General features: G+C 38.4%; 1 protein-coding gene across 1 annotated transcript; it reads left to right on the top strand.

Moving 5' to 3' along the window:
- Positions 1 to 499: 499 nt before the first annotated feature.
- Positions 500 to 65,146, top strand: DTHD1 (death domain containing 1). The gene is made up of 10 exons (XM_044387633.3): positions 500 to 893; positions 2,718 to 3,333; positions 7,361 to 7,688; positions 10,481 to 10,660; positions 11,700 to 11,944; positions 24,306 to 24,470; positions 26,209 to 26,498; positions 32,868 to 33,112; positions 60,075 to 60,132; positions 64,681 to 65,146. Exons 1-10 carry the CDS (start codon positions 623 to 625, stop codon positions 64,998 to 65,000), a joined length of 2,718 nt encoding a protein of 905 aa, XP_044243568.1. The 5' UTR covers positions 500 to 622; the 3' UTR covers positions 65,001 to 65,146.
- Positions 65,147 to 144,179: the final 79,033 nt, after the last annotated feature.

Below are 144,179 nucleotides of genomic sequence, written 5' to 3' on the forward strand. Positions count from 1 at the left end.
ACACACTTGCTCCAGCAGAGAATTTTTTTTAAACTCTTTACTATAAAAAGTTATAAATATATGCTAATTAGAATTGTAAACCATATCAAGCTTCAACAAGTAACAGCACATCTTCATGCATCTGTACACTGCTCCCACTCCCCTGGATTGATTTGCAGCAATTCAAACATCACACTATTTCATTCATAAGTATTTTTAAATATCACATAGCAATCTTGTTGGCAATATTGTTAAACAGCTTACATCTGATTAATAAAGTTCTCATCCTACCACAGTATCTATATTTTGTTGCCTCAAAACTTGAGTTTTTCAATTACATATTGAATGTGTAAAACTTACATGGCGAGGGGGACCGTGTGAGCTAGTTAGCTAGTTCTATCCCTGTGATTAATCTGTTCTGTACACAATGGCACCCAGGGTGTGGGAACGCCCCTCCTTTGGTCACCTAGTAACTTTTCACTGGTCAACAAGAAGCTGAATAAACTATTCTACTGCGAGAAAGTGCTTGGCTGGCTCCCTCGGATCATCTCCTAGATTAAGCGAAGTAACATCGCCAAGTTTGAGTTTGCTAAACCTTTAGGCTTTGCTGGCAGAAAAGAAGCATTCCACTCTTGGAACATAAATGGATTCAGAGGACATGGGCTCAGGTAAACTAGGCCAAATATTGAAACAGATCTGGAGACAAAACCTGATGCTAAAGCAGGCCTTCCTGGGTGATAACCCTTGTGAAGGGTCTGGTGGGGCCACTTGGGTAGCCACAGTGGTCTTTCTGGGTCAAGAGCTCAGTGGGGCCCTTCACCAACTCTTGGAGCACACGGCAGGCACTCTGCACTCCACCTGCCAGCAGCTGTATGTACTGCTTGACAAGGAGAATCAATGTATCTGGAGACAAGGCAAGTATTTCTTTTATTGATTACTTCTCTAAGAAATGTTGATTGGGTAGTCACTTTGAGATGTACGAAGGAGCGTGCAAAGAAGGCTAAGATACAGCCTTGTCCACAAGGGACTAACAATATATTAGGGGGAATAAGGTAAGACAAATGCACAGTAATGCAAGGGACGTTAAGGCTAGTTCCGTTAAAGACATACAAAGGAAGTACATTGAGACTTCCCAAGCAGGTAAGATTCCACTTTTAGAGTAGACAATAGGGAATTTTGTAGATCAAATGTTGTATTTAAACTAAAACTTAAGTAATGAATTGGATTTATGCAGCTAGAAATGAGGAATCTTAAAAAAGCATTCCAGGCAAGCATATTATTAGCAGGATCCAAGATTAAAGGTAGGAAAATATCCCTAGTTTGAGGTAAAACAAGCAGTTTTTCTATATTGGATTATGATATTCTATCTGTAGAATTATTTGAACTTGAACCAATTACTGTAAAAACGCTAGAAAGACCGGGCTGGGCTATAGAATTAGACCCTCTTCCACATACACTGGGAGGGGAGCAGATTCTTGGGAATAGTCCCAATTATGGCTGCTGAGAAGTATGGCAGGAAGAAATCATCTAGGGGGCAGTTGGTAGGCATCAGGGAAATCTGCCCAAAGGGAGCACGACCCAGACAATAGCAGCTGGAGCTTGTAGCTGGGACTCTAGTCTCTGGGCAGAACTGAATATGGTCCTAGGCGACATATTGAAACAAATACTTATTCATGGAAAATGATAAGGGCACAGCTACTAGAACAGGAGATCAAAATAAAGATGGTCTTAGGTACAAGACGAAAACACAAGTTGTCAAAATTGGAGCCCCAAAATAAACTCAGACTCGTAAAAGGATCCTTTAATGATGATTCTTAAAATACTGACCAATGGGGCTATAAATTATATATTCCTTAGTTCAGAATTGAATTCTAAAGATTGGAGAGTTGCCAGGCCTGCAAGAAGTGATCAGATGACCTCAGCTGTGAGCTGTAACCTCAGAGGAAGGATGGAAAGAAGAGAATGCTAGGACGCGGGGATGAAGTGAGAGATTATATCAGATCAGATCATGGGGAGGGTCTACACCAGCGTGAAAAGGCTTGACTTGGTTTAGCAGCCCTTGAGTCGCCAGTGCCATTTTAATCAGAGAATCAGAACTCGTAAAACTAGAGCTATTTTTTGGAAGGCTAATTTGAAAATTGTAAATGATCACAAGCTCAGCAGGAGGAATAGTGTAAACCTAACTTAATTCTCATAGCAGCCAACAAAACACCTAAAAAAAATATAGCATCTGCACCAGTGGGAATAATGTAGCTATGGTATGCCGGCTACCCAAGGCTCATCTGAAGTGTTCTGCTCAATTTTAGGCAAATAATTATATGTGGATCATTGATAAATGATATAGTACATTCAAAGGAGAAGGAATAATTCTCAAAATCATACTAAAACATCAAGGAACTATTGAGAGAGATGTTGACTTCAATCGACGAGGTTTATGGGTGTCAGGGGATCATGGTGTCTGCCTTCAAATATTCAAAGCATTTTTATGAGCAGGAGGGATTAGCCTTATTCTTTGCCACTACAGTAAGAAGCAATTTGTCCCCAATTCCTAAATGTGTCAAAAGAGTGACAGTTGTACAAATGACTTCTCCTTCAGGAGGGAAAGAGGCTTAAATGCCTGGTAAGTGCCTTGGTAAGTTTCTAAGGTTATCTTGCCATACCTCATTAGATGTAAGTAGAGAAATATAATTTGATTCAGTTTTGTATTTTGTTCTTTTTATGTGTCTGTGTGTGTGCAGAAATCTCTACTTTCATAGACTGCCTCATGAAAATAAATGAATATTTGGGGCGCACTGCTACACTTCTAAAGAAAGAAGAAAAAGAGATGTGTAATTTATGCGGCATGCATGATGAATGTACCCCACTGCAGACAATGTCCACCATTCACGATATCAAAGCAGCAGACATTGCTGCAAGAGGGGAACAAAATGTCATAGAAACAGCCACTGTTTCTCCCACAAATGGAGAGCAAAGTCCTTATACAAACCAGGTCCAGTTAAAAAAAAATAAAGCACATATGAGTTCAGAATTAGTGGGAAAAAAACACAATACCTCATTGAATGGAGACGTACCAGAGCAAGGGGAGTCACAGAACAAAATGTTCCCAGATAATGCTGAAAATGAAGATGATAAACAAACAGAACACATGACTGTTGAGAACATAAATGGCAACAAGGAAGAGATGCATGACATAATTCAGACAACAGAAAGAGAAATTCAAGAGACCTCAGAAAGCCAAAGAGAAGAGATTACCACATCCTCAATAGCATGTGATATCTCCAGCAAGTATCTGAATAGTCTTCTTTCCATTGACTCAGAAAGTCTAAAGCAAAAGAGTAACATAATGGAAAAGGAGTAAGTAAATGTAATGTGAGAGGTGCTTGTCTATGCCTGCTGATGTGTGTGTTTCTGTAGTTATTATACGTAGTACTTACATATGACTAGGATTTTATATTTCCATTTCAGATCTCCAAAAGATATTGTAAATCAATAATTCAGTTTAAATTACTCCCAGTAAAATTATACGACTGCTATTACTAATATTTTTTTTTATAATTTTAGGAAACAAACACTAAATGTTTCTTTCAACAGAGGAATCCGATAGAAGAAAGTAGTCTAAATGAACAATTGTCCAGAACATGAACACTCTTCTAAGTCACGACTCTTTCAATTATAATAAGAAAAAACTAGGAGGCTGTGGAGAGTTCAAATAATAGAAAAGCATTTTCCAGCCTCAGATTTATTTTAACTATATCCTCAAATAAATTCTTATATTTATTTTATTTATAAATTATAAATTCTTAACCTGTGTCTGTAGACTCTAGGGGGCATGGCTAAGCTTTAGGCAGTTTTTAAAACTGAGTGTATATTTTCATACCTATTTTATCTCCTTGGAGATGGTCCAGAGCTTTTCCCAGATTCTCAAAGAGCCCCCAACTTAAAAAAAAAAAAAGTTGAAATTGACAGATATACTTCATAAATTATCTCCCTTATACAAGGGGATAATAATTCCTATTTGTCCAAATAAAATAAAATATTCACAGCCATAGTTTTCCTGCGAAGATCACCCCCTTAGAAGACAATGGGGAATAATTAAAAAAAAAAAAATCATTGCTTTGGGAGTCAGACAGACTTAAATTTTATCTCTTGTTCTTTTACATACTAGTTTTGTGACCCTGGGCAACTTACTTCATTTCTTAGCCCTATATTCTTCTTTGTAGAAATAATATATACTTCCTGGGATTATTTGGTAAAGTCAAATGAGAAAGTCATGTAAAGGGCCTAGCACCACACTACTTTGCAGATATTCACGCTGAGCTAAATGTGAGTTTGTAATTGATTTCACTCTCAACAACCTTCACTTTCTCTACCCCCCACATACTTCCAACCTTCACTTAACCCCTCTCTGCCATGATGTGTGATGCTCTTTTCAGGTGTATAATACCATTTCCAGGACAACACCATAACTGAGTCTTCAATCTCAAGCAACTCATTTTGCTATTTTGACCTTAGTTATCTCATTAATAAAATTAAGAGGTTGAGTTAGATTAGCTGAGAGGTCCCTACAGGGTTGAGAATCTAATGAATTTTATAGATGTCATGGAAGTACTTTCAATGCTTGATAGACCCCATAAGTTCAAAGAATTACTGCCCCTACAAAACAACTATTAAGTTAGTTAATATGTGGCTGCCCATTTCACTTGAGAAAAACATTAACACTTCATATTCTCACATTCAGAAATGACTCGAACTAGTGAGTCACTGCTGAACCACTCCCTCCAACACCTCCCTTAGGTGTTCCCTCATTGGTAATTTCCTCTTTGCAGCATCCAAACCAATTGTGCTTGACTTGCATATTTATAAAGATGACTACTCCTTTCAATCCTTCAGGCTAGGAAACCATCAGACCACTTAAAATACATGTGTCATAAACAAAATCTCACTGGGAATCTGTTGTGATTCCTCCCTCGATAGCTTTCTGTAAGAAACCTATCTCTTCTAGTGCGTTGTCCTAGTGTATATAGACTCAAAGGGAAACAAGAGTAACACAAAACAATCTGATTACTTTAGCTGCCAGACTAGACCTATTTGACTAAGGCTAGAGGAAACAGAAGCATTTATGGGTCTCTTTCCTCACTTCATCTGTCAGTCTTTTAGAAGAGTGTATGCAGATAGTTTCCAAGGCACAGAAGAAAATCATTTTTGAAGTTATACAAGGTTGGGTCACTGTATTGTCTATTAAACAATTCAGAAATTGTTTCTCATTTTCTGAAGTACCATCATCAGAGAATATACAAACAAACCAATGTACTGGGTAATTTTCATTCCAACTTTACAGGTTCAGAATTATAAATATAAATAAATGAACTTCTCTGCAATTGCAACATTTTTTTAGATATCTATGTTCAAGGGCATTATAAAATTCAATTTACTAATAATTGAAAAAATAGTTAAAATCTGATTATCCTAGAACTGGGTATTAATGCTCAATTTTATATTGATCCTCTCATTTATCTCGACATTGCCAATATTTCAGTCATTTCACTGACAAGAAATGAGAAGAGGAGAAATTCAGGTTGGTAATTTTAATGTAGAGATCTAACTTATTGAGCATGCAATTTATGCTAACCCCCTATTATAAGAAGTTTAAAAAGAAGTTGAAATATTTTATCTCATTCCATCTTCATACTATTGTGGATTAGGTATTAGTTTCAGTTTCTAATGGATAAAGAAGCCAGTGCTTTAGAATGATTTGAGGATATTATGTCAGAGTTTGGGCTTTTGTGCTAAATATAGATGGATTCCATTATTGATTCTGTAGACTTACCATCCATGTGATTTTCAACAAGTGAAATTTTCTAAGCCTCAATTTCCCTATGTGTAAAAGGTAATGACAGTAGTACCTGCCTGACTCCCTAGTGAGGATTAAATGAAATAATGTGGGGACACCTGGCTGGCTCAGTCAGTAGAACATGTGACCCTTGATTTAGGGGTTGCGAGTTCAAGCCCCATGTTGGATAGATTACTGAACAATAACAAAATTAAAAAAAAAAAATGAAACAATGTGTAACCTAAAATCTGGTCCATAGAGCTAAAATATTGGGTATTTTAATAATAATTATTGCTGTCTAAGGTCAAACAAATAATGATTGAGCTCAAATTTGAATTCAAATGTTTAAGACTCTAAAAGCTTTGGCAAAGGTGATGGTTATAAAAAGCAAGAGTACAACAAATGGTCAAAATAAGTTTTTGTATTGATTCTTCAGGATTGTCAATATTTTGCTTCTAATTATCTTGCTTAGTCATAAGTTCACAGTACTTTTGTACCTTTCTCAGGTTTTCTAAAAAACATAATAAACATCATTCGATATCATGTGCTTGGATAATTCCAATGCCAGATATGTATTTATCCCCTTTCCTCAAAATTCAGTAAATGATTCAGGTATTAGTACTTGGCTTATCAAGAAGCATTAGCAATCTTCAGATTCATATTGTAAAGCAAACAAAACTGAGAAATCAACCACCAAAATAATAATAGTAATGTCAATAGTAACAATAGTAATAATAGCTCATATACATAATACCTACTATGTGCCAGGCATAGCTTTTTAATTATTTGACATATACTAGTTTATTTAATTCTCACAGCCTTGGGGTTCCTGGGTGGCTCAGTCATTAAGCGTCTGCCTTCGGCTCAGAGCCTGATCCCAGGGTTCTGGGATCGAGACCCACATCAGGCTCCTCCGCTATGAGCCTGCTTCTTCCTCTCCCACTCCCCCTGCTTGTGTTTCCTCTCTTGCTGGCTGTCTCTCTCTCTGTCAAATAAATAAATAAAATCTTTAAAAAAAAATTCTCACAGCCTTCTTAGGAGACAGGTATTATTTTATTATAATTTTGCAGTTGTATAAACTGAGGCACAGAGAGGTTCAGTATCTTGCTAAAGGTTACAGAGTTAGTAAGTAGAAGAGTTGGGAATCACACCAAGACAATGTGACTTTAGAGCCTGTGCATGCTTGCTTGCTTGCTTATTTATTTATTATTTATTTATTTATTTTATTTATTTATATTTGTTTTATAGTTTATTTATTTTTTAAAATTTTTTAATTTAAATTCTAGTTAGTTAACATATAGTGTAATATTGGTTTCAGGAGTAGAATTTAGTGACTCATCACTTACATTCAACACCCAGTGCTCTTCACAAGTGCCCTCTTTAACACCCATCACCCATCTAGCCCATCCCCTGCTCACTGCCCTCCATTAACCTCAGTTTGTTCTCTATAGTTAAGAGTCTCTTGTGGTTTGCTTCCCTCTCTTTTGCATTTAGCCATAGAGTACATAAATCAACTAATTGGAAAAACGGTGTATTTTTTTTTTCCTGCAGGTATTTTGATATGCTGAGTGATAGCAGCCCTCAAGTGTCTTGTTATATTACAGCACCATCATACATTCTACAGCATCTAGAATGCCGGGTCATTAACAGCATGAGTTCTTTAATAGTGAATGATAACGAAGAGTTGGTCAGTAATGTCATCACTGTTGAATGCTCAGATATGGAAAAAAAAATCCCATTTCCAATATGCATTGCAATTCCATTTACTGCACGCTACAGGGGAAATTACAGAGACATCATGGTGAAAGTGTCTGACATAAACCTTCATTCAAGTTACCTAACCCCAAATTCACTGGAAGGAATGAGAGGAAGTTACAAGGTTGGTAAATCCTTGGCTATATCTACATTTGCTGTTTGACTGCTCTACTAAATATTACTCAGATTACCAGATTGTGTATAGATATAATTGCTCCGTTGATGACAAATGGGAGGGTTGATTAGATTAATGCCAGTGAATTCACGAATTTTTTGCTATCTTTTGATCTTTATGATCAAAGAGCAGAAATTACTGGCCAAACTTAGGAATGAAGAACTTGGGTCTAGGACCCAGCAAATGTATTTTTACCTGGGAAACAAAATCAAAATCATGGCTTAATTAGCTTCATGCTTTGGATTAGCATTAGACTAACATTTAAATGTGACAGACCTCTGTCTAAATTTAAGAATGTTGGAATCCCCAGGTAATCTAACTTTATTTTTTATCATTCATGAGTTGGGAAAATATGTAAAAAAAACCCCAAAAACAAAACAAAACAAAAAAAAACGATGAACAATTGTGTGTGTGTGTGTGTGTGTATGCGTGTGCCTTGAGATAGTTTTTAAGTCTATGAATTGTGTTTTGTTCATACACAGAAGACAGTACATGTGGTAGTTAGGATGTGGGTTGTGGAGGAAGATTAGCTGGGTTTCAAATCTGGTTGCTGTACTTCCGTGCTATGTTAGTGTGGGTAAATTATGTAACCTTGCCATGACTCAATTTCTTTATCTGAAAAATGAATACAATAATAGTGTCTACCTGATAGAGTCATAGGGATTAAATGAATAAATGCACTTACAAAGACAAAAGGGAACTACTAACACGGGTTAGTAGTTAATAATTACCATTTTTCATGGTAGACTTAATTGTAATAATTCTGAGTTTCTCTGTGGTCACAAATTCATATTTTTTTTGTGGTTTTTTTTTTTTTTTAAGATTTTATTTATTTATTTGACAGAGAGAGAGACAGCCAGCGAGAGAGGGAGCACAAGCAGGGGGAGTGGGAGAGGAAGAAGCAGGCTCATAGTGAAGGAGCCTGATGTGGGGCTCGATCCCAGAATGCCGGGATCACGCCCCGAGCCGAAGGCAGGCGCTTAATGACTGAGCCACCCAGGCGCCCCAAATTCATATGTTTTGAGGACAAGTTATAACAGTTATTAAACTTAACATAGAGTTGATGGGAACTAAGGTTAAAGATTCTTCTGTGGGCCACTGAATTTATTTTTAAACAGAATATTTGTCTTTTTTGCTTTATGTGAGTTGTCATTATTTGAAGAGAGGGCAAGGGGGAATAAATATTTTAAAATTCCACTAAATAAGAAATTCTTTATAATACATCTCTTCTTTCTCTGATTTGTGTCTTTTCTGAGTTACAAACAAAGTTATACAGTAGAATATGAAAGCTAAGCCTGTTCTAATTATTTATTCTAATTCATGTCACCAGGATATTTTATATTTAGTCTAGGAAGCCTGTATATATAATAGCCTGGTCCACATTGCCCTTGACTGTGGCTTTTTAATCTTGACCAATCCATGTGACTGTCATTATAAAAGCAAAACCTGTTGATAGTGCATGTGACTTTCACAAAATGGGCAACAAGATGTTTTGTAAATGGATCATCAGAGCAAAACAGAAAACAAAATAAGAGGACCATTGTCTACTGGAAAATATAAAAGCATATACTTTTCATAGTTTTCTAATGGTAGTTATCCCTATTTTTAGCTCAAAAAATTTTAAACTCTGGATTTCTTCCAAAATTTCGTGTGGTTCATACGACATCTAAGAATTCTAATTCTGGGGTCAGATAAACAAACCATCACCAGAGTTCTGTTCATGACACTCCCCTGCTTAAAAACACTTCCGGTTCCCAGCATCTGCCAAATGTGCTCTAAATGCACAACCCACTATCAGTTCCGGGAAGACTTTTTTTCTCACCTCTCACCATTTTCCCTTCAGCCAATTAACTACATTCATCACGCCCTGAATTTTCCCAGCGATGGATTCCTGAAGTGATATTGTGAAATGTCTTCCTTAGTCAGTTTTCAAATGATAGATTAGTCTCCATTGTGATTGTGCCTGAAATGTTTATGTGTGTGTCTGCGTGATTATCCACTCCTGCTGGGGCGGAGCCGGGCTGGTGTTTGGGGAGACATGAATAGACCAGATGACTTTCAAGTCTTCCTCTTCATTTTAAGCTTTGGTGATTATACGAGTAGATAATTTTGTTTTCCTTTATGTACTCAGTTCCTTTTTCATGTGATAAAAAAGCTTGAATACAAGCCTGCATATATGCATTACAAATTTAAATGTCACTATATAAAAATGAAACACAAATATCTCTCTTCAGTCATCTGGTCCCACTGCACGTAGGAGAGAAAGAGAGAAAATGACTTTACTAAGAGATTGTGAGTTGTCGGAAGAATTTGCTGACAGAACAGGTGCTCTAGCTTTTGCATAAACTCCCCAAATGATGACATTTGGAATTCCCTAAAACAGTGTTGAATTTTCTGGATAAAGGCCAATATTAAAGTTTATTCTGGTAAAGGAAGATAGGATTCCAAAAACAGTTAATATTTGTGAGAACACTAAATGTGATTGTCCATTCACTATACATTTTGGGTGGAATTTAATTTAATTTTAAAAACATATTTATTTCTCTCTTTTCTATCATGTTGTTCAAAATTGAGAAACTAATATCTACTTCTACTTCATCTCATGAGATGACCATCCCTTCGGAGTTAATGAAATCTTTCCCAGCTGTGGGAGATTACAGGGTCAGCAGATAGAGTGTGCACAGCAGATACTCCCAGAACAGCGTCGCGTTAATGTCCTTTCCCGTCTTTGATTCATACAGGGCACCTGTGCCGAAGTGAAAGTGTACAAATTGGGTATCTTTTCTGTTGTGTCTTGTTTAAAGAAAGAGTCCTTCATGGTAACAAAGAAAGGCCTTACTCTTAAGCCAAGCATGGATTCCCGAGTGTCTTTAAATTACCCTCCAGGAGTTTTTGGCTCGCCAGTGCTGGTACAATTAAAGGTAAATATTGATAAAGAAGGTACAACTGTTTAATAGATCAGTAAATGAATTCTTCTCTTATACTTTTAACGACCTAACATACGGTGTTATCAGTGATAAAGTGATGATTTAGAGCATAGTGAATCTCATTCCAAAATAAATCCCTGCTTTATTTGAAAGCTTTCTTAGCTACTTTTGTATGTGTGTGTGTGTGTTTCTTAATGATATTTATTGACAAAAACATATGTCGAGTAGCTACGATAAAATTGATGCCAGACATTGGGACATTCATATGAGTCAAGGTTTGCATTTGAGAGGATGGCAAACAGGCGGCTAATTAATTAAAATATTTATAATTATGAATATTGTGTTATATTTAACTATAAAACAGCCCTTTTTTGAAATGAGGAGTTCATATAGACAAACACTATTCGCAAGGTATACATAAGATATAATGGAACATCATTGTACATTTGAGAAGATACGTTTTCTCAATATTTCCTGTCCTTGCAGCCTTGACTCTCCCCCATGCTCTCCTGTTTCTCCCAGTTATTGTAAGTGGTTAGCAAAGAAGAAAAACTAGGGGAAAAAAACATATTATGAGCAATTTATTCATAGATATTTTTCATAAACTTTGAAATTTTAGAATCATGCTCACTATTTTTATTAGCCATTATTATGGGAGAGGAAATAAATAAATATAGTCTTGTTTTTATAGTTTCTGAAGATCACTTGATCTAACAACAGTCCTAATTAGAAATTATGTAAAATGTCTATTTTGTTTTCTAGGTCATTTTGTTGCCTACAATTAAGAGTGTTTCTCAGTTATTTATAACATAGGACAGGGAACCTAGATTTCAGACAGACTTTGTAAAAGGGGGACCAAACGCTGTGTTTTTAATAAATTAATGCAGTGTTGATTCTAGTCAACAATGCATAAAGAAATGTATAGAACTAGGTTCTATCAAATTTTCGGAAATGGCTTGGCTTAGAAATGTGCTGGTATGTTGCATCTTTTGCTATTAAAATATATGAATAGATGTGTTTTTTCCTTGTTTAGGTCCAACCAGTTGACCCATCCTTGGTGGCATATTTAAAAACACAGCAAGAAACTTCCTACCCGGTGGTATCCACAAGCCCTCTGATACATGTTAAGCACCCGTCAGTACATCCTTTCCAGAAGCCAGTCACTGTATTCCTACCTTGTTCTCCACACCCTGATAAAAAGACTCTTGGGTCTGAGATAGATCATAAAAGAACAGCTAGTGCCACATCAGACAGGATCATACCTTTATACCTCCGCCGGTGAGTTAAATCCTAGTATCTCTGACTGACTTGATGATAAAGAAATGTAAAAAAATGAAAAATGTTATTTGATGTCCCATATTTGAATATCAGTATTGAAATATTATGAAACATTTTAATTAGAAATAAAATATTGTGGATCCACAAAAGGTAATGATTTTAGCTGTAATGGGCCTGAACATATGCTATGTGATAAGGTTGATACAGAAGATGTAAAATTAATCCTTGCTTTCAAAGAAATTATGATATGGTTACTTATAAAGATGTGGTATAGTGATTTTAATTTCTATATTTTTTGAGTGTTTTGTTAATGTAGGAAAAAGATTAACCTGGACTTTCCTAAAACAAATTAAATTTGAGTCTGTATTTGCCGTATGGGTAGATTCTTTCCTATTTTTTATAATTAAACAAAATCCCCACCAGTAAGACAAATACACATATTGAGTTACTAGCCAGAAATGAAATTCGAAAGGACATGCTTACAATAAACAGCATGCCCAGAATAATCCCGATCTTAATTCCTATTCTTTCATTTAATACTTATTTTCTTTTCCTAGTGAAAAAGGTAGAAGGGGGGGCGCCTGGGTGGCACAGCGGTTAAGCGTCTGCCTTCGGCTCAGGGCGTGATCCCGGTGTTATGGGATCGAGCCCCACATCAGGCTCCTCCGCTGGGAGCCTGCTTCTTCCTCTCCCGCTCCCCCTGCTTGTGTTCCCTCTCTCACTGGCTGTCTCTCTCTCTGTCAAATAAATAAATAAAATCTTTAAAAAAAAAAAAAAAGAAAGAAAAAGGTAGAAGGGAACTTGTCAATCCTTCAGTTCTGAAGGAAAAGTTTTTGGTTTTTTTTTTCCTCTGAAAAACTGGAAGATGGAGAAACAACTTCAGACACTTAATTGAAATGCTAACTACTATTAATTGAGAAGCTACTGTGTGCCAGGCTTCCTGTGTATATCCTCTTATCCAATCTCCCCACCATCATATTTTCATTTTACTAGCAAGAAGACTGAAACTCAATGAGATCAAGAACTTGTACAAGTATCTACATCTACCAAGTGGTGCCATCTTGGATGCACCCATGCATCTCTAGATCTACTCGTGACTCTGTGTAGCCATCATTCATTCAGTCTGAGGCTGCAAGGCTGGAAATTAAGAAGTGAATTATGTGTCCTTTCCCACCATGTTTGCAATTTAGGGAGCTGGCAACAGTAGAATATTCGGTTATGGCTGGGAGGAGAAATTAAACTCTACCTCGTGTTAGATAAGTGAGAGAGAACATAAAAATATATATGGCTTCCGGTTATATATACTTTTGCTACTTGATCAATCAATTGATAGATCTATCTATCTATCTCAGTGGTAGTTTAGTTAATCCACATTCCTGTGTATCATGGTAAAGTAAGATTTAAAACCAGAAATATCATGGAGCTTCCAATTTAAAATGTACCAGTCTAACAGATTAAGACATTCTCTTTTAGATATTTCCTGAAATACATATATATATATTTAAAGACAAGGACTTAATCCTTAAAATGGATTTTTGCCAGTAACTGGTTGCTAGAATCTGGTATTTCTATTGTATATAGAGGGCAGATGGCAAAGGATTAATACAAATAATTTGTGACTGATATGTACTTTCCATCATAAAACAAAGCAGCCCCATTTGTAAGAAAATGATAGAAAAATAATTTGTCCATCCCTGATTGTCTATTGCCATAGTCTCTGTAATACATAGATATCATTTTTGGAACTGATTACATCAGCGTTCCTTCGCCCCTCTTTTGTGATACTTCCACATCATGCAGAAATGACAGAGTAGAATGCAGAGAGAAATTGGAGGCAGCATTTTTCATTGTCAAAAATGAAATTCCCACAAGTATAGAGATCAGGAGAGAGACAATAAGAGCCCTAGTAGAAATCATGCTGAGGGTGGCACATTTTTATACACTTAATTGATTCGAAACATTTAAAATCCAGTTATATCAGGTAGAAGAAGATTACACATGGTAACCCAGATAAATGATACTCAGTAAAAATGATTAGACGCTGAAAATTGATTTCTAAATTATGCACATGATCTGCTCTCCAGATCTAAGAAAGATTCAAGCAGCTACCAAACTGGAAGTGTGTGGATGAATATTCATTCAAGATTAAGGAAAAAGTTCCTACATGGTTTCTTACGGGGAAAAAAAAAAAAAAAACAACAAAAAAGATTCCAAAAGCAAAACAAAACCACCAAAAAACAGACTATAGAAATAAGGAAGGAGGACATTGTCTTGACGTTTCATAGTAACTTGAATAATGAGAATCACAGTTCCCTGGAGAGTATTATAGAAATCTATTTTGGAAGTTTAGGAGTGGTCAGTAAGCAGAATTTCTGAGAGGAAGAAAGCCATCAGGATAGACCAGAAAAAGACAAGGACAGGAGGATGAGATACAAAGATAACAAACAGAGATGAAAAGGGACCAAGGTATGATAAGGAATCATTTGAAGTGATGTCACCTAATAATTATGGGTACCATCAAAGTAGCAACCAAAACAACTATAAAGGAAGCAATAATCAAAGGCATAGTTGAATTTAATTTCCTGATTTGATTAAAGCCTTGATTTAGAAAGTGCTGATTGATTGCTAGACATAATTATGGAAAAAAAAAACAAGGCATACATAGGCATAACACAGAACATTGAAATGTACGTTTAAATAAAACATAATTCTATAACAATCCATTCAGCGGAAACAGATTAAGTAAAAAGGACTAACATCAGTCTCACCTCAGTCTCATTCATAAAAGCAAAGAGCAGAAAGGAAGAGTTTATATGGCAAAGGATAAGAGAAAAAAACAAGAAAACAGCATGGTGATGTTATAGAGAAAAGATGATATAAATATAAATGGGTTAAGCATAATCCATACTGTTGTTCATCTTACATAAATCTTTAATATTTTTTAATATCTTCTATGCTGTATTTGAAGTGATTTCCTTAGATTTGTCATATATCTTACATCTTAAAAATATTTTACCGTTTTTTAAATCAGTTGTTTCAACTGTTCATTTCACTCATTGTAGTTCTCATTTCTAAAAAGCTATCGCTATATCTTAAAAATATTTTTTCCAAGATGCTCTGTTTTTCATTAAGGCTTTCTATTTCTTTCTTTATCCCTTAAATCATTGCAAACATGCTCATTTTATGGTTTCATTCAGATTATTCTACCACCTACCTGTTAACATGATATTTACTATTATCTGTTAGCATGGCGTCATCTAGTACATTGTCTATAATGCTGGCTCCATCCTTAGAAGTTCATTTCCAAGTATTGATTATGATTTTTAATCAGATCAATTTTTCTTCTCCCCTTCCCTCCTGCCCAGAGCTGGTTTGCATGTTTGTTGATTTCTTGAGCCAATGTTCCAAGAGAGTTTGGTTGTTTTTGTTGTTTCTCATTTCATGGACAATGCTGCCCTTTTGAGATTCCAGTTTTATGACTGAGTTAGTTCTAGCTAATAGCTAGAGACTGTATCTAATGTGCCTGATAATATGTTAAGCTCCAGCCCCCACATACCTGGTGTGTAAGCGTGGTTGGTGGGGCAGGGTATGTGTGTGGAGGAGACTGATGAGGGTGGAAGTATTCATAGAATCAGTGGCTCATGTTCCCTAGGAAGAGAAGAGAATTCTAGGTTTTTGAGACTTTTTAAAAAAGATTTTATTTATTTATTTATTTATTTATTTATTTATTTATTTATTTGAAAGAGAGAGAGAGTGAGTGAGCATAAGCTGGGGCAGGGGGAGCGGCAGAGGGAAAGGGAGAAGCAGATTCCCTAGTGAGCAGGGAGCCTGACGCAGGACTCAATCCCAGGCCCTGGAGACCATGACCTGAGCCAAAGGCAGCTGCTTAACCAACTGAGCCACCCAGGAGCCCCTAGCTTTTTGAGATTTTGTTTATTTCCAGACCTAAGGGACTTTCTTTCAGGCTTTTGAGTTCCTCTACTTTACTCTCTTTGTTTCTGTGTGTGTGTGAGAAAGAGAGAGATTTTTGTCCAGCATTTCTATGTAGTGGGAAGATGGCCATTTGTCATCAATTCAATTGGCTGAAATATGGATTTCTTTTTTCTTCTCCTTTTCTTTGCCCTCGTATATGCTCTCTCTGCTAGAAAATCCTTTGTTTATCATGTTTAGGTGAAGAACTCTGGTTTATTCTGTAAGTGGTAGCTCAATTTTTTCCTTATCTGTCAAGACATTCTAAGATCTCCAGGAGGGATTGATTTTTTCTCTCTTTGTGTCAGTCCCATTCTTTGTGCACATCCTATATCGTACTATAGTATTATTAAATTCTCTTTTACATTTAGCACCACTCAGCACAAGTACAACATAGTAGGTGCTCAAAAAACATTGCATGAATTAAAAAATTAATGAATAAATTTGTGGAAATGTAAATAGTATTAGTAATTCTTCTATACCTTTTAACAATGCTAAATTCGTATTTTATAAAATTCTCTGTTGTTATTAATGCTAGATATGGTAGATGCATTTTCTCTATCCAGTGGAACATAAAACAATAAAATGGGACCCTATACCAGCTGTTTATTTAACATTCTTTCATCAAAGGGTGAAAATAGTTGAACATCTTCTATGGAAATAGGAACACAATGAAGCACTCCATGCATCATAAAATAAAAAAGATAAAAACTAGTTGATGCCAAAACAATTCTTAAATATTAAGAATTAAAGGTCTTTATTACATTACATTCCTTTATGTCTGAATGATTTCTGGGAAAAGATGAGAGTCATTTAATTATGAACCAGAAAAGATTTCTTAATAGTAATGAAAGGTGAAATTAATTTATTAAATAAAAACTCCATATTATATAAGAAATATTTTAGAGTTAGATGGGAAAACATTTTTGTTCATGAAAAATGCCATTTCTGCATAATGTTATTGGTTTTAAGATGATCTTGTTCAAATGTAATATGCAAGTCATATACAAGAATATTTGTAAAATAGATGTGTCATAACACATAAGAATAAAATAGACAAGTTGGTAAAATTACCACGTCACTTAAGAAATCAAAAAGAGATGATCCCCCAGAATAGCCAACACAGGAGAAGAACAGAGTTGAAAGAGGGGCACTACCTGATTTTGAGACTTACTATAAAGATATAGTAATCAGCACAGTGTGGTATTGGTGAAAGAATAGGCAAATAGATCAATAGAACAGAATAGAAAGCCCAGAAATATCTATATCTATATCTGTATATGTATATATAGTCACCTGATCTTTGACAAAGGAGAAAAAGCAACACAATGGAGTAAAATAGTCTTCTGAAGAAACGGTGCTGGACCAAGTAGATGTCCTCATGCAAAAAAGAATTGAATCTAGGCACAGACCTTATACTCTTCACAAAAATTAACCCAAAATGGATTATAGACCTAAATGTAAAATGCAAAACTATAAACCTCCTAGAAGATAACGTAAGTGAAAATCTAGATGACCGTGGGTATGGCGATGACTCTTAGAGACAGCATCGAAGGCACAATCCATGATAGAAATAATTGATATGCTGGACTTCATAAAATTAAAATTTCTGCTCTGGGAAAGACAATATCAAGAAAATAAGATATAATACATAGTTGGCAAATAAGAATCTGAAAAGATATTCCATATATGTCATCACTGAGATGCAAATTAAAACAAAAATGACACAACAATACACATCTATTAAGATGGTCAAAATCCAGAATACTGACCACCTTAAATTCTGGTAAGGATGTGGAACAGCAGGAATTCTTATTCATTTCTGGTGGGAAAGCAAAATGGTACAGCAACTTTGGAAAACTGTTGGTTTCTTAAAAAACTAAACATACTCTTATCATAAGCACTTCTTGGTATTTATCCAAAGGTGTTGAAAACATGTCAACACAAACACCTGCATATAGGTATTACAGAAGACTTACTCATAATTGTCAAAACTTGGAAGCAACCAAGATGTCCTTCAGTGGGTGAATGGATAAATAGCATCCATACAATAGAAAATTACTCAGTGCCAAAAAGAAATGAGCTATCAAGCCAAAAAAGACATGGAGGAATCTTAAATGCATATTGCTAAGTGAAAGAAGCCAATCAAAAAAGGCTACATACGTATGATGCATATTGGATGACATTTTGGAAAAGGCAAAACTATGGAGACAGTAAAAAGATCAGTGGTTGCCAGAGGCTGGAGTGAAGGAGGAACAAATAGGCAGAATACAGAAGATTCTTAGGGAGGTGAAAATACTCTGCATGATAATATGATGATGGGTACATGTCATTCTACATTTGTCCGAACCTATAGAATATACAACACAAGAGTGAACCCTGATGTAGACTATGGACTTTGGGTGATTATGATGTATCAGTGTAAGTCTACCAATTATAACAAAGGCACCCCTTTGATGGGGGATATTGATAATATAGGAGGCTATGCATATGTGGGCATAAGAGATAAGTAGGGAATCTCTGTACCTTCCTCTCAATTTTGTTGTAAGCCTAAAACTGCTATAGAAAAAAAGGATTAAAAAAAAGAAACTGTCCTTGAAAAGTTCCCAGCAATGTCTATTTCAACTTGTGGAACCTTGGAACACATCTTTTTTATCTTGGGAAAAATCTTCTGAGTATCTTTTAATTGTGTGGTGTTAAGGCATTGATCTCAGAACAACGTATTAGGACACTGTTAGACCTGAGAAACGCAGTCTGGAGTGGACATCTGCTGCTTTGTCTACCCAGCCACTTTATTTTTTGGGAATTGTATCACAAATTCTTTCCAACCATGTGGATGCAATGGGATTTTTCATGTTTTTCAATGTCCATGTTAATTATAATTGAACACTTGAACCCAAATGGGCCAGTTATAATTCCCTTAATGCCTGGAATTTTGATATGGAAAGTCTTCAACTCAAGAAATAGCAAGATCAATTATTCCTGAATAAACAAATTGATGTAATAAAGGTTGATTATGTTTTATGGAACTCTTAACACATCAGAATGTCCTGTGGAGTATGGTCAAATGCTATGCACTGCTAGGCAATACTGGATGTGAAACTTTGCTAATAGCATATATAAAAGGAAGAGTTTATTTGCAGAGTTGTTAAGAACAGCTGGGATTAATAAGGATGCTGCCAGATCATTTAATTTCAAGATGAGGTATATCTAGTATCATATTAAAATCTAAATTTGAGGTGATAGATGTGTTAACTAGTTTTACTATAATAATCATTTTACAACATATACATGTATTAAATCATCACATTGTACACCTTAAACTTATACAATATGTCAGTTATATCTCAATGAAGCTGGAAAAAATGAAATCTAATTTTGATCTTTATATCATTAAGGATTTTTTTTTTTTATTTTAAGTGTCAGAAAAGCAAATTCAAATTTTTAAGGAGAAAGAATTCTTTGGTTCATGTAAATAAAGTCTGGGGATATATTTATCTTTACATTCCTCTTAAACCAGAAAGAACATAGTCTCTCTCCTCGCTTTCTGCCTTCCTCTGTGCCAATTCCATTCTCTCACAGGCTTGTCGTTCATGCTGGCAAGATAGCTACATCTTAATAACTCCAAGTTCAGTAGAAAAGGGGAAGCTGCTCCACGGATATGCATAAGAACCCTGAGAGTTATTCTCACCCTAAATCAGTTACAAACCCATCACTGAACAGATCACTGGGACCAGAAGGAAGATGCACTATACAGGGCAGGCTAGGCTGGGCTATGGCATATTAATAAAAACCTGAATTCCTGAAGGCTGATGACAATCTTTTATTTTATTTATTTTATTTTATTATTTTATTTTATTATTTTACTTTATTACGTTATATTACTCACCATACAGTACATCATTAGTTTTTGATGTAGTGTTCCATGATTCATTGTTTGCATATAACACCCAGTGCTCCATGTAATACATGCCCTGCTTAATACCCATCACCGGCTTAGCCCATCCCCCCCACCCCCCTCCCCTCTGAAACCCTCAGTTTGTTTCCCAGAGTCCATAGTCTCTCATGGTTCATCTCCCCCTCTGATTCCCTCCCCACTTCATTTTTCCCTTCCTTCTCCTAATGTCCTCCCTGTTATTCCTTATGTTCCACAAATAAGTGAAACCATATGATAATTGTCTTTCTCTGCTTGACTTATTTCACTTAGCATAATATCCTCCAGTTCCATCCATGTTGATGCAAATGGTGGGTATTCATCCTTTCTGATGGCTGAGTAATATTCCATTGTATATATGGACCATATCTTTATCCATTCATCTGTTGAAGGGTATCTTGGCTCCGTCCACGGTTTGGCTATTGTGGACACTGTTGCTATGAACATTGGGGTGCATGTGGCCCTTTTTTTCAATACATCTGTATCGTTGGGGTAAATATCCAGTAGTGCAGTTGCTGGGTCATAGGATAGCTCTATTTTTAACTTTTTGAGGAACCTCCACACTGGTTTCCAAAGTGGTTGTACCAACTTGCATTCCCACCAACAGTGTAAGAGGGATCCTCTTCAACATTTGTTTTTTCTTGCCTTGTCAATTTTTGCCATTCTAAGTGCTGTAAGATGGTATCTCAACATTGTTAAAATGTCTATGCCGTCCAGAGCAATCTCTACTTTCAATGCCATCCTGATCAAAATACCAATGGCATTTTTCAAAGTGCTGGAACAAACAATCCTAAAATTTGTATGGAACCAGAAAAGACCCTGAATCACCAAAGAAATGTTGAAAAAGAAAAACAAAGCTGGGGCCATTACGTTTCCTGATTTCAAACTATATCACAAATCTGTGGTCACCAAGACAGCAAGGTACTGGCACAAAAACAGACACATAGACCAATGGAACAGAATAGAGAGCCCAGATATGGACCCTCAATGCTATAGTCAACTCGTCTTCAACAAAGCAGAAAAAAATATCCAATGGAAACCAGATGGTCTCTTCAATAAATAGTGCTGGGAAAATAGGACAGCTATATACAGAAGAATGAAACTCGACCATTCTCTTACACCATACACAAAGATAAAGTCTAAATGGATGAAAGACCTCAATGTGAGATAGGAATCCATCAAAATCCTAGAGGAGAACATAGGCAGTAACCTCTTTGACATCAGCCACGGCAACTTCTTTTAAGACACGTCTCCTAAGGCAAGGGAAATGAAAGTGAAAATGAACTTTTGGGACTTCATCAAGATAAAAAGCTTCTGCACAGCAAAGGAAACAGTCAACAAAACAAAGAGGCAACCCACGGAATGGGAGAAGATATTTGCAATGACACTACAGATGAAAGGCTGGTATCCAAGATCTATAAAGAACGTCTCAAACTAAACAGCCAAAAAACAAATAATCAAGTCAAAAAATGGGCAAAAGACATGAACACACACTTCTCCAAAGAAGACATATGAATGGCTAACAGACGCATGAAAAAATGCTCAACATCATTAGCCATCAGGGAAATTCAAATCAAAACCACATTGTGACAATAATCTTTATATCTCACACATGCTGTGTTGCCATCAAAGGCAGTCTACTTCTTGGTTATCCTTACTCCAGGACTCGGTCTGAAAGGCACCCACTTTCTGGCTGCTGTCATGGTAGCAGAAGAAAAAGCTCTGGGTAGACCCGCATGAGCAATTAAATGCTTGGTCTCCACATGACATTCACTGTTCATTAACTAGAGGTAGTCACACGACCCCACTCAACCATAGGGAACAGGAAGTGCAATCCACTCTGGAAAACAGTATGGAGGTCCTCAAAAAGTTGAAAATAGAGCTACCCTATGACCCAGCAATTGTACTACTGCGTATTTACCCCAAAGATACAAATGTAGTGATCCGAAGGGGCACCTGCACCCCAATGTTTATAGCAGCAATGTCCACAATAGCCAAACTATGGAAAGAGCCCAGATGTCCATTGACAGGTGAATGGATAAAGAAGATGTGATATAATAGAATGTTATGCAGCCATCAAAAAATGAAATCTTGCCATTTGCAATGACGTGGATGGAACTAGAGGGTGTTATGCTAAGCAAAATATGTCAATCAAGGAAAGACAATTACATGATCTCACTGATATGTGGAATTTAAGAAATGAGGCAGAGTATCATAGGGGAAGAGAGGAAAAAATGAAATAAGATGAAACCAGAGAGGGAGACAAACCATAAGAGACTCTTAATCTTAGGAAAAAAACTGAGGGCTGCTGGAGGGGTGGGAAGAATGGGGTAACTGGGTGATGGACATTGGGGAGGGTATATGTTGTAATGAGTGCTGGGTATTATATAAGACTGATGAATCACATACCTGTATCCCTGAAACCAATATTACATTACATGTTAATTAATTGAATTTAAATTTAAAAATATTTTTTAAAGGAAGTGCAATCCTATCATGTGTTCAGAATGCGGAAAATTGGATTTTTTGGCAAACCATATTAATGAATGCCAAATGCACAATTTGGCTCAGGTTTTACACCCACCTGGATCTGTGAGTAGGGTCATTTCCACTACAGCTAATAACCTGTAGGTCCCCACAAAAATTGGTAGAAAAAAACAGTAAGAACTGTCATCAGAAAAAGAAATCAATACTACATTTAATTAAGTTTCTAGTAAATGATCAAAGTTTTGGATTCAGTTTGAGTGTATCTTCCTGTGTTAATAAATTATTAACTTCAAAGGGTTACAAAATTTACTGTATTTGTGGTTTTAAAACAAAACCCCCAAACTAAATGTTCTTTCTTCCTCATCCTCCTTATTTTAAACTGGTCAATTCCCTGAAGGAATCAGTAGAGTCTAAAGTTTTCAGAGTGGACATTTTAAATCTGATTTAGTTCCTAATTTATGGGTCATAGGGCACTTCAACCTGCAAACATTAAGGTGGTTTTAAAGCCATAACTAATTCTTTTTTTTTTTTTTTAAGATTCTATTTATTTATTTGAGCGAGAGTAAGAGAGAGCATGAGAGCAGGGCGAGAGGCATTCGGAGAAGCAGATTCCCCACTGAGCAGGGAGCCTGACGTGGGGCTTGATCCCAGGACTCCAGGATCATGACCTGAACTGAACGCAGATGCTTCACCGACTGAGCCACCCAGGCGCCCTGCCATGACTAATTCTATTCACAAATAAAGATGTGGGATTCACACTTGGGTCTTCCTTCTTAGTAGCTAGCTAAAATGGTTCTGAAACCCTTGTGAGTAGTAGCCTTATTAGATCATTTTTTTTTTTCCTCCAAGAAGTTCAGTATCAAGGACTTTTCTTCCTTTGTGAGGAACAGATATCCATTTAGGTGAATTCAGGAAAAGAGTTTATTGCAAGACTATTCCATCTCTAGGACTACATGGATTCTTTCATCGTGATTTTTCTCCTTTTCTCTTTTAACGTCTCCTCTATTCTTCCTTTCTTACTAATCTCTGTGCTTATTATTTTCATAACCCAGGGCACAGCAGCTAAAAGACAACAGTGACAAGTTATAATCTCTGAGCCTCAGAGACAAATGCCAAAGAAAAAGGATAAAATTTGCAGGGTGCTGAAAATTGGTCTACTGTGAGTCAGTTCAACTCTGGCTGGTGGAAGGTAGCACATGGTACATACAACTGCCCCTTTCAGGGCATTTGCGTGGAGCAGGTTAAAAAGGAAGGAGAACGGTGCAGGAAAGCTAATTGGCTACGTCTGCTGTAGGAAGTAGGATGAAAATATTAATGCCATTAATGCTTACTACAATTATAAGTGCTTTACAAACACTAATTTCGTTCTATGATGCAGATACTGTTATTATTCTCATACTATAAATAAGGAAACGGTGATACAGAGATCAAATACCCTGCCCATGGTTATATAGTTAATAAGGTGCAAATCCACCAGGATTTGAAAGTAGGCAGTCTTGCTCCAGAGTCGGTGGTCTTACCTCTCAGGCTCCTGCACTACTCTAGCCTCTCTTGAAGCATCTGGATTTACACCAGAGAGTTTATTAATGTTTTGGGGTTTTCCCTTCACTCTTTTGCCAGTAATCAAATGCTTCTCATTCTCCAAAGCTCATCTCAAATATTCACATTTTCACTTTGCAAGCTTCCCTGAGCACCTTCCTTCCGCTGCTAACGCATCCGGCACATGCCCTTAATTACCACACCGACCACCTCGTCCTGTATCTGGATAACGCTGTAATACCGTGAGCTTCTGCAGAGCAAGGGCTATAGAGTTCTTATCTTTGTATTCCTGGTGCCCGGCATAATTACTGGCACATAGAATATATTTAATGTACTGTTATTGGATTATTCGCTTAATTAAAGAATGAATGCATTAAATAAGATTTATGCCACACGAATTTTACCAGTCTCTCTTCTGCTACCATTTTATAGGACAAAAAGCGCTTCCATAAGAAAACCTGGGAACAATGCCTGTGAATCTCTGAAATTACTGGGATTCAGAAGCCGAGACAGTGGTTGGTTTGGGCTGGATGATGTGGTGGTGAGAAACATGCAGAATGGCTTAGTATCATTTGAATTGTGTGAACAGTTAGAGAGGTAATACAATAGTAAACAATAAAAGTTGATGATATTATATCCTGATGATTTATAATTGATGTTTATAGAAATGGAATTATAGGATTAAATTTTTATTGCTCAAATAGGAGTCTCAGTAGTTCTTCAGGTGTGCTTAAAATGTAAACCAAAATTGATATGAATATGCTATCTATGATTTCATTCATGAGAGTTTAATAAGTGCTTTTGGAAACCACTCATAACTTAGATGCATTGTTTAAGGTTTCTTTTAACTCCCAAGTAGTTTTAAAATAGCACCTTTATTTATGAAATTCCATGAAGAGAGTAATTTACTGTTCATACTATGCTCATCTCGTAAGTCTGTATATGTAAACTGAATTTGTTATTTCTGTGTCCTCATTTTCTTTCTCATTTCCATGTTTTCTAGACAGTTCATTATGAAGAGTTTTAGACAGTTTTAAGGCTCATGAGGAGCAGACACTCATAAAGAGAAGGCAATCCTATGGCTAAAGATAGCTTTCATGTTAAAATGGAAGCTCTTACATCTATAATTGTCTTAGGTCAGAAACAAAGTCTAAGATGAGAGTTTATTGATTTATTGAGGGAGAACTCTTAGGTGAAACCTATAAGGGAATGAAAGAAACAAGTAGGGCAAGGGAATAAGATCAGAAAAGTCTGGTTTCAGTAGAAGTTTTACCTCAGCCTGATACCTCAAGGAAGCTCTGGAGCATGAGAACCAAGAAGGCTGACTTTACACCCTGACATCAGTCAGTCCTTGTCTGCGGGTTCAGGGATGCTCTGACTGAGGGGGCTCCTATAGGACAATTCTCTGGAGAAGAGTTGGGGGAAATGTGTGAGGGGGTAGTGATCCAGCCCAGAGAAAGGTATATGTATTAGTCTGCCAGGCTGCCGTAATAAAGTCCCACAAACTAGGTGGCTTTAACAACAGAAATGTACTGTCTTATAATTCTGGAGGCTAGAAGTCCAAGATCAAGGTGTTAGCAAGTTTCATTCCTTCTGAGGACTGTGAGGGAAGGATCTGTTCCAGGCTTCTTTCCTTGGCTTGTAGATGGCCATTTTCATGTTCACACAGCATTCCCTGTGTATGCATATTTCTATGTCCAGCTTTCCCCTTGTTATGATACCAGTCATATTGGATTAGGTATACCTAATGACCTCACGTTAACTTGATTACTCTGTCAAGAGCCTATCTCCAAATAAAGTCACATTCTAAGGTTCTGGGGGTTAGGCCTCCAACATATAAATTTGAGTAGAGGGGACAAAATTCAACTCATAAAAAGGTCCATTCATAACAATCCTTACCACACAGTGACAGAGATAAAAATCTTAATCCCCACTTAATTAAGACATGTATTCTTTGTCCTGTTGGTAGTAAATGGATCATCTTGGTTATCTTTCTCTACTATAGTTTGAAGTAATACTCCTTGGTAATGCTAGTTAAAATACAATTTAAAATACGCTGTCATATTTAGAGCTGATCTGAGTCTGGATGATTTCTTTGACTAAGAACATCTGTCTAGAACTTGGTTTGGTTTGAACGGTTTCCTGACTGCCAAGGGTTTCATTAACATCATTCATGAATCTATTTGGTTATCAGCATGCTTGATTTTGAAGAATGCTTGGATGAGAATGGCTCTTTCCTTGGGTGTTACTGGTTATCGGTGATATCACTGATTGGTCATCGATGAGATGGCAGGTGGCCCTTACGTCATGGTCATGCCTCTTTGCTCCCATGCAGGTTGATTGTGCTTCATCTTTCCTCCAACGTGGAAAATAGCCATTTGGTTTCTTTCGTGAAAGCCTTGGAAGAAGCCATGCTCGGCACCACTGCCTGTGCTGTACTCTGCCCCCAGAAAGACCATCCCCACAGAGTAGTTATTCTCGTGGTGCCATCTAAAGATTTAAACCAGATGCTTCGGAACTTGCGCTCAGAAGCGTTCAGTGGTCCTCCAGAGCCATCACGCCCCTTCCAAGTAAAAGAAGGAGACCAACTTCTTTTAAGATTTACTGGAAATATCTTTGCTTCAAGTAAGTATAAAGACGCCTGTTATACACTCTATGGGCTAATGGCCGCAAGCTTCAGAAAGGTTTGTGAAACTTGTATGACTAAGAACACTTCCAGAAAACTGAGAGGAGGCTTTTAAAAAGTAGGAAGAGGAAAGTGCTTATTTGCTTCTTCCTTTCCAGTCTCTTTCTTCTCTCATTAGGGGATGCATGATCCCTCACAGGTAGACTCTAAGTGACATTCTTCTAGAAATAGTCTTCTCCATGATTACTCTCTGGGTCCAAGCTAGAACCATCTCTCACACACCAGTGCAGGTATCTCCTCAGTACTCCTCTGCTTCCACGATTAGCCATGTGAAATCTAACTCCACACAGCAACAATGGCGATCTTTTAAAAATATCAATCATACTGTATTACCCCATCATTAAAACCTTATAATTATCTCTTATTTTACTTAAAATAACAACTAACCTCTTTCTGATGTCCTATGAAGAATCTAATCTGGAATCAGTGGACTCCCAAGAGATGTATGCATAGAACTATATCCAGTATAATTATCTGATTTATACTTCCACTTACTTTATTTTATATATTTAAAAGACTACTCTGAGAAGCAATCAACAGGTTTCACCAAACACCTAAAGGGTCCATGGCACAGAAGTGGTTAAGAACCTCTCTCTGATCTAGATGACACACCCTGCTGACCTCTCATTCTCATATTTATCTGGTGTTTTTGGCTTCCATTATAAATCTTAACACAATTTGAAATTATTTTATTTATTTATTTACTTTTCATTTATATACTTATGTTCTTCGCTGGAATGTACATTTCATGAGGGCGATGACTTTGTCTTTCTTGCTGTGTACCGCTGAGCCTGGTGCATTGAGCGCCTGGTACATCAAGAGCTTTCAATATGCAGTAAATGGGAGACTACAAGGCAATTCTAAGAAAAACAGCGCAAATGAATATGAGAGGTTGCAGGATAACAGGGGAGAAGTGAGGAAATAGATAAGAAAAAGAGATAAAAGAAGATGAAGAGAATGAGAAATGGAAGAAAAAGGAGAACACAGAGAGAAAACAGCTGTATGAGAGAAGAGATAAAAAGATTTCTGGAGAAGTTGCCATCCCAGTGATTTCTTTTTTACTAATTCAACCACTTCCCCTCTGTAACTTCTTTCCTTGATGTGGAATAGAATCTAACAGGTGCGCATGTAAAAGTGAGAGGCAGGGGAGAATGCAGGCATGGGTTTTATGGGGATTTCTGGCCCAGGAATCTTGGGATAGACTTGCCTTGAAGTAGTATTTTCTGTTCATTTATAAATTCATATAGATCTCATTGGTTTTTAATGATGCCTATTTTCTCTCTGATTCTGGAAATTAAGCCAAGCTCCAATGACTCTTTGTTGTCACCAAATGATGTCACAAGCCTCAGCCTTGAAGTTGAGGCTGCCCTTTTGCTGGCATCTCAGAAATGTGACCCAAAGTGTCCCAACGTGAACTGTCTTTTCCACTTCCACATTCAGAGTCCCAGCCATCTGAGTCAGCTGACGGGACTTAGTGAGTGAATGACAAGGGTATCAGAAAAAGGGAAAGGGATGGGGCGCCTGGGTGGCACAGAGGTTAAGTGTCTGCCTTCGGCTCAGGGCGTGATCCCGGCGTTATGGGATCGAGCCCCACATCAGGCTCCTCCGCTATGAGCCTGCTTCTTCCTCTCCCGCTCCCCCTGCTTGTGTTCCCTCTCTCGTTGGCTGTCTATCTCTGTCGAATAAATAAATAAAATCTTAAAAAAAAAAAAAAAAAAGAAAAAGGGAAAGGGAAGGGTGAGGTGGGGGAGGAAGGAAGGTGGAAGAGATCCCTTTCTATTTGACTTCTGAAGCAGAAACCACAGTGTCCATCCTGGGACAATCTCTCTAAGAAGAGATAGTCAAAAACTGGAAGTGTCCCACCCAAACTAACGATGCCAGTGATTTTCCTGTAATACTTGGGACAGCAGCTGTGTTTACTTAGTGCCCTAAACAGGAGTGATTTCCCGTGCTTCTCATAAGCAATGGTACCGAGTGTATTATTGCCCATAATGGGAAGGGGGAGCATAAGCTAAAATAAGAGTGCCTGAAGATAGCCAGAGCATGAGCAATTCCTCCATGTAAGGAATGGAGAAGAACTCGTCTTCTCTCGAGGGAAATGAATCAGACAGGATGCCAGATTGTGTCTGCTTTGCCTTTCCTAGAGACCTAAGCTCAGATCTGTGGCCTCAATGGGTTTTTCTCCATCTTAGAGGAGCGAGATTCCCAGGAAAGCACTGATACCTCATCCTTTCATTAGAGCCTGTGATAGTTTGTGAATCTCAAAGACATACAATCAGATAATGTCTGCTTAGAGGGTTGTCCTCCCCACCCATCCACCCCACCCACTTCCAGTTACCTCCTACTGTACTTTCATTCTTCACCTTGCTGATCATGTTTAGAAGAGGGTTCCCGTCTTTCCTGGTTCTGTCAGTACTTATCTTACTTTTTCAGATCTTTATGTACTTCCTTTTTGTGTACATGGCCATAGATACAATCTTCATTTATTCATTTAATTGTTTGATCAATGTCCATTTCTCTGACTACAGTCCCTTGAGAGCAGGTCCTGTCCTGTTGGTGGGCACCATTCAATCCCCAGCACCTAGTACAGTGCCTGACAGTTAGAAGGAGTATTAGTTGGAAGAATGGAGACAAAAACTTGGGAAAGAACTTCACATTATAGAATTATTCAATTAAAAGTATTTAATACTTTAGTTAATGGATTTAGATGACTGTCTTTTGAGAAATGTCAAAGTTTTAATATTTATTTATATAGAATAGAGATGATTCTTTTGAGTGAGGTCATGGGCCACGTACTTTATTTCTCCTTCTAAGAGAAAAGAAGAGAGGTGTTCCCCTGGGTTTTTTATATTAGCCTTTGGCATCCTTCTGAATATATGCTTTCATTCTCTGGGTAAGAGCTGTTAATTCAGCACTCAGACTTCCTATTGCATGTCATCTAAACCCCCAGTGCTCACAAAATCCAGAAAGTGCCAGGAAATGGACAGATAAAATTTGATATCATGACACTTTGGCATGACCCATAACATCTAGTAATTCCTAAAGAGGTCTGTGTGAGTCAAAGTTGCCCTGAATGCCCTTTGGTCCAGGGAAGTGACTTTCCCAGAAACATGTGCACGATGTTAGAATGAGCACCCTTTTATGCATTCAACAAAAATTCCCTGCCCTTGTGTATATTTTATTCTACTGGAGAGAGACAGAGAAGCAAATAAGTAAAATATACAATGTGATGGGGGAATCCTTATAGATGAATAAAGCAAGGAAAGGATATCAAGGGTCTCAGAGGGAGTGGCAGAGTTGCAATTTTACATACACTCATGAAGGAGGACCTTTTTGAGAAAGTGATATTTAAGCAGAGACTTGAAGGTGAGAAAGGAAGCCATAATCCTATCTCAGGGGAGTTTGTCCCAGGCTGAGGGATTACAAGTGCTACTGAACAGAAGCAGACGCGTGCCTGATCTGTTCAAGGAACAGCAAGGAGGCTGAAGTGGGTGGATGAGAGGAAGCGAGAGGACAGTTGTAGGAAAGGAGGTGAGTACTGACCATTCCTTGAAGGCCATAGCAAGGAGTTTGCCTTTTATTACAAGTGAAATGGGGAGCCATCTTGTTAACAGAGGAGTCACATGATCTGAGTTAGATTATAGAATAGATTCGCAACACAGTTATTATCTCAGAGATAAAAGAAGAATTGGGGAGATGAGTCAATGAGCCATTGTAATAAACCAAGCAAGGGATGATGGTTACTTACGGATCGAGGTGGTGGAGATGTGTTAGAATACAGAAAACCCCTGAGCCAGTGGTTCTTACAAAATTCTCCTGGTTCTCCATTTTCCTAGCCTTTCACTTACTCATCTGAATTTCCTAAGCAAAAGCATGTATTTCTACATTTGTACTTTCTATGTCATCTTTGAAAAATATTCCAGTTCCCCTCATTAAGAACAAAATATATTGCCAAAAGGTATATCTAATAACATAAAATACAGGTAAATTCTGTATTTCTTTGTATGATAAATACTTATTGAACAGCTAGCATTCCAAGGTCTTCTAGGAACTATATTACACTATATGTTGAGGAGAAAGAGGTTCTCAAAAGGGCAACTAAGGGTTGATTTCATAATTTTGGAATGCAATAAATGAATTTTGCTTTTACTTCTCTAAATATGCCAATGTGGGAAAAAAAAAACTAGAATAGTGAAATTTCTTTGTCCTGCTTGTTCTTTTTTTGAATTTTTTAAAAATGTTTTTCAAGGGGTATTCAAAATACAGTGCTATATCTTGGCAGCAATGAAATTCCAACTTAAAAAAAATCTAGGCTTTCTATTTATCAAACTAAGATCATGCTATTTATTATTAGTAAATCCTCAACAATTTCATCTTTATTTCATATATAAACATGACTCTTAGAGATTTACATTATAGATCTTTATTTAAAAAAATTAACTGGCAATGGAGAGGCAGATAAATTTAAGATCTAAATTGAACCAATGTAGCTAGGCCTCCCCCTCAATCTTTATATCCTGCATCTAAATTATTCCTTATGAGTAATTGAATACCTGGCATGGAGTATCTTTCAAAAGTTAGAAGGAGAGATTGATTAAGTTGTTTTCTATTTGGACCAAAGTAGCAACTCCAGTAGCATGGAGTAGAACTTCGCCAGGTGTTACTCCAGTGATCTAGAAACTCTAATTTACCTAATTTACTAGGTGACATTTCAGTGACTTCAAATTTTTTTCTTTTCTTTTCTTTTCTTTTCTTTCCTTTTTTTTTTTTTTTTTTTTTTTTTTACCAGAGTGAAACTCTTTTAAGAAGTCAAGCCCTGGCTTGTCATTCCTTTCCTAGGATGTCCTAGGAATCATTCTATTCAAGTAGCCAAGTTGCCTCTAAAATATAAACTTATGTGAAGAGACATACTCCAACACATTTCATAACTTGGAGTAATTAAAATTCTAGATTTAACTGTGCTTTAGAGATTCACCAAAATGACATCTAGCAGTCCAACTGGGAGAAAAATATTGGTGTCATTTACATCTCTCACTGAACTCTTATGTCATTGGGAAGGTTTTCCATGAGAAAGAGCTCTGAGTAGTCAACGTTCAGGCTTCTAGGAATAGGAGGAAGTTGCAACTTCTATATAAAGCCTTCATGTTGATGTTAAAAAAATATTAAGTGGTTGAAGGATCCTGCTTCATTCTTATCATTTGCTATTATTACTATCACCTACTGAGCACTTACCACGTGCTAGGTCTTTGTGCCGAACATTTTATCCATATTATTTCTTTTCATTCCCAGAACAATCCTAGGAGGTAAGTTTTATTTCTCTTGTTTTAAAGATAAGGAAGTTAAGCCTCCAAGAAGTTCAGAGATGTAAAAGGACTGGATAAGTATTACAGTGTAGATAAATAGTTGGGCCAGCCTTGGATCTAGCTCTTCAAGTTTGAAATATACTATCTCAACTGTTACAATATAGCTTACATTTAAATTTTGCGAAGGGTAATGCAGACATGCCTTAGGGAAAATAGTAGCGTCTGTTTTGCTTTTGCAATGACAACATAAAATTGTCCTGGTAAAACCCCCATGAGTGAAAAGTTATCTCCACCAAAGCCCTAGTATTTTCAACAAGCAGTTGAGAAGATATACTCTTATTTGGCAGAATTAATCAGGTTTCAATAGAAATGTCAGTAACATGAATCTAGTAAGTCTTCCATTTTGAAGTTTGCTAAAACATCTCTATTTCTGTGATGGTGGAAATGTGTTGTATCTGCACTGGCAAAAGCTACTAGACATAGGTTGCTATTGAATATTTGAAATGTGGCTGGAGTGACTGAGCAATTGGTTTTTCATTTAATTTAATTTAATTAATTTCACCTTTAATTTTAAAAGCCACACGCTGCTAGTGGCTACCATACATCTAGAATGCCTATTGTGAGGTCACCATAGTGTCCCCTATGTTATGAAGAGTTAGGGGAGAGAAAAAAGACAATTATTGAAAGGTAAAAATAATTTTCTAAATACAGAAAGAACTGAATATTTCCAATAGTTTTTTGTTAGAGCAAAATGGAATGGAAAAAGAAAAACAAAGATGATTAGATCAAGAAGCAGCCAGAGAGCGCCTGGTCCAATTACAGATAAGAAATCTTTTTAGTAATCTGTAGTCTCAGTCTATTGCTGCCTAAATTTTGGCAAAAGGTGATGATACCAAAAAAGCTTAAATTGTATTAAAAAGTGAAATAATTGTTTGGATTTTAAAAAAGTAAATAAGACAAAGTGGTATATTTTAATAGTAACAAATGTATTTTACTTCTTTTTAGGCAATGGTAAGGATTATGGAAAAGATTACAAGCTTATTTTTCATTTGCAAAGAAAACCCAGGCTGGAACTCCAACTAAAAGAGGTGGATGAATTTGGAAACTATAGCTGTCCTTATTATAAGGGCACCCTTGTAGTTTATAAAATTCCTAAAGAAGACGTAGTCCACAACTTGGATCAGTCTCTTACACTTGATGAAAACCATCATCAGTTGCCAGTTTGCAAATTACCATTGAAACTGCCAAAGGTAAGTTATTTTACTTCCCTAATTACCATATTTTGTTAATTCTTCATAATTCTCTACCACAATCTATACTTCCGGCATATGGATACTTAAGGTTAAAAAGAAAGGCAGGTCTAAAGTTGATAAAGAAGGAGTGGGTAGCTACAATTTTAGAGTGGTGGAATGCATATCAGGATTTTCACTTTCCTTCATAGCGACTTTCTAACAGGAACAATTCAAGTTAATCTGGTCCTGATAGATGTTCTTAATGATTATGGAAATAATGTCATTCATTTTCTGTAACTGCATTGGAATAACTGGGAAATCATTTTTGAAAACACTGAATATATTTCAGAGCACAACACATTTAGGAAAAGTCATGTGGTGAGCAGGAAAACAGCTTCAAAACATTTTCATCCAGACTTATCAAATCCTACACACTTAAGGGTGAATTATGCTTACCTAAAATTCTTATTCATATCAGGAAAGTAGGATTGAATTTTTCTCCAAATAGGTCAAACAAATAATTTTATTGCTGTGTGTACTATTTTCTTCAATGATCTAGGACTTAGTACTTCTGAAGTATATTCTTAATGAGAAATATAACTTAAAAATTCATTTTATCACTCTGAAGAGTAAACTTATTCTTTAAAGTTACTAAAATTATTTTTTCATGTTTTTACTTTTTTTGTGTTATGAATACCAGAAATATGTTTTCCATACTGTTAGATTTTTGCACTGATTTTAAGTTAATTAGTAGAGTGATTAATAAATTTGACAAATATTAATTGAACTTCTGAAATAAGGTATGTGCTATGCTGGGCATTATGAAAAATACAGAGATAGGGAGGATAATACATGCCCTAAAACTGTGTTGTCCCAAATGATAACCACTATCCATATGCGTCTGTGGGGCACTTGAAATATGGCTTGTCCAAATTGAGATGTGCTGGAAACGTAAAGCACACACTAGATTTCAAAGATGCAGTACAAGAATATAAAATAAGTCATTAATCATTTGTTTTTATTTATTTTATAGTAAATTATAGTATTTTGGTTATGGGGTTAAATAAAATATATAATTATAATATAAATAATATAATAAAACACATTATTGCTTAGCCCCATAAAATTAATTTTACCTGTTTAAAAAAGATTTTTTATGTGGCTTACTAGAACATTTCAAATTACTTATTTGTCTCAAACTGTATTTCTATGGGGCAGTGTTTTAGATTTACAATCTAGCAGAGTATGGAAAACATGTAGAGTGGACCTTTGAACAACTCAGGGGTTAGGGGCACCAAAAAGTCAAAAATCTGAGTATAACTCTGGACTCTCCCAAAATTTAACTATTAATGGCTAATTGTTGACCGGGAGTCTTACTGATGACATAAACAGTTGATTGACCCATATTGTATGCTACATGTTTAATATATTGTATTCTTACAATAAATGAAAAAAGAACATTATTAGGAAAATCATAAGGAAAATGCATTTACAGTAATGTGCTGTATTTATTTTTTTAAAAATCAGTGTATAGGTTGACCCATGAATTTCAAGCTTGTGCTCTTTAAGGGTCAACTGTATACGAAATCGTCTTGTAAGACAATAAATGATTAGACTAGTGGGATAAACTGTACTCATAGTTGTTCAGAGGAGGAAAATCGCTTTTCTGGAAGCTGATGCTGGTAGAAATTTCATGGTGGATATAGCATTTTATCTGAGCTTTGGAAGTTGGTAGAAATTTGGCCAATGGAAAGGAAGAAAAAATATGTTACGACAAAATGGAATGATTTAGACTCAGGTGGTAGGCATAGCTTAGCAGGGATTCATAATTATAGTTATTATTTATGAATAATACAGTTATTCATAAATAGAGTAACCATTATAATAATTTGTAATGTCTCTCAAGTGCTTTACATGCCCTATATTATTAAATCCGCACATGAGACATTATCACTGTTCTCCTTTTACAGGAAACTGAGGCATAGACATTTCCATCAACTTGCTCCTGGTCCCATAGCTAAATAGGTGTCTGACTCGGAGACAAACTTTAAATAAACTCAAGGACATAAGATGGATTTTAGGACTTCCGTGTTCACCCCCTGAAGTTGTAGAATAATTTCATGAGTATTATGCGAGTGTAAACGTGGTTGGAAAATTATATTAAGAAATGATATGACATGGATTCTGGTGAGTCAAACTGCAAGTAGCCATGACAGCCCAGGTGCTGGGTTATAGAGACATTAATTCTTTCCTTGCTGGTTTGGAAGAGATTCTAGGGCTCCTGGAAGGCATAGGGAGGGTAGCAGAGTCTATTAAACCACTTATACTTAAAAAATTATATTTAAGAACAGTATCGCTGTGTAAGTGCACACCCACTATATTTTCCTCTGTGCATTTTCTTCTCCCTCTTAGGGCCTTTGCACTGCTGCTCACTGTGCTTGGGGCTCGCATATAGCTGGTTCATTATCATTCCCGTGTCAGCTCACATATCACCTCCTATCATTATTCCCCCATCTCCTTATCTAAAGTCACTCTTAAACCCATGTGCCTTTTAAAATTTACTTCATAACTCTGACCATGAATGGAAATTATTAGATTTACTTCTTTGTTCACATATTTTCCATTTGCCTTTGCCCCTTGAGGAAGCTAGCTCCATGAGTAAGGGAACTTGTCTCCTTTTTCCAGTACCGTCAGTGATTAGAACAGTGCCCGGGACATCGTAGGTACTTTAAATATTTGCAACTGGATGAATGAAGGGGAGTTCTGTAGGGTGCGTTTGATTGTAAAAATTTACAAACTATGGACTTAATGAAATACTCCAATTCTCTTGAATCAGTGCTTTACAGCCTCATTTACAAACACTCAGCTGGCAGAGTTGATTTGGATCACACTGAAGATTCGAGAGCTAAGGAAGGGGACAGTGGGGACATTCTCCAGGTGGCTCAGTTTAGCGCCTGACTTCTCAGCTCTCTCTGTTGCTCTGATGCTATAGGGACGCTGGTGGGAGAAGGTGAGGGGGCTGTTGGAATTCTCCAGCAGGAAGTAGGGAGGGCTTCCCTGTGATGGTGGCAAACAGCTGAAAGAACGCCTCTTATGGAAGAGAGGACAGGCTTGAGGTCCAAAATGTGACACAAATTCACCTTTCAGTTTTCAGTGTTTTCTCTGCGGCCTATCGGACTTCATGAATCAACGAGCCAAATGAGCCAAGCTCAATGGCTTAGGGTTTTATATAGATTTTGCTCCGTAAAAGTCCGTGTGAAGTGATTGTCCAGGTCTTTTGCATAAGCTCTTCCTCTGCCTTGATTCTAGCAAACCATTCCTCACCTGCTTGTCTGAACAAATCCTGCTGGTCATCCCCTATAGCTCTGCTGAGGTGTGACTTCTCCCAGGAAGCCTTCTTTGACTTCCCCTTTCGTATCAGCTTCGGTGTGTATGGTGTGTGTTCCCACAACACCTTACACTTTCCCTATCACTGCAGTTACTGGATTTTATTATAATCACTTGTTTCCCAGTAGACAAATATTTCTCAATCTTTTTGTTTGTTTTTGCCCTCCTAACAAGTCTTTTGAGACATTTTCCCCTCTAATTAACCCTCCCTATTACATTTTAATATCACAGATATACAGTATGCGTATTTGTATTTTATAAATTAAAAGTCTAAAGTCTTTTCGACTGGCCCAAGAGCGAATTTTCTCTCCTGGGGGGTGATGTTACCCTGGTTGGAAATGCATATGATCATTATCTAGGTACAGATATCGTCCTGTTCAATTTGCATTACCAGTGCCACACGTATAATACATGCTCGAAAGTTATTTATGAATACTTAAATGAATGAGGTAATTTCTTCAGGCCTTAAGATTGTTCAGTCTTGACACTGATAATCTTGAAACTATATTGGCATGTTTAAACATAGTACATTTTACGTTTCTGCAGGCCTTCATATATCACTCTACTGTTCACAGCCATCGGTCCTTTCTTTTTCTTCCAGATAGGCTTGTATAGGGCTTTCCAGATTCACTCTTTTGGTCCTTTTTCATGCTTGTTTACTAGAAGTATTTTTGGGTTGAGAAAAAAAAAATCTGTGGCTGTAGAAAATTTTCCCTCTTTTCAAACTAATCTACCTAAGTGGGAATTGAAACCATGACCTTTAGTTTGTAAGAACAGATTCCTTCTATAAAGTTCAGATTAAAAAAAAAAAAAATTGACCTCAGCTTGACAGTATTAGAATATGCTATTTTTCAGGAAATGAAAGTAGCCCTATTGTATGGAGGTTAGCATTAATGAACACTATGGTATGCACATATTTGTACGTGTAGCATAAATTAGGTGAAGGCATTTGTCAAAAGTAGAAGTGCTTTTCACACAGAAGACAAGCAGTAAATATTTATACATGTGTATATAGATAGAAACATACACATTCACATACACATAATTCTTATGTTTGACCTTAATGTACTGTCTGATTTCCAAAGATATGAAAACATGTCACCCATTACCTCAGGCTTGTGAGGAACTCTGTGTCTCATTCTTCGGCCTCCATATTCCAGTCATTCACATATTGATCCATTCAACAAACACTTTTTGTATCCCATGGACCTGACATACAGTGGTGTTTCTTTATATGGTCTCATTTTCTTCTGACCTCTCCACAGAATGTTGTCAACTTGAGGAGAATGAGCCCCTAAACCATAAGTCATATCATTTCCTGTCTCTGCTCCAAACCCTCCAATGGCTCCTAGTTTCACTCACAGTAAAAGTCTACTTCCTCAGTGTGAACTTGGCCCTCGTTGACTCTAGGACGTTTCCTCCTATACTCTTCTCTTGTTCAACTCTAGCTGCAATGACCCTCTTACTATTATTGGAACTTGCCACATGTGCTTCTGCTTCGGAACCTTATGTTAGCGGTTCCCCTTGCCTGGAATGTTCTTCTATCCATCAGATACCAGCAAGGCCAACACCCTCACCTCCTTTAATTCCTTGATGAAATTTCCCCTTCTCTCTGAGATCTGTTCTGATTGTATTTCTTATTGCAATCTAGTCCCACCACACATCTTGACACTGTTAATCCTCCTTAACTTGCTCTGCTTTTTTTTCTTTCCTCTGAAGCATTGATACCGTCTAACATTTATTTCTTTGTTTATGGTATTTATCATAGAAACACTACTACTTCACAGTAAGAACATGAGCTCCTTGAGGGCAAGGACCTTTACCTGTTGTTCATTGCTGAATTACAAGGCCCTGGAAGAGTACTGCCATGGGTTAGGTGCTCAAATAATGTTTGTGGAATGGATGAATTCATAAGTAGAGCTTGTATTTTAAATACCCACAGTGTGAAGAGCAAAATGAGAAGTGTCAAGAAGGAAAATAAATTAGCCTTGGAGGGTTGACAGAATTTTCAGTGTGTGCTTACGGACGTGATAGCCAGCACAGGCTTCACTGTGGAGTGCCTTCTGGGCTGAGGACTAACTGACAGGAAACTCATCTGTCTGTGTGGCCAAGAGAGCACTGTGGTGAAGGAAACAGCAAGTACTCAGACTGTCATGCACATGAATTTTAATCAAGGACTCCCTGGCGAATGCTCATGGGAAGGACAGAGAGAGGTGAATCAGTCTGAATGATAAAGAGGGTCCTCATGATAATTCACATTTCAATATGATCTTCTGAAAATGGTCACATAATCATTATAGGTGAAAATGTATGATGGAAAAGAATAATGATTTGTCTCTAAGTCTTTCCTAAGTTGTGCTTCAAACTTCCTTCTTTTACAAAATAATCAAGTGAATTCAGTTCATACCATTTCTATTTGTACTTTGGCAGAAACTAGGCAAGTTTCAAAAAACTCTCAAAGACTTTTTTTTTAGGTGGAAGGAAGTGGTGTGTGTGTATGTGTGTGCTTCTGAAATCGCGTCACAAGGTGCCATTTGGTTATTTGTGCTGTGTTGAGTTGTGACTGCCTTTAGGTCTTCCTGTCTGCTTGGAAGTTTTTCTCTGAAGGAGAGAAGGGTTCTGGGTCTGGTGGCTGTTTCTGTGGGATTCTGTCAGGGGCCCTACATTCTCAGTCATACCTAACCTACAGATTTACGTAAGCCATCTGTTGACCCAAGTTTTGCTTAGCCTGAACTTCCTCTTTTTTTTTTTTTTTAACTGAACCCATGGCATGTGATTTCTAGTAAATAGTGATACTGCTTCAACACTTACTTTCTCACCACATTAAATAACTTGCTTTGTCAAAGGGAGGAAGCAGGCAGAGGCTGGCATACCATTTACTCCACAATCACCACCTTCTCACCACTTCGGACTTCCAGGGCCATCTCCCTGCCCTATCAGGAATGACTTTTTTTTAAAATATGATTTTTTTTTTTTACCTAAGCATATGAAATACTATAAAGAACAATCTCAACTATATAAATGAGAAGATCCAAAGCTATGGAAAATTTTTACATTCATGGGCGCTTCAATTCTACTTAGGCTTTTTAGTAATAATTTACAAAGTTATTTTAAGGTTCAAGAATGACATGGAATTTCATATCCCATTGCTAGCTTTGAAGAAAGCAGATTTTACTAGGTGTCTGCTTTTCAAATAAAACTGGATAAGAGAAATCAGAGTTCTGTTGGCTTTTATGTGTGTGTATTTGACAGGGGGTGGTTGGAGGGGAGGCATCATGAACCTCATGGTGATTTTGGAATTTTCGGTACCTTAGTTTCATGCTTTCCTCACTAGAGTTAATTGTAACAACATGTATGTTGCTTTATGCTCCACTCCTATCAACTATAGAAGAAAGTCACTAAAATCTTGGTAAGTAGAGATATCATGTCAATTTTTATTTTTTAACCTGTGAAAATTTTACAAAGCCTTCTCCCTCTTTCCAGTGTTACAGTACTGGCTCTCCTTGGCTCTTCCTTGACATGCCTTCCATGCCTGCAATTTTACCTTCCCCTAAACTATCAGAATGACCTTCAAAGACAGCCTTGACCACACCACTGAAAAATCTACTTTATATTGTATATGAGGTGTTTAAGGAAGAATATGATCAAAACTGGTTTAGTCAGAAACAGCATCTTTTTTTGGAAGGGGATTTGCCTACCAATTTAATCAGAAGAGAACCTTTCCCTCTCTTGCTGCTTTCCTGCCTCTTTATCTACCCCTCCTTTTTCTTTTTCTTCCCCCCTCCACCTCCCCTCTCCCCCACTCTTCCCCATCTCTTCCCCCTTCTCCTTCTCTGTTCCTTCTCACTCCTCCTCACTCCCCCTCCTTCACTGTCTGTTCATACAAGGGAAGGTTTTCTCTGCTCAGCGGGCAGTATAACTAAACCTGGAAATGTGCTCCATATTGTCCTGTAGATTTCAAGAACTCTTTTACGAAGGAAACACATACATTCTTCTCTCTCTGAGAAAATTTTAATAAAAGAAGTAATTGATACATTTACATGTATTCTCCTAAAATTATAAAATTATTAAGTAAAAAATGATGTTCATTAATTCAAACTCTTTCTATTTCATGAACTCCAACTATAATATTTCTCTGTAGAAATATCAGCCAACATGTCAATTAATAAATACTAATTAAATGCCAACAATATATGAGATATTATGTAGGCCCTAAAAGATAATAGTAACAGTGGTCAAAGCCCCAGCTTTCAGAAATTACAATCCAGTTCAGGAAATAAAGCATAAATACTTTAAAAGTTATAAAACAATGCAAGAGATAAATAATAATTGAATATAACAATCTAGTAATATCGCAAGACAGGAACTGATGATTAACTGTAAATGAATGGCCAAGATGGTAAGTGCTAGGACATTTCAGAGAAGGGACAGATTCCTGTAGCTGAGCTGACCTGGGACACTTCACAGAGCAGGACACATGGAGAGAATGTCTAGGTTCTAGAAAGGAACAGGGAAAGAGGCAGTGGGTTCCACACAAGAGGGATGGCATGAGCTGAAACTTTGAAGTGGCAAAGCATAAGATATGTTTCAAGAAAGGACAACGTGTAGATCTGTGTGGTTTGAGTGGAAGATTTGGAAAAATCACATTGGAAATAAATTGGGGAAAGACTATAGAGGGCTTTGAATGCCTTGTTACCTCAACCAAATGTCTCTGTGAAATTGTTATAAGGTAGGGCCTTCTGTCAAAATTTGTCAAGAAAAATGTGATTGATTTCATGATACAGAGAACATGTATGAAGTAGAGCTTCAAACCAGAGATCCTTGGAGTATGAGCAAACAAAAAAAGTCTCAGCCGCTGGTATTCTTGGAATGTGTGGCTTTAACTGAGGTTGGAGAAGTAGGTATCCAATCAGTGTATAATTAAGCTTATCTTTTATCCTATAAGTAATGGCAAGCCATTGGAAAATGTTAACTAGGAGGGTGACATGATCGAATTTTGTTAGCATATCATTGCGATAGTCTGTAGGGATAACTTAGAAAGAGGTGAGCTCAGCCACAGTACAGAAAAGAGCTAATGAAGTAGATCATGGGAGAGAGGGCGATGGCCTGGTGTTAAGCCCATGCCAGTAAGGAAGGCAAGCAGAGAGCAGAGGCAGAGAGGTTTAGGATTTGGGACCAACTGGGCTTGGTGATGGCGAGAACTTGTGTGGGGGTTGGGAGGTAGATGTGAGAGACACTGAGAGAGAGAGGCAGTTGTGGAGGGAAGCTTCTGAGGGTGGCCCCCAGGAGACTGCTTTGAGCGATGGTCCTATGACACCACGTAGTATTTCATTGACTTTAGTTTGGAATTGTGTTCAAACTTCCATTGCATCTCTATTTCCCCAAACATGGCCCTAAACAATTGATGGTTGTGACTTTCTCCTTAAAGGCTTATCACCAGCCCCCTTTACTACTCTACACCACACAACAGACAGGGTGGTTTTCTCAAAAACAAATACGATTTTATCAGTCTTCTAAACTTACCAAATGTCCCTCTATAGCTGTTGATCAAGGTCCAAGCCACTCACCCTGGAGCATAAGGCCCTTCACAAAACCCCACCATCTACCCTCAACCCCTTCATATTACATTTACCAGACTGCTATCTTTTGCTCCAGTGCCACGGAAGGTCCCATTTCTTTCAGACATTATGGTCTTAACTACCTCAGAGTTTCTTCCCACAGCTGCTCTTGGGACAGCACTGACTCCACACTTAGCTCTCTTATCATCTCTTTAGAAGAAGCCTTTAAATTTCCCAGGCACAATTAGGCACTGCCCTGGGTCTATAACCATAGCTCTTTGAATATATACAAAGCAATAGTCTCTTATTTTTATTTATATAGTCATAACAGTAATGACAATAACTCACAGTTATTATCTACTACAAGTACCTTGATAAAGCATTGACACATATTAACTCAGTTACTGAAAGGGTAGGCGGGTGAAGAAACTGAGGCATGGAGAAGCTTGTTCAAGGGAAAATAGCTGGAGAGTGGCAAAGCTACTGTGGGAATCCAGTTTGTCTGATTCCAAAGGTGGCACTCACCGTGATACCTAGCGTCTCCTTTGGTAACTGAGTTCCTTCAGGGCTGGAGGCATAGTCCGTTCCATTTTGTAATCCCATCACCTGGGTATGCATTCAATAATGTTTTCTTAAACTGTCTAATGAATAAATGAATGCATGCTGGGGAAATTGATAAAGCAATTGAAGGAAGAGTCTTAGTAGCCCACAAAAGCTTTACGTGTTTGCTTTCCCAGCTATTAGTTACATTTAGCAGAAGCCTGTCATGCCTTCAAAGCAATGACTAATGTGGGGATTTTACAGTTGTGGCCAGACCTGGAAGGAAGATGTTTGTGGCTATCCAGGCCTTTCCCCCTTTCCTGGTAACATTCATAACACTCTTTCTGTTGGAAAGGCTACTCCTATCTCTAAGCCAAAAAAACTAAACAAAGCAAAAAAATCAGGAAACTCAAAAAAAAAAAATTCTACAAAAGAATATTGGAATTAGATATTAGAATCTAATTTTAGAATCTAGAAATTAGAATATGCTAGAAAAAACAAGGCTCAGAGTTGAACAGGCACTTTGACAGGTCTTCAGGATTGACAAAACCTCATCAGGATTATAATTTAAAAGTGGAGCAATAAAGAGGAGGTAGTTTATATAAATTTGAACAGTGTTGTGTACGTTCGATTTGTTGAGCTGCTTCTAAAATCAACAGTGTCTCACACATAGCTGCATTTAGGGATCAAGGGCATCTGCTTTTGCCAGAATTGCCTGGAATAGTGAGCAAAGTGTCAAGTATATTAGCAATAGTTAACATTTACCCAGTGTTTGCCATGTGCCACGCTGCAACTCTCATATATGTATGGCTTTGCCCTTTGGCAGATTTAAAAAAAAAATTAACATGGAGACATTAATTTCAAAATTGTATTTATCTATTCCAGACTGATTTTGATGACTTTTCTTTATTGACTCCACGTATGTCTTATCTATAGTTCCTGAGTTATCTAGAACCTTCCTCACTTTTTATCTGTAGCCATCCTTGAAAGCCCCTTCCTTCCATGTGTCCCAGCTCCTTAGATCAGGTGGGGTTTCTGGAATTGGTCTATCTGGTTACCAGCGTCCTGAAGCTGTTTCCTTTAACTGATTCCTTCAAAGGCTGAGAGATACTTACTCCCTTCCTCTTGACAAAGCCATAATCAAATTAAAGCCCTAAATAAAAAGAGCCATTTTCTAAGAAGTAATCGAAAAAACTAAAGAAAAAAACAAAACATAAGCTTGACTGCAGTAAAATGAACACAGTCTTAAGACTAAGAAAGACCTGAGCTTAAACAAAGATAGGGATTGGGATTTTTTCTGGGATTGGTAGCAGTGTGGTTTCATTTCCATAAAAAGTTAATTTCTAGATTTATCTCCAAACTAGACCACTCTCGGTCAGCTCTTCTTTCTCTAAACCTATTTTTTCCCCCTCTCTCTCTTACGTTAATCTTACTTCTCTGTGGGTTTATGCTGGTCTTCAAATTTCTCTGTGTAGAAGCACTTCCTTTTATTGTGTGGGCCAAGCATTTCTGCCTAAGCCTTCAGGAAGTTCTACTCTGACTGTGCAATTACAATAACATCCACGATGAAAACAACAAGAGGATATGTATTGACTGATGTTGGAGTCTTTTAATTTATTTTAAAAGTTTATGGGGTGGGAAGGGGATTTTCAATGGCACACAGAAATAGAGAGGATACATAATGAATTTACATGGACCCATCATCTTGTGCCATTTTTTAAAAAGGATTTTATTGATTTATTTGAGAGAAAAGGAGAGAGAGAGGGAGCATGAGCAGTGGGGAAGGGCAGAGGGAAAGGGAGAAGCAGACTCCCCATTGAGCAGGGTTTCATCCCAGGACCCTGGGATCATGACCTGAGCCCAAGGCAGATGTTTAACCAACAGAGCTACCCAGACACCCTTGCCATTCTCGTTTCATCTAATACCACTGTTTTGTCACAGCTACTGTATCACTTTACTTGTAAATAATTCTGTATGTTTTCTAAGAGGGCAAGGACTTAAAAAAAAAAACACAGTACAATTGTTACACACCCAATGATATTAGCAATTATTACTTAATAGCATCTACCTCCCAACCCATGTTTTATATTTAACTCCTAACTCCATTTTCTCTTTCTATAGTTAATTTGTTCAAAAACAAGTTTCAAAAAATGTCCACACATTGCATTTGTGTCTCTGCCACGGTCGGTTGAATTTTCAGTGTAGGTCATGTCCTTCACAGACTTTATTTCGATCTAACCCCAGCGTACTTGGGTGGTAGGATCCGTGGTCTCTGTCTCAGAGAGTTCAGTAAGGGAGTGTAGATGACTTGCCTAGACTTGCACCACCTCCCAGGGCCAGAGGCTGTGCTACAACCCAGACTTCAAAGTCTTCCTGTTCCATGCTGTTCCATGTCCCCTTGTCCCTTGAGCAAGCCAGATCCTTGCTTACTTTACATCTGTCACTTTTATTACCATGTCATGATGCCTCTCCTCGTCTTTGCCCCTTCAGTGTGTTTGGCAATTCTAGACCTTTCAGAGAGCCAGACGGGTTGGACCTTTTGTTGAAACTAAGCTTTGAAAATGAGCTGCCGTAGGCTCGGATGGTGGTTTCCTTTGTTATTTGGGATTTTTCTGCTTCTGAGGCAGAAGCAGACTTTCTCTATCATCTTGGTGTTAAAGGCAGAGTCACTTCGGAACAGCTCAATAAGGTCCTCTGTTTAACTCATGTGGTGACAACAGTTCATAACACCTCATTTTCGGAGCAGAGATAATTGCTATCCCTTTCACATGATGAAGGCTCCAGCTTTCTCTGGCTTAGGTTATAAGTTCACATTCTTTGCTTTTTTTTGATGATTTATAATGCAGATTCCCTCAAAATATTCACTATGGTTTTAAAAGAACAAAAATAACTTTCCACATATGTGTATAGTAAAAGATATGATTCCCAGCAAATAAAAGGGGATGTTCAGTTATACTGCTTTATTTCCAAATTGCAAGTTTTTTCTTTTTTTTTTCTTCTTTTCTTTTTTAAGGATGGTAACACACCAGCTTTAAATAAAATGGATTCACATGGTGAGGGAGTTATTCCTTCTCTAATCCTTTCCCTGACCCTCTGAGTAGGTCTCAAGTTAGTGTTAGCATATTTTCATATCTCTCTAACACAAAAGTTCCCCTGTTAACAAGCAGAGAACAATTCTTAGGCTCAGAAATCTTGGCTGGCAACAGAATTCATTAATACTGTTTTAATTTTATTTATTTTTAAGGTTTCCATGTGGTTATATAAGTGAAATTGTTTTTCCACTTATGACAGAAATATCCGTTTCTTTTAAAAATGTATTTGTGTAGGTTAAAAAAGTAATATTTTAAAGAGAAAAATATCAAGTAATGACAGCTATTATTTTGAGCGCTTATTACATACAATGCCCTGCTTTAAGTTTCATGATAGAACTCAGTGTTTCTGGGGCACCTGGCTGACTCAGTGGGTAGAACACATGCCTCTTGATCTCGGGATTGTGATTTCAAGCCCCACATGGGGTGTAGAGATTACTAAAAATAAATAAATAAAAATTTAAAAACAACTCAATGTTCCCTTCAATGGCACTATGAAGCAGGGACAAGTATCACGCCCATTTTGTAAATGAGGAACACAAGGCGCAAAGGGAATACATTAAGATGACAGGTTTAATAAGAAGTATGAGTAGGGGGGCGCCTGGGTGGCACAGCGGTTAAGCGCCTGCCTTTGGCTCAGGGCGTGATCCCAGCGTTATGGGATCGAGCCCCACATCAGGCTCCTCTGCTGGGAGCCTGCTTTTGCTCTCCCACTCCCCCTGCTTGTGTTCCCTCTCTCGCTGGCTGTCTCTATCTCTGTCAAATAAATAAATAAAATCTTTAAAAAAGAAAAAAAAAGAAGAAGAAGAAGTATGAGTAGGAGCTGAGCTGAGCTCTTTCCCTTCACCCAATGCTGGCTCCCCGTCCAGACCAGTAAAATCGATAGATGTAAATGGTGAGCATGACACAAGAAGTACTAGAATGGTTGAGTGAACATCTTACGTTACACTTTCAACCTTCACTTTACATACAAGTTTTAACTTGCAGGTTAAAAATAAAGAATCTGTATTCTTACAAGTGTTCGTTTAAATATTTTTGGTCAAATTATTTTACCTCTCTCAGCCTCAGTTTTCTCATTTGTAAAGTAGACATAATAATACCTATGTCACAAGGTTGTTGATAGAGCAGACTATACCGAGATTATATGATATACTTTAAATGGTTAGAGGAATTATCTGTACCTGGTAAATAACAAAAAATAGTAGCTGATATCATTATCTGGAGGCAATACGATTCACTGTTTAAGTTAGGGCTTCAGACAGACCTAGGTTTTAAGACCATGTTACCTTGGAGAAGTTACATCTGTGAAACGGGGATGACAGCTATTCAAACTATTGTCATGGGTTTGGAATGAAATAATAATAGTTCTGTATTGGTCTGTCGTTTGTCCTGCGTGGTAGTCTCTGAGCTTCTTGGATCTGTGGTGTCATCTCTGACATTCATTTGCAGAAATTCTCACTATTACTTCATATCATTCTTCTGTTCCTTTATATATTTCTTCTCCTTCTGGAACTTCTATTACATGTATGGTTTTTGTAGTTGTTCCACAGTCCTTGGATGTTCTGTTTACCTCTTTTTTTTTCTCTTTCATTTTTAACTTTGTGATTTCTATTGAGAGACCCTCAGGAATTCCCTCCTCAGCCATACTGATAGACCTGTCAAAGCCATTCTTCATCTCTGTTACAGTGTTTTTGAGCTCCAGCATTCCTTTTTGGTTCTTCCTCAGAATTTCCACCTCTCTGCTTACATTGCCCATCTGTTCTTAAGTACTGTCTGCTTTTTCCATCAGAGCCCTTAGTGTATTGATCCTAGTTTTCTAAAATTTTCGGTCTGCTAGTTCTAACATCCTTGCCATATCTGAGTCTGGTTCTGATGCTTGCTCTGTTTCCTAAAATTGTGTTTTTTGCCTTTTCGTATGTCTTGTTTTTTTTCTTGATAACTGAACACGCTGTACTGGGTAAAAGGAACTACTGCAAATAGGCCTTGAGTAATATAGTGGTAAGATTTGGGTGAGGGGAGGTGTTCTATAGTCCTGTGATGGGGTCTCAGTGTTCAGTGATGTTGTATCTCTGGACTATGAACTTCACATGTGTCTCTCAGTCTCCCTCCTAACCTCCCCATTCTGGGGAACAGGATGGCTAGAGGGACCTGGAGCTGGGCATTTCCCTTCCTCCCCAGTCAGTGAGACTCTAATAAAACCCCCGCAGATGAGGCTCTGGTTATACAGTTCCTACTAAGGACAGACTTTGTTAAGAAGAACAGAACTCTGGTATATTTAAAAAAATGGTCTTTTCCCCTTCTTCCTGCTGGGAGCAGGGGGATTTTTTTTCTTAGCTTTCACTATGAGAACCTGGTTGAGGTTCATGGAGGTGAAATTCCCAAAAGTGTGTGAGTCCCGTTTGACTGAGTCTCTCTGAAGTTTTTCACCCTTAGATCTGTTCACATTAAGCGTCCAGCAATTTGTCAATTCTAGTTCCAGTTTCCTTACCTGGCATGAGTCTGGAGGCAGTTTCTGCTCGTGGGTTTCTGCTCTGGTAAGCTGTGATGCTCTGTATTCATCTGTCAGTCTCTTCAATTTTGGGGACAGAAGTTCACCCCGTGGCCTCACTTGTCTGATGGACCTAAAAAAGAGTTGTTGATTTTTCAGTTTGTTCAACGTTTTTACTTATTTAGGACAGAGTGGCAACATCCAGCTTCTTACATGCCTGCCTGGGATCTACAAGTCTAGCCCAGTTCTTCACACCAGCACATCCCAGCTCCACACGGATACTAGCTTGAATTTGATTTGGTGTTATGTTGCCCCCATAACTGCAGCACAAAGTTTTATGCTAACATTAATCATTTCTACCAGATGATGTCTTTGATCAATAGTCTATCTAACTTATTTACAATGCAAAGCCATTAAGAATTCTATAGAAGTCGTACGTTAGAAAGATGGAGAATATACAATTTCCTATTATGATGCAATAAATGGGCTCAAGTTGAGCAAATGGCAGTCATTATGTAGTTGCAGAGACCTTTATGCAAGATAAAAATAGAGTGAGAGGAAGCAGGGAAAGCCAGTATTCAGCTATGGTATCATAAAGGCTTCTGGTAAAATCTGTGCTAACGATACACAGAAACATCCTAATTATACATACTTCCCTGGTCCATTATTATTCATACACTTTCACTTGAATGTCTTCTAACTACAAAATAAATGACCCATTTACGAGAAAACTCTGCAATAGGTGTGTGGAGGTAGGAAGGGTATGGGAGTTAAGACTGGATGGAGGAGTTGTGGCCACAAGATATCATAATAATTAACCAGTGAAAGCCTCTTTATGCAAAAGTGCTGTAGGGTAAATATAAAATAATAACATCAGCATGGCATTTTTGTTCGTTTGTTATATGTTACTGACGTTGATCTGCCATGCTAGGTGGCATCCATGTTTGATGGTGCTTCTAGTGTCAGAAAGTTTTCATGTTACTTGACATAAAAACTGGTTCTCTAGTAGAAGCCCCCAAAACTAGCAGACAGGTAGAAATTAAAGAGAAAACCTCTACTTCTTATTATTTCTGTATCTGCCCATAGCAATAATATTACTGTGGGTACTCTTAGAATTAGCACCTGTTACAATTTAAAATAGAATATTCCTTTTTTTAGAAAAAGATTTTATTAATTTATTTGAGAGAGAGAAAGAAGAGAGCAGGGGGAGGAGCAGAGGGAGAGGGACAACCAAACTCTGTACTGAGGGAGGAGCCTGACGTGGGGCTCAATCTCAGGACCCTGAGATCATAACAAGAGCTGAAACCCAGACACTCAGCATACTGAGCCACCCAGGTGCCCCAAAATAGGATATTCCTGTGGGATTCCAAGATATCATCATATTATGTCATTGTTTCCACTTAGCACTTCAATATATGTGTGAAATCATGGGAAGGATTTATAATTGTTCTGACTCCGCCTCCCCTTTTTTTACTTTTATATTAAGTTTTTTGGATTATTGCGGTGATCTCTGCAGGATTTCACCCCATCATCCTTGCTGAACTCCCTCATTCGGTGCAAGTTTGTCCTGGGCTAGAAGGGGGGAGGGGTGCACAATGATGACTTACGTTATCAAACAAATCAGCCCTAAAGGCAATCGTCAGTCCGGGCAGCTGCTTGCGCCACATTGTTTCTCATTCTTGTTCTCATGCACATGTTTCTGGAGTGAGGTTAACTTAGTTAACCCCAGCACCAACCTAAGCATCCTGAAAGCACAATGTAATGAGGCTGAATCCTGGCCAAGATGGAAACAGTGTGTTTCTTTCTAAGCCCCGTCAGAGACTAGATGTGAGCCCAGCTGTGAGAAGACCTGGAAAGAGAGGGTCTCTGATATTTTCATGTCATGGTAACACTCAGATCAGGTCTTGCTATACATAAAGCTATACCTAATGGATTAGCTTTAGTTACAAATGGATCTTAGGACAATCATCTATGTATTTACATTTGGGAGGGATATACAGTCTTTCTGCATGCCACACGAGACTCTAGTTCGACAGGTGACTTTTGTTGAGTACCCACAGTGTGCAAGGAGCTCAACTAAGCTATTGCATTTTATTTCAGCTAAAGTACATTATTTTCTTTCATTTAAAGCTCACTACAAACCTAAGAAGTAGATAAGTAATGATAATAAATTCAAGGTTTAGGAAACTGAGGCATGAGTTGACTCCCAAGGGCCAACAATTGACAGAGAGGGGTTTAAGCTCAGACACACCCCGGAGTCCGCATGCTCAAGCAGCCTTGTATTAGGGAAGTAATCACAGTGGGGTTCAACCCCCCACTCACTCTCTCCGAGGTCCCAGCCAGGAGACCTCCACCGCTCTTGAACCTTGCTATCCTCACTGATCAGAAAGGAAAACAGTTCGAGCTCCTTCATTTTCCTCACAGTATTTTTGGCAAAGATAGATGAAATAACCAAGAAGAAAAAAAATTTGTAAATAACTGAAGCAGGCTCAATTCTGAGAGTTTCAGACTTGCCTGATAAATGGGTGCTGAGGGTTTACCAGCCTGGAAGATTATTTATATGAAAGTTGAGGTATTTTCTGGGGAAGAAATTAACCTATGTTCACTGGGGCTGAAATAACTGAGTAAATGTGATATGACCTGACAGAATTCCATTCGCAGGGGTCCGGGTGGATTTGCCTAAAAACACACATACACATTTATATACAGCTGCCCCCTAAACAATGTGAGGATTGGGGGTGCTGTCCCCTGAACAGCTGAGAATCCACATGTAACTTTTGACTCCTTCAAAACTTAACTACTGATAGCCTACTATTGACTAGTTGCCTTACTGATAATAAACACAAGTTGATTAATACATATTTTGTATGTTACACAGATTATATGCTGTATTCTTACAATAAAGGGAGCTAGAGAAAGGCAAATATTATTAAGAAAATCATTAGGATACCACCTTACAGCAGTTAGAATGGCAAAAATTGGCAAGGTAAGAAACAACAAATGTTGGAGAGGATGTGGAGAAAGAGGAACCCTCTTACACTGTTGGTGGGAATGCAAGTTGGTTCAGCCACTTTGGAAACCAGTGTGGAGGTTCCTCAAAAAGTTAAAAATAGAGCTACCCTATGACCCAGCAATTGCACTACTGGGTATTTATCCCAAAGATACAGATGTATTGAAAAGAAGGGCCACATGCACCCCAATGTTCATAGCAGCAATGTCCACAATAGCCAAACTGTGGAAGGAGCCTAGATACCCTTCAACAGACGAATGGATAAAGATGTGGTGCATATATACAATGGAATATTACTCAGCCATTAGAAAGGATGACTACCCACCATTTGCATGGACATGGATGGAACTGGAGGGGATTATGCCAAGTGAAGTAAGTCAAGCAGAGAAAGACAATCATCTTATGGTTTCACTTACTTGTGGAACACAAGGAATAACAGGGATGACATTAGGAGAAGGAAGGGAAAAATGAAGGGAGGGAAATCAGAGGAGGAGACGAACCATGAGAGACTATGGACTCCACCAAACAATCTGAGGGTTTTAGCGGGGAGAGGGATGGGGGTTTGTGTTAGCCTGGTGAAGGGTATTAAGGAGGGCATGTATTGCACGCAGCACTGGGTGTTATATGCAAACAATGAATCATGGAACACTACATCAAAAACTAATGATGTGCTGTACGGTGACTCACCTAACATAATGAAAAAAAAGAAAAAAAAGAAATCATTAGGAAAATAAAATACGTTTACTGTGCTGTATTGTATTTACCGAAAAAATCCATGTATAAGTGGATCCATACAGTTCAAACCTGTATCGTTCAAGGATCAACTGTACACTAAGTATATAAATATATTTTATTAAATACATATAAACATATATTAGATATTCTATGTTAAATACACAGCATATTAACATATATTTAAAGCATCAGAAGCTATCAGAATAGAGTGCCATAGTTGTTAGTGAAATCTATTTCTCAGTTTGGCCCCTTGGATACATGATTGTGTCCTAAAGAGAAAGCTTTTAATTTAAAAACGGAAGACCTCTTTCCCTAAACTCTCTGACACATGAGGGCACAATCAACATTACTCTACTGTCATGTGACGCAATGGGTGGGGAGCCGCTTTCTCCATTCCACCACGTCTGACCACAGGGCATACACACCAGGAGGGTTTAGGGGGGCCACCAGTGCAGAACTGCTTTGCGTAGGAAAAAACGAGGAACAAGCGTGAGCTCTGTGCGGAGCCAATCAGGATGCGGCGGAACGACGGCAGAGCAGCCTCAGAGCAAACCTATCCTGAGTGCGGGCGTGGACCACGGTGCTCATACGACACCTCTGGAGCCATAGTGCAGTATGGGTAGAAGCCATCATGGCGCACCCGGCCATACTGCACACGGGAGCCCCGGGAAGGGAAACTGCTGTGCCCACAAAAGGAGCACGGGTGGCTGCATGGCCTGGCTGAACACTGAGGAAGGGGTACCTAGTGGCACAGGGTGGCTGCCAAGAGAGGAAAGCCTGGGAGACTGCTCGGGACACTTGGAGAGGACTGTGCCAGAAGCTAGAGATTCTGGATGAGGAGGGGGCACCAGAGCTAAGTCGTCTGTGTGACCCCTGTGAGGTCATTTATGAACTAGTCATGATTATGAGTACTGTACTCCTACAGGGTTAGGTATGTAAGAAGCAAGCCGAATTTCACATTGGTCCTGGTATTAGAAATCTTCATCATTTTTTGGATAAAGATATTTCTTTCATTCTTCTGTGCATTCGGTACGATCCGTTTGGGGTACAAATTGATAACTGATGTAGGTCCTACTTGATAGTGTTTTTCTAAGTGCAGCCACCATACTTCAGTATCAGAGTCACCCAGTTGGCTTGGTATGAATATGGCCTTATCTGAGGCCCATGGAATCAAGCTGGGAGCTTTTCTTTTCTTTTCTTTTCTTTTCTTTTCTTTTTTTTTTTTTTTTTGCCTTTTATTTCAGATTAATTTTCATGAACACTAAGGTTTGAGAACTACGGCTTTATTTTCTCAGTGAGTAGAAGATAAAACCCCTTGCCAAGAGAGTGGCAGTTAGGGGTGAGGCAGAGGTCTTGCAAAGAGTGGTAAAACTTTGAAATATTCACCGTAGGGAACCATGGAAGAATCTCCAGGGATACATAAAAACATTGCTGAGCAGCCCTGGTCCCCGCTGAAATGGCAGACCTTAAATTTATGATGATAACATTCCTCGTGATTGTCCACAGAGGGTCCTCGGGGCTTTGAGGTATTTCTTGAGGTTCGGTGTGGCAGCCATTTGGTAAATATAAGTACTGATATGAAAGAAGATATAGAAAAGCATATAATAGGTTCTATGAGCAGCGTGTCCATAAATTGGTGTTAAAAAATGATTAAAGAAGACAATTGAGGTGATACAAACTTTATTTAATACTTCATGAAGTAGACAGTCTCAGAGAACTACAAAATGGTGTGGATGGCAAGATGCTTTTACAGGACAACTAAAGAACAAGGAAGCGACAAATGGAAAACATCTGATTGGCTGGGGCCACGTAGTCAATCTTGTTTGAGGTGAGAGGCTCAGAGTTGGCTTGACCTTTGGGGATGGGCTAGCTGGATATACTGCATTTCTGGTCAAGCAGAGAATTTACAGGCACACAAAAATTATTGAAGTTGTGGTTTTCTGATGTGGCACCTCCATCATGGGCCTAAAGATTTATTTAAACAGAGACACAGGGACGCCTGGGTGGCTCAGTTGGTTGGGTGTCTGCCTTTGGCTCAGGTCATGATCCCAGGATCATGGGATTGAGTCCCGCATCGGGCTTCTTGCTTGGTGGGGAGCCTGCTTCTCCCTCTGCCTGCTGCTCCCCCAGCTGTTCTATCTTTCTCTGAATAAATAAATCATATATATATATATATATATATATATATATATATATATATATATATATATATATATAAACAGAGGCACTGTCATGTCTTGAAAGGGGCCTCAACATGTAGAGCTCTGGTTGACAGCTGGGTCTCCATTTTGTCACTGCTGCTCTGCCCACATGGATACTGTAGCTCTGGGTTAGCAGGAAAAATGCAGCCCTTGGTCATCATCAAACGATCAGAACCAGAGAACATGGAAGTCCTGGAGGCTAAGGAAGATTGCAAGCAATTTCTGCTTCCAATCATCAGCAAGATGCAGGAGGACATTACATCTTACACTCGAGTGCAGGGAAGAGCTTATGTAAAGAGTAGGAGCAAGCCATGGAAAATGGACAGTCTGCTCATCCTCATGCTTGGAGGAATGCACTCTGGATCATCTTTAGAATGCAAAAGATGGAGTCTTGGAGTGACCAAAAAATGCAAAGAATGCCAAAGAGATTCTAAAAATGGCAGTGAGGTATTGATGAACCTAGTCTAGGAGATAGAGAAAAGCACATATGTCATCTTGGAGGATCAGCAGTTTACAGCCAGTGGTTTCTGGTCACCTGATGTAGACTGACTGACATCATAGAGAAGCTGAAACTAGAGAGCCTTTTGTGTTTTCTCTTTCTTTTTCTCTTTTCTGTCTGCATGCTGTCCTCACTGGTACTATGCTTCTGTTATGGTTGGTCTGTGGTTGATGACTTCAGTATGAATTTGGATTGTTAAATGTTTCATTTGGGGAAGTAACTTTTTTTTTTTGAAAATGCTCTCACACAAGAGAATTAGGGCCTAGATTGTAAACTCTTGCAGGAGTCGCATTTGTTCTGGACTTTGGTTATTTCTAAATGTTAAGGTGCTTTGCTCTTTCCTGTGTGAGTGGATATCTCCCCAGAACTTTGGGTCTGGGTGTGAATCATGAGACTCTGAATTGGATTTCTCCAGCTCTGGAGGTGCTGAAGGAGCTCCATTACTTCCAGAAGACAACTCCATGCAACAAGGGGTGAAGAAGCTGAAGAAGGGACCAGACCTCAGCTGGGAATGTGAACGGGGCTGGTAAGGCTAGGAAGGATGAAGCAGAAGAAGGAGATGAGGATGTCATTGTCTATATTTGAGACTTTAATATCCGGGTGAGATCAAAGGAGGAGGGATGTGTTTTCTTCAAAACTTAAACTTTATGTGACACACTAACTGACATAACTGTTTGGTCAGTTTGTTGGACAGCCTAACTCAGCTTTATTTGACATGGAACCTAGAACAGAAGACAAGATCTTGGTATTCTATACAGGTTGATGGAATCCCTTGATGCATTTCAGGGGATTCTGGGCATAAAATGAAAGAGATATTTACAAAGGCCTGAAGGGCTGGTGAAGAAAAGTGAGGACTGTCTACATTGGACCCTACACTGGACAGGGAATTGGTCTCTTCAAGGTTCTGTAAGTAGTCCAGCCATAAGTTCATTTACATAGCAGAACTGATAAGTACTTGGGGTCAAAACCCTACTATGAATGGAAAAAAAGTTGCCGTGTTAATAAAGCTATTCATTTGCTTGAAAAAGAAAAAGGATACAATAAAGTATTAAAAGCCAAACCGGGGAGAGAAAATAAGCATCTATGAATGTCATTAATAGCAACACAAGGCAATATTATGTTAAAAGATAAATTGAGTGATAGTACCTAAATTCCCAAATATGCAACCAGGGATTAGAGTAGTTGATAAAAGAAGCGAAATTTGACTGGTGCCTTAAAAATATGGTAGGATTGGTAGGAGGAGATCATTCAAGTCAAGAGAAAATATCATCATATAAATAGTTTATACTACCCTATGTATACGATACCATTTCCAGCGCTGTGAAGAATTAATATAGGGACAAGATGCCTTTGGGTTCTCAAAGACATTCCAATCTAACAAATAGAGCCACGACTGATCATAGCAGGTTCTTGGACTGGTAAAGCATAATGAAGGGGAGCTTTTGAAGGTGCCTTGGGAAATAATGTTGGGTAAAATAATAAATGTGCCCCAGTCCAGTTTTTTGGGTTGCACAAAAATAGATCAAGATGGCATATATATGAGCTCAACTAAAAAATGGTTTGCTTAGTTTTAAGAATTCAGTAACAGGGTTGTATTTAGGCAACGCGGAAAGAATAATAATTGAAGGAGTCTCAACAACAATGGCCTATAAAACTCAAGACACAATACCATTTCAGGTGAGAATGGCTTTCTTTGCTTCCAAGTTTTTCAACCACTTCTAAGTGAATGAGGCCTGTACTGCACTCACAGTATAAATAAGACACATCTGTATATATCTGAATTCCTTATGATTTTATGCTGACGCCTTTGCGAGGCTCACAGTGAAGGGAAAACTGCTACTTACACCGCACTACACTCTTTTACAAGGTAGGTGTGCATTACGGAGAGCTTGGGAGCCAGGTTTAGATTTTGCCAACAATCTTCCTAAGCAGTGACATGTTGAACGTGACATTTAAGAAACTATATCCAGCAAAATAAAATACTCAATATTAATACAAAAGCAGGTAACCTTAGAAGAATAGCAAACTTTCCTTCACCAAATAGGTGAACTGAGAAGATGCCTCAGAATGACACCTTTGGATTAGAACAGGGAAGAGAGGAAAGAAGGAAAAAATTACAAAGTCAGGGCCACCAAGGAAGGCATCCAGGGAGCCACAGGTCAATACTGGGAATCTGTGTGAGGGGATAGGACTTAGGACAAGCACAGGCCTCCTTGTTCGGCCTGGAACAGACAGCACTAGTGAGATTTGAAAGGTGGTGTGCAAGGCACAAAGTGTGCACAGATGGGGCACCTGGGTGGCTGAGTCGGTTAAACATCTGCCTTTGGCTCAGGTCGTGGTCCCAGGGTCTGGGATGGAGCCCTGCATGGGTCAGGCTCCCTGCTCAGCAGGGGGGCCTGCTTCTCCCTCTCCCTCTGCCCCTCCCCCCCTTGTGTGCTCTCACTCTCTGTCAAATAAATAAATAAATAAATAAATAAATAAAATCTTTAAAAATAGGGCACAAAAATCATGCAAAAAAAGAAGGAAAAGGGAAACAAGAGGAGGGGAAGGAGCACTGAATGTCCCTGATGAGGAGGCCAAGTGGGAGACCAGCATATGCCTTCAAGTCTAAAAGAGCCCAAGACTTCCATGCTGCTCCTACCCACTGCTTCTCTGGTTGGGCGTCAGAAGAAGGACGGGGCTTGAATTTTCATGTATGTAAAAAAATACACAGATTTAAACACTAGAATCACTCTCAGTGCATCAAGATGCTATGAGACATTTCTGAAGCAAGAATGACCGAGGGGGGAAGATGATTTGCACAAAGAAAAAACACAGTGTCTGTTTGTCTCAGGCTCAGTCCAGGCCATGTGCCCTTTGTTGGAAAGATAGAATCTGCTTCACTGTTTAAATTGCTATTTCCCTCTCTCTCTGTCTCTCTCTCTTTTTTTTTTTTGGTGAGGTTCAAGCACGTAGTTGATGTTCCAAAAATTACGTGCACTTACACTGCGATTTCACAGTACTGATATCCTTGAACTTTTGTTGTTCTTATGTTATTTCCTAATTCCTCCCATTAAAACTTCTTAATAGGAATTTTATGTACATGTTTATGTGATGTCTATGACAAGAATACCTACAAAGTATGACATTCGGATTTAACCACTTGTACTGAAATCTCCCTATGAACCAGCTGTGTGCCATGTATTAGCATAACACACTTGGATGATCCTTGTATCATTGCTGTGAAGTGAATATTTAAAAAAGAGTTTTTATTTTGAAAAGTGTTGAAGCATATGTGAGGACTGCCTTTGATCAGGCACTTGGCAATTCAATAGTTTACAGAGGAAAATATTCAAATATAAGAGAAGCTTCACCTCTTGTCTTAAATGTTAGAGGTATTTGCCTTTGAGAATGTTCTTACAGGAGTGAGGCATTTATAGTTAATGACACTTTCACAATAAAAATTGGTGCCATTGAATATTGGATGAATACGTTGTCATTAAAAATTAACTTTGAAGGGCACCTGGGTGGCTCAGTCAGTTAAATGTCTGCCCTCAGCTCAGATCGTGAACTCAGGGTTCTGGATTGAGCTCTACCTTGGGTTCCCTGCTCAGCAGGGAGCCTGCTTCTCCCTCTCCCTGTGCTACCCCTGCCCCCTCCCTCCACAGCTCATGTGCTGCGTTCTCTCTCCCTCTTTCTCTCTCTCTCTCTCTCTCTCTCTCTCTCTCGCTGTCAAATAAATAAAATCTTAAAAAAATTAACTTCGATTATCAGCCAATTTTCTGAAAGCCTGTATGGCTCGTAATATATTAATTCATATGCTTTTATGTATATATTATTTTGACCATTTGGACAGTATTAATGAGAAACACTAGCTTTTCAACAACTTTATTGCTCATACCAGTACCTTAAGTCGGATCACTGAAATATTCTTTATTTCATGCATACACGCACGAAATAAAGTGCATGCATGCAAAACTTGTTTCCACTCTACGTTACTACTGTAGAATTTACTGTTACACGTGTGTGCATATATGTAAATCCATGTCAGGTTTTATAGACAGCCTTTTAAAAACCTACATGAAACTTGGAAAATTATTTGTAGAAGATATTTTTTCCTTCAGTATTATCTGTATGTTCCAAAATTTTTCAAATAATTAAAAGGTATTTAAACTTGCTCTATAAAAAAAAAGGTTTTTATTGAAATAATTATGGATTCAAAGAAAGTTGGAAAATAGAGTACAGAGAGGTCTGGGGTGTATCTTCTACCCCATTCTCCTTAGTGGTTACATTTTACATAACTACACCACAATATCCAAACCAAGAAGTTCACATTGATACAATGTGTGTCTATAGTTCTAGGCCATTTTATCACCTGTGTAGATTGTGTAACCACTGCATTCAAAATACAGAGCTATTTTATCACCACAAAGATCTCCCTTGTGTTACTCCTTTATGGTCATCTCCCTCCATCCATAACTCCTGGCAATTTCTAATCTAGTCTCCATCTCTATAATTCTGTAACTTCAAGAATGTGATATAGATGGAATCATAGAATATGTGACCTTTTAAGACTGGAGTTTTTCACTCGACCATTAGGCAGAGGCCCATGCAAACTGTTGCTTGCATCAGTGATCTGTCCCTTCTATTACTGAATAGTACCCCATAGTGTGGATGTCCCATAGTTTGTTTAACCATTTACTACTGCAGGAAATTTTAATTGTTTCCAGTTTGGGGCTGTTACAAAGAAAGCTGCTATGAACATTTGTATACTGGTTTTTGAGATTTTTTTTTTTTTTTTAAATAAATCACATTTCAGAGTGGAGACCAGGGAGGTAAATAAATTATCCAGAGCACTGAACAGTTTTCCAAACCTAGATGTTCCTTTATCTCCTGTGTTGTTTCCATGATCCTATATTCACTGAGAACAAACTGTTCTATAGACAGCGGAGAAAAGTAATGATTATATATTTGAGTATTCTTGATAAAATATTGGTTTTAAAATAGTATCTGCTCAAAAATGTGATCATTTTTGGCATCATGTATGCGCACTGATTCACTCATTCATTCCCCAAAATTATTGTTAGAAAACCCAGGCCTTGTGCCGAGGGCTGGGGCAAGGTGTCTTCCCCATCAGGGCTTTACGAAAATAACGCATTTGTTGTATACAGGTAGTTTGCTGTATGTTTGTTGGTTTTAACAGTTTCAAATTTTAGTTGGAAAATATTTATTCAGAGTTAACATGACTGCTATACTAATATTTAAATGTGTAGTCTTAAATTTAAATTCACTGAAAGATTTAGGTTAATATATTTTGCCTTATCTTAGGAAAGCAATTGCTGAGCACGCGTGCACAAACACACAATCTGCTTTTGCAAGGGGTGCAGTTCAGTTCTTCTTTCAAATAGGGGTGACGTTCAGATGGATTTTATTTGTAGCTTGTTCACAAATTAATGAATTCTTCTGCTTATTCCGTGTCCTTTTCCTCCAATAGCATAAAAAATTGATCAACCGTCCACAGAGTACCAAAAGAATTTCTACTGATCCTGTAGGTAAGAAATATTTGCTCAGTCCTCCTTACAGTGGCATTATTTTTCCTCTTATACTTTATATGTATGTGAATCATTGTATAAAAAAAGGATAAAGTGACTTCGCACTTAAATAATCATTATGTTTACCAGCCTAATAAATGAATTTTCCTTTGGAAGTCATGCACATATAAACCAAAACATTCTCAAACATGGGTGTAATTAAAATTGTTAAAAATCTACAAGAAATCTGAACCCTGCTAAGGGTTATTTTATTAAGATAACTAGTAATTGGTTAGTTTGGTAAATAAACAACTACTAGTAATTGGTTAGTTTGGTAAATAAACTACAGTAAATAAACAACTACAGTAAATAAACAACTAAATAAACAACTGAAATGTTGACAGTTAATTTGTGGATCAAAGTGTGGTCACTTCGACTCTACATTTGAGGTAAATAGATTTTAAACAGAGGTATGTTGGTATAAAACCATGAAAAAGGAAATGTTTAATTGTTGCTTGTGGTTATACATAATTCAATTGTATAACGATGTAGACTTCAGGGTAGAATTTGACATTTTTATTCTATTTTAGCATTTGAAACAATTCATTTTATAATGTAAATGGTCACCAAATAATGTATTGGTCTTCAAATAATTTATTATTTGATCTTGGTCTTCAAAAGATATCAATGAGTCTGTTTTGACTACTGTGTCAGGCCCACCACTGAGAGCACAGCATTCCAGATTGTACAGAAAATGTGCAGGCTTTACTGAATTACATTAACTGTGAGGATGGACATAAATCTTAGTGTTATACACCATCTAAGAGGCAATAAAAACCATTTTCAAAGAAAGAGCAGGTGATGTAGAAAAACTAAGTTAAACATACCAAAGCCAAAACCAAGAACACCCAGCAAAGCAGATCTAAAAAAACAGCAGTAGGGGGGCACATGGGTGGCTCAGTTGGTTGAGTGTCTGCCTTTGGCTCAGGTCATGATGTCAGGGTCCTGAGATTGAGCCCGCATCAGTCTCCCTGCTTGATGGGGGGTGGGAGTAGGGGGTAAGGGGGAGTGGGGGGGGGCAGGGTGTCTGCTTCTCCCTCTCCCTTAGCCCCTCCCTTTGCTTTTGCTCAGTCTGTCTTTCTCTCAAATAAATAAATAAATAAATAAAATCTTAAACAACAACAACAAAAACTCAGCAGTAGATATGAAAACTTGGCAAGTTTAATAGTGTTACCTTTTGAAGAATTTAATGTCCAAAGAAAAGCATTCTCTCTGCCATTGTCAACAACCAGCAGAAAGCACAAGAGTACATTGATCTTCCCTGTGTGTACTAGGAAGTCCTGGGTTGTGACAGTGTGAGGTCCCTCAAAACCAAGCTGCTGCAGGAAGGATGGTGGTAGATGAGGTTGGAGAAGGATAAAACTACGAGAAGTTTTAAATGCTGAGTTAGGAAGTTCAGACGGGAGGAGGAGCCCATACGACGCTTATTAACAAGGAACGGGTAAAATCAGATGACACTTTGAAAACTGTTAGTTGAATGGAGCACTACAGTGGATCAAAACTGGTAGCAGGGATATGAGTTAGACTCCTGGTTCCTGCAATACTCCAGAAAAGAGAGGTGGGGCATGAGTGAGATTGTCAGTAAGGCTGGCAAGGAGGGGAGGTATCTGAGGTATGTTTAGAGTTAGGACATGGGTGCGGGGGATAAGAAATAAGCATTGAGAAATTTGAATAATGATACGTGTTTCAGCTTACTCAGCTGAGCGGTCACATTCACTAAAAAGTGCATAGAGTGAAGGAAGAATCTAGACAGAAAAAGGCCAAAGTTGGTTTTGACTTTAGAAACCTGTGGCTTGGACTGGCTGTGATATATACTGGTACAGATTATTAGGAGATGAATATTGCAAATGCTGTACCAGGATTTAGGGAGACAGAGTCAAAGATAAAGATATAAGAGCTGGGGTATTTCTTTTTCTTTTCTTTTCTTTTTGTTTAAGATTTTATTTGAGAGAGAGCACGTGAGCACAAGCGGGGTGTGGGGAGGGTAGGGGGAAAGGGAGAAGCAGACTCCCCACTGAGCAAGGAGCCCAATGTGAGGCTAGATCCTAGGACCCTGAGATCATGACCTGAGCCGAAGTCAGCCACTTCACCAACCGAGCCACCCAGGTGCCCCTATAAAGCTGGGATATTTCACATTAGAGGAGATGGTTAGGGCAGTAAAAGTTGATGAATTCACTGAGGGGAGAGGACAGGGAAGGAAGAGGCCTGAGAGAGGAAATAGTAATTCAGCAGCATCAGTAGGAAGAGAGTCAACAAAGGGGAAATGGAGGAGGAGAACCAGGGCAGGCCCTGGAACCCAAGGAAAGGAGTGAAATGCTTTCTGTAAATCAGAGAAAATGCAGACTGAGAGTCATTTGCTCTGAGTCATAATTAGGGGGGTGCTAGGAAGATCAGAAAGAAGATTCCACAGAGTTAAAACAGATAGCATATAACCCCTAAAGCAAGGGCTTGAGGAGTGGGCTGAAATGATGAACTTGTGGCATCGAGTTTACATTAGGCATAAAAATATTTTATGATTAAAGGGAAGGGGAGAAGGCCTGGTAGCTTGAAACAGTAGCAGAAGCAAGGAAAGGGGAGGCTTGAAGCCTGGGTAGAACCGTATGGTAAGGAGGAGATTGAAGGAAGGGGTGTGAAGGGAAATCACTTGATGAAGAACACTGTGGGGGGTGGAATCTGGCAAACATGGGGGAGTGAGGTTTTGTAAGAAAGTGATCTATAAGTGAAAATGAGGTTTATGAGAACTCAGGTCAAATGGCTTTGGGTGAATTAGGAGAAACAGACATTGGCTGAGTGAAACAGGTGAGTGAGATTGGGGCTTAAGGATGCTAGAAAAGTTCTGGGTCATTGCTGGGAAAATTTTAAATTGCATTTAGGAAAAAGATTTTTTTAACGGGTTTGTTAGCTGCTATAAAGGCTTGAATGGTGTACGGAGCACAGAGTTAGTTGACGACATTCGGCATAGTTTCATAACCCTGGACATCTCAGTAGTTGAGTGCAGGCTGAGTAAAGCAGGACTGGCAATTGATAAATTGATAACGATGAAAGCTAAAAAGGACAACAGATTCCAAGGTGGATGCAAGGCGGTCGTTGACGTACGCAGCTGATCATGAGGAAGAGCTTGTGCGTCTAGTAGTACAAAGGTACGTGACACCCAGTAGAGATGAGTGACGGGCATCAAAGGACTCGCTGAGTCAGTGACGGGGCAAGAAACATATTAAGTTGGAGGCACGGAACAGAGCTGTGGAAGTTTAGGGAAGTAGTGGTCAGCAGTAATATTGCGAAGCTGATGCCTTGGAAGGGGAGGAAACATGAGGATTGGCCATGAAAGTCAGTTTCTTACGTGGAATCACAGCACAGGTCGTTGATGTCGACAAGATTAAAGAACCATGTGCTGGGAGGTGTGATGGATTATCAACAGGGTTATTGATGCTGCTGCCAGCCAATGGCAGGAGATCGGTGATGTGGACAGGGAGAGGAAGGTCTGTCCGTACAGCATGAGCCTATATTGCACGATGGAAGCAGAAGGTTGATTTGAAAGTAATGGAGAGCAAGGATATGGTGATACCATTTCCCGAGTAGCTTTCCCAGAAAAGCGGCACGATTCATAATGGAAATTTGTGTGCAATTTCAGTGAGTAGGTAGATGGAAGGAATCGTGGAGTCAAGGGTGGCAGAGGCAGAATTCTCCCCCACATCAGACCAGGCAAGAGTTAGCTGGAGAGTGGTGCAGGCTGGGGCACAGAAGCAGGGGGATGGGGGGTTGGGGGGCTTTACTGGAGTGATGGCTCAGAGTTACACAAGGAAAAAAAAAAACTAAACAAGAGAAAAATGGAATCATGAGTTTAGGTGGTAGACGCAAGTCACAGGATAAGGGAAGGGGTCTGCTGAAATACAGGATCTATTCAAAGGAGATGTTTGCGGTTGTAAATAGCCAGGGGAAATGTTGGCGTAAAGGACCTTCCATAGAACTGCTCTTTGGGTAGGACCTTGGTGAGTTTGTGTGCGAATAGTTGGGGCTGGTGGTGAGAGGACTGCATAACTGCCGGTATAATTTATGCATCAGATTAGTACTAATGAAGAAAAAGATTTTGAACCTAGAAGTATCCTTTAACATAGTGCTACTCAAAGTATGGCTGGGGACCCCAGTGTCAGCATCACCTCGGAGTTTGTTAAAAATGTCCAATTTTGCCCCTACCCTAGTTTTACTTACAAGGACTATCGGGGGCAGGGCGTAAAACTCATTTTAACAAGCCCTCCTGGATTTCAGGGGAGTTAAAATCTGAGAAGCATTCCTCCACCTGGCAATCGGTAGTTCCCTCCAGGGAGAAAACCCCAGAAATGGCAGGGATCCAAAGGCTTTCAACTGTCCACTGGGGGGTTCCAGATCTTTCCACCGTTCAGAGGCCAAACCAGAGAGCCCTTAGATCTCCCGGGAGCAGGTGTGGCGGGTGAGATCAGCAGAGCCCCCAGGAAAGAGTCCTAACGCCGCGTGTCCCGCGTGTGCTGGCAGGAGCCCTGTGGGACAACCTGCTGGCCTGGCTGGCCGAGGAGCTCTCCGAAGAAAACGCCGCGCGTCTCTCCTCGTCCCTCCCTCTTCGCCGCAGCACCATTGAGGTCATCAGACTGAAGAACCCTGGCGATCTCACAGAACAGATCCACGAACTTCTTTGCTTCTGGAAAAAATCACTCCCAAATTCCACCGATAAAGCGCGCCTTCTGGCTCGTCACCTCCGCAAGATCGGCAGGAGCGATCTCTCCGAAGAGCTCAGAGTCAAGTGGGAAAAGAAGGTGTTCACGGAGCCCCAGCCGTGGTTTGATACAGCCGAGTAACGCCAGGTTGCTCTTTCTTTTGCCCTAGAGAAGGGTCACCGTTGGTTTTAAGGTGGTCTCTGTCAACATTTTACTAGCTAGTTTCCAAGTCAAGTTGTTTGAACTGCGTCTTTGATAGAGGTGCTATTTGAGAGAGGCGGAAAAGCACTAATCAGATCATAAAAAGCATTGTTGGGTTTGAGGGCTCCTTCATGGTTCAGAGATGTACGTTCTGCAAGAATTATTGTCTTGAGTGCAGCCAAGTTTAATAGCATTTGTGATAGAGTTTGCATTTAATAGCAGAGGTGGTTTTCTAAGTGGGAAGGAAAGATATAATATACAGAATCCCTTTTTTTATTGTTATCTACATAAAAGTAAACTAGTTATGCAGGACTCCAAGCAACTAATTCACATTCGGCATAGACTGTGGAGCCTGTAGTTAACAACACAAAATAAATTGGGTTGCGGAGACCTGATGCCGGTGATAGTGAATCGGTAAGAAAACAGACAAGCTTGAAATAAATTAAAGATAGAATAACACCAGCCATTTGCGGCCACAAACTTTTCTTTTGTTAAAAGAAAGGATCTTGGAATAGGGAAAATCTCATATTTTATTATTAGTAAAATGAGGCAGTGCAGAGACAGTGATGTACCAGTGAAAGAATTTAGGGCCTTTTTAACTTAGGAAAACAACTTGCTCTTAAATCAGTTTTCATAGAAATCTTATTATATAAGCCCTATATGTTCATCATTAAAAAAATTGTAGAAAACACAAAACCAAAATAAAAAAAATAACAATTACCAAAGACCTTCCACCACTGATAATCCCTGTTAGTGTTTAGTGCATAAGCTTTGAGACTTTAGATTTAGCTAAAACAATGTGATACGAATGGGGTATTACATTCATATTATCATCTCATTAATGCAAAACCATCATGGCCTTGGCTTGTCAGCATCAGTGGTGATTAGTTTTGATTATTGAATACCAGAAAATTAATGAAATCCCGTGAAAAATTAAACACTCATATGGCTCTGAATTTTAAAGACAAGATTTCCTTCTACAAATTAACCAAGGACGTAGATATCTATTTGGCTACATATTGAAAAAGAGGATTCCAATTTTCGAATACATTCCTATTAAGACACATTTTGCTAGTCAAGATTTGTATTATTTTTACATGTTTTCAGAAAGGTACAATATTTTTCATGTGCTCTTGGAATGTAGAAAACAGACTGAAACGTTCATTATTTCTCTGACTACAAAGTAGCAGAAAAGGAGAGTTGTTCACTGCCTGTAATGAGCCAGGCGCTTTATGTTTAACCCTTGACAAGCATTGACTTATTTAATCCTCCCGACTGCTCTGTGAGGTAGGTACACTGTCCCAACTTACAAGAGAGGAAAGGAGATTCAAAAGATTGAGTGCCTGGCCTAAGGTCATAAGTGAGTGACACAGCCAGGATCCTTGTTCCAACACTAGAGATTACTATTATGAACATTCTGGAGTATCTTCTTCCAGTTGTTTTTTTTTTTCCTAGAAGCAACTGTTTCTATTGTTACGTGTATAGATGTATATAAATACACTCACCTCTGTGCTTCCAGGCACACGCATACTATCTATAAATCCCCTTACACACACTGTCACACTCATCCACCTCTTTACTCACACATCTTCTCACACCCCCTTCCACATCTTCATCTCCCCCACACCCAGGCACTACCACCCATACATACACACCCTCACCCCCCTCTCACAAACACCCTTGAACACATCTAACTATCCCTTACACATACACGTCTTACATCCATTGTACATCCTCGCACGCATGCGTACATTGTCACAGACACACGTCTTAGCACACGGCCTACTCCCACCTCTCACACATGCTTATTCACAATTAACCCCTCCCACATGTGCTCATTAATGTACATACTCCACAAACATGCACATACACACACACACACTGTCACAAACACACGTTGTTCTCACACACGAATCCACTGACATTCTGTACATATATACCCTCACAGGCACCCATCCCTTCACACACATACTGTCTGACGTATCTTTCCAGAATTAAAAAAAAAAAGCAGGCATATATTATTGCAACAGTAAAATAATATAAAGGTAAATATAGAAAAACATGGGGCATCTTGTGGGTACAGCCTCTCACCTAGGTTATCAAAGGAATCAGTGCAATAGGTAGCCCCTGCGTCCTGTGGTCAGTGGGCCACACCCCACCCCTAGGCACCCTGCTCTCTGTCAGCTGACCTATATAGACCACATGAGCAGAGCCTCTGGCTACTTGTTGGGTTTGGGTAATGGGAGCCCCAGCAGGAGGCTGGGAGAAGAGAGGAGAGTGAGTTAGACTATTGCTGTCTTCCTCCCTTCAAATTCACCGGGACCAGGCTGTATCTCTCACCCAAAGGCCTCCATTCCTCTCCTCTCTGGGCGACTATGGCCTGGATTTCGAGATCTGCTCCTCCTCTTGTCTCTTCAGGTCTAAGGGAAGCAACAGCTCTACTGCTGCCCCATCCCTTGTGGCTCCCCCAATCCCTGCTCATCCTTTAAGATGAAGCCTCCTTTAATTATTCTGAGTGTTATCATATGTTTTGTATCAAGACTCTGATACTTCTCATAGCAACTTATATATATATAAGATTTTTTTTCAGAATGGGGGTCATATATTATGCATACAGCTTTAAATATTACTGTCCTTTATTAAATTATGAACATTTTCTAATATATTTAAATGTTTTAATAGCTGCAGAATATCCTATTTCACAGTCATGTCATTGTAGTATCAGCAATTTTTGAAAATTTAAAAAATAGAATGATGCAATATGTATTCTTTTATGTCTGGCTTTCTTATATTCAGCTTTAAGTTGTTAAAAATCCATCCATGTTGTTCATGAGGCAATACTTTGTTCCTTCTCCTTAGTAGTTTCTTAAAGCATACTAGTGCATTATATGAATATACCACAAATTACGTATCAATTCCACTTACAGATGAACATTTTAGTAGATTTCAATTTGGAGCTATCATGAGCAGTGTTTTGGGAACACTCTGCGCATGCCTTTAGTGAACATATATATTTATTTCTTCCAGGTATAAACCCGAGTGCCATGATTACCATAATTAATTAAAACTTTCCCCTTTTGTTGTAACTCAGGTGACTTCCTTCTTTTCATACAAATAACACTGCAATGGCTATTTTTTACACATGTATGTGGATTATTATTTCATCAGGATAAATTTTTTGAACTGGGATTACCTGCTAAAAGGATTTTAAAGGCTCCTACATACATCGCCAAATTGCCATTTTATATTCTAATCATCAGGTTATGAAGTTTATTAGGAAAACAGTATTTTTAAGAATTCATAAAAAGGAATTAACTTGAGTCACATAACATGAAATTCTACATACTAGTTAAGCCTGGATTTTCTTCAGTTGCTCTACTGAGAAAAAAAATTTTGGCTTAATTTTTTACAGTAATGTCTCTACTAATTGATAGAGTATATTTCATTGACAATGTTATTTTAAAAAGCATCAGAAGGAGAAATAATACATCAGACATGCGGACAGATTCTAGGATGTCAGAGAGCTTATAGTACCAAAATATAGCCAAAGTCCAATGCAAGAAATGTTAAATTCATTTATTCAATAGATATGTATCGAACACAAACTCTGGGGCTGGCCATCTGTTCAATGCTACAAGCACAGAAATGCGTAAGAGACAGTTCCCCGGGGCTATGTTTTCTCTATAAACAAAGAGTAAACGAATGAGATCAACACCTACTTTATCTCTTGCAATGAACCAGACTCTCCATGCTTAGCCCTTTACAAGCACTGACTTATTTAATACCCCCACTACTCTGTGGGGTAGGCACTTAGCCCCCAGTTTGTGAGAGGAAGCTGGAGTTTCAAAAGACTGAGTGCCTTGCCTAAGGTCGTAAGTGAGTGACATGTCAGGATTCAAACATCGAATGTTGGCTTGGCTCCCACCATATCCTGTTGCCACCGCACTAAGGAGAGGAAATGAAATGGACATATCTATTTCTCCATTATCCTACTTCTTATTTTGCCAAACAACATTTCTAATTCACATCAGAGGTACAAATAGATTTGAATTTTGAGGAAGGGGATGGGGAAAAGGAGGGGAGGTGAAAGGGAAGTGTGATGTTGACATCATGGGTATTTGTCCCAATTCAGTTAGTTAAACGCTCCCTTAGACTTGTTCAAGAGACTGACGGTTTAGGAAAATATTGCAAATTGACCAAACACAAAGTTTGTGATGCATAAATATTGGGTTATTTGTGGCAGATGTGAGCGTCACCAATGAGTAGAGCCACTTTGCCACGATTTGGCAAAATTGTGCCACTCGGGCACTTCAAGAGCCCTTCAAAGGAGTGGCTGCAAAACAGGACATTGATTTAGCAATTAATAACAATCTAACAAAAATAATCCCATACCACGAAGGGATATGAATGTTTCTACCATTCAGACCGATCTACATATCTTGAATAACATCAATTTCACTAATAAAAGCCCATTACAACCATCATTTTGCTAATTATTAAGCACTAAATATTACAATAAAAACTTCTAACATTTATTATTCTAATTAACAAAGTTTATGATGTTAAACCATAGCTATCTTAATCAAATAAATGCTATATCTGTAGCATAAATTCATGATTACAGCAATTGATTATTCCTAAAAAATGTAGCTTAAATGAACACATACACAATATCACATTGTATATTCTGAAGTATTTTAAAATAGAAACATCATAACAGGTTAAGTTAGGTAGACTTTGAGGTTATCATAATCCAATTTTCAAAATATCTAATTTTTGTGGGGAAAGTTCTATTTTCCTACCCAGTGTTTGTCAAGGGGGGGTGTTATTGGCATTTTGAATGGAATATATTTTTTTAAGTAACCTGAACCAGATCATGCACTGAAGACCATTTAGCATGCCTGACCTCTGCCCACCAAATGCACAGAGCACCCCCTCACCCCAGTAAATATGAGAAGCAAAATTCCTTCCACGCATTTGCAGTCCGGGGGTGAGCGTTGGGAGAGTACAGAAATGCTATCGCTGGCCTGAAGAACAGGGTACCATAGACCTTAAGGGAGGCTGTTGAGAACTACTGTTTCAATCAACTTTTGGCTTGGAACAGCATAAAAGAAAGGGGGGCAGAACAAGCCAAGGGAAATATAGAGCATTATAAGCCACGGAAGGCCCAACTTCAAATTCCCCAACTGGTATCAGCATTTATGAGAAATGTCAAAGGCTGTCTAATGTCTTGCCCAGAAATATTCTCAGTGAGGAATCTCCTCTGAGTTTTAATCCAGAGTTGTACTATAGAATGAGCCATTTGTCTAAGGTACGAACTCAGTCCCCTGAAAGGTAGAACAGTGGTGTTCAGAAGCAAAGGGAAATGCTGAGTGAAGTCAAAGTAGTGGCTGACAGGCAGGTGCTGGTTTCCCCTTTAGCTGAGCCAAGCATGGCTTCTGTGACTCAGTGTCGTGAGAATACCTCTGTGCGAAGTCCAGGCATTTTTACAGATGTCACACCATTGAATTCTCAACTTGCCCCTTCTCCCAGGCTTTCTCTACTGGCGTGCCCAATTTCCTTCATTTAGGACCTGACATGCTAAATAAATTTACATTTCAATTATGGTTATTATTTACTTTTGGTAAACTCCCACCTTTGTGCATGCTCTCTGGGGGCAGAGAGCGAGTCTCTTGTTGCTGATGTAATCCTGTTACTTAGAACTCTGTCTGGCATTCCATGCGTGTTTCTCTGTTTTGTTATCCTTACTTTCCAGATGAGAACCTGCAGCTCAGAGTTACAGTGATACCCACTCAATGGTAGAGCCTGAATTAGAGGCCAAATAAGTCTGTTTTCCAAGTCTTTTTTTCTCTACTACCACTTTCTGCCCTGGTTCCACCCCCTGATCCCCACCCCCACAGTCCTCTATCTTCCATATCCTCGGGTAACATTTTTCCAGTTCCCTAAATACCCAAAACTGGGTTAATTGTTCGTGGCTTTTCTGAAGTCAAGTTAAAGCTCTTCCATTCTCTGCTGTAATTGCCTATTTATCTGTGTTTTTCTCCACCCAGTTGGTAAGTATCTTAAGGGCAGGGACTGAGTTTTGTTCATTGTCGAATTTCTGATACTCTGCAGGGGTCCCAGCACGTAGTAGGCACTTATTTAGTCTTGTCGAATTAACGTGTGAGTGACATCTATATGCTGACGACGTGCTATGACCCTCTTTTCCTGTTCCATTTTCCTTCTGGAAACAACCCTGTGGGTCAGATGTCATGTCTAAAAAGATAAAAGTTAGCTTGGACTGCAAACATCTGCCCTGCCATTTATCAGGCTAGACTAGCAAACAGAGATGAAGCCAGCTTCATTAACAGGATTCAGTATTTCTCCCAAGAACATACTGCAGCTGTAGAGTGTCCCTTTCTTTGAGTCACTGCTGCTTTCTTATAGACTGAAAAACTTCGTTTTTCAAAATCACGGACTATTACAAACTTCGCTGTTTGAAATCACATCCGTAAGAGAGAAATACTCCTCTCTTGTCTGGAGGATCTAAGACACTTTGACCTAGAAACGCAGTCTTCACTGACCATCCAGGTGCAAGTTTCAGAGAGAGGGTTTCTGGCTGCAACATTGCACACCTATCTCAACGTTATTGTTTTCAAGGGAGCGGGACCCTGGGTCCATTTGCAGAGCAGACCCGATGTTGGTTCCTTTACACAAGCTCTGCTTTACTGTGAGCCCATGAAAATAGTCAACCCCGCCCTATGTCTATGTCTTAAAATAACTATCTTTGCTTTTGGTTACTGAGACACCACTGTTCGTTTGGCATGCAATCTCTCTCACTGCAATGAGTCAGTTAAACCTGACTTTGTTGAATGGTTAGGCGTGTCTCTGGTAGTCTCTGGTTGTTCAGGCTCTGACATCTATGCTGTGCACTGGCCTAGTAGTTTTCAAATTGGCTGCACATTAGAATCAGTAGGGGGTGCCTGGCCCCATCCTGAGGAATTCTGATTCAAGTAGTCTGGGGTGGGTCCTGGGAATCAGAATTGTAAAGCTCTCCAGTTGATTCTGCAGCCAGGGCAAAGAATCATTTTTCTAGCCAGATGGCCCCAGAAAAACTTGGAAGCGGTGTTAAAACCCAGTTTCACAGAACCACGAATCAGCTCCTCAAATCAGTGTCCTTGTCTACAGAACTGAGGAATCTGTATTCTTAGTGAATCCCTCAAGGATGTTTATGCACATGGAAGTTTAAGGATATCGCCTGCTATTTACTTCCTGTCCTAAGCACTCTCAATTTTATTTTTATTTTTCATGATTAGAACACAGAGAACACAGAATACAGAGTAGCATAGGAGGGAAAGAGAAGGGAACAGGGAAGTCTCTGTTCTGTGCTGAATATACAAGATGTTTTCTTTCAGTTTATGGGCGTTTATTTTGAGACAATTTATCTGTTCACAAGATGAAGCAGGGTGGGGTTGGGAGCTGGGGCAAGGAATTGGGATGGTTAGGAAGGAGGAGCACTTGACCCAGGCCTCATAGTAACGCAGGAACTTAAATGCAGAGTTTTAAAAGTCTCTCTTAATGAAAATAGCTGTGCCACAGTCACGAAGATGGACTGACTTCCCTGGAAGCGGATTCTTCTATGCCTTTAAATCTGGTCCCATTAATAGTTTGCATACCAACCTTACAGTGAATTAATATTTTTGATCTCTTCTTTCATTTTAAAGAGCAAAGCTCTATTCTATTGCATTTTTTGTGTGCTAAAGAATTTAAAACGCACTGTAATAGATTATATTATTTTTAGACTTCTTTTTGGTCATTTTTACAGACACTGATGGACTAAAAAATTCAAAGTGAAGCAGGACCTGTGCCTTCCAAGCTCAAACTCATCTTTAGAAATAGTCAGTTCAAATGCCTAGAGACTGCCACAAGAGGGCCTCTGTGTCTCAGATAAAATTAAGGTATCACTTAAGACTACTGAGAAAATTCCTGTATGTTGTCAAAGAGGTGTTTTGCATGGTTTAAAAAAATAAAGTTGTTTTAGGGTAGAGGGAATAATTTGATCTATGGTTAATATACCGTTAATGTAATAGTACATCATTTTGTGGCTAACTTCTGGTCTAATAGAAATACCCAATTCCCTTTTGATATGAAAAAAAGGAGTAAATAGAAATTTCTGCATTTATCCAGGTCTTTATGTTACATTGAACCTTCGGTTTCTTCAACCAATGCAATAGAAATAACAATACAATCTATTATTGATCATTGCAACTGATGTGTGTAATTTCGTTGAAATTGTCTGAGAATAGAAATTGAAAGTAAAATGATTGATAGTACCGTGGAATAAATGTACTTTTGATTCACTTAACCTTCCAATAAATGCTACTGATGAATGGGACTTCCGAAGAATTGGCTTCTAATTTTTGAAAGGCTTTGATGGAGTGTTCCTATGGTTTGTCAGTAAATAAAAGCAGATAACATACATTAAAAATAAATCTCCAAATTAAGATTATTATTTAAAAATAACCAGATGACATTTTTCAGAATAGTTTTAGTTTTGATTATATTAAAGTAATATATCTCCTGAGATAAATTCTGAAATAAGCTGAATATTACTTCTTCCACAAAGCATCACAAACACACAAACCAACAGTGTTGTGATGACAATAGAACAGCCCCTGAATATAAAGCAAAAATGAGCAGCACAACTGAAAATAGTCAAATGTACAAAAATGACCCCTGAAATGTGATTGAGTATACTAAAATTTCTGCTACATTCCTATCCCATTGATGTAACCCTTGATGATATGCTTTCGTGTGCCCAAGGAAATGAGTGCCATGTTTGAGCAGATGCTTTAGGAGCCATTAAGTGGTTCCATCATGTTTCTTCTCTCTCTGCCTCAAGATCAACAGTGTCCCTGTGAAAGCTCTTCGATCAGCCTGGATCCTGATACGTGGATGAGATCCAGAGCCTACTTGTGACACATAGCATGAAAAATATATATGAAACATATATTTTTGTTGGTGTGACTCCCTATTACCTGCTTGATATAATTAATTTACCAAGCATAAGTAAGAAAACAATATGATTGGCTATCAATGCTATGAGATTTTAAGAAAAGGAGTTGAGCCATAGAGTCCATAAACAAAGCAAAAAGAAGAAAAAGTGATTAGAAGGTCAGCAAAAATTCAAAGATTGGAATCCCTGTGGGTATTAACAGCAGACTGCAACAGCAAATGGGGAAATAGAAGTCACTACAGAAATGATAAGCCCAGATACTATGCCACTGTAGAAAGATTAATAATAGATGCTGATTTATTGAGTGCTTTTTTCCTAAAGACTTTTTTTTTAATCTGAGAGAGAGAATATGCAAGCAGGAGGGGCAGAGGGAGACACGGAGAGAGAGAGAGAGAGAGAATCCCAAGCCAACTCCCCACTGAGTATGGAGCCCGATCATGACCTGAGCCAAAATCAAGAGTCAGATGCGTAAGCGACTGAGCCATCCAGGCGCCCACCAAGAAATTTTTATGTATAATTTAATTTCATTTTTATAAGTATTCTTCAATTAGATGCCATTATTTTTCTTTCCTAGATGATGAAATAGGTTTTGAAGGTTAGGTTCATTTATTTATACATTTCCTTGTTTATTTGTTCATTTATTCACTCAATCAATGTTCAATCAACAAGTATTTATTAAGCACCTATTACATAACAGATCGTGAAGCTAGGTTTTTAAACCCCGTCCTATCTGATTCAAAGTCTGTGTTCTCACCATTCTATAAAACTGTGGTAGGCAGAATTCTAAGATAACCCCTAGATTTCCCACTCTCGTGTCATAAACACTCTATGAATATAACGAATATAATGGAATTAATTCCCAGGAAGAGGCCATGCTACATGACACAGTTGACTTTAAAATAAGATTATTCAAGTGGGCCTGACCTAATCTCATGAACTGGTCTTGGAGGGAAAAGTTAGAAAGAACTGAAGCATGAAAGAGATTTGAGATGACGAAGTTCTCAATTCCTGAAATAGAGGGGACCACATGGCAAGGATCTAAGTGTAGTCTCTAGAGAAGAAAGAAGACTGTGGTGACAGTCAGCAAGACATTAGGGACATCAGTCCTAAAACCATAAGGAAGTGAATTCTGCCAACAGCTTGTTGGAGTTTGGAAGAATATCCCTAATCAACTTGCAGATAAGAATACAGCCAGGCAACACTTTGAATTCAGCCTTCTGAAACCAAGTTCACACAAAAGCCTAGCTAAAATGTGACAGACTCCTGACCCATGGAAACTGTGAGCACATAAATAGGTATTTTTCAAGTCACTCAGTTTGTGATAATTTGTTACACAGCAATAGAAAATCAATACACTCTTCAGGTTGATAACTTTGAGTCATTAAAAGTATATTTTTAAAAAGATTTTATTCATTTATTTTTTTGACTGAGAGTGAGAGAGACAGACAGAGCATGAGCAGAGGGGGAGGGGCAGAGGGAAATGGAGAAGCAGACTCCCCACTGAGCAGGGAGCCTGATGAGGGGGCTCAATCCCAGGACCCTGGGATCATGACCTGAGCTGAAGGCAGATGCTTAACCGACTGAGCCACCCAGGTGTCCCTAAAAGTAGAATTTATGTTCAGAATTATCTGCTTGAGAAGATAGACACGTATGATGGTAGAGTTTAGAAATATGCTCAGTCAGTAGAGAATAAGGCAAAAAGAGAAAAAAAGAAGAAATGGAAAATGATAAGAAATGATTATAATAAAGGATCACTAAACCTCCTTCTAAATCCAGAGCTTATGATTGTATTTCCTGTGATTTCATGACCTCTCAAGTCTTTTCTTTTCAAAGTTATTTTATGGGTTTTATTAACTTTGCCAGATATGCTAACTGAGTTATTTGTTGACTCTGGGAGAATGTTTATGGCAGTTGTGGTCCACCCAAAATATAAGGACTTCGAACCCGAGATAGTTTTCAGGGTCATGAGTCATTTAATTTAGACTCTTCCATTTTTATTTTATTTTATTTTTTTTATTTAAAGATTTTTATTTATTTATTTAACAGAGATAGAGACAGCCAGCGAGAGAGGGAACACAAGCAGGGGGAGTGGGAGAGGAAGAAGCAGGCTCATAACGGGGGAGCCTGATGTGGGACTCGATCCCAGAACGCCGGGATCACACCCTGAGCTGAAGGCAGACGCTTAACCGCTGTGCCACCCAGGCGCCCCAAGACTCTTCCATTTTTAAAAAATTTGTTATGACTGTACAAGTGTGTGCAGCGGTTGGACGAGACCTCTTTATTCTTTCCTTTATGTGAGACTCAAAAGTCTATTCGAAAGCTTTTCCCATGAGAATAATATGAACAAATATAAGGGCACTTTCATTGTTATAGTCTTTATTTCAATGCACATATTTCTTACACTGACCTTGACCTCTCCTCACTATGCTTTTTCTCTGTTCTTATTTATGTAGCATAGGTTAAATATTCTTTGACCATTTGAGATATTTTTGATAAGTCCGCATAACTTTTGTCCAAGATCCTTTTTAATTTAATCTTACTATTCTTCTGTAGCAAAAGCTTCACAAATAATTTTAATTTTCCCTACTCATAATATATATCTATAAGAAAATATCATTTAAATAAAACACATGGAAAATAAGTGACCTTTAAGAAAATTCTTTCCCTATTTCAAGATCTATGTTAAATGTTACTTGGTGTTATTAGAGGAGTTTGAACAATATGCCATATAAAAAGGTTTAAACCGCATGATCTTAAAAGTTTACTAAGTTCATAAAAAGGCACGAAAGCTGCAAACGAGTCATCCAACCTATAGCTTTGTGAAATGAAATCTTGCCACAAGAAATTATTCCCAGGCTCCTAAGTAATGGATCTTCTAGTGTCTTCCTTGAAGAGTGCTCCATTATTCACTAGTATTCACTGCCAGGATGCCCTCCACCCAGGTTCACTTTCCTTCTCTTCCGTTATAACTTGTCCCGTTGAATTCTGTGTCTCTGTTCAAGAAAACAATCTCCTTCTTTCTTCTTCTTATATAATTGGGAATGTAATTATCTTTGGATTCAGTAACATTGTTTCAATTAATGTCTCAAGTTGTCTTTCTAGAAGAAAATTGCTCCTGTCTTGTCTGTTTGGGGTTTGCACTCTTCAGACTAGCATATAAAGAATTTAAATTGCCAGTCCTAAGTCAGTGGGTAAAATACGGCAAGCAGCTCTAAAAAAGTTGTTTACGTAGTTTCTAAAATCTTGCTGCTGGAGAAGGTCACTGAGCGGACGTGACTGCCAGCAGACCTGTGATCTGGACCCAGCAACTGGAGGTGCCTCACCCCTTCCCCTTTCAAGAATTTACGCTTCGCTTACCTTCCCCGCACTAGAAGCTGCTCAAGGACACCTGAGATAGAAATATGTGGTTGAGATCTTCGGGATGGTCTACGCAACTGAGCCCAGTTAAGGCTTCTGTGTAGACTCTTCAGAATTGGTGGGCACATGCGGAGATCCATTCACCTTGCATGTCCCAAGACACACCTAAGTGAGTTCCCTTGCTTTTTCAAACTGCCACCTGCCAGTCTGGCGCGGCCTGCCTCTTTCTGCAGTCTCTCCTTGTTCTCTGGATGGAGGGGGATTCTATTTTCCTCCCACCCCTATGTATATTCATAACAGATAGTTGATGGTAACACCGTCCATTCATTCATTCAAATTCAACCAAAATCCTCATGCTTAAACTCAGCAGTATTCAACACACTTATTTTTTTTTTTAAGATTTTATTTATTTATGTGACAGAGAGACAGCCAGTGAGAGAGGGAACACAACAGGGGAGTGGGAGAGGAAGAAGCAGGCTCCCAGCAGAGGAGCCTGATGTGGGACTCGATCCCGGAATGCCAGGATCACGCCCTGAGCCGAAGGCAGACGCTTAACGACTGCGCTACCTAGGCACCCCCCTCAACACACTTATTAACACAGTGAAATTATCGTTTTACATGAAATGATAGGCCGCTGCTGGAACAGATGGAGATGATCTCCAAGTCCTCTTCTATTTTATTAGTGTTCCATGAGTCCTGCATGCATCTTTCTGTGCAAGGAATTTTGCATGACCTTAAAAAAAGTCCCATTTTGCTCCAGGTCTTGGCTATGTAGCTTGCTTGCCTCCACTTTCCTTCATGCAGGTAATACTTTGCTCCTAGTAGATGGCCTTCTAGGACACTGGTGTGTACCAGCATCTGTCAAAGCACAGATAACTGGACCCCACTCCCGGTACTGATTCAACAGGTCTGAGGTAGGACCCAAGAATTTGCATTTCTATCAGGTTTTCAGGTGACTATGATGTTCTTGGTCTTAGGATCATGTTTTGATAACCACTGCTCTCTAGAAGAACATTACTTAACCTAGAGTTCATAGATCTCAATGGCATCTATAGATAGAATTCAAAGTTTATAAAAGATGGATTAAAAGACTACATTCACATTTTTACTAATCTCCTTTGAATGAAGGCAGCAAACCACAAAAATAGTAGTAGAACCTGACTTTGTCCCAATAGAAATCGGAGAGATTTTCATTTCCCCTTACAAATGTTTCAGATCTCTTGAAACACGGTTTACGCACATCACTACTTTGACATGATATTGGTTATTTTCCTCTCATTAGATTTTGTTACTTCACAACTTATTAAAAGATTATCTCTCAATATAATATATATTGATGCCTGTATTTCAATGTATTTTCTCCTTTGTAATTTTATGTATTTTAAACACAGAAAATATCACTTTGGATGGAATTTATAGATTTCTTCTACCTGCCTGAAGGGTTCTTGGCAGGAGACATGAACTCCCTTCCTAAATGATGGGATAATAAAGGCTTTAAGAAGATCAAGCCCTATTCCGCCCATCAGAACCGTTCTGGTTGTGCAAGCACCATCTAAAGATCTGGTAGCAACGGCACTGGAGGTGCTGAGGGAAGTCTATCCCTAATCATCTTTGCCCCTGATCAGGAAGATATTAAGCTACATCATTGGACAAATGACATTATGCATTAAATTTTACCTTTCCCATGCCATTTTTGCTGTTGTAGATGGCTGTACAATGAAATCCCACTGATATTTCTTTTTGTTTAACTATAGCTGAGAGCAATGGTTCTCAAAATATGGTAGTGGTGGTGGGGGTCCCTGAAACTCTCCCAGGGGATCTGAGAAGATGAAGTCAAAGCTCATTGCAATGTGACCAATATTTTATTTTCCCTTTTCATTCTCTTTCTCTTATTAGTATGGAGAGGAGTCTTCCAGATTGTACATGATGTGTGATGATTGAATGTAAAAGCAGATATGAGAGTCCAGCTGTATTTTTTAAAATCAAACCCGATATTAAAAAGATTTGTTATAATTTAAACAATGCAAGTCTTGTCTATTTTTTGGGGAAAAATAGAGTTGTCTTTAATGAAAATGTTACTTAGGTTAACGTAGAATGGATTTATAATTGCTGTTTTAAATGAATTAATCAATAGAAACATCAAAAATTTGTTTTAATTTATAATATGATAAATATAGCTAGATAAAACCAACATTGAAAAAAAGCACTTTGAGATCATTCATTAGTAGAAAGAGGTCTTGAACCAAAACGATTTTCCTTAGGGAATTTATAGCCCAAAGAATATAATTACGGGGAGCCTGGGTGGCTCAGTCGGTAAAGCATCTGCCTTTGGCTCAGGTCATGATCCCAGAGTCCTGGGATTGACTGAACCCTGAGTCAGGCTCCTTGCTCAGTGGGGGGCCTGCTTCTCCCTCTCCTTGTGCTGCTCCCCTGCTGTGTGTGCTCTGTCTCAAATAAATAAAATCTTTTAAAAAATGCTTTAAAAAAACCCAAAGAATATGATTATGAAAATACGAAAAAGCCTACTAGCGACTGTGTTCTCGGTGCCTTTGGAATTTCCTAAGAGCATGTACATTGACAGGAACTAATATGAAAAACAAAGAAAAAATATCAAACAGTGAACATGAATAAAGAGTTTTTTTAAAAAGTCCAGTATCTTTAGCGGGTAACAGGGGTATATGGAAGCAGAGTGGAACTGGCGGGTTGAACAGGTGACCACACCTGAGGCATGTGCCAGCGGGCCAGGATGCTTCCCTGTCCTGTGAGTCTCCTTTATCTGCTTGCTGTTATTACTGTGAGATGAAATAAGACAGAGTACAAATATTCCAGACGGGTAATACATTGAACAAAATTCTCACTAATGTGTGTGAATTACTGTCATTAAGTCATTGTCTTGGGACAGCAGAAAGTCACCCACCGGCGGAGCCAGGCAGGGAGTGCAGGAGTGCAACCCCCCCGTGGTGTTGGACAATACAGGAGTTTGAACTCGATTGGACTTTATCCCTATGTTGCTCAAACCAAAAGGGCCCTGGATACAGTCTTCCCACAGGGCAATGCGTCTTTACAATCCTTCCCCGGGAGGAAGTGTTGATAGAATTGAGAGGAAGACGACCTCAATGGGACCCTGGAGGACATGCCAGCCAACGGGAAAGCGCATCTGCTTCAAAATACTGTATTCTGTAAACACCGGCAAATCTAAAATCATGACTAAGAGTGAAAATAATGTCTGTCCTTTTCTACATATAGCAGGACATCTTCTGTAGGACGTTGAAATACTTTTATTCTCATTCTCTTTATCCTCATTTTAAATTCCTCCTGGAAGCAGAGGTATTTGAACTGTGCAACAATAATCTAGTATCTGGAAAAAGGAGCACATTACTTAAAAAGTACATTAATACGGATTAATTAATATGATTGGTTCTTTAGGCTCCCATAAATCATTATTGAATGATCACATGAATCCAATGACTAGACCTATGGTCAGGTGCGAACACGATAGCAGCCCCACCCTCAAAGAAGCAACTAGATAATTATTCCCAGCTATTAGTAACTTGTGGTACAGCTTGTGGGCAATTGGGTACTAGAACACATAGAGATTCTCTCTTTTGTTCACTTATATTTCTGAAGTGCTGAAAACGGTACGTGACTGAGAATTGGTCCTCAATAAATATTTACTGAATGAATCGATTGAGTCAGTTTAGATTGCAAGTAAGACAAAATTTAATTCAAATTAGATTAGATAATAGAGTGAACGTATTAGTTCTCACACTGATCAGTGCATAGATTGGGAGAGATTTAGAGCATCCTCTCCTATAAGGAGGGGCTTTAGAGATCTTATACTATCTCTCAGTGATTCTCCCAAAATTACTTTTATGAATGAGTTGTCTTTGTGCACAGGCTGTCTTTACCCATGGTTGTAGCATACACCAGCTTCTTCCACATGTGTCTGAAGGGAAGGAATCTTACTCAAAAGCAGTGATCAAGAGCCTTCATCTCACAGTACTTGGACCATCCTGAACATATGCCAAGTGCTGGGACACTCATAGGAACAAGGAACAAAGCAATCAACACATCCATCCATGCTAATGCTAATGTTAAGCATCATCTCTTTTTCTTTAGAGTTCTGGTAACAGAGAGCCTCAGCTTTGGCTGAGGGACTCACCTTTCTTCTACACTTCAGCATTAATAAAGTAATTTCCCTCCACACTGTTATGGTTACTTTACCAGAAGAAAAGAACAGGTTAAACAAAATGTTGTCCACTTTGTTAAACGTTGGCTGTGAAACCCAGCCGATCATCGGAATCATCGTTGAGTTTTCTAAAAATTCAGATCCCTAGGCCCAAAGCTGGTGATTATGATTTAGTTGGTGCCTCAGGTCATTCCGACAATCAGGTCTCAGAATCATTGCTAGAAAGCAGTGCAAAAAGGTATGGTAAAATATTCGAAACCCAGAGCTTGTTTGTATGTTTGGCGGTCATCCTTAGAATACTGGTACCTGCTTATCTTCGCTTTCCCTGAAAATTGCTGGCATATTAAAAACAAAAACTGTTTCCTATATTTGTATATGCCTCACTGTATCCTCATACTTGATATTCTGTGAATAGCGTGCACTGGACAAATCTGATTGCGCTTGACACAACACCACAAAGGAGAGGGTAGGGGTTTAAGACCAGCATATCCAGAAGGCTCAAGTCTGGCTTTTGGAAACTGAGGGACCCTGCCTCGCATTTCACCCAGAAACCACCCCATAGATCAATCAGGAGCACTACTCTTTCAAATAATTAAGGAATGTTTAGTATGACAGGTCAGTGGTATGGTCAGTTAAAAACCCGTATTTTACTTGAATAAATGAAAATATTTCTAATATATAATATTTGACATTCATAAATTCTATGTCAACATTTATCAGGTAAAGTCAAGAATAAGAAGAGATTCAATGTAGATTTAAAATTAGATATTGCTTCTAGAGATGACTAGTGAGATGGCAAGGCAAGGAATAGACATGCTAGCCCATACTTTCTACTATGATAAATTATATTAAATCTTGTGTTTTCCTATTTTAGTAAAACTTCAACAAATAATTTTTATTTATGCTTTAAATCAGACTTAAATTGAAATCTTGAAAGACTAATATTAATAAATAAATGCAGTATTTATTTGGATATTCCCTTTAGTCTAAAAAATGAATAATAAAGGGAATACCTAAATACATATATTTTATGAAAATATTCAGATTCTGGATAATTTGATATTTCATGTGAATTATAAACTCATTCCTCTTGGAAATCTGAGGTACAATTCCATGGAGAGTATTCAGGGAAAACTTACTTTTTTATAAGTTTTTAATTTGTGGAGTTACTCTTGTCTACATTTTGCCAATAATCTAATCAATTGTTGAAATTAATGGACTCCTCAGCCAGTAAAGCACAGGCACTTTTTGTGGTCTGCTTAATAGCTTCACTTCCTAAAGTAACACTTAGCATTCAGTGCAATTTATCAAGTCCCTAACTTGCTTCTACTAGATTGCATATAGGGAGAATTTATCTTTCTGAGTTCTGACTTCAACTCCCTATTCAGTAAATAATGGATGTGCAATTATAAGCAAGTAAAAATACATGTTTCCATACCAAAAATATGAAATACAGAAGTTGGAGCTGGAAAGAATCTTAGAGATCAATATGATATGATACTTTTATTTTGCATATGAGAAGACTATAGTTCAAAGTATTTAAATAACTTTCCATACCCTGAGCACCTAATTATTGACAAAGGAGGGGTAGAATACAGGTTTCTTAATATCCGGTTCATTTATCTTTCAGTATAGCAGCATTTTTCAAAGTCTCTTTTTTTCTTTTAAAGATTTTATTTATTTACTTGAGAGAGGGAGAGAGAGCATGAGTGGGGGAGAGGGGCAAAGAGAGAGGGAGAAGCAGACTCCCCGCTAAACAGGGAGCCCAACATGAGGCTCAATCCCAAGACCCCGGGATCATGACCTGAGTGGAAAGCAGACACTTAACCAGCTGAGCCACCCAGGTGCCCCACAAAGTCTGGTTCTTATAATGCTGGTGGCAAAGTATATGAGTCCAGGTGGATATGGATGAAAATTAAAAAATTATTATGCATTCACTTTCAAATATATTGGGGACTTCTGGCTTCTGCTTAGGATATAAAAATCTGGGAAAGGCATTGCTTATAACCCAACAATCAAAAGAATCATGATAATCTACAAAATCATAAATTTTCTTGAATCCGTCAGAGAGATGAGGTTGCAGGTCAACCAACTAGTCTGAAGTTAAAGGAACAACTGGTACCTTCAAGGAGGTATAGACCATATGCACTGACCCTAAGTGAAATATCACGGGTGGAAGATGGGGCTTCCATGCAAGTTGATAGGAAGAATTCAGCCATAAATAAATAAATTTTAATTTAAAGTTGCTAAAGATGGAGTGTAGACAAGTGTGAGAGTATAGAACCCCTGAAACTAAAGATGCAAGGGGGGATTTGCACCCACTCAGAGGTTCTTCTCCATAGCTCTCTACTGGCTGCTCACAAGAAAGATTAGAAGATTCGGGGCAAGTGGGAAAAGAAAGCAAGCATTCCTCATGGTCCAGTTCTGGATAAGGGGAGGAGTCACTACTACAGGAAAGGTAGAAAGTTCACTCGATGCTTCTCCCTGTGGAAAAAAATATCCCTGTGTTATTGAGGGAAGGGCAGTAAATCCTATTGCATGGGCCAAGATTCTTCATGGCTTAGAAAACGGAAAAGAAAAACCCTCTACATCTTGGCGGGGGCGAGAAATCTCCTGGGCCCAGATCATAAGAAATCTCTCCCCTGTGAGGGAGGGAAAGGATCACTGAGATGCAGTGATACCCAGCCTGCCTAGGACTGAGGCTGAATCAAGTGGAGAGCAGACGCAGCTTCCCTTCCCATTGGACTAGCAAGCACGGAGTAACCAGCACTAGTAATCTGCTGGGAAGGGACAAAAGCATGGAGAGAGCGCCTCTCTGAAATATAGATACAGGGAAGGCCTACAGCTTAAGGTGGAACAGGAACGTTGTGAAAACCCCTCCAGCAAGCCAGCCCACACCATAAGCACAAGGTGACAGGAGAGGAAACTGAAGCCGGCAGTTTCCGGAAAGTGCACCACTGCAAAGATAAAATCCTTTCCCTGCCTCTACTCACTAAAGACTAGCAGAAGAAGAGGTGTGCCCACTTCTGGAAATAAATACTATTTACTTCAGTCTCTACTGTCCTATAACAATGGTAAATTTTCAACAAAAATTACAAGACACACAAGTAAGCAACAAGCCACACGCTGTTCATGGACAAAGCAATAAATAAAATCATATTCACATATAAACTAGATGTTGGAACTATCAGACAGCAAGTTTTTCTTTTTTCTTTTTTTTTTTTTTAGGGGTGGCAGAGGGAGAGACAGAATCTTAAGCAGGCTCCACACTCAGCATTGGGCTTAATCTCAAGACCCTGAGATCATGACCTGAGTGGACATCAAGAGTCAGATGCTTCACCGACTGAGCCACCCAGCCACACCCTATCAGACAACAATTTTAAATTACCATGATTAATATACCAAAGGCTCTAGTGGAAAGGTCAGTCAACAAGGATGAGTGAATGGACAATTTCAGAAGAGAGATGAAAAGTAGAGGAAAAAGTCAAATGGAGATGCTAGAAATAAAATTACAGTAGCAGAGACAAGAACGGCTTCCATGGGCTCATCAGTAGACCTGATACAGATGAGGAAAAAAAAACCAGTGAACCTGAAAATAGGTCAACAGGAGTTGCCCAAATTGAAACACCAAAATAGAGTAAAAAATGAATTAGAAAAACATAAACAGCCAACCCAATGTGTGATCTGAATTCTACTAGATAAGGTTGCCATGAACAATAAGTAAGTTAATATCAACAGAGACGTCCTATTGATAGTATATAATAATATAACGTGATGGGCGTGGGCACTTTACCTCTGTGGTTTTGCTCACAAAAACCTATAACCCCAGTCTGATCATGAGAAACACATCAGAAAATTCCAATTGACAGACACTATACCAAATGTCTGACTCATCCTTTCCCCAAATGTCAATGTCCTCAAAAGCAAAGAAAGTGTGAGAAACTATAGTAGCCAAGAGGAGCATTCGAGGGCGATATGATGACTAAAGATACTATGGGGGGCGCCTGGGTGGCACAGCGGTTAGGCGTCTGCCTTAGGCTCAGGGCGTGATCCCGGTGTTCTGGGATCGAGCCCCACATCAGACTCCTCCGCTATGAGCCTGCTTCTTCCTCTCCCACTCCCCCTGCTTGTGTTCCCTCTCTCGCTGGCTGTCTCTATCTCTGTCGAATAAATAGATAAAATCTTAAAAAAAAAAAAAAAGGAAAAAAAAAGATACTATGGGATTGTGGATGGGATAATGTAACATAAAAAGAACATTAAGTAAAAGCTATTTCCAAATAAACTAAAGCCTTCAGTTAATAGTAATATATGAGTAATAGTTCATGAATTGTGGCAATGTTTCATACTAATGAAAGATGTCAATAATAGGGGACATTGGTTATGAGGTATATGGGAACTCTCCACCATCTTCACAATTTTCTTATAAACCTAAAACTATTCAAAAATAAACTATTTTAAAATAAACAGTTTTATTTTAAACCTCAAATAATTATGTAGGTAGTATGCATAAATGATAAAAACATGAAAGCAGTATGGGAATAAATGAGGTTTGGGAAACACTTCATTAAAACAGTTAAGTGTCTATACTATGCCATGCTATTTGCTAATTTATTTGAAAAAAATTCTGAATTTCTCTGTCCTGGGCCTATATTTTTATGGAGTTCCTTATTGGTGCTTTATGGCTCCATAGCTCAACAGCAGAATTTCTTTATGATTCATTGGGACAGAGCATATGTCTTTCTTCAATCCCCTGGGATCCTGTATGACCATGTTCAAAATGGGTATGAAGCATTTATTCACAAAATCAATTCCTATGAAAATGAATGTTTATTTGTGCTTTTCTTTAATTTTACACTACCAATTTCTCTGAAGTGTTAAGAAGCTGTATTACAGCTATATTTTTCTTTAGAGTGACTTTAAGATTTGGATCACTAATAATACCAAAATTGTCATAGGGATTTTTTTCTGTGATTACTTGCATTATCTTATATTGAGATCAAAGCAGATGAATATCTTGATCTCTGCCAGCTCTTACTAAATCTGCTTAGAGCTGGGAGAACAACGAGGTATCATTTCGCAGGCCAATTCCAATCCCATTGCAATGCCCGCCCAAGAGTCTGTCCTGAGGATTCTGAGGTCATATGAGCTGTGATGGGTTTAAGGGTAAAGGACAGAGAATGATAAAGCCCTGATGGCTCATGTGTCACATACCTGGAAAATTCAATTTGAAAACTATTCGACACTAATAAATGTTATCACTCTCACAAAGGGGGCTCTGGAAGCCTGAAAAACTTAAATATTGAAATATATAGATTTCAATGGGCAAATTCAGACATTTTGGCAGGTGGCAGATGGTAGGGCTGCTCTTTTTGGTGTTTTTTTTTTCTTTTTTTAAGATTCTATTTATTTCTTTATGGGGGGGGGGGTTGTGAGAGAGCACATGCAGGGGGAGTGGCAGAGGGAGAGGGAGAAGCAGGCTCTGCACTGAGCAGGGAGCCTGATGTGGGCTTGATATCATGACCCTGGAATCATGACCTGAGCTGAAGACAGATGCCTAACTGACTGAGCTACCCAGGTGCCCCCCTTTTTGGTGGTTTTCATATATTTTCACCAAAATCTTTTTTCTTAATTTTTTAAATTTAAATTTAATTTAGTTAACATATAGTATATTACTAGTTTCAGGGATAGAATTTAGTGATTCATCATTTGTATATGATTATCATTGCTGATGGAAAAAAAACCCAAAAAATGTAGATAAACATAGTAAAAATTTCCATTGTATAGTATAGGTTATTTTTTATTGGAAAAGAGGACCAAATGTCAATCTTTCAAATTTAACAAAACATTTTCCGGTTAGAGTGGCAATGATCCCAGGCCTGATTTCTGGGAAAGCTCTGAATCACCTCTGACTTACCATACATGCCAATTTAAGTATGGTTCATCCTAACTGAGGCCAAAGGCAATCAATTACCTCTCCATCTCACCTCACCTGCCACCCTGCTTATTCCTGGCTGAGAAAGATGCTGTTGTAATCACCAACCAGGTACACCTTCCCCAAAATATTTTTAGAATTTCCATTTATAGGAAGTATTTGTAGAAGGCTAATGAGTGAGCCAAGTCTCCATCACATCAGTTAGCAGCTTGATTGTAAGCTCTTAGAGAATTGGAGAGATGTTTTATTTATCTCTACATCTCTAGGACCTAGGACAGATGAAGGAGATCCTGACACTCTTCATGTGGAGGGCTACTTGGCTCTGGTATTTGCAGGTCCCTCTCATCTGTCCATCTCTCTCTCCACCCATCTATCCGTCACACTGATCAACAAACATTTACTGAGCATCTACTTTTTTCAGGCACAAAGAGATGAATACACCAGGTTTTTTTTTTTTTTTTTTCCTACAGCACTACATCAAGAACTAATGATGTACCATACAGTGGCTAATTGAATACATCAGTTTTTGTTGTCAAGAAGATCATATTCTAATATGGGAGAATTAAAATACCTCTACTTTAGTTTTCTGCAGATAGAGAAGGAGTGCAATTACTGTCTGCCCAGGGATCAGGGAAAAATGTTTTTAAGTAGTATAAAATCTAAATGTCAATGCTTTTATAAGAGACATCATTTCTGGACAGGATCTTTCTAGAAATTGGGAGTCAAAGTACAGAGAACTTCTGACTAACTATGAAGGGCACTATATTTGAATGACAATTTCTATCCAATAGGAAGCACCTGGGTCAATGTTGAGGCCAAGCAGGTAGGAATAGGAGTGTGCCTTGCCCTGAGCTCTGGTAGAAGCATGAGACTGATGGATATGGTCCTTGCTTTGGAGAAGGACACCCACTCTACCATTTTTTTCTTTCTTAGAAGACATATCTGCTCCACTCATTAATCTGAAAATTGAACACCAGAGGCACTCTCGAAAACACATCCATCTCTCCCTGGAATCTGCAAACATACTTTCCTTGGCAGCTGAAAAGTCAGTAAGTGTTCCTGTGATGACACTGGCATCATGGGCAGCAGTAACGGATGCAGAGCCAATCTCGCCCTGCACAGGTTGCAAGTGTCAATGGGAAGTACTTCCCTATTCATCAGTTTGCAGCCTGGGACGTCCATAGTACTCTGATCACCAGGCCAACTGAGAATGTATTCATTTGGATCTATTAGGATGACAGACCCCACAGGTAGATCACGATTTTTGGGTATCTTTTCTCTTAGACAAAATATCAGAAGAAATAGAGGCAGCATCCAAGCCTTTTGAATAGTTGTGCATTTTTTTCCAATGGAGATCATTTTAATCATTCATTTAGTCAGTCATTCATGATTGTTTTTCATTAAGTTAATCATTGAATACCAACCAGCACAAAGTCAGAAATAATGCTAGATGCTGTGACTTCAACAATTTGAAAAAGGTTCTTTTCTCAAGAAGCTCTCATTCATTGATTCTTTCATTCAGCATATATTATGTGAATGTCTACTATAAGGCACATACTATACTAGGTCCTAAGGATAGAATAGTAAACAAAACCAGACATGTCTAGACCTCTGCCCTCATTATTTTGGACTTTTCTTTTAATAATTCACTGAGAATACTAATAAACTCCATCAGGTTCTCTGCCTGTGGCTTCTGGGTGTGAGAGCAGACTAGTTACTCCCAGCAAAGTAACTTATTCTTTTAGAACTAAAGAATCAGGGAAAGACAGTCTCTTCAGTAAGTGGTGTTAGGAAAACAGCATAGCTACATGCAAAAAAAAAAAAAAAAAAAAAAAAAAGAAAGAAAGAAAGAAAGAAAGAAAGAAAGAAAGAAAGAAAGAAACTGGATCACTTTCTTACACTGCACACAAAAATAAACTGAAAATGAATTAAGGACCTAAATGTGAGACCTGAAACCATAAAAATCCCAGAAGAGAGAACAGGCAGTAATTTCTCTGATATTGGCCGTGGCAATAATTTTCTAGATGTGTCTCCTAAGGCAAGGGAAACAAAAGTAGAAATAAACTACTGAGACTACATAAAAAAAAAAAAAAAAAAAAAAGGTTTTGCACAGCAAAAGAAACCATCAACAGCAGCAAAAAAGGTAACTGACTGAATGGTAGAAGATATTTGCAAATGATATATCTGATAAGGAGTCAACGTCCAAAAAATATTAAGAACTTATGCAACTCAACACCTAAAACCCCCAAACAATCTGACTAAAAAATGGGCAGAGAACCTGAACAGACATTTCTCCAAAGAAGACATGCAGATGGCCAGCAGACATATGGAAAGATGCTTCATGCCGCTCATCAGCAGGGAAATGCAAATCAAAACCACAATGAAATACCACCTGTCAGAATGGCTAAAATCAAAAAGATAAGAAGTAATAAGTGTTAGTGAGAATGTGGAGAAAAAGAAACCCTTGTACACTGTTAAAATGTAAATTGGCAGAGCCGCTGTGGAAAAGTATAGTGTTTTCTCAAAAATTAATAGTATATATGCCATTGTGATCTAGTTATTTCACTAATTTTGGTATTTATCCAAATAAAATAAATACACTAATTTGGAAATCTGCATGCATCTCTATGTTTATTGCAGCATTATTTACAATAGCTGAGATACGGAAGCAACCCAAGTGTCCGTTGATGGACAAATGGAAAAGGAAGATGTTACACACACACACACACACACACACACACACACACACACACACACACAGGAATATTATGCAGCCGTAAAAAAGGAAGAGATCTTGCCATTTGCAACAACATGGATAGACCTAATATGTATCACGCTAAGTGAAATAAGTCAGGCTGAGAAAGACAAATCCCATATGATTTCACTAATATGTGGAATCTGAAAAAAAAAAAACCCACAAATAAATAAACAAACAAATAACAAGCAGAAGCAGACCAATAAATACACAGAACAAACTGAAAGTTGCCAGAGGGGAGTGAGAGGATGGGAAAAATGGTTGAAAGGGAGTGGGAGGTACAAGATTCCAGCTATGGAATGAATGTCATAAGAATAAAAGGCACAGTATAAGGACTATAGTCAATGGCATTGTAATAGCATAGTATGGTGACCGATGGCAGCTACACTGGTGGGGAGCAGAGCAAAATGTATAAACTTGTCCTGTCACCATACTGTACACTTGAAACTAATGTAACATTGTGTATCAACTATGCTCAAATAACAACAACAACAAAAGAATAAGGGAGAGAAGGAAGAAGCCTCTTTACTATGTGAGAGAGGAATCACAGTTAATCTTTGCCTTGGAAATGAAGGTTTTTAGGTAAACTGATTAATCTGATGCATGTTTACTGTATCACTGTGCTATGCTGAAACATATATTAGTTCCATGCAGAATGGATTCTGGAAAGTAGAATTATAGATATAAAATGGATGAAAAAACTCAGAAAAACAGTAAACATATTTTAAATCCTCTTTATCTATATATTGTTGTTAAAACACTGTTTCTCACACTGAAATGAAACAGTACAAAAAGCCTAAAAGGAAATAGAATAATGACACAGCTAGATTTTTTGACATGGAAACCTCCCGCCAGCGGACTGTCTTGCTCTCTGACAGCTGGCATTCCTAAAAATCTGGGCAGGAAGTTTGAATTTAGGGTTCCTTTATCTTACACTGTTAGTAGAGGATAGAAATTGAAAAATAATAACACTAGTAGATTTTAAGTAGAAGCCACACCAAGAAAGCCCACACATGAGAAAAATAAAAACTATGGCCGGTTTTTATGACTATTTCTGATTTTTCTTTTTATTTGTTTTTTTTTTTCATAAGAAAAGCTGGAAAGTGAGGTTGAGACAATTGAAATGAAAATCTGTTACCCTAGGTTGGAAGTGGAAAATTCTTAATAAAAGGAGAGGTCGTCCAATTGTCCTCCTCACCATCCCACAAACATGTCACATACGGCATTGGCCTACGGCACATGCTACTCATCTCTACCTGCAATGAACTCTCTTCCCTTCTGACCTCCAGCCAAATGAAATAGTTCTCAAATATTCCCTCTTTATGGCTTTTCTAACCACAGTGATCTCCTCTAAATGCATTATACTTGCCTCTATCACCAGTTTCTCTGTTTAACCATATGCTGCCTCGTGTGTGTGTGTGTGTGTGTGTGTGTGTGTGTGTGTGTGTTTTAGATCACTTATTTGTTCTTATTGTTAGTGTGCAGACTGGACCCAAGATAGACTCACTCACGTGAAGCCTCACATCACACACCAGAAGAACTTAAATAAGTTTCTGTGTTGTGTTCTCCCAAAAAAGGAAGGCCTACGTCAACCAATCAGGCTTGCCTGCTCAGCACGAGTTCCCTGACCCCCTCCCAGACTTCCCTCTGCACCATAGGAGGGAAGGAACCTTGCTTTAACCCATCAGCAAACACCCAGGATAACTTCCTGGTTCCTGCTCATGTTGGTCTATAACATCCTCTCACCTTGTCCCACTCTTTGAGGCTCTTTCTTTGATTTTTCTAGACTGGATGCTTCTCAATTCATGAATCGTTGGACGAAGCTTACCAGAGCTTTTCAAATTTTATGATTACTGGACTTTTCCTTTAACATGACTTCGATCTCCAGGAGGAAATTTCTCATATTTTTCTCACATCAGTGATAAACTTTTAGGGACCAGGGCTGCCTCTCCCACTTCTTTCTTTCTTTCTTTCCTTTCTTTCTTTCTTTCTTTCTTCTTTTCTTTCTTCTTTCTTTCTTTGCTCTCCACTTCTTTTTCTTTCTTTCTTTCTTTCTTTCGTTCTTTCTTTCTTTCTTTCTTTCTCTCTCTTTCTTTCTCTCTCTCTCTCTCTCTCTCTTTCTCTCTCTCTTTCTCTCTCTCTCTTTCTCTCTCTCTTTCTCTCTCTCTTTCTCTCTCTCTTTCTCTCTCTTTTCTCTCTCTTTCTCTCTCTCTCTTTCTCTCTCTCTTTCTCTCTCTCTTTCTCTCTTCTCTTTCTCTCTTTCTTTCTTTCTTTCTTTCTTTCTTTCTTTCTTTCTTTCTTTCTTTCTTTCTTTCTTTCTTTCTTTCTTTCTTTCTTAAAGATTTTATTTATTTATTCGACAGAGATAGAGACAGCCAGCAAGAGAGGGAACACAAGCAGGGGGGAGTGGGAGAGGGAAGAAGCAGGCTCATAGCGGAGGAGTCCTGATGTGGGTCTCGATCCCATAATGCTGGGATCACGCCCTGAGCTGAAGGCGGACGCTCAACTGCTGTGCCACCCAGGCGCCCCTCTCCCACTTCTTTCTATACCCATCGGGTGGAATAAGTAGAGAAGCAACGCCTGAAGCATGCCATGACCTTAGGTAACTCAGAAAACTACCCTCTACATTTGGACCAAATGGATTTAGAAGCCAGCTGGAGTAGGCGAGCAAACTTGCCTATCCCATCTGGGCCACATACATGCTTTGTCCTATTCTGGCTTCTTTTATGAATATTTTTTTGCATCTTCATAATAAATATTTGTTGAACAATTAAATAAAATGAATGAGTGAATTTTGGTCCCATCTGGCAGTCTTGTGATGGCTCCAAAGATATGGAATATTTTGGATATTTAAGAAAAAATCCTTAAGGAACATTTATTTGATCAGAAGCCTTGAGAAAACATCGGGTGATCTCCCTGACCTCTTGTCAAATATGCAAAATGTTGTAACTTAGCCTTTGCTCAGGATAATGCTTTGTCAGAATTTTGTAGAACCTGGGAAGAGATTTCTTTCCTGGCTCCTTCAGCCTCTCCTGGCTGTCTCACCATGTCTAAAACTGAGAGGACTAGACTCCAAATGAGCTAGTTTGTTCCTTCTTCTAAGGTTTATACTGCACTACCATTTTATTCCAACTTTACTGTCTACTTTAGGGTCCTTTGTTGTTCTTAAATTTTGATTTTGAGTTCCTAGAAAATGCTAGTAACAGTGTATCCAAAACTTGGCTAGTACAAAGTGGAAGTAACTCAACACAGCCAAGTTTGATTGCATCTTTCTTTACAATTTCAGAAGGCCCATGAGCCTCTTGATACATTTTAGAATAATTATTATGAACATAAATTACATGTGCCTTGGGAAAGAAAACAAGTGCTTTGAGCTTTCTATTTACTTGATCACTATATATATGGGGCTTTAATATTTCAGTTTACTGTGATAAGGAACATTTATTCTCCTAATCTCAATGATGAAATGAAAAAAAATGATACAAATATAAAAATAATAGTTAACATATATCAAGTACTTGTATTTTCTTAATTACATGTATTATCTCCATTGTTGTAAATTCTTACAAATACCCAGTGAAATAATACTTTTTTTTTCATGGTCATTTATACAGATAAGGATTGAGATATGTAGAAGTAAGTTGCTCAGTTACATAGTTGCTAACTGCAGGGTCAAGATTCAAATCCAGGCATTTGACTCTGGAACTCACACTCTGATAGCAAAGTTCTGATAGCAAAAACTAGTTCCTTCTGGCTCATAAGCTGACTGCTAAATTTTCAGGAATTTTGTGTGCCAATTGATGTCCTTGGTAGCTTGAAACTGGCTATGTAGTGGGTTTGTAGACAGAATAATGGTCTCCCAAGGTTGTGCATATCCTAATCCTGAAGCTTGTAAATCCATTATATGACAAAAAGGACTTTGTAAATGTCGCTGTTAGTTAAGGATGCTGGGGAGGTTAACCTAGTTTATCCAGGTGGGTCAATCTATTCACATGAATCCTTAAAAGTGAAGAATTTTTCCCATCTATAGCCAGAGAAAGAGAATTAAAAACAGAATGAGGGTCAATGAGACGCAGTGTGGGAAGGAAAGTGCCAAGGCAGCAATATAAAACTATGGGTTTGAGGGGAGTATTTACACCACAGAAATCAGCAAATGGTATAAATTGGCTTTTATGTTTTGTTCCTGGAGGGACAATTTTAAACACTTATTAGCACATCACTGCTTGTAACCATTATATTCTGCTGTATCCTATTAAATACATGAATAGAAACATAGAGAGGTAACTTATTCAAAAGAATAGAGATTCAATTGTCTTCATAAAAATGCTTGTTGTACTGAATATATAAGCATGTTTTTAATCTTTGCAATAACCAGGAGGCTTAATTTATTTCTTTATTGCTGTACAATGTATTTAGGTTACCTGTATTTAAGTAGAACCCTTCCCTACTACAGCACATTTCTTCAGAGCCTCCTGTTTTTCTGGAATACACCTAGTGCATACCACTGTGTCCTCAAGAAACAGGATAGTATCCAAGAATATGCAGGCCATTTAAAGAAAATAGAGAATCGGTCAGTGATTATTCATCCATCCATCCATGCATCCATGGATTAATTTGCGCGTTCAAACAATAACCCGGTATCAGCTCTAGGTATTTGGTTATTAGTGGACAAAACAGCCAAAAGCAACAACAACAAAAAAAACCCAAACTACCATGCTCTCAGAGAGCTTAAGTTCTAATGGAGCAATACACAAAAATGACCCCAGACACAGAATATTGATTTGGAGGGTAGGGACTTTCACGTAACCAGATGCTGCCATTTTGGGAGAGCCCAGGCCCCAAGAAGCCAGTACGGTGTCCACCCTTATAGCCTCTTCACCCTTTATTGCCCTTCATCCTTCTTATGCTCCTCCTCCCCTCCTTTTGCTTCTTCCCCTTAATATAAGGTGGGTCTCCTTTAGAAAGATCATTAGGGGTGCTAGGTTGGTTAAGCATCTGCCTTCGGCTCAGGTTGTGATCTCGGGGTCCTGGGATGGAGCTCTGCAGTGGGCTCCCTGCTCAGCGGGGAGCCTGCTTCTCCCTCTCCCTCTGCACTCCCCCTGCTCATGTTCTCTCTCAAATAAATAAATAAATTAATTAATTAATTAAATCTTAAAAGAAGAAAGAGATCATTAAAGGTCCAGGCAAATAAAGATAGGGTTTAAATAAAGAGCCTTTATTAAAGCCACTCTTAAAGAGGCATGATTAAAGCTATGGGGTACTAAAAGATGGTGGGGGGGGGCACTCAGAACTAGCAATGACACATTCCTAAACCCTGAAGGAATAGGCTTTGGATAGAAGCTATGCTCATGGAGGGACACAGCTCCTGACAAAGGCACAGCACCCAGGTGGGGAGGCAGTAAGGAAAAAGTACTGTGACTATCTACTTCCTCCCGACACCTGTTCTCACGCGGGTGCCTCCCACTGGCCGGACCAATTAAGAAGCCAGCCAGCAAGGGAACCCGGGTGATGCAGCCTGCTGTGGTCAATGTTTGGGGTTGCAGAGTTCAGAGCCTGGATCTGAGGCAAATGGAGAGTTTTCAGCACAGAAATCATTCAAATTATGGTGCAAATGTATAAATAATTTACCTACTAACAGAGGGAAGGTACAATCTTCTCATAGTAAAATTGAAGGTAATGTTAAATATTTTGGGTCGATGAAGGCTATCTTTTGACCCTCAGATCACTCTTGATCTCTTAGGAGTTGTCAACCTTATCACAGAACTTCTGTGTTACTCCAGAGATTTTGAGAAAATACGAGGGGAGATTCGGATGTTCCAATCAGACTGTCTTCTCTTCTAACTTATTAATGTTTATGTAAAATGAAACCTTGGTGTTGTTTAAAGAATGGATCTGTGGGACACTTTGGGTGGAAGGGAGCCTCCCAGTGCTGTGGGCATTGTTCTTACATGGGTAGCCTTGGGGTAGTTATCCAGTGATGTATTTGGAAAAAAGAAAAACGAGCTCTTGCATCATGTTCACCCTTAACCAGCAGATGTCATGCAAAGTCCTGTGCATGTGCTTTTCTGCTTATTGTTGTCAGTAGAATAACACTAGTGTATGAAATTCAAGGAAAATTTCTCATAGGCTTGTGACACCAAGAGCTATCTCTGTTTTCTTTGAGAAGAAATAGCAAGTTTAATAAAAATAGTTTATATTTTAATATATTTGAGGGAAAGAGAAGGAACCAGATATTTAATACATTTAAAGAAGAGAAGCAGCCAGGAAGAGAAGTTATCGGATATTCCCAGATTCGTATCTTAATCTTAAAAAACAATTATTCTAATTATTCTCCATTGGTATTCTAGCCTTCCTAGTTTAGTAATTGTGCTATGTATGGAGGATAGGATAGATTTAGAATGCCTTTCACTGGCATTGATTTTGTTCCTTTTGGTTAATGGTCTGGGGTATTTAAAAAAAACCTAAATCCTATAGATTTATGACAGTGCTTTATACTGAAGAAATGTTATTATTCCCACCAAATCTGCTTGTTAAACACAGGAAGTGTAGCCTTTCCATAGTCACATAGAAAAGGACAGTCACATTCTGGTGTAAGGCTGCTTATATCTTACTGGAATTTTGTTTTTTATTTCATACTACATGGATATGGGGATTTTTTTCATTTTGAATCCTACTTTGTTCGCTCATAAAGAAACCCCCCTTCAGGCATATTTTGCCCCTGTTTTCCCTTTGCTATCAGCTGCGTCACTTATAAGCTTTATATCACTGCCATAATTTATCCATTTATTGTTATCCTTCTCTTTCAGAACCTTAGTAATTCGGTAGACGTCACTGGGGTAAGTACTAGGTTTTGTGGTACCTGACTGGCCATCTATTAATTATTTGGGAAAAATACAGTGCATCACTATAATCTAATATACGTGATTATGTTTTCATTCAAGCTAATGTGAAGCAGAGAGTTTATACCCAGTGGGTCAATAAACCAATTATGGAAGAACAAATGCTCGATGCTAAGCAGGCAGTGATTGTTGATGGCAAATTTCTAGGCTATCAGACTTATTAAGTCTTTATGCTTTTTTACATCTAGCCAGAGCTTCTAAGTTACAGGCCATTTATTAATTAGGATTCTCCAGAGAAACAGAGCCAATAGGGTGCATATACAGAGATGTACTGGAAGAATTAGAAATTCGCATTTATGGAGACTGACGTGTCCCAATATCTGCACTTGGCTGGAGATGCAGGAAAGCCGGTGGTATAGCTCCAGTCCAAGCGTACAGAACTGGCAACTAGGAGAGCCAATGGTGTAGACTGAGTCCCAAACCCGTCAGGCTTGAAGGGCTCAGCCTTGCTGTCGTATCCGGGCCTGTGTAGAGCAACTGATTTAGTGTCACATCTATATCATGGAGGGCAATCTGCTGTACTCAGTCCACCGATTTCAATATGAAACTCACCCCCCAAATCCTCACAGAAACACCCAGAAGTATCTGGGAACTCAACCGCCCAGTCAGGATGACACATAAAATGAACCCTCACAGACCATAAGAACGTTCACTTCTCTTGCCCATTTCCTCACTTCAAAATGAAGAGTGTTCTCCATCAGTGGTTTTCAAATCTAGCTCAACTTCAGAATCATTTGGGTCCCTTAGAAATACAGTACCAACTTGAGAGTCACTGAATCAGACATTCTGTAAAGAGAGTCGGGAATGAAGTGATTCTGATTCTATATTCTGCATATTGATGTTTGGGACTCTGCAAACTATATTTCTCCATTGTCAGCTGACTTCTTACCATTTCTTCCAATAGAGTTCACTAGAAGGAGACCAGGATGTGGCAGGAGGAAAGGAGGGATTTCTTTTTTTTTCTATTTGCTTTCTGTTCCTGTTGGCACCACTCTAGAAATGCCCCTTTTACCCTGAAAGAGGCGATACCAGTCTTCAATTTTTATTGGCACTTTCAGAATCAATCTCGTTCTGACCCCTGAGAGCCCCCACCCATCTCAGTGATCTCGGCCCCGGTTCTCCAGGCACCTCATTGGCTCAAACGTCTGAGGCATCAGTGCAGATGGGCAACTGTCCTTCCTCTAAAACAGGAGACTAAATCCTGCAGGACCTCTTCTGAGCTCCTAAGGTCCCCAAACCAGATGATCAGTGCACTGTCTTCAGACGTCTGAGCCTCGACTCCACGGCCACTCCCCTGAGCTGTTAGTCTAACTCTGAACCCTTCCATTTGTTTTTCTTCGTTGTAGAGTTACTAGACGCCTCTTGCCTTTATATCAAGTGTTAACCTTACTGTTTGTTGCCTTTGGCTGTTCCTGTCCTTCAATACCTGCTTCCCCAATTCCACGTCAAATCTTCTCTGTGGAAAGACTTTATGTCCTTCATCAAGACATTCAATATTCTTAATGTTTCCTGACTGATAACTACCTGCAACACTTTAGTGAACTATCCGTGTGAATGTCTATGTGGACAACTGTCCAGTCAGTGCAAAGAGCAGGTACAAAGCCCTTAAGCAGACACATGCCTGGAATATTTGAAAAATAGCAAGGAGCCCATTAGGTTGGAGTAAAGTGAATGAGAAACAAGCATTCGGGGATTTCAAAAAAGCCTAGATCATGCATGGCATTCTAATTATAGAAAAGCAAAAAAACCCAAAAAACTTTGGCTTTTGTGTGCTAAGGGAAGAAACTGATGCCAGGAAAGCCACTCTCTTCTCCAAGGAGAGGATCGATATGATAAGAATCTTGTTTGAAACTAATATAACATTGTGTGTCAACTATTATTCAATTGAAAAGAGAGAGAGAATGGATGTAAACTGCAATCAGAGTACAGACAACTTTTCCAAGTCATTTTCTTTCTTTTCTAAGTAAATGAGGGAAGTAAGATGGTAACTAAAGTGGGAAGAGGGATTGAGAGTTGTTTGTTGTTTGTTTTAAAAGATGATGGGGAAGAAAACAGCACCTTTGTGTGTTGCTGGGGAAAATCCACTAGAGAGGACAACTTGGCGTCCTTGATCTAGGGCGAAGGTGGAGAGATGTGCTTTAGAAATATGGGAAATTCACCTACAGCATTTTTATTTTTATTTTTATTTCTTTTTAAGATTTTATTTATTTATTTGACAGAGATAGAGACAGCCAGTGAGAGAGGGAACACAAGCAGGGGGAGTGGGAGAGGAAGAAGCAGGCTCCCAGTGGAGGAGCCTGATGTGGGGCTCGATCCCATAACGCCGGGATCACGCCCTGAGCCGAAGGCAGACGCTTAACGACTGTGCCAGGCGCCCCTCACCTACAGCATTTTTAAATCACAAAACCTATTATTTCATTCCCCCACTTAAAACCTATGAATGATTTCTCTTTGTTTAAGAACAAAATCCACAATCCTACCCTTACAATCAAGGTTGGACTTGACCTGGGTTCTGCCTTTCTCGCGGCATCATCTCCTACCACTCTTCCTGCCACACTAAACTCTTAGCCAGACTGGTTTCCTGTCTGTACCCTGCACACATCAAGCTTTTTTGTGCTGCAGGAACTTTGTGCCTCAGGAAATTCGCACATGCTCTTCCTTCTGCCTGGTAAACTATTTTCTTGGCTTTTTATTCCTCTTTCACATTTTTAGATTTCAGCTAAATACTTCTCTTTTTCAGAGAATCCTTTCCTGTTTCACATTTTTAGATTTCAGCTAAATACTTCTCTTTTTCAGAGAATCCTTTCCTGATAATCTCATGTTAATACATGCTCAGAAATTACTATCATTATGCCCCGTTGTCTTGACCTTACCATGATTTGTAATGATCTTGTGTAATTATCTTTGTGTCATTATCTTGGATCATTATCTTTCTCCCCAACAAAACTGTAAGTTCTAGTTATACTTGCAACAACTAGTAAAGTGTCAGGCTCACACAGGTGATCAATAAATTGTCTGTGACATAAACAAGTCTTTATTAAAGTAATAGTTCAAACTTCAGTGTCCCAAAGTTCTCTGGACCTCTAAGGTGTTTATTAATTTTAATATACATATAACAATAATGTGAACTCCCATATTGGATAATTGCAGGAGGTCTAATTCTTTCCCAAGTCTTTTTGAGATCACTCCTTATATGTCCTAGAAATCCACCCTTTCTTGCTTGCCATTTCTTTTTCTTCCTTACAGATTACCTCCAGCTGTCTCTCACTACTTTCTCATTCCTAAGCATACTCCATCCCAAAAGAGGGACTGAGGTGCCTAAACACAGCTAGAGCAATGCTCTCATGTTTAAGATTTTATTGATTCTTGAGGATAATCACAATGCTCGTAATAATAACAATCTCATATTCAGCACTTGCAGGACTAGACCCTAGTGTGTGTGCGTGTGTGTGTGCATGCACATGTGTGCATGTGTATAGTCACTTAATTATCCCACCGATCTTATATTACAGCTCTTATTATCCCTATTTTCAAGATGAAACACTGAAGCACTGAGAGGATGCATGAATTCCCCCAAAACATGTAACTAATAGTGATTCACCCAGGCTTTATCTCAGGCAGTTTGACCCTGAAGTCCATTGTCTTAAATGGAAGGAGACTGTAATGTAGAAAAGGAAAGGTTAAAAACTGGCTATCTGATAATGTTCTTCCTTTAATATACTGGTGGCTCTCTTTGATTCAAGGTCTTCTACTAACACGTCTTTCTCAGCTGCCGGCTTAGTTCCATATGACTTGGAGTAACTTGGGGCTTGACTCTCTTTCTTTGGGATGAATTCATTTTTTCTCAGCTCTTTATTCACCCTCGTTACCTGCCCTTCGCCAGAGAAAATCAATATACCCTTAGAAACAGAATCATCTCTGCAAAGACTAACTCAACTCAAACTAAGCAGAGCCTTTTACATGATTAAATATATAACCACAGCTTAATCTGAAGTGTGTGCACTTTCAGTCCTCCACTCGCTAGAAGAGCAAAGGCAGGATGTTGACACTCACCCCAGACTTCAGAAATGGCTGTGGCCTTTCAAATGGCACACTTTGTCCCCACTTTATATGCAAGACACCGCAAGGGTAACAAGAAACAACGGTGGCATTTGCTACTCCGAGGAGCTAACAGGGAAAAAAAGGAGACAGCATGACACATGATTTCAAGGGTTATGAAATAGCTTCTGAGAGCTGGGAAGTAGCAGCATTTTGTTCAGCAAAGAGATGATACAGTGCCCGAGGCCAGAAGTAAAAGTCTAAAGTAACCCTGATAAGCCTTTAAGAGAGCATTCGTGGGAAGTGTTTTTTTGGGGGGGACCGCTCTTGAGCAATAAGGATGTTAAAAAAGCCTGACTCTCATGGCCACGCACAGAAAGTAGAGACCCTGTTATGTTGGAAACCTAACAGCAAATCTGTTTCCCCTAAATGTTTTGAGGACAGTACACACCTACACAGGTTGAGGATTTTTTTTTTAATGTGTTTTCTCTCCTTACGAATATCATATACCTCATAATCTTACATTAACAGCAACTACAAAAACAGCAATACAAGCAGCTGCCATTAATTATTTAATTATATACAATTTTACTAAGCGCCAGGAGCTGAGAATTTAGTAATGAACAAAGCAGATAAAAATTCCTGCCTGCATGCAAGTTATGTTTATGACGTACTTACTGTGTGCTAGATATCGTGGCTGAGGTTTCACAAACATTTATGATTATTCTTTGTAGCAGGAGTAGTGTTTTGAGATAGTTTCTCTTTTGGCAAGTATTTTACAGATCTAAAATGAAAACAGTGAAGCTTAGCAGGACTGATCAGGGTCCCGTAACCAGGAAGCAAGGGAGCTAAACTGCAGTGGCCGGCCTGCCTGAAGTCTAGGGGTCTGATGCTTTTCCACACGAAGGTGTTGGCTCCTACCATACCCGTTTGTGTTCTGTGAGTTCCTTGGCTCTCTACTGCTAACTTCAGGCTGCAGATTTGCCTTTGTGTCCTCTGCTCTAGCCGCAGATATTTCTACTACAGAATAGATTTTTGTCTACAAGTATAATACCTTTGCTGATTTCACCCAGGCATACACATAATCATAACAGTGCCGCTAGTATTTCTTGTTTTCTACCTTTCTTGTTTCTTGTTTTCTACCTTTCTGATGAGGGCATTCATGAAGAGCATTATTGTGAGATATCAACTTGTAGGATCCTCACCAAACATAACATTATCTAGGTCCATTCATGTCTTCTACCCATTTTTAAATTGGATTATTTGTTTTTTGGGTGTTGAGTTTTAGAAATTCTTTATATATTTTGGGAACTAACGCTTTATCAGACATATCATTTTAAAATAACTTTTCCCATTCCAAAGGTTGATTGTTTCCTATGCTGTGCAGAAGCTTTTGATTTTGATGTAGTCTTATTAGTTTATTTTTGCTTTTGTTTCCTTTGCCTCAGGAGACATACCTAGAAAGAAGCTGCCATGGCCAATGTCAAGGAGGTTACTATCTGTGTTCCCTCACAGGAGTTTTATGCAGGTCTCACATTTAGATCTTTTATCCACTTTGAGTTTATTTTTGTGTACAGTATAAGAAGTGGTCCAGTTTCATTCTTTTGCATGTTGCTGTACAGTTTTTCCAACACCCTTTGTTGAAGAGACTGTCTTTTTGCCCTTGGGAATTCTTCCCTGCTTTGTTAAAAATTAATTGACCATATAATTGTGGGTTTATTGCTGCATTTTCTGTTCCATTGATTGATCTATGTGTCTATTTTTGTTCTGGTACCATACTGTTTTGATTACTACAGCTTCGTAATATAACTTGAAGTCTGGAATGTGATGTCTCCAGCTTTGCTTTTCTTTTTCAAGATTGCTTTGGCTATTTGGAGTCTTTTGTGGTTCCATACAAATTTTAGGATTTTTTGTTCTAGTTCTGTGAAAAATGCTATTGGTATTTTGATTATGGATTGCACTGAATGTGTAGATCGATTTGGGTAGTATAGACATTTCAACAATATTTGTTCTTCTAATCCATGAACATGGAATGTCTTTTCATTTTTTTGTGTCATCTTTCTCCAAAGAAGACATCCAGATGGCCAACAGACATGTGAAAAGATGCTCATCATCACTTATCATCAGGGAAATGCAAATTAAAACTACAAAGAGATATCACCTCACACCTGTCAGAATGGCTAAAATCAACAACACAGAGAAAACAGGCATTGATGAGGATGTGGAGAAAGGGGCAGCCTCTTGCACTACTGGTAGGAATGCAAACTGATGCAGCCACTATGGAAAACAGCATGGAGGTTCCTCAAAACATTAAAAATAGAACTACCTTATGATCCAGCAATCACACTACTGGGCATTTACCCAAAGAATGCAAGGACACTAATTCAAAGGGATACATACTCCTTATGTTTATTGTAGCATTATTTACAATAGCCAAGATGTGGAAATAGCCCAAGTGTCCCCCCATAGAAAAATGGATAAAGGAGATACGGTATACACACACACACACACACATACACAATGGAATATTACTCAGCTATAAAAAAGAACGAAGTCTTGCCATTTGCAATGATATGAATGGAGCTAGAGAGTATAATGCTAAGCAAAATAGAAAAAGACAAATACCATATGATTCCACTCATATCTAGAATTTAAGAAACAAAACAAACAAGCAAAGGGAAAAAACAACAGACAGAAAGAGAGACAAATCAAGAAACAAACTGTTAATTATAGAGAACAAACTGATGGTTACCAGAAGGAAGGGAAGGTGACCAGAGGGAAGGGGTAGGGAGATGGATTAATAGGTGATGGGGACTGAGGAGTGCACTTGTCATGATGAGCACAGGGTGATGTATGGAATTGTTGAATTACTATACTGTACACCAGAAACTAATATAACACTGTATGTTAACTAACTGGAATTAAAATAAAAACTTCTTAAAAAGGCCGAAGATGTGTTCTACTATTCTGCACGTAAGTAGACTGAGATTTCAAGCAGAGACACACTTAATAGCTTTATCTGAGTTTTACAAGGACAGAGTGTATCTATATCTATATCTATATCTATATCTATATCTATATCTATATCTATATCTATATCTATATCTATATACGACATTTACTGTGGTCACTTTGATTGGGCTAGGTGTTATATTTCCCTGTATTCTTCCAAACTACCATGGTCAAAAAGGACTTGTGTGTATTTGAAATTCAGAAATAAGGCCACATCCATTATTTTCTGAAGGCCTTTTCCCAATCATGTGGTGACAGACATCCACCTAGGTGCCTGCTCTTTATCCAGTTAGGCCTCCAGACTCCTGGCCAGGACCAACAGTGACCTCAGGCTCTCCCCACACTTGGCTGTGGACTCACTGATTCAATAGCTACTTAGAAGCAATGGTTTCTCATAGGCTTCTCCACAAGTCCACCTTTCATGGTTCTAATCTATAGCTGGTAGTACGTGGTTTCTCTGATTGGTTGGTGACTCAATCTCTGATCCCTCTTCTGGACCAGTATTTTCCAACAATTGTCTAAGGTCTACTTCCTATAACCCCTCTGTTATTCCAAAGCACTCAAACTGACGCTTCTCTACTGACTGAGCTTGGGTTGATTCATCGGCAAGAGGTGAATGATGATGATTAGCAAAATGGGAAGCAAGATGGCAATTATTCCCAGATATAGAATTCTCAGCAAAAATATTTATAATCTCCTTTTAAGAAGTGTTGTCCCTATCTTGAAGAGGTATCTGTAACCCATGTTCATTGCAGCATTGTTCCCAATAGCCAAGACATAAAAACAACCCATGCCTATCAGTGGATGAATGGATAAAGAAAATAGAGTGTGTATGTTTGTATGTGTGTATATGTGTGTGTCTAGTGGAATATTATTCAGCAATAACAAAGAAGGAAATCCTACCATTCGTGACAACATGGATGGACCTTGAGGGTATTTTGCTAGGTGAAATGAGCCAGACAGGGAAAGACAAATATTATATGATCTTACTTATATAGGTTTTCCTGGACATCTGAATATAGTATTCTTTTTTTTTTTTTTTAAAGATTTTATTTATTTATTCGACAGAGATAGAGACAGCCAGCGAGAGAGGGAACACAAGCAGGGGGAGTGGGAGAGGAAGAAGCAGGCTCATAGCAGAAGAGCCTGATGTGGGGCTCGATCCAACAACGCCAGGATCATGCCCTGAGCCGAAGGCAGGCGCTTAACCGCTGTGCCACCCAGGCGCCCCTGAATATAGTATTCTTATGAAAACTTTCATAAGCTGAAACAGCATAAAGTGAAGAAGTGATTATCATTAATTCATATGGAAAAATTTTCTAGTGTTCCCAGACCCAAAAAACTACCCCTCTTTAGGCTTTCTGATACCTTAGGACAAGTCCTACAAACAGATGGACAAAATAAACTGAGATACAGCACAGACGCTCACAGACAAAGGTCAAAGCTACGGTGGCTTGATGCTGAGAGGCTGAGTGTGGTTACCAGAAGGGAGCCCGGCGGGACCCCTCTCGCTGCCCAGCCACGCACTACCTCTTTTGGGCTCCCTGCAAATATAAACGCCGAACCCAATTTTTGCTTTTCACTTTTTTTTTTTTGTAAAAGCAAAAATCATTTTCAGATTTCTCACAGTTAGCAAAAACAGGTACTAATGTAGGTCTTTCATAAAAATGAAGTGACATAACATGGATTTTCAAAAAGTAGGTGATACTTGTATTTAGAATCTAAAAAAGCTGAACTCATCCAGAGTTGAATGGTAATTTCCAGGGACTGGGGGTTGGGGGCAATGGAGAAATGTTGGCCAAAGGATGTGAACTTTCACTTACAAGTTGCTTACATTTTGGGGATCTAATGTACAGCATAGTGACTATTTTATATGCTTGAAAGTTGCTAAGAGAGAGTGGATCTTAAATATTGTCACCACACACAGATAGAAAAAACTATGAAAAAAAGTGTTTTTCTATTGGGAAAATTAATATGCCACACATGACTTAGTATTTCGGCGCCTCAGATGTTTTTCTAAATGGTTACCTTGACTTCTATTCCTTTTAAGAAGCAATCATCTGAAATTGACAAGGCAAGGAATGACAGGACGTCTGCCCCAAATCCCCAGACAGGTTTGATTTTAAATATAATACAAAAGATAAAGATTACTGATAAATCTTTGACTCTGCTCCTTTAAGTCATTACTGCAAAACATAAAACAATTGCTCAACTGAAATTAAATGAACTGCAAGTTGTTTATGTGACTGTCTGAGAATAATATGTCAAAGAATTTTATGATTCCTAGTAAACTGATGGGGAAAAACAATTTGTTAGTTATAGTTTTGAAAGGATTAAAAAACTCTTGGAGGTTGTGTTTGAAATATACATTCTGCCTCACTGAACTGAATAATTTATATCAATAATTTATGATCATACTATTTTTTATTTAATGTGCATATTAGCTTTTATGAGCATGTTGGGAATTATTGCAAACTGAATTTCATGCAAAGTATACCTGTATTTCACAGTACTTTGCCTTATGCATTTTAAGTACATTAACAAATGTACAGCTGATCCATTTTTTTCATTTATTTTTTAAATACACTTTTCATTTTTGAACAGTTTTGGATTCATATAAAAGTTGAGAATACAGAGGTTTCCTACATAACCCAGGCCCGGTTTTTCCCTATTATTAACATCCTATATCATACACTTGTTATAATTAATATTGGCACATTATTAACTAAAATGTGTAAGTTATTCAAACTCCCATACTTTTAACCTAATGTCCTTTTTCTTTTCTTGGGTCCCATCCAGAATACCACATTACATCTAGTCATGATGTCTCCTTATAAGGGCTCCTCTTGGCTTTGACACTCCCTCAGACTTTCCCTAATTTTGATGACCTTGACAGTTTGGGGGAATACTGGTTAGGTATTTTGTGGACTATCCCTTGATTGGGATTTGTCTGGTTTCTTTCTTTCTTTCTTTCTTTCTTTCTTTCTTTCTTTCTTTCTTTCTTTCTTTCTTTCTTCTTTCTTTCTTTCTTTCTTTCTTTCTTTCTTTCTTTCTTTCTTTCTTTTAATTTTTTAAAGATTTTATTTATTTATTTGTCAGAGAGAGAGAGAGCACAAGCAGGGGGAGCAGCAGGCAGAGGGAGAAGCAGACTCCCCGCTGAGCAAGGAGCCTGATGCAGGACTCGATCCCAGGACCCTGGGATCATGACCTGAACAGAAGGCAGACGTTTAACTGACTGAGCCACCCAGGCATCCTTGTCTGGTATTTTTCTTATGACTAGATTGAACTTACAGGTTTTTGTTAGAGGTTAAGCGTCCTCTTCATCACATCTCATTGAGGGTAAATAGTACCAGTGTGACTCATCGCTGATATTAACCCTGGTCACCTGGCTGAGACAGTGTTTGCCAGCTTTCTCCACTGTAAAGTTACTCTTTTTTTCTCTTCTCATACTCTTACTCTTGAAAGGAAATCACGGTTAGTTTGCTAGGGCTACTGTGACCACATGACACTACCTGGTCAGCGTAAACATCAGAATTTATTGTCCCAAAGTTCTAGAGGCAAGAAAGTCCAAGAGTTAAGGTGTCGACAGGGTGGCTCCCTTTGAGAATGAGGAGGGAGAATTTGTTCCATGCCTTTTTTCTAGCTCCTGGTGGTTTGCTGGCATCTTTGGAGTTCTTTGCACGCATATTGCCCGGATCTCTGCCGTCGTGTTCACTTAGCATTCTCACTGTGCTTGTATCTGTGTCCAAATTTCCCTGTTTTGTAAGCACACTAGTCATACTGGATTAGAATCCCACCCCGCTCCACGAGGGCTTCATCTTAATTACATCGGCAATGACCCAACTCTCAAAGTCAAATTCTGAGCTACTGGGATCTAGGACTTTACAATATGAAGTTTTGGGGACATAATTCAACCCATAACAGTTGCTATGTGCACTACACCCTTAAAGGTGTGGAATTATAGTCTTATTTATTTATATTAGTATGGGCTCATTCATAACTACTTCGTACTTAAGGTTCTAATCTAATATTACTTTATTTTGTTGCTCAGTTTGGCCATTCGAGCCTTTTCATTTGGCTCCTATGTCCCTTTCACATACCCCTACAATAGTTTTTATTTTTATTAAAAATAATTAACATTTCCTTACTTTCTGACACCACAAAATGCTCCAGACTTGCCTTGTATATTTCCTGCCTCAGTGTTATTATCAACCATTCTCCAAGAACTCCAGGAGCCCTGGATCCTTTCATTGAGAATGTCTTTAGCAACCAAGATAGGACACTAGTGCTCATTGCTAGTGAGTTGCTTCTACGTCCTTTCAGCTGAGGAAGAAAGGAGCTCCATGTGTATATACTCTCCTATGTGCGCGCGCGCGCACACACACACACACACACACACACACACACAATCTATACGTACTTCCATTATGTAACCATTTGAATCTATATTCAGCTAAATGAGATCATTCTAATGTCTCCATGACTATATGGATCATCCTTGCCCCTTCCCCTTGCTTATCTGTAACCTCCTACTACAACAGTGAGAGACTTGGCACCGACCACCCTCCATCCATTCACTTAATTGTCCAATCCTAGCATACATTTATAGCAGGCTTTCATTTACTTTTAATCCACAGAATTATTGCAGTATAAATATTTATAAACCAATCATAAATATTTAAATATGCAAAAATCCCACACAGTAATAGCTTACATTTCCTAGGAAGAGCTGCAGAACTAATTGATGAAATGTAATTTCTTCTCTGATCATTGTTAATGAGGACAGTTCCATTATTGAAGTGCAACTGGTTTTCTGTTTAATGTAATATGTGAAGATATGCATTAGACCAATTAGAATAAATGATACAAACATCAACTGCATGTTTTCATCAGATAGTAATAATAAAGTTTATGTAATCTCCTTCCCTATATATATGTTACTTGTATTCATAAGTTACATATGAGTGTGCACATACTCTACATATCCTTACATACACGTAATAAAAACTTCAATAAATATTTCGCAAGTAGTAAAATAATTATTGAGTTTCTAAAATAGAGATACAAAACTAAAAGCTGAAAGGTATTTTCAGTGCATTAAATGTCATTGATTATAAGAGGGGAAGGAAGAGCTTGATGCTAAAGGTTTGTATTGGGAGAATTCCAAATATCTCAAATATATCAAAATGTAAACTTTGGTCTTCGTTCATCGTATACAACACTGAAGTTTGCCTGCCCTTTGCATGCTGTATGTAGCATAGTATTTATCAATAGCATTTTTCTTTCCTTTCCTTTTTTTGTGTTATAAATCTAGTTTTAATTGCAGATTACTGCTTGCTTCAAGGACAAAAAATTGAGTACATTTGTGGGAAGGTACAAAAATACAAATTAAAAACAAATGGAGATAAGGGCGCCTGGCTGGTTTCGTCAGTAAAGCATCCTACTCTTGATTTCAGCTCAGGTCATGATCTCTGGGTTGTGAGATCGAGCCCTGCATCGGGCTCCATGCTGGGTGTGGAGTCTGCTTAAGATTCTCCCTCTCCCTCTGCCCCTCTCTCCCACCTCTCTCTCTCTCTCTCTCTCAAAACAAACAAACAAAAAACAGGAAAAAAACAAATGGCGTTAGTAGGCAAAATGCATGCCATATTTCTCGCACTAGTTGGATCTAAATTTTCCATCAGTCACTATATACCAGACATCTCTTTTTGTACTGCGTTAGAGTCTTTCAGCCTCACTTGTCACTTGTCCCAGCTGCCACTGTAGTGACCAGCTCTGCACAGACCTGGACTGACTTCACACAGATGCAACATGACAGCTCCGGGCCCTGGACCCAAGCCACACACTCTCACCTCCCATCCTGTGGGCTTCTCTGTTGACATGGCTTTGGGACCTGAACTCTGAAATCTCAACCCTGTCCTCGATAAAGAGCATGGCAATCTGTTCCCTTTCAAAATGTAATCCCCGATGCCATTTTTCCCTTCTACTGCTCTTTTCTTAACAAACTCATGCATCTGTATGTTTACCGTGCTGTGGACACAGCATCAGAAATCAAAGCAGAGCCTACCACACGTGAGCCTTTAAGTCTCTCGTGGAGAGAATATGGTAACTCGTTACAACATTAATACAGCTGGTAACAGCAGTTTTTTTTTTTACCTTGTTTTATTTGTCTTAAGAGTTGAATATGAAGTAATGGAGAGCTACATCTATGTCAGGGAAAGGGTAGTTACCCTTAGCTGATCAAAAAACAAGGGATTTATATTTCAGTTTAGGCTCATTGAGATTGCTCAGACAAAAAAACACTTGCAGATTCCATTTTACCTGCAAGCCCAAGCCCGGGGTTGCCTGGGCAGGTGTCCTTGAGAGAACTGCCTTTACCAAGGCTATACTTCTGAGCCCAGCAGAAGGAACTCAATTACTCAGCCTCCTTTGTCACTGACTGACTGCTTTTAAAGTAAAACCTATGTCCTGCTAGTCCTTCGGACAATACCCCGAGACAGCAGGGGGGATTCTTAAAGTAAACTGGAGAACAAAATAAGAAAAAAAAAGAAGAACATTAAGACTTCTTCCCAAACCATCCAAAGTAAAATTCAGGCTGTAAAACAATGATGCTTTCCCTCCAGTAGGGACTTTATAACCTTTTATTCATGGGAAATTCAATTAAAATGTGCATCTCTTCTGTTTCCTGAAAAATTTAATTTGCATCCTAACTTGCTACTGCTGTGCCCAAGATTTTCGAATCAAATATTAAAAATGAACTTGTCATCTAGAGCAGCTTAATGCTGTGAGCTAAACACTTCATAAATTCTCTTTCATTTTGTAGTCTATTAAGATACACTTATAAGTGAATGTGTAGTGGCTTAAATTGTTAATAGGTAAATTTTACAGTGAGTTTTAAATTAGATTCTCTCTCCTTACTCATTAACCCACTTCATTTCCTGTGTGTATTTTTGTCTCCATGCCCGATTCATGATCTCAGAATCCCACACAAGCCATTATGTTGTTTGAATCATTTCAGAAGTCCTGCAGTCTAATATCTCATCAACTTGCTTTCTCTCTTCCATGTTTCTGAACTATTTGAGATCTACTTAACCAACAAGGCAAAAAAAAAAAAAAAATCAAAATTTGTTTGACATGTCTGCCTTTGAATGGAGAAATTATCACCTTACTATTTCTTGAAAAAATATTCGAGATTGTAATTTAAGAGGGCTTTTTTTTCTTTTTCGTGTATATACCAATTGACTAATATTTGCTATGTCCTCTGTATAAGTCAGAATTACCTTTACTTGCTTGTGGGAGGGATGGCTAGATCCTGGGGCTCCTTCAGATTCTGTATCTTTCATATCTATTCCAGTGGTTTGCAAACTGGCTATGAAAAGCCCTGCATTCCTATCTTTCAAACTTACTAACTTCAGTGGGAGGATGATCTTTACAAATAGTCCTTCAAGAAAAGTCCACAAAGGGCTATTTGTTTGGTTTGGATCACGTGATCTTTAGAACCAACTACTTTGGTCAAGGCTTCACAGAGCCAGACCTGGGTTGCAGGCATATTTTCTATGGCATCACAGAACCCCACGAAAAAAAAAAGGGTGGGGGGAGTTGTTACCAAAAAAAAGGGAGAAGAAATACTGAAAAAATAAAAATAATGGCAGTTATCAAACTCTGTTTACTATTCTGTTTCAGTCTCTTCTCACACTTGATTTTAGATTGCTTTTTCCTGGATTATAGAATTTACCATGTTGAATTGCAATTGTTTTTATATTTCTGGCACTAATCAAACCCAGAGCATCCTAAAGATAAGATGTCAATAGTATTACTTTACAAAGTATATATTGTCATTATTTCATTTTCAGAGTCTAATCCAGCATTTGGTACTTAGTAGCTCTTCAATAGATGATGATTAATTATACTAAATAATTACATGTTTTGTCATCCTTTTATCTTTTTATTCAGCCCTTACATGTCCTTTTTTCTTGTATTTCCTTTAATTTTCCTTTTTTAAAAAAGATATTATTTATTTGAGATGGAGAGAGAGAGAGAGAGAGAGAGAGAGAGAGAGCACACGAGCGGAGGTCAGAGGGAAAAGCCGACTCCCCACTGTGCAGGAAGCCCAACTTGGGACTCGATGGGAATCATGGGATCCCGATGACCTGGGATCACGACCTAAGCAGAAGGCAGACGCTTAACCAACTGGCCCACCCAGGCACCCCTCCTTTAATTTTTCTTTTCATTTCACCTGTTTCTCAAATCACTTTCCTAGGAAACCAAGTAAAAAAATACATATATATGTAAGTTTAATAATATATTTTATTTACAACAAACACTTCCATGTTTGAGAGAGGGTGACCTCTAGGGCCAATAAAAAGAAGTAAAAATAGAACAAATTTAATTGTTTTGTTCATGAAGCTATCTCAAATATACCTAAAATCTCTGATCTCTCTTTTCATCAAATTCATGAGAATACTTTGGTTTCTTGTTGGCTTTACCCCAATCTCCAATACCCCTGAAATTACTAATTGCCATTCTTTCTTAAAATGGAACTAATTTTGATTGTGTAGTGTTATGATGCATCTTTTGCTCTGGAATTTTAGCATATTTCCTATTTTATTGGCTTTTTATGATTCACCTGTGTTGTTGTTTAACTCATTACAGGTCCAGAGCTGGTCTCACTCTTATTGAACCCAATGAGATTTGTTATGTTTTGGCAGGCAACATTCCAAGTCTTGTCCCAAAGGTTTATGCCTCTAGCTTGGTCCTGGGGCTGTTGCAAGTTTGCTCTGGATCGGGCACCAGAGTAGCAGAGCTATTCCAGGTATATTCCAGAACACCACAAAGAAAGGAAAATTAGCGTAGCTTCTTATGCAGTCACTTTTCTATGCCAGTTCATCTTTGCGAGTAGACAGTTCTTCATTCCCGTATCATGCCGCGTTTAAGTGATTTTTAAAATAATTTTTATTTTGTTATATTAGTCACCATACAGTACATCCCCAGTTTTTGATGCAATGTTCCATGGTTCATTATTTGCATATAACACCCAGTGCACCATGAAATATGTGCCCTCCTTACTACCCATCACCTGCCTATCCCAATCCCCCACCCTCCTCTCCTCTGAAGCCCTCAAGTGTTGCTGTTTTTTCTCCAGTTACTTTTCTCTAGAGTGTCTTCCTGGGTTTTTTCCCCAAGTGGTTTCTATTCATCCTTACATTCTCCCTCTTTACGAAAGTTTTTCCCAAACTCTATCATCACCATCATCATCATTAAATTGTTACCTTACTGTACATTGTATATCACCTTGTATTTTATTTATGATTTTATCACTAGTCATAATTGGACATTAAAAAATTAATTTTTGTTCCCTACTATAGTATAAATTTAATGAAACATAAGACCACCTTGTTTGGTTCATTACTGAATACGCAACCCATACATGGCACACAGTAGACTTACTACCTGCCAGGATTTTATTATCTTTGTTTTATTTTATTGTGGTAAGCACATCTAACAAGAGATTTACTCTTTTAGTAAATTTTAAGTGGACAATACGTGATTGTTGACTATTGGTACAATGTTATATAGTAGATCTCTGAGCTCATTCTTGCTTGTCTGAAACTGTATGCCCATTGATTAGTAATTCCCCATTTCTCCCTCCTTCAAACCTCTGGCAGCAAACATTTCACTTTTTGATTCTATGAATTTGACTACTTCAAACACTTTATTATGTGGAATCATGCAGTATTTGTGTTTCTGTGACTGGCTTCTTGCACTTAGCATAATGTCCTCAAGGTCTGCCCAGCTGTCGCATGTTGCAGACTTTCTTTCCTTTTTAAGGCTGCATAGCATTCCATTGTATGTATATACCACATTTTCTTCATCCATTAATCTATTGATGGACACTTTGGTTGTTTCTACATCTTGGCTATTGTGAACAGTGCTGCAGTGAACACAGGAGTGCTAATATCTGTTAGAGATCCTGATTTCAATTGTTTTGGATATATGCGTGAAGTGAGATTGCCAGATTAATCATATGGTAGTTCTGTTTTTAAGTTTTGAAGAACCTCCATAGCATTTTCCATAGCGGTTGTACCATTTTGCCTTCTCACAGTGTGAAAGGATTTTAAATTTCTCCACATCCTTGTTACCACTTGTCTTTTACTTTTTTTCTTTTTTTGATAGCAGCCTTCCTTACAGGTATGAGGTGATTTCTTGTGATTTTTGATCCGCAGTTCTCTAATGAGGAGTGACGTTGAGCACCTTTTCATATTTCTGTTGGCCATTTGCGTGTCTTCTTTGGAGAAATATCTATTCAAGTTCTTAGCCTGTTTTTAAATTGGATTATTAGGCTTTTTATTATTGAGTTATAGGAGTTCCTTATATATATTGGAGATTAACCCCTTATAGATATAGTGTGTGTGAATTTTTTCTCCCATTCCACAGCCGCCTTGTCATCTTGTTCATTGTTTCCTCTGCTGTGCAGAAGCTTTTCACTTTGATGCAGCCCAGCTTCTTTATTTTTGTTTCTGCTGTCTACGATTTTAACGTCAACATCAGTGGAATCACTGCCGAGATCAACTCCATGAAGATTTCCCTATGTTTTCTTCTGGGGGTTTTAAATTTTCAGGTCCTCTGTTTAAGTCTTTAATCCATTTTGAGTTGATTTTTGTGTATAGTGTACAATAGGGGTCCAATTTTACTTTTTTGACTTTGCATTTTCAGTTTTCCCTACAGAACTTCTTGAGGAGACTGTTCTTTTCCCATCGTGTATTCTTGACATCATAGTTGCAGAACAGTTGTGGATTCGTTCTTCTTTCCCAAGACTGATTTACCTGTCCTGGTCCTTTGTGGTTCCATATGGACTTTAGGATTATTTATTTTTTCTATTTCTGTAAAAAATGTCATCAGAATTTTGATAGGGATTGCATTAAATCAGTACATTGCTTTGGGTAGAATGGGTTTTTTTTTTTTTTTTAAAGATTTTATTTATTTATTTGACAGAGATAGAGACAGCCAGCGAGAGAGGGAACACAAGCAGGGGGAGTGGGAGAGGAAGAAGCAGGCTCATAGCAGAGGAGCCTGATGTGGGGCTGGATCCCATAACGCCGGGATCACGCCCTGAGCCGAAGGCAGACGCTTAACCGCTGTGCCACCCAGGCGCCCCAACAATATTAAGTTTTCTAATCCATGAGCATGGGATTTCTTTCCATTCGTTTGTGTCTTAATTATAACCAGATTCAGGCTGTTTCAACTCATCATTTTTGAGTGAAATATAAACAAGCTCGGTGGTAGAAACCTTGTTTCTCTTATTCATTATTGTGTCCGCCAGAACCTAGAACTTTGGTTGGCCCACAGTATGTGCTCAATGAATTTTTTTTTTTTTTGAATAAGTAAAGGAACCTTTAACGAGCATCAAATAGAAAATGAAATTGAAGAACGAGTTGCTAAGCCAGTGGTGCCCTCTGGTGACCAAAAATCGTCATTACAGTCTTTTTCTTAAACCAAGTGACTAGCGTATGGACTTCTCCTTTGCGTCTAGCACTTCATAATATAAGTGGGGGTTGTCCCAAAGAGATTCCCTTAAGATACCCTAGTGCTATCATAGCTCTGTAAGAGTAACATATACGTGTATCACTTTACAGTTTTGTAAAGTCTTGGGACACACATAGATGTCTTAGGGTTCTTCAGAGAAACAGAACCAACTATACATATTCCAATGCCATTGGCATATTCAAAGAAGAGTAAGTAAGCTAGTAGGGCTAAGAACAGAGTGATGAAGAAAGAGGTGTCAAGACTGGAGATACTGTCAGGGGACTTGAGCTTTATTTATCTCTAATCAACACCTAGCATTTACCTAGCATAACAGTTGTTTCAAAAATGACTTCATTAATAAAGTGAGTAGGGATTGGGGCGCCTGGGTGGCTCAGTCGGTTAAGTGTCTGCCTTTGGCTCAGATCATGGTCTCCAGGTCCTGGGATTGAGCCCTGTGTAGGACTTCCTACTCTGTAGGGAGTCTGCTCCTCTCTCTCCCTCTGCCCCTCCCTACTGCTCGTTCTCTCTCCTTTTTTCTCTCTCTCTCAAACAAATGAATAAATAAAATATTTTTTAAAAAGTGAGTAGGGATTAAGACTTGTGAATTAGATAGAAACACTACAGAGGAACTGGCCATCACATGGATAGCAGGCCAGCAGTCTGTATGGTTCTGATCACTCTGAACTTTTATTCCTAAAGAGTCTGGTATTCAGTCATTAATTTGAAATAATCTGGTTTTTGCTTACAAGTAGATAAACAGACTCCTGTTTCCAGCATATTGTTACGTTTTCTTCCAGAGGAGCTTTCATGCTAAGCATTTAAAAAGACTGAGAGATAGGATTTTCTTGAGCTTAAGGGAACAGGTTGCATAACTGTCTTAGTTCCCGTTTGCTAATAAACATTTGTATGTGTACAAAATTTATTCTAATGATTGCTTTGATACATGGCACATGTCTGGAAGAAAGTACTTAGCTCCTACCTACAAAACTTAGATGCTAGGATACCAAAATGAAGCCAGCAATTATGAGGGCCCATATTGGCTTAAATCAATTTACAACTTAGACCAATTTTACCGGTTTCCTTGGAAGTCCTTTCCAAACTGATGATTTTGAATCTATCTTCTGCCTTGTACATACCATAGAACTGTATATGAATGACAATATTATAAGACATAGACCGGAACATAGACATATAAGACATAGAGTGGAAAGAGCACTGCTATGAAAATCAGAAGACAGAGCTTCAGTCCCAAACTTATCATTACTTGATTATTTATATCGATAGGTTAGTTTATCTCTTTGGACCTCTATTTTTCTATAAAACGAATTTCCTTCAGACTGTGAAAATCTTTGAGTCCATATGAAACACATAGATTCTTATCTCTCTGGAAGGATTCTGTTAGAGATGGAATCAGGTTCCTTCCCACAATTCATATATTGAAATTCTAACCCCCAGTGTTACCGTATTTGGAGATAGAGCCTATAAAGAAGGTAATACAGGTCAAGTGGGGTAAAATGAGGATGGCCCTAATCCTAAAGGACTGGTGTCTTTATGAGAAGAAGAAACAAGAAGAGCTCCTTTCTCTTTGCAAGTGCTCAGAGAACAAGGCCATGTGAGCATGCAATGAGAAGTGGGCCCTTTACAAGTCAGGAGGGGACATATCACCAAAAACTAGCCATAATGGCACCTTGATCTTGGACTCTAAGTTTCCAGAACTGTGTAAAAGTAAATTTTTGTTGTTGAAGCCATCTGGTGTGTAGTATTTTGTTATGGCAGCCCTAGCTAACTAACACAGAAGCATTGGACGAGATACATCATCTGGGAGGTAATGCCATTCTAACAGAAAAATACATGACACTCAGAGCCAGAAATGTAGCTAAATGCTGTGTGAAGTTGAGCAAGGGACTCAATTTTTCAAAGGTTCAAATTCTTTTTTTAAAAAATAAAGGTAATAAAACCCAATTTATTGGATTATTGTGAGGTTTATTAAGATTTTATTTTTTATATTTATATTATATATATTTATATATAATATATAGTATTATATTTATATATTTTATATTATATATAATTTTATATTTATATTTATATATAAATATATTTTTAATATTAATTTAATATTATTAGAGAGAGAGATAGCAAGAGAGAGCATGAGTGGGGTGGCGAGGGAGAAGTAGACTCCCTGCTGAGCAGAGAGCCAGATGTAGGACTCGATCCCAGGACCCTGGGATCATGACCAGAGCCAAAGGCAGACGCTTAACCAACTGAGCCACTCAGGTGCCTCTATTGTGAGGTTTAAATGAATAAAATAATTTAAGGAAATATTTGGAAACTGTAAAGAATTATACACACACACACACACACACACACACACACACACACACTGGTTTACTCTACCCAGCCTGGGAATCTTCTGTTTCAGAAAGACAAAACTAATACCTCCTTGCAGATACTAGCTCAGATCCCTTCAGGCCATTCTTGGGCAGGAAGCTCCATGCAAGCCTTTCAGACTAAGAGGACAAATAACCCCAAATGCATGTAAACAATCCCTTTCCACAACTGCTTTGAAGTCAAGCGTATAAAAGACTTTCCTTTTAAACCAATGATTCTAAGAAAGTAATTCTATTCAGGACAACTCCTTCATTCAGTTTTTTAAAACTTTGTTGAGCAGTAATTGACAAATACAGTTGTACATATTTAAAGTCTATAGAGTGAGGGCTCTCTTTATATGTGTATTATGGAATGATTCCCAGGGTTAACATAATTAACACATCCAATGCTTCACATAGTTAACTTGTTTCTTTTGTGGTGAGAATTCTTAAGATGTACTGTCAGCAACTTTCCAGCATATGATACCATATTATTAAGTACTAGGTAATAATGATTAAGTAATTAATAACTTAATGATTAGTTAATAATAACTAAGTTTATTAACTATAGATCCTCAGAACTTACTCTCTGTTTTTGATGAAGATGAGAAAGGAAAAAGCACAGAAATCACCTAAAAAGCTAGTTAGCATGTTTAAGGAAGAAAATCAGTTACCTATTTAATAAGTCACTAGTACATAAGTTGGTCCTGTGTTAATTGCTATGGGATGTCTTCCTTGTATTTTATAATGATGTATTCTTTTAAATGTGATTTGGTTCTCATTATACTTGTAACAGATTTCTGTCCAGTGTGATTTCATTATGAGACTGGCATTTTTTTTTTCAAAAAAATTAATTGAGATAAATGTTTTCAGAACACAGATGACTTTCTCTAGGGTCTTTATTGAAAAGTCACTCTGTTTTGTTGCCAAGGACACTGAAATTGCTGGTTGACTGGTTTGTCATTCCTCTTCTAATGAAAAGAGACAGCCTAGAGATTTCCTGGAAAATGAATCAATGTGAATGGGAATAGTGGTTTAAAGTCTTTCTGCGGAACTATTTAGAACATGACAGAGACCAAACAAGATTACAGAACGAAACGGATATAAAATGTGTTAAAAGGACCTCGCATTATGCCTTTAACATAATTGAATCTGCCACGGAAGTAGCCTATGCCCACGAAGGGCTGAATATCAAAGTGCACGGATCTGGGTTATCCCTGTGCTGTTGCAGAAACTGGGGCAAAGTGTCTCCCTTTTATTTTTAAAGTTAATGTGTCATTTATTCCATTAACCAATATACATTATGAACTTTCTATTCACTTAAAGTTCAGAAATCAGAATATGTTAAAGAATGACCAGTAGCTTTGATATAATACAAGATCATGGGGCTCCTGGGACTTAAAAGTAAAATTCTCCCAGGGGTAACCTATCATTTTAGGGAAAGAAAACTCTTTGAAATCTGTATTAATTCAGAACTGCTGTGTGTGTTTCATCGCCCGTCTTTGATAGTTCAAGTGTAGGGAGAATGGGCCAAATGTGAAAGGAGGTAAATGAGAGAAGGAAAAGAGATCCAATTATGTGATTGCCTAAGTAAAGTACAAAGAAGAAAACAACCTTCAGTCTAAACATTCCCACTGTCATTTAAATAGAAAAGATTTCAGTCATATACTTCTTATTTTTAGTTACAAAACTAGTACCTGCTCTATATTAAAAAAATAAAGAAGCAAATGGTCTTTTGATGTATCGACTTGGCGAGGCCACGGTCCCCGGTTATCCATCAAATGCTAATGCGTGTATTGCTCTGAAGGTATTTTGTGGATGAGATTAAAGTTGGTATCAGTTGGCTGTAAGGGAGATTATTCTAGATAGTACAACTATGTTTGATCTAATCTGTTGAAAGGCTGAAAAATGAAAGTGGCGGTTTCCCTGAAGAAGAAGAAATTCCACCTGTGGACTGCGACTTTAACATGTGCCCAAGACTTCCAGCTTAACTTTCCTGGCATCATGACCAAGAGATTTCTGGCTTGCCTTATCAGCCTTGATAGTCACCTAAACCAATTCCCTACAATGAGTCTAGTATTTTATACCTCTTAATAGTTCTGTTTCTTTGGTTGAACCCTGACTGATAACAAATTCTGGTGAGGTTAGAGGAAAAGAATATGAAAGATGAGCTTTCTGAAATGGGTCCGGGTTTTCTGGAAACGGTTCTCTACTTGACAGATTTAAAGTCACTAATGACTCTATTCCCAGTGGTAAAGAGAGCAGTGACAGTCCAGGACTTGAGGTGGTAACAGAGATATATAAAATATTGCCACTGGATACTCCTAATCAAATGCCTAGGGAAAACAAGGTTCTGAGTGATGATGTATTTGCTATCTTAGGACACTGTAGCCAAACTAAGTAGTAAATGGAATTGATTGGTTGCCCCTGATCGTGCTGGAAAAAGTAGAAGAAGAAAAGGATGAGCTCAGGGCTTCAAATTCTTAGTGCAAGTTAAGATGGCGGAGGAGTAGGGGACCCCTTTTTCAGCCGGTCCCCTGAGTCGAGCTGGATAGGTACCAGACCAGCCTAAATAACCACGGAATCAGCCTGAGACGCAGGATGATGCATCTGGATCTCTACAAATGAACATCTCCAGCGCTGAGTATTGAGGTACCAAGAGGGGAGCTGTAAACCGTGCACGGATATCGGAAGATAAACGGAAGGGGGAGGGAGCCGCCGTGTTTGGGCGCCGGGAAGCGGCAGCCACCTGCACGGGGAGCGGGAAGACACACAGAGGGTACCCGCGAGAGAGCGGACTGAGACCGGTGAGCCGTGAACGCGCGCGCCACCAGGCATCTCCCGGAACACCGGAATCCCGGTGTGCTCACGGGATCCAGACTGAGACCGGGAACTCCCGGAGCGCGCGCGGGGCGGCTGGCGGCTGGCGGGCCACCTGCACGGGGGAGCGGGCGGACTCGCGGTCGGCACCCGCGAAACAGCAGACTGAGACCCTGAACCGGGTGCGCGCGCCACCAGGCTTCTCACGAAACTCCGGAATCGAGGTGTGCTCACCGGGCATAGACTGAGACCTGGAGACCCGGGAGCGCGCGGGGCGGCCGGTGGCTGGCGGCATTAGAAACACAAAGGACAGAGACGGGGCGGCCGGTGGCTGGCGGCATTAGAAACACAAAGGACAGAGACGCGCCGGCCCTGGAAGTGAGGGCAGGGTCGCCGAGTTGGTGCGCACATCCCGGGACGCCGCAGGGTTGAGCAGCACCAACAGTAACAGAGTTAAAGTGGCCAGAACATCAGTGGAGAACGGGCCGCAATCCCTCTGTTCTGCGACAATGCAGCCTCTGCTGCTCTGACCCTCAGAAGAGGCATAGCCGGCCGCCAGGGAAAGCCGCCAGAGAACAAAAGCCTGGAAATACCGGCTCAGAGAGTGCCCATCCCCATCCTCCCTCGCAGGGGCACGGAGACTCTACCCAAACAGGGTTGCCTGAGTATCGGCGCGGCAGGCCCCTCCCCCAGAACACAGAAGGCAGGCTGAAAAATCAAGAAGCCCACAACCCAGGCGCCTGGGTGGCGCAGTCATTGAGCGCCTGCCTTCAGCTTAGGGCGTGATCCCAGCGTTCCGGAAAGGAGTCCCTCATCGGGCTCCTCCGCTGGGAGCCTGCTTCTTCCTCTCTCACTCCCCTGCTTCTGTTTCGCTCTTGCTGTCTGTCTCCCTCTCTCAGATAAGTAAATAAATAAAATCTTTAAAGAAGAAGCCCACATCTCTAAGATCCCTATAAAACAAGGGGCACGGCCTGGGACCCAGTCAATAATTTTGGGCTCTGGAAACCCCGCAACCTCTCTTCATCAGAATGACAAGAAGGAGAAGCCCCCCCCAGCAAAGAAAGGACAGTGAGTCAGGGGCCTCTGCCACAGAAGTAACGGATATGGATGTAACCAAATTATCAGAAATGGAATTCAGAGTAACAATGGTCAAGATAATGAGTAGACTTGAAAAAAGTATTCAGGAAAATATTACTGAGAATATACAATCCCTAAGGGCGGAAATGAGAGCGAATTTGACAGAAATTAAAAATTCTATGAGCCAAATGCAGGCAAAACTAGAGGCTCTGACGGCCAGGGTCACGGAAGCGGAGGAAAGGGTTAGTGAATTGGAGGATGGGTTAATAGAGGAAAAATTAAAAATAGAAGATGGTCTTAAAAAAATCCACGCCCACGAATGTTGGCTACGGGAGATTACTGACTCAACGAAACGATCCAATGTTAGAATCATCGGCATCCCCGAGGGGGTGGAGAAAAACAGAGGTCTAGAAGAGATATTTGAACAAATTGTAGCTGAAAACTTCCCTAATCTAGCAAGGGAAACAAAAATTCGTGTCCAAGAGGCAGAGAGGACCCCTCCCAAGCTCAACCATGACAGACCTACACCACGTCACGTCATAGTGCAACTCGCAAATATGAGATCCAAGGATACAGTATTGAAAGCGGCCAGGGCAAAGAAATTTCTCACGTACCAAGGCAAAGGCATCAGAATTACATCAGACCTGTCTACACAGACCTGGAATGAGAGAAAGGGTTGGGGGAGCATTTTTAAAGCTCTTTCAGAGAAAAACATGCAGCCAAGGATCCTTTATCCAGCAAGGCTGTCATTCAGAATTGATGGAGAAATAAAGACATTTCAGAATCGACAGTCACTAGCCAATTTCGTAACCACGAAACCAGCCCTACAGGAGGTATTACGGGGGGTTCTATAAAAGTAAAAAGGCCCCAAGAGTGATACAAAACAGAAAGTCACAGCCAATACAAACAAAGACTTTACTGACAACATGGCAGAATTAAAAGCATATCTCTCAGTACTCAGCCTGAACATTAATGGTTTAAATTCTGGTTTCAAACGCCACAGGGTTGCAGATTGGATAAAAAGAAATGACCCATCCATTTGCTGTCTACAAGAGACTCATTTCGAACCCAAAGATGCATTCAGACTGAGAGTAAGGGGATGGAGTACCATCTTTCACGCAAATGGACCTCAAAAGAAAGCTGGGGTAGCAATTCTCATATCAGATAAACTGGATTTTAAACTACAGACTATAGTTAGAGATGCAGAAGGGCACTATATTATTCTTAAAGGAAGTATTCAACAAGTGGATATGACAATTATAAATATATATGCCCCCAACAGGGGAGCAGCAAGATACACAAGGCAACTCTTAACCAGAATAAAGAGACATATAGATAAAAATACATTAATAGTAGGGGACCTCAACACTCCACTCTCAGAAATAGACAGAACACCCTGGCAAAAACTAAGCAAAGAATCAAAGGCTTTGAATGCCATACTCGACGAGTTGGACCTCTTAGATATATATAGAACACTACACCCCAGAACCAAAGAATACTCATTCTATTCTAATGCCCATGGAACATTTTCAAGAATAGACCATGTTCTGGGACACAAAACAGGTCTCAGCCGATACCAAAAGATTGAAATTATCCCCTGCATATTCTCAGACCACAACGCTCTGAAATTGGAACTCAACCACAAGGAAAAATTTGGAAGAAACTCAAACACTTGGAGACTAAGAACCATCCTGCTCAGGAATGACTCGATAAACCAGGAAATCAAAAATCAAATTAAACAATTTATGGAGACCAATGAGAATGAAAATACAACAGTCCAAAACCTATGGGATACTGCAAAGGCAGTCCTAAGGGGGAAATACATAGCCATCCAAGCCTCACTCAAAAGAATAGAAAAATCTAAAATGCAGTTTTTATATTCTCACCTCAAGAAGCTGGAACAGCAACAGAGGGACAGGCCTAATCCACGCACAAGGAAGCAGTTGACCAAAATTAAAGCTGAAATCAATCAAGCAGAAACCAGAAGTACAGTAGAGCAGATCAACAGGACTAGAAGCTGGTTCTTGGAGAGAATCAATAAAATTGACAGACCACTGGCAAGACTTATCCAAAAGAAAAGAGAAAGGACCCAGATTATTAAAATTATGAATGAAAAAGGAGAGGTCACGACGAACACCATTGAAATTGGAAGGATTATTAGAAATTTTTATCAACAGCTATATGCCAATAAACTAAGCAATCTGGAAGAGATGGAATCCTTCCTGGAAACCTATAAACTACCAAGATTGAAACCGGAAGAAATTGATTTCTTAAACAGGCCAATTAATTATGAAGAAATTGAGTCAGTGATAAACAACCTTCCAAATAACAAAACTCCAGGCCCGGACGGTTTTCCTGGGGAATTCTACCAAACATTCAAAGAAGAAATAATACCTATTCTCCTAAAGCTTTTTCAAAAAATAGAAACAGAAGGAAAGCTACCAAACTCATTCTATGAGGCCAATATTACATTGATCCCCAAACCAGGCAAAGACCCCCTCAAAAAGGAGAATTACAGACCGATTTCCCTAATGAATATGGATGCCAAAATCCTCAACAAGATACTTGCTAATAGAATCCAACAGTTCATTAAAAGGATTATCCACCACGATCAAGTGGGATTCATACCTGGGATGCAAGCGTGGTTCAATATTCGCAAATCAATCAGCGTGATACATCATATCAACAAGAAAAGACTCAAGAACCATATGATCCTCTCAATCGATGCCGAAAAAGCATTTGACAAAATACAGCATCCTTTCCTGATTAAAACCCTTCAGAGTGTAGGAATAGAAGGTACATTTCTCAATCTCATAAAAGCCATCTATGAAAAGCCTACTGCAAATATTATTCTCAATGGGGAAAAGCTGGAAGCCTTTCCCTTAAGATCAGGAACACGACAAGGATGCCCACTCTCGCCACTATTATTCAACATAGTACTAGAAGTCCTTGCAACAGCAATCAGACAACAAAAAGGGATCAAAGGTATTCAAATCGGCAAAGAAGAAGTCAAAATGTCTCTCTTCGCAGACGACATGATACTCTATATGGAAAACCCAAAAGAAGCCACTCCCAAACTATTAGAAGTTATAGAGCAATTCAGTAACGTGGCAGGATACAAAATAAATGCTCAGAAATCAGTTGCATTTCTGTACACGAATAACGAGAACGAAGAAGGAGAAATCAGGGAATCCATCCCATTTACAATAGCACCAAAAACCATACGTTACCTTGGAATTAACTTAACCAGAGATGTAAAGGACCTTTATTCTAGAAACTATAAATCACTCTTAAAAGACATTGAGGAAGACATAAAAAGATGGAAAGATATTCCATGCTCATGGATCGGAAGAATTAACATAGTTAAAATGTCCATGCTACCCAGAGCAATCTACACTTTCAATGCTATCCCGATCAAAATACCGAGAACGTTTTTCAAAGAACTGGAACAAATAGTCCTTAAATTTGTATGGAACCAGAAAAGACCCCGAATCTCCAAGGAACTGTTGAAAAGGAAAAACAAAGCTGGGGGCATCACAATGCCGGATTTCGAGCTGTACTACAAAGCTGTGATCACAAAGACAGCATGGTACTGGCACAAAAACAGACACATAGACCAATGGAACAGAATAGAGAGCCCAGAAATGGACCCTCAGCTCTTTGGGCAACTAATATTTGATAAAGCAGGAAAAAACATCCGGTGGGAAAAAGACAGTCTCTTCAATAAATGGTGCTGGGAAAATTGGACAGCTACGTGCAAAAGAATGAAACTTGACCACTATCTCACACCATACACAAAAATAAACTCCAAATGGATGAAAGACCTCGATGTGAGACAGGAATCCATCAAAATTCTAGAGGAGAACATAGGCAGCAACCTCTACGACATCAGCCTAAGCAACCTTTTTCATGACACATCCCCAAAGGCAAAAGAAACAAAAGATAAAATGAATTTATGGGACTTCATCAAGATTAAAAGTTTCTGCACATCCAAGGAAACAGTCAGAAAAACTAAGAGGCAGCCCACGGAATGGGAGAATATATTTGCAAATGACACTACAGATAAAGGACTGGTATCCAAGATCTACAAAGAACTTCTCAAACTCAATACACGAGAAACAAATAAACAAATCAAAAAATGGGCAGAAGATATGAACAGACACTTTTCCAATGAAGACATACAAATGGCTAACAGACACATGAAAAAATGTTCAAAATCATTAGCCATCAAGGAAATTCAAATCAAAACCACACTGAGATACCACCTTACGCCAGTTAGAATGGCAAAAATAGACAAGGCAAGAAACAACAATTGTTGGAGAGGATGTGGAGAAAGGGGATCCCTCCTACATTGTTGGTGGGAATGCAAGTTGGTACAGCCACTCTGGAAAACCGTGTGGAGGTCCCTTAAAAAGTTAAAAATTGAGCTACCCTATGATCCAGCCATTGCACTACTGGGTGTTTACCCCAAAGATACAGACGTAGTGAAGAGAAGGGCCATATGCACCCCAATGTTCATAGCAGCAATGTCCACAATAGCTAAATCGTGGAAGGAGCCGAGATGCCCTTCAACAGATGACTGGATTAAGAAGTTGTGGTCCATATATACAATGGAATATTACTCAGCAATCAGAAAGAATGAGTTCTCAACATTTGCTACAACATGGACGGCACTGGAGGAGATAATGCTTAGTGAAATAAGTCAAGCAGAGAAAGACAACTATCATATGATTTCTCTCATCTATGGAACATAAGAACTAGAATGATCAGTAGGGGAAGAAAGGGATAAAGAAAGGGGGGGTAATCAGAAGGGGGAATGAAACATGAGAGACTATGGACTATGAGAAACAAACTGAGGGCTACAGAGGGGAGGGGGGTGGGGGAATGGGATAGACCGGTGATGGGTAGTAAGGAGGGCACATATTGCATGGTGCACTGGGTGTTATACACAACTAATGAATCATCGAGCCTTACATCGAAAACCGGGGATGTACTGTATGGTGACTAACATAATATAATAAAAAATCATTATTAATAAAAAAAAAAAAAAAAAAAAAAAAAAAAAAAAGAGAACAGAGGAGGGAGGGAGAGGGGAAATGGAATGGATGGGGGATTTGATATGTTTCGTGTTTCATTTGATGTGACAGATGGGAGGTATCTGGATTCCCTGGAGCATTTGGGAAAAAACAAAAACAAAAAACAAGCAATAGGTGAATCAAAACCACCACTACCAACAAAGACAAGTGGGAGAACATCCTTACTAACTTGAGGACAGTGTTAAAAAATAATCATATCACGTTACTCATCTTAACAGTGAATAATATTTACAGTCATGATAAGTACTGCTCACTTAACCAAAAATTATTACAAAGCTATTTGCAGAATGGGGTGGAAAGAGCAGTTAAGAGACTTAATCCTCAACTACCCTAATTCTGAAGATAGTTTCTATGCCATTAAAAAAATAGCAACATATAATTTAGAAATAGGGAGGTGCACTCCAGGAAGAGCCAAAAAAAGTTGAAAGTATTTCCCCGAGGAGGGAGATTTGGGGGACGGTTCTGGTGGAGGGGTAGGCCAGTATTTATTTCATTGCAGGCCTTGAAAAGGCATTATACAGAAAAGCAAAACAAAACACATTGTTTAAAAATTAAATTAAAGGACATGGGGCACCTGGGTGGCTCAGTCAGTTAAGCAACCGACTCTTCATTTTGGCTCAAGTCATGATCTCAGGATTGCCAGGCCAATCCCTGCACTGGGCTCCACACTGGGTGTGCAGCCTGCTTAAGCTTTTCTCTCTCTCCCTCTGCCCCTTCTCTCTCTACCTCTCTTAAAGAAAAAAAAAAAATTAAACGGGTGGACAGGAAAATCAAGATTTTGCAAAGTGATTCTACACAGGGGCCTGATAGATCTCTTTCATTCATACAACAAACATTTATCAAGCATTCTCCTGAACCAGGCGCTAAGCTAGGCCCCAGGAATACGACAGTGAATGAAGACATGGTCCCTGCCCTCTGGAGCCTAGTTTACTAGAGCAAATAGACAATGCAATAGATAGGTAGGTAGGTAGGTAGGTAGGTAGGTAAATAAATAAATAAATAAATAAATAAATAAATAAATAAATAAATAAATAATGAAAGAAGTACAGATTGTAATAATACATGGTGTGATTAGAAAAGATTATTGTGATAGAAAATGGTAGTGAGGTCCTTCCCTGACAAGGTTAACTGAAGATTTCCTTCTGAGATGAGCTGGCACAAAACAAGGAAGGATATGTGTAGACCCCCAGGCAGGAAAGTCCGGTGGGTCCAGAAACTTGTTAGAAAGCCACTGCGGCCAGAAGCACCAGAGGTGAGCAGGAGGATGGCTCTGATGAGTTTGGAGACCCAGAAGGGCCCACCCAGACCATATTGCCACAGGCAAGCTAAGGGAGTCCTCAGTTGGTAGATGTTTTGTTTGTTTGGTTTGTTTTGTTTTTAGTAAGGCAGGGCCCAACTGAAGACCCTGAGATCAAGACCCCAGCAGAAGTCAAGAGTCAGATGCTTAACCTTAGGCATCACCCAGGTACCCCATCAGGTTGGTAGATGTTTAAAGGCATCGGAAGAGAGTATAAATAGAGTATAATCCATAACCTCATCCAGAGGAATTCCAACATTTAAAATGAGCCAGTAAGAAACTGCAGAGGTGGGCCTCCATAAGGCACAGCAGGAAAGTCTGGAAACTTCCTCAACAATACCTTAACATTTTTGTCATTTTCCAAAAACTGCCCTGTAGTTCGCATTTATTTTGACAAGCTGCGTTATATTTTGGTTTTCAGCTTTTTGCATCAGTTCTGGAAATGACTGGACATATTTATATCCTAGAAAACCCAATTTACGATTACCTAGAAAGTTATTTACTTGTCCCTACTGTTATTCCAGGGTAGCTCAGGATCTTTGTTCGAATCATAGGCACGGGGGGTCCCCCTCCTCTGTGCTTCTGTGGGTCCTATGAAACAGCGCTAGCAACTGAGCTGTTGTTGGGATCTTCCTGAGACCATGCCCCCCGCCCCCCCCCCCCTTTAAAGGTAAATGGCATTCGGTGTGAAACATGAGAGACTATGGACTATGAGAAACAAACCGAGGACTTCAGAGGGGAGGGGGGTGGGGGAATGGGATAGACCGGTGATGGGTAGTAAGGAGGGCACGTATTGCATGGTGCACTGGGTGTTATACACAACTGATGAATCATCGAGCCTTACATCGAAAACCGGGGATGTACTGTATGGTGACTAACATAATATAATAAAAAATCATTTAAAAAAAAAAAAAAAAAATTCTTAGTGCAAGCTCTGCATAGACTACTTGAAAGCTTTCATAGGTTCCCTGAAAGAAATTCTTGTCTATTGCTGTTGCAGGGGTAAGATTTCTGAAAATCAAACCCAAAGTCTCATCCTTCAGTGACTAAATTACAATGCAAATTGAACTCCCAACCATCCAAGGCATCTTCTGCTAAAATGAGGGCATTGGTTAGGAAGGATGAGATCTTAAAAATTGAAATGGGGTCGTATAGGTAGTTCCTGATAGAGCCGGGGATGTCAAGCCTCTAAGTCTGCCAAATCTTCTCTTCCAGGAAAAGCAGTCCTTTTATCTTTGCCTTAAAAAAAAAAAAAAAAAAAAAAAAAAAAAAAGGCCTTCCTGAGGCAGTTGCCTAACAAGGCACTGCTGACTCTTCTCAGTACATACCACCTACCACCCAGCTTTGAATATAAACCGATCATTAAAATCAATTCACAGAAGCCCCCAAAAGTTGAAGTAGAGATTTTGACCCAAGAGAAGGTTCACTATGCAGCAAAAGAACTCTAGGAATTTTTTCCCCAATTTATGTAGACAGAAAACTTGAGAAGGTATCTAAGAATGGAACATAAAGGTTTGAGATCATGGTGGAAGAATATATAGTTGAATCAAGCTAAATTTACCGATACGGGGTCAATTATGAGAGATTCTGGATTCCAAGTTTTAGCTTGAGGGGTTGGAAAAGGTGCTAACAGTTTGGCTGGTTGACTGAAACATGAACTCAAGAATGGCCTGTAGTTAAGGAAATTGAAAGGCACTTTAGGGAAAGGTACACTTTAGGGAAAGGTATCCAAAGGCTTAGGGAGATTGGAATGCTAGAGTGGTTTTCTCAGGGAAGTGCCTAATTTGGCACCATTCTTCAATGCTCTAAGTACTACTGTTCTCTTTTCTCTCCTACTATAAATTTTTATTATTATAAGTCAATTAAGTATAGAAACAAAATCCTTTTTGTAATCAAGTTATAGACAGCATATTGGTCTTTGTATGTGAGCATGAGTATGCCCCTTTTCAGTCTGAAAAGTATGTAATTATTAAGTGTGTATACATTAATAACACATATAACTGTTGGAGGAGGTCATGGAGACGATGTGACCAGCAGTTGACCTGCAAGCTGACCCAGACAATCAGAGGCCCCTCACCCCCACCCCTGTCCTTGGGATGTACATTCTGCCCACCATTCCCACAGTGGGAGCCATTTCAAGAACACGGACTTAAGAGAGCAATATGTCATTGAGACCATCTGGACTGAATACGTGAGTTAAGACCTCTATATAAACTTTTTAAATTCTGGCAGGTGGGGCAGAGATCTACTCGTCTTGTGGTCACCCAAGACAGTCTTCTTATGTAAATTCCTTTGCCTATTAAACCTGCCATCTACGAATCTGGCATGGTCTGCCTCTTTCTTTGGTCTCTCTTTGCCCTCTGTGTATAGGGGCCAGTTTTTGAACTAACAATATATTAACTCAGGAAGATTGATTTCTCCTTTAAGTATTTTTTTAATCCTGTATTTGATAACCAAAAGAGATTTCAAATTGTTTTGAAATAACAAAATAATCAATAAAATCTGAAGAATGTCTCACTTAGGAACTCCTCTTTCCCTCCTCTTAAGAACTAATCTAGTCACTTGAGAAACAGCAATTTAAAAGACCTCATAACTTGAGACTCTCTCTCCCTCTGCCCTTCCCCCCACTCTTGCATACTCTCTCTCTCAAAAATAAATTAGTTAATTAAAAAGAAAAAAACAAACTAGGAGCATGATTAGAGACAGCACAAAAGCACAATATTAGACTCATGATAATTAAAAGTCTACATAAATAAGGAAAAAAATAAGCTTTGATTTTCCGAGACAGATGTATAGATGACAAATAATAATTCTCTCCCCCGTTTGAAAAGCTAACTATATTCTAAGGTCACAGTCTTCATTAACCTATCAGTTCCCTTTTTTCAATTATATTTAAGTCTTTTTTCTTTTGCTTTATAATATGGTATAATATACTTACACATAAAAACATAGCCATATTGCGCAATGTTAAGTGACAATATTCTTTCAAGTTTCAATTTTTACCTTTCCATATCATTAAACTTATTTATATATAAAGATAATGTATATATAAAATTGATCTTATCATTTTGATTTAACCTTATACAAATGCATATATATATATATATATATATATATGCAAATGTTTTACATATATAAGTAAAAACTACATGGTCATGTCTCTCTATATTTGTTCTGTTTTAGGGAAATTGATTTTCATAAGAAATATTTTTTTTGGGTAATAAAGTTTACTAACAACTTTCAAATACTCAAAGTCAGTTGGAAGTTTTAGAGAGTAAATTAGAGTCCTTCTTTAAAGAACAACAGAATCACTTGATATTACAAAGTCCCATAAAAATAAAGCCTTTTAGAACTTATGTAAATGATTTGAATAGGATATCTCACTAGATTCACATAATTTGTAGCACTGTTTAAAGTTGTAACAATCGATCTGTTTCATAAAACTTTGGTTATTACAAATCAATTTGGCTAAACACGTTTTTATTTTCAACCTCAATCTTTTGGTAATCGTGTGACCTGAACGGCCCTTAGTTACCTGTTCAGTCTAAGAGGGGAGCCCTGTTCTATCTTCTCTATATCCATACTGAACTTTCAATTTCTCTCTCTTACCTACTCCTTTGCCATTCAAATCCCCTCTTTTTACTGTTTAGGTCAAAAACTTAGAGTTATTTTTCACTTTTCTCTGTCTCTTGCTTCAAACATTTCAATCCAGTGAAACTCTTGAGTCTATCTTTATGATAATATTCATCTAACATCTAACCGTTTTTCTCCAGTTCCATTGATATCTTAGTCCAAGTCTCCATCATATTACATGTAGATTATTACAATGGGCTCCTGAATGGGATCTCCGTTTTCATCTGCACTCCCTACCTAGCTGAGCATAGAATATAATTTGTCTTAAAATTATAAGTTAATTCATGCTACTCCTTTGTTGCAAACTGTCTAGAGACTTTCTATTTCATTCAGAGTAAAAACCGTTAAAGTAAAAGGCCTTAAAACCTTACATGAATTGGCCCTAAATGTCTCTCTGGTCTCACTTGCTGCTATTCTTTGCCATGTTTACTCCCTGCAGTCATCCTGGCCTCTTGTTCTTTCTGGGCTCTCCAAGCTTGCTCCTACTTCCCATCATGACATTTGGCCTTCCTTTCTTATTTTCTTCTTTCCCCCCAGTTCTCAAAGGGCTCATAAAAAAAATAGTGACCAGGTAGAGGCACCTGGGTGGCTCAGTTGGTTAAGTGGCTGACTCTTGATTTCAGCTCAGGTCACGATCTTGTGTGGTTGTGGGATCGAGTCCCTCTTGGGGCTCCATGATCAGCGGGGAGTCTGCTTCTCTCCCTCGCCCCCTCCTTGCAATTCTCTCTTTCTCAAATAAATAAATCCTAAAAAAAGATTATCCCTTAAAAAGGAATAATCACCAGGTAGGATTATATACTCAACACAAATTAGTTGACTTCAAAAAAGAAGTGAGATAATGGCTTTTTCAGAAAAACAAAAACTCTTGTATTCATCACCAGCAGAACCTGACTAAAGCAGAAAATCAGAGGCAAAATCTCCAAGACTGAAGCTCAGAGATGCAGGAGTGAATAAAAGGCAGTAGGAAAGGTAAACATGCACAGAAATCTGTAGAAATGCCACTTGTACAAAATAATTTTAAAAATGTCTTTTGAGGTTTAAAGTATATAGAAAATTAAAATAACTGACACATGTATAATAGTAGTTGGAAGAGGCTTAAAGTACTTTAAATATCCAAAGTTTCTTGTATGATTCAGAAAGTGATAAAAGAAAAAGAACTGTATAAGAAATTAGAAAAGAGAATGCAGATTAACCCAAGGAAATTATATAGAAAAAAGTAATAGAAGAAAAAATGAGAGAAGGTACAAATCACCAAAATCAGAGTTTAAAGAAAATCCTACAAAACTTAAAATGCCATTAACCTTGAAAATTTAGATAAAAATGGGAAAATTTCTTAAAAAAAAAAAAAAAAAGCTTACCAACCTGACAGAAGAAATAGAAAATATGAAAATCCCAATAATATGAAAGGGAAAAACCATAGAATTAAACCTCAATAGATAAAGAACAGGTATTTGATTAAAGGCAGCATCTGTTCATAAAACAAAAAAACAAAAAAAAAAAAAAAACTTTACTAAATTGAGAACCAGAGGGAACTTCATTAATCTGACAAGGTTTATATTCAAAATATCTATTTTCCATCTTTTTTGTCATCTTGCTCTCATATAGTTATTATATCTATTTTTCAATTCTCAGCCAAAATCTCACTTATGACTCATATTTAAGCATGTTTAAAAATTTTTTACAATAAATATAATTACTTTAAAGTTTATGCTTGATAACTATGGCTCTTTTGCTGTTTTTTTTTTTTTAAGATTTTATTTATTTATTTGACAGAGAGAGAGACAGCCAGTGAGAGAACACAAGCAGGGGGAGTGGGAGAGGAAGAAGCAGGCTCCCAGCGGCGGAGCCTGATGTGGGGCTCGGTCCCAGAACGCCGGGATCACGTCCTGAGCTGAAGGCAGATGCTTAACGACTGAGCCACCCAGGCGCCCCCCCTTTTTTTTCTTTTGATTATGAATCTATGACCTATCTCTTGTATGAAAAAAGTTAGAGACAATTTTAGGGACCTGGATGATATTATCTTATTTGAGAAAGGATTTAGGTTTGTTTCTGGCAGGTGACCAGGTTAGAGACTAATCCAGCGTTGAGACTGAGAACTGGAATTTTGTCCTCATTAGGACACTTTTCTTTTGTAATTGTAGCCCTTTGGGGCTCAAATGAAAAGCATGGATTCTTGCTAGTCTTCCTGTTTATCAAGTCCTGAAATTTATTATTTTCTTCCCATCTTGATGTGCAACTATTTTGAAAACTCTGCTGGGCACCTAATCATTTCAGAACAAGTACTTGTAGAAAAATAAGTGTCTATAACTGTGAGAATCAACTCTTTAGTTTCCTGTATTTTTTCATGTCTTGACTTTTAAAACCTTCCATGCCTTGGTAGATCTCCAATGCATTGGAACAAACTTTTAAAAATATCTTGTTTAGCTTTTCCTGATGATCTCAGTGGGAAGATTTGTCCTAATTACCTACTGTGCCATTAGCTAAAGCTAAACTCCCATTACACTTATTTTTAAGTGTAATTTGTATATTTGGACACAATGCTAAATTTTCTACTTATAGTAATGATGCAAAGTTTCCATTAAAATAAATTTAGTGAATAAGATGGGAGTCAATTTAAATAAAAATACCAAGTAAACAGTATGTATACGCATTAGGCAAATATGGTAAAGGCGTTAAAGAATGCCAGTGAGTCAGAAGTCTTGGAAACAAAATGAAATGATCTATATTAAATGAATAGTTCAATGTCTTCCAAGTTTTTGGTATTTAGAGATGTCTACCTCCCTTAACATGAAGTTAGCCTCACTGGTAGGATTCCTAATCGCAGACTCAATTTCCATAAAAACCAAGTTCCTGCTTAGTTCCTATACCTACGCCTCTGTACAGTTCCAGTTTTGCTTTTACTCATTTAGCAAACATTTATTTATTTATTTATTCATTCTTCTATTATTTTTTTACTTCAAAGTATTTTTATTCACTTATTTTTTAAAGTTTTTCATTTTAGGGGCGCCTGGGTGGCACAGCGGTTAAAGCGTCTGCCTTCGGCTCAGGGCGTGATCCCGGTGTTCTGGGATCGAGCCCCACATCAGGCTCCTCCACTGTGGGCCTGCTTCTTCCTCTCCCACTCCCCCTGCTTGTGTTCCCTCTCTCGCTGGCTGTCTCTAACTCTGTCAAATAAATAAATAAACTCTTTAAAAAAAAATAAAATAAAGTTTTTCATTTTAATTTCAGTACAGTTAACATACAGCGTCATATTAGTTTCAGGAGTACACTATGGAGATTCAACAATTCTATACATTACTCCATGCTCATCGTGATAAATGTACTCTTTAAGCCCCATCACCTGTTTTACTTGTTTCCCTACCTCCCTCCCCCTCTGGTAACCAGAAGTTTGTTCTCTATCTTTAAGAGTCTGTTTCTTGGTTTGTGTCTCTTTTTTGCCTATGCTAGGCAAACATTTATTTAAAATCCACTGTGTCAAGATATTTATAAAATGTTGGTGATTTGGTGCCTAATCTCAAGGTGCTCATGACTTATGTGATGAGACAGAAAAATGAGCAAATTGCATTATCGTCATGAGTGCAACAAGAGAATTGTGGACAAGAAACAGAAGTAGCACAGGGTTGGTATGATAAGCTTTCGCTTGGGGTGGGAGGTTATAAAAAGTCTCTTGGGGAATGTGGGGATGAAACTTCCGGGTATGGCAGAAGGAAAGTGAAGAGAGTCAAACCCGAAAGTCAGGGTTGGGGGTATTATTAGAGAGAAAAGAGCTTGAATAAATGCAAAAAGATAAGAAGCAATGTAGTTTGGTTGGGTCACTGGAAAGAGTCAATTATCACTGATAAAATACATGAGAGAAGGGTACAGCAAGATTATTTGGTTAGGGAGAAAAGCAGGACAGAGGTCACGAAGGAATAGACTATTCTCTGTAATCAACAGAGAAGCCCAGATGGGGTTAGGCAGAGCAGTGTCACCACACATTTGTACTTATCCAAGATCATGTTGGTGAACTAGAAGATACGATTTAGGCATCAGGGTGAGAATTAGAATCTACACAATGGTATCATCACAAAGTATGTCATGAAATTATAAGACTCATTTTTCACTGAAGTCATTTCTTTGATTGGAGTTGCAACAATAAACAATTCTTTCAGACTTCAACATATTCTGTCCTTGTTCATATAATATTTTGAGGTATACATTACAGGACAAGAAATTAGATTTCTGTACTGATGGCTCTAATTCGTAGCCATCACAGATATGTGGAGATTAAACAACATGCTTCTGACCAACCAATGAATCAATGAAGGTATCAAAAGAGAAATGAAAAAAAATACCTTGAGACTTATGGAATGTACATTTTAAACACATACGTTAAACTTTTGCTCAAAGCAAAAAGTTCTTAACTTTTTAAATCATAGAACACAAAACTCAATTTACTGGATGGCAATTACTCCTATATTCAACGGTACAAAGCACATTCAGAGTGAAGCTAGTTTTTTAGCATCTACTGAAATTGGGGTGGGGGGAGCTATCAGTTAGCAGCTTGCGGTCACGGTACCACACCCATGTCTGCAATGTGGTGTTGTCAAATTAAAATATAAACTCTTAAAACTCATTTTTGCTGCATCATATTTAGTAACAGCATAGATGTCGACCCCAATTTACCAGATGTCATTTTGTTTCAACCTCTGTGTAATACTATACGTTAACTGGGAACAGGGAGCAGAAAAGAGATAAGTAAAATGTTAAGAATTTATTTTTTATATTATTGTCATGGAAAAACCTTTCTTCTTTTTTCATTTCTCAATTCTCACCATATATATTTAAAACTACTTATAATTTTGTTAAAATAAGAAGTTTTAAAGTAGAATCTTTCATAAAATATTTATTCTGACTTCTCCCTGTTAAATATGTATGCGGTCTTCTTTACTTCATGAAAAAAATATGAATAACTTAGTATTGATAGAATTCTAGCTCAAAATTTTCCTTCTACTTATTTCAGCGAAAATGGACTACAAATGATATATGAAAGTACTAATTTACTAAAAAATATTCTTTAGTTTTTAGTATCAGAAATAATAATTTACCAACAAAGAATTTAATTAAAAATTTTAATACACTCAATAACCTGGGTTTTGATTTTTTTTTAATTTTAGATTCATGGATTTTTTTTTTAAGTATATTTGGCACACAATGTTATTTTTCTTTCAGGTGTACAATATAGTGCTTCAACATCTCTATAAATTATGCTAAGCTCATCACGAGTGTAGCTACCATCAGTCACCATACAATGTTATCACAATACAACTGACTATATTCCCCGTGCTGTACCTTTTATTCCCTTGACGTTCATTCTGTTACTGGAACCCTATATCTCTCACTCCCCTTCACCCATTTTGCCCATCCCCCCACCACGTTCTCTCTGGCAACCATCAGTTTTCTGAATTTATATATCTGATTCCTTTTGTTTATTCATTTGTTTTTAGATTCCACATATAAGTGAAACAATATGGTATTTGTCATTCTCAGTCTGACATATTTCACTTACTCTAATACCCTCTAGATGTCATCCTGTTTATGGCCGCATAACATTCCACATATATATGTAGTACATCTTCTTTGTCCATTCATCTATTGATGGACACTTAAAGTTATTTCCATATCTTGGCTACTGGAAATAATGCTACAGTAAACATAAGGGTGTATATATCTTTTTAAGTAGGGTTTTTGTTTTCTTTGGGTAAATACCAGTAGTGGAATTGATGGATTGTATGGTATTTCCATTTTTAATTTTTTGAGGAACCTCCACACTGTTTTTGCACAGTGGTTGTACCAATTTACATTCTCACCAACAGTACATGGGGGTTTCTTTTTCTACATTCTTGCTAATACTTGTTATTTCTTATCTTCTTGATTTTAGTGAATATTTTTTAAACGTAACTTAAAAAATGAAAAAAAGCATGTAATGAAGACACAGTCAAATCCATTAAGACTAGGGAGTTTTTAAAAAATATGAGTAGGAACCCCCAAATTTAATTCAATCATGTGCTACTCTTTTATTATTATTTTAAGTTCCAGTACGGTTAAAATACAGTGTTCTGTTAGTTCCAGGTATACAATATAGGGATAGCCATGCACTATTATTTTAAATAATGCTCACCAAAATGAATACTTAGAACATTAAATACTGACAGCTACTGAAAAAATATATCTTCATATATATATTTTTAAAGGCAAAGGATAGTTAATCAGTTGCTGTTTCAGTATTCCCCTGCTAGCAGTGAATGCTGGGTCAGACTGGACCATCAGAGGCCATTGCCAATGACCAGAGAAGAGATGATGTTGGCTTAAACCTGGGCAGCAAAATGGAGTAGGTTTGGATTCACGGAAGTTTTGGAAGTACAATCAATGGAACTGGGTTATTGGATATTGGGTATGAAGAAGAGAAGAATGAATGTTGTCTTTAGATGTCCAGCTTACGTGACTGTGCAATCATGTTGTTGATTGAAAAAAAAAAGTGTCTATCTTCTGCTTTGTGCCAGGCACTATGCTAAACATTAGGGATGCGGTGATTAACAAAACGATGCTATCTGTATCGTCAGCTTGTATGTATCAGTGGGGCCATCAAATAAAACTGTAGCTGATAAATCATAATTATTTTATTGATGTGATTCATTGGTCAGCTTTCATCAGAAAGCTTCATAAATCTCAAGGTACTAGCTATCAAGTAAGCAAATGAAACAAAATTATGAGAGATAGTAATGATTTCTTATTTCCACATGAGGGCACTTTTAAACTCAGAAACTCTCAGTTCTCCACTTGTCCAAACCTCAAGGTTGTTACTTAGGAACAGAATGATTGTGGATGTTTGCATTAATACCCAGTATTTGTAAACATCTTCTTTTTGAGAAAAACAAATAATAAGCATCTTTTCCTCAAATTCTTTGGCAGATATACTGTCTTTTGAAAATAGTCTCTCCCTCGTTTTTCTTATTATTCTGGAAGTATTGTACAAAGAAAAAAAATGGTATGAGTTTAGCCTTTTCCTTTTCCATTTGCTCTTCAATTGTTTAGAAACCTAGAAGGGTAACTGAGAACTGGCATTCACCTAAGAGTTTCTATTTCCCCCATGGCCTAAAATGTTTATAGTTAGTAGACAACTTTTGAGGAATATGTGCAAAATTTGAGTGTTTTCTTGGCAAATGCAAAAAATTCTCTAACCTTGAATTCTAACTTGGATAAAAGGAACACTACACTTAGACTTTGGCAAAATTGTGAACTCTTAAAAGAAATACCTTATAAAATAGTAGCTTTTCATTAAATGTGTTGATGTATTCATTTCTAGCCATAATGTGGAGGAAAAAAATTATCACTTATTCACAGATACAAAAAATCTTCATCATTATCTTATCCACTCTAGAGGGAGAGTGTGTCTTAATTATTATTTTGTGATATCTCTGACTTGGTAAATATCAATGCTATGAAATTCTTTTTTATTGGGTGATTGATGTATATTTACTTGCAGAAACAATATACTGTGATTTCTACAACTTAGTAACCTGTTCTATTCTGTAGTTAATCATTTAAGTGTAATATGTATATATTTTTTAATTTTCTGAGTTTTTGTTATGCTCCCATCCCCCCTCCTGAATTTGGAGGTAGGAGAACAGAAAACAATTGGAGATTTTTTGTTTCCACTGAAGCTCCTACATGTGCCTTTTTCAGAGTTTTGAGTGAATTGTGAAAGTTACGGAAATTGTATCATGTTCACCTTCAACAAAATGAGGAAATTAATTTTACTATATCTTGACTCTAAAATTTTGTGATTCCATTATTTTCATATGATTTATTATAAGTTAGTGAGACAATTTCTTAAACAAACACACCTGTCCTAATCCATCTAGATGCTTTTTCATCATATGAACAGTCTCCTATACAATGCTAATACTACTCAAATCATGCTTGGCATTCTTTTGAAATATCTTCAGACTAGAGAAAAAAATTTTTCTTAAAGATTTTATTTATTTATTTGAGAAAGCATGAGAGAGAGAGAAAGCACACGCAGGGGGAAGCGGTAGAGGCAGAAGCAGGCTCCCACCAAGCAGGGAGCTTGATGCGGAACTTGATCCCAGGACCCTGGGATCACAACCGGAGCCGAAGGCAGATGCTTAACCAACTGAACCACCCAGGTACCCCTAAAGAATGTTCTTCTGGAAATCTTCAGTCACACAAAACCTTGGAGAATTAATGGAATTTTTGAAAGCCTTCATAGTTTTTCAGAGTCAGATATGGCAAACAGGATACAGGAGTTCCTCCACATCATATTTATTGTCCTGTTTTTTCTATCCCCGTGCTATTTTTATTTGTTTTTATTTATTTATCATGTCTTCACCTGATACTAGAGATAACTTTTAATTTTTAATACAGCTTCTCTCCTTCCCTATGAGATAGTAAACACTTTGAAGTCAAGCACCATTATGCTGATTTATTACAAATTCCCTGTAGTTTGCCTAAATATTTTTAATACATTCAAATGCATCAGACACTCTTCAGATTTTATGTAACTTTGAAAACACTCTTGGAGACTATTTACTGACTTGGGGTGATCTGGATTGATAGCTCTCCATGCACCAAGTGCAAGTGGCACTCATCCTATACCACTATCTCCCCCCAATGCCCCTTGCTTCTCTGATGTACCCCTTTCTTTCTAAATTTCATATGTCCCACTTACTCAATTTCCTCCTTTGTTTTCTTAGGGCCTTCCTCAAGGAACTTACCAAAAGGGATACACAGGAGGTAAACTTTTCTAGAATTTACATGTCTTGATAATGTTTTTACCTTATCCAAAGGATGTTTAATGTTTGTCTTTAGCTCCCGGGTGTCTTGCTTTGCATCTAGACTCTTCTATTAAAGTTTATAGAACCGTCTCTTGAAAATTTTTTTTTTTTTTTTTACACATTACTAGTGCCTTGAGTTAGGTCTACTTTTCCTCCACATCTATGGACATTTTATGGGTTCTTTCAAACTGAAGATTTATATTCTTCAATTCTTAGAAAGATTCCTAAAACTTTCTTGATGATTTCATGCCGTTTTTTCCCCCCTGTTCTTTATTTCTGATAGCCTAATGAAGGATTTTCTGGGTTTGTTCTCTAATTACCTTCTCTCTCTTCTTTTTAAAACTCTTTTCATCTTTTGTTCCACTTTCCGGAAGTTTTCCCTAACTTTATCCTTCAAGTTTCTATTGAGTCTTTTTTCCCTACCATTATATTTTTAATGTTTAAGGCTTTTGTTCTCTGAATATTATATTATTCTGTTCTTTTTAATGGATGCAATACTTTTTCTTATTTCTCTCAGGTTATTAATGATAATTTTGTTGTTTCTTCCCCCTCCCTGCCCTTTTTTTTTTTAAACAATCTTCTCTCAGGTTAGTATCATCTGTTCCCTTCTAATAGCTTTTTCTGGTTGTTTGTTCTGTTCCTGTCTGTCATATTTATTTTTTTCCTTGGGTATTCAGTGTCTCTTACTGGTTTGTTTACCTTTAAAGAAAGGGCATTAAAATCTTGTTGGAAATTCTGAGCACGTAGGAAGCTTGCTGCTTTTTGCTTTACTTGAAATTGATCAGCCTGGACCATTATAGTGTAGCCAAGATTAATGTCAACAGTTCTACACTGTCAAGAGTTTAACAAAGCTACTCCAAGGTATTGCTACCCTGGCATCCATTTTCTTTGACCAAACAGCCTACAGTGATCTTAAACTGAGTGTATTACGCAAACACATATCCTGGATAGCAGCCTTTAGAGTTACAAATGATTTAAGTTCCTGATGTGACTTCCCTAGCACTCCTTGTTATCAAAAGTCTCTTCTGCCTCTGTGGGATTTACCAAACACCCACTCTTTTGGTTTTAGTTGACAGGTCCAGCCTTAGCCTGGGAATACCAAAACACTCCACTCACAGATTCTAACACAGGCGTGATGGCCCAGGTCCTGCCTCTCTCTCTGTCTATACTCAACTTTTAACTTCCCATGTGGCCCTTCCAGGCATATTGGGTACTTCCTCTAAGACCTATGAATAATAAACTTCTGCATTTCAATTTCTCTTGAGGTCTGTTGTTAAACCATAACTCAGTATCTGACACCCTGTGCTCCACTTAACAAATGTTATTTTAACAAAGTTGTAGCACACACACACATTCATATTCATTCACCACATATATACCATATATGGTGTTATTTAAGAATTGGAATCAAATGGCCCTGGATCATATAGTAACAGTATCTTATGAGAACTTTATAACATTATTCATATATTGTTTGGAAATATGATAGTTCATGACTCCATAGTATATGATGGTATGACCTGAATACATGCTTTTGTAGGTGAATCAGGTACAGAGAGAGACACAACCACCTGTAGCATCATTCTGAGCGTTCAAGTTTCTGACCACATTTGCCATATTCTAACAAGATGTCCTCAAGACATCACTTAAGTGGTGTCACTAACACCCGACAGCATTTCTATCCATCTATATCAATCAAATCTGAGTCAGGTATCAAACATCAGGTTCAAAGGGACATAAACAACAAAAACAAATTATGCGATTGGAAATTGGAGAAATAAAAAAGTGCTTATGAAATATAATTTGAAGTTTATTAAGGTGAGACATGAAAATAAAAAGAGGGAAAAATTTGAGGGGCTTAAAAACAACTCTTATTTACTTTCTTATCTTAGGATTTGTTTATTTATTTATTTGAAGTCTTAATTTAAATTCCAGTTAGTTACCGTAGAGTATAATATTAGTTTCAGGTGTACAACATAGTGATTCCGCACTTCCGCACAACGCCCAGGGCTCACCACAAGTGCCCTCCTTAATCCTGATCACCTATTTTACCCATCAGCCCTCCCATCTCCACTCTGGTAACCATCAGTTTGTTTTCTATAGTGAGGAGTCTGTTCCTTGGTTTGTCTCTCTCTCTGTGTGTTTTTTTTAAGCTTATTTATTTTAAAGAGAGAGAGAGAGAAAGAGCTAGCAGGGGGGAAGGCTCAGAAGGAGAGGGAGAAAGAGAATCTAGAGAAGACTCCCCACTGAGAACTGACCCTGATATGGGGCTCGATCTCACAACCTGAGATCATGACCTAAGCCAAAATCAAGAGTTAGATGCTTAAATGACTGAGTCACCCAGGCCCCTCTCCCTCTCTGTTTTTTCTTTTTTTCCCCAATAAGTTTTAAAATTATTTGAGGCATTTTGGAGACATTAAGAACACAAGCTTAGAGCCACACAGGTTAGGTTCAAATCTAACTATCACTTATTTACCTGATGTTGAGCAATTTATTTAACCTCTAAGACCCTCTTTCCTCAATTATTAAGTGAAAATTTAGTAGTGATTAATTTATAAGATCACTATAAAAATTTAAAAAGATAACTAATTTAACATAGGCAGTAGTCTCTTCAAAATTGACCTTAGTAACATATTTATGGAAATGGCAATGCAAACAAAAGCAAAAATAAACTATTGGGACTATATCATAATAAAAAGGGTTTGCACAGTAAAGGAACCATCAACAAAACAAAAGGCAACTAGGGTGCCTGGATGGCTCAGATGGTTAAGCTTCTGCCTTGGGCTCAGGTCATGATTCCAGGGTCCTGGGATCGAGGCCTGCATCGGGCTCTCTGCTCGGTGGGGTCTCCCTCTTTCTCTACTGTTCCCCCTACTTGTGCTCTGTCACTTTCTCTGTCAAATAAATAAATAAAATCTTTAAAAAAAACCCCAAAAAACAAACAAACAAAAAAAACTGAAAAAGGAACTTACTGAATGGAAGAAGATATTTGCAAATAATTTATCAGGTAAAGGGTTAATATTTAAAATATACAAAGAACTCCTAGAACTCAACACCGAAAACCCACAAATAATCCAATTAAAAATGGTAAGAGTGGGTTCCTGGGTGGCTTAGTTGGTTGGGTTGCTGGCTCTTGATTTTGGCTCAGGTTGTGGTCCTGGGGTTCATGGGATTGAACCCTTGTCAGGCTCCATGTTCAGCAGAGAGTCTGCTTGAGGATTCTCTCTCTCCCTCTCCATCTGTCCCTACCTCCACTCATGCACACACTCTCTCTCTAAAATAAATAAGTAAAT

Source organism: Ursus arctos, unplaced genomic scaffold (assembly GCF_023065955.2).
Source record: "Ursus arctos isolate Adak ecotype North America unplaced genomic scaffold, UrsArc2.0 scaffold_9, whole genome shotgun sequence".
NCBI classification, from domain to species: domain Eukaryota; kingdom Metazoa; phylum Chordata; class Mammalia; order Carnivora; family Ursidae; genus Ursus; species Ursus arctos.

What these genes read in the sequence shown, in the direction of transcription:
- DTHD1 (XM_044387633.3), top strand. Translation starts at nt 623, where the DNA reads ATGGATTCAGAGGACATGGGCTCAGGTAAACTAGGCCAAATATTGAAA. An exon ending in CAGTGCTGGTACAATTAAAG is followed by an intron (nt 10,661 to 11,699) that starts GTAAATATTGAT and finishes TTCCTTGTTTAG; the next exon opens with GTCCAACCAGTTGACCCATC. An exon ending in TGGAAATATCTTTGCTTCAA is followed by an intron (nt 26,499 to 32,867) that starts GTAAGTATAAAG and finishes ACTTCTTTTTAG; the next exon opens with GCAATGGTAAGGATTATGGA.